This window comes from Carettochelys insculpta, chromosome 2 (genome assembly GCF_033958435.1).
Source record: "Carettochelys insculpta isolate YL-2023 chromosome 2, ASM3395843v1, whole genome shotgun sequence".
NCBI classification, from domain to species: domain Eukaryota; kingdom Metazoa; phylum Chordata; order Testudines; family Carettochelyidae; genus Carettochelys; species Carettochelys insculpta.
The window spans coordinates 214147775-214291953 of NC_134138.1; the positions used below are offsets into that span (position 1 = coordinate 214147775).

General features: G+C 43.8%; 2 protein-coding genes across 3 annotated transcripts; both read left to right on the forward strand.

Moving 5' to 3' along the window:
• Positions 1 to 939: 939 nt before the first annotated feature.
• On the forward strand, positions 940 to 109142 carry CPVL (carboxypeptidase vitellogenic like). Of its 2 annotated transcripts, none has more exons than XM_074986147.1 (13): positions 940 to 986; positions 21281 to 21487; positions 24089 to 24207; positions 29299 to 29413; positions 32720 to 32778; positions 33347 to 33423; positions 35651 to 35717; positions 45527 to 45649; positions 45950 to 46081; positions 55862 to 55957; positions 57588 to 57761; positions 86967 to 87149; positions 106587 to 109142. In XM_074986147.1, the coding sequence occupies exons 2-13, from the start codon at positions 21298 to 21300 to the stop codon at positions 106695 to 106697; spliced, it is 1446 nt and encodes a 481-aa protein (XP_074842248.1). In that variant the 5' UTR covers positions 940 to 986; positions 21281 to 21297; the 3' UTR covers positions 106698 to 109142. The 2 variants fall into 2 exon arrangements, with proteins under 2 accessions (XP_074842248.1, XP_074842249.1); XM_074986148.1 differs by having other exon boundaries at positions 976 to 994.
• A 24783-nt stretch (positions 109143 to 133925) lies between these two features.
• TRIL (TLR4 interactor with leucine rich repeats) lies at positions 133926 to 139410 on the forward strand. Its single transcript, XM_074986149.1, has one exon. The coding sequence runs from the start codon at positions 134290 to 134292 to the stop codon at positions 136603 to 136605; it is 2316 nt and encodes a 771-aa protein (XP_074842250.1). The 5' UTR covers positions 133926 to 134289; the 3' UTR covers positions 136606 to 139410.
• Positions 139411 to 144179: the final 4769 nt, after the last annotated feature.

Below are 144179 nucleotides of genomic sequence, written 5' to 3' on the forward strand. Positions count from 1 at the left end.
TTATGTTTGTGGGGGGAGTTCTGCTTGTGAAGAGCACCCAGGAAGGGAGCCTTTAGTTTTCTCAGATTGCTGGGTAATAGGTGGCTGGGGCTGAGGCAATTCTTTGCCAAGACATACCCCAGAGATTCTGAATGTGGCTGTATTTACTTCCATCAGCCTTATGGCAGTCAGGTTCCTTTTCATCAAGTGAAATACTACAACAGGTTTATTATTTCAGAAGTGCTGGCACTCAACTGCTGTGAGCTCCTGTTCACTTGTTTGTCACTGTAAACAAAAGTGACTATACATCAGAGTGAAACTGATGAAACGTTTTATTTCAAATGGAGGGAAACAGAGAGGTAAACAGAGCAAGTGTTAAGTAAGCTAGATTGTAATTATTTTTCCATTTGCAATAATACTAGTCACAAGGTGAGCACGGAGTTTGCGTTAATAAAACCATGCTTTTGAACTGGTCTTTTAAAAATTCGTCTATTTGAGGACATATCAGCTCCCCAGTTCCTTCTAGCGTGGTTCCTTAAGCAGTAAAATGGGGAAGTGACTGCGCCATACCAAAACAGTGCGTGCAGAGATTGGGGTAAAAACTCTTCCAAGCCAAGACTGAAAACAAACCGGCCTCCATTTTCCCACGTAGCACCAACAAGCCGTGGGGTTCAGAACGACTCCCGCTCCCCTGCATAATTCCCCCATCCCACCCTCCAAGCACAATTACAGGCCCAGGCCAAAAGGCGGTGCACACACACTCTCATTTCCAAAGCCGGTGACTCCGATCGCTTCCAACGGAGGGTTGAGCGAAAGCCACGTCCCTGCCACATTCGACTTACAAGAACGCGGGGTAGGTTGGGGTCAGCTGTTTAGAGGGGGTGCTGCCGGGCGCGGGGAGCGGCTGCCCTGGCCCCGCCCTGAGGGCGTTGCTCCGGCTGTGATTGGTGGAGACTGGCCGCGGGGTGCGTGTGCTGTGCAGGGTTCTCCCCCCGGCCCCGAGAGTGGTGAGTTGGTGAGCGCTGCTAGGGGCAGGCGCCTGGTCTCGGCGGGGTGGGGCTCTGCACCCTGGGCAGGCAGTAGCGGCGGTTGCCTGGTGGCTCCCGCTGGCGGGCGGCACGTCAAGACCAGGGGGCGAGGAGGGGCGGTGCCTGTGCTGCCAGAGGGGTTTCCCGGGAGCCGGGGAGGAGACTGCGCCTGCGCCTGAGCCGCGGCCTGCTTGGGGTGGCACGTGGAGGCGGTGCTGGGCTGGGCAGCGTGGAAGTTGGGCCTGTGGAGACACGTCTGCCCGTGCAGCCGGGCTGGCCATCCCGCCTTTCCCCTGCTTGGCCACGCTGGGGTGTGCGCGGCGAAGCGTTGCACGGCCGCCCGGTTGCGGGAGCCTTGGTGGCAGGCAAAGGCTCCAGACGTGGGGAAGGGGTCCCGGGCGGCGAAGCAGCCGGCAAAGACCCTGCCACCACCCTGTTACTGGAGTCTTTCCCGGCCGCAGGAAAGGCTCCGGCTCTGGGGATGGGGTCTGGCCGGGGAAGGGCGGCGGCTGAAGCTTTTCCCACTGTCTGCCCCTTCCAGACCCTTTCGTGAACAGGTTTAGGGACCTGTGGGTGCAGCCTGCTTTTCATAGACCCATCGAACACTAGAACCTGAAGGGACTTCGAGAGGTCATGGAGTCCAGTTCCCTGCCCTCATGGCGGGACTAAGCTCTGTCTAGACCATCCCAGATAGGTATCTGTCTAACCTGCTCTTAAATATCTCCTGGGATGGAGATTCCACAACCTCCCTGGGTAACTTACTCCAGTGTTTAACTACCCTGACAGGTAGGAAGTTTTTCCTAATGTCTAATGTAAACCTCCCTTGCTGCAGTTTAAGCCCGTTGTTCCTTGTCCTATCCTCAGAGGCCAAGGAGAACAATTTTTCTCCCTCCTCCCTGTACCCTCTTTGAGGTACTTGAAAAACCACTCTCATGTCCCCTCCAAGTCTTTTCTTTTCTAAACTAAAGAAGCCCAGTTCTTTCGGTCTCCCTTCAGAGCTCACTTCACTCATAGGCTACATGCTGCTGACAGAGCAGTGAAGTGTAGACTTGGCCTTATGGTGCCATGGGTGGGAAGATGTCCCAATCTCACATAGCCAGGCTAAGGGGATCTATTTCTGACTGTCACAGCTGCCTGCCTGCTCTTGGGCAATGCACTTTTACAGAGTGAGATAGAACCAGTAGTCACCTAAACACACAGATTTACTTACTAAACATGCAGATTTCTGTTTTTTGGTCACCCAGGCAGTGTTCTAGTCATGCACAACCACACATGCCTTGGTGTACGTTACAGAATTTATTCTTCCCATAGATGGGGGAACAAATAGAGGGAATATTGCCTCCGGTAAGTGGACCCATTATTATTTGAGTAGAAGATTGTTTGCAACATATGGTTGGACTGATGCTGAATGGCCGGTAAGGTGAACAGGCACTTGGTGGTTTCCTGTTTCAGCAGCTCAGTTGGGGACAAAATGCAGCTTCTTACAGAGCTGTCTGGGGCAGGAGGCCAGACCCTGAAGTTGACATCCTTTGTGTTCAGGGACATACAGGCCAACAGAAACTCACCATAATAGACAGGGAGTTCCTAGAAGGCTGTGTAGGATTCTCTATTCAGCTGCTCCAAGACAAAGTCTAAGCCTTGCATGAAAATGCAGAATAAGTTAATATTCATGCAGATAGGTGATTCTTGTTCACTCTGACCAGGCTAAAAAAAGGACCAGTGTGTTTTTTATGGGACCTAGAGGATAGCTGTTCAGAAAGTACTCCAAACAGTTAAAGTGAGGTTTATATTGTGCTGCTTGTTACCTACAATGTCCTTCCTGTAGTTTGGTTGAAGCATGGACTACATACGGTCTCTGTATCTGCTGTTCAGAGGTGGGAAGGAGGGGGACTCTATTTCTCACATCTGAAAGATGTCATACAAATCAGCATGCAGCAATTCCTCGAAGATGTAGAGATACTGATGTGCTTTTTAATAAAGAGTCATCTTTATAGCTTTTCATAGATCTTGTTAAGGATTCCCATACCTGTTAGTCCAGTGTGACTTGCCCAGCACTGGGGGTTCAGTAGCAAAATTGCCAGACTTCTCTGAGCCCTGAAAATATTTTTGTTTCAACTATTACAGAGGAGGACTGCAGTAGGAGAGGTGTGGATAAGGGGAAAGAGTCATTGTATCAGAAGCTCAGTGATTAGAAGAGAGCACTGGGAGTACACCCTCAAAAGTCTTTCAAACAATCTGACTTTTTCTAGCTGGGATACTTTGTGGAGTTTCCTCGTGAGTCTGGAATGAATCACTACCACGTGCTTGCAGCATGAGAGTGTCTCCTCCGTGCTCACCATAGGAAACCTTTCCCAGCTACTGGGCTGCTGGCAATTTGAAGGCTCCACAAGTCCCACTGACTTTTACCTAAATCCATTTAGAAATCAATTGAATTGTCAATGCAGTTTGTGTGTAGTCTGAGCTAAAATTTAATACACTCACCCCAAAACTTCAGCTTAAATGAAACAACTAATTAGGGGGGTGGGAAAAAAAGTAAAGTGATGTTTGAGGGCTAGGAGAAAGATGTTTCAGGAAAAATAAAACCAAAACCAAACCAAAAACTTAAAACTCAAACAGTTATTTTACAGCTGTGAAGGAGTAATTTTAAACAGTGAATAAGGAATACTGACCCACCACCAGAGGGCTAATTGCTCCTATATATAGTACACTCAATATTAGCATTAAATTCATTAGAGTGCTACTGACTTTAGACATATAATTAGAGTTATGCAAATAACTGACTGGTAGTTAACCTTTCCAAAGAGATTTTGTTCCGGGTGGACCTGAACTGAATGTTTTGGGGCTGTGTTTTTATTTGTTTTTGTTTTTTGATTTTTGGAACTTTTGGAAGAAAATTTGTTTTGGATTTAAGATAAGCAGTTTGCTAGACAAATGAAAATTTTGTGTTTTTGTTTTTTTTATTTTTGGCTATAGTAAACCCTTGAGCGTTGCGTAACCAAGTCCTGCATGTCTTGAGTTAACATGACTGCCACCCCTGACAGGAGCGATTTCCCACTCCCTGGAGTCACAGGGAGCTGGGAACCAGGTGGCAGTCTGGCTCCCCTTTGCTTGCAGAGCTGAGAAACTGACCAGGGCATCAGCATGCATCAGCCCTGGTTAGTTTCCTGGCTCTAAGGAGTGGAGGAGAGTAGAGACAGACTGCCCCTGGTTCCCGGCTTACCTCCATGGGCTGCTGCGTGCTTTTCAGCTCCCCACTGCTTGTGGGACCTAGGAAACTGACCAGCCCTTTGGTCTTGACTCCCCTTGACATAAGCAAAAATTTGAGTTATGCGAGGGTTGCAGGAATGCAACCCCTGTGTAACTTGAGGGTTTACTGTATTTAAAACTGTATTTTAAATCACAAAAGCAAAATGTTGCATTCACAAGAGGCTTAGGCACTTCTGGCATTCACAAAGACAAGGCAGGGATGTGGAAAAATCCTGTATGTGTGTCTTCCCAGAAGCAGAAACTTGGACCCAGGTTTCTCCTTTTCAGGTGAGTGCCATAACCATTAATCCGTAGGCCTTTTGAATCTGTTGCACTTGTGTAAATGTTGATCAGACTAGGGACTGGAATCTGGGTGTCTTCCTAGTGGATCCCCTAGCCACCAGGCTATAAAGGTATTCTCTTGCTCTCTCTCTCTCATTCTTTCCTAGTCCCCAGTGAATTTCAAAAGGAGAGACTGATAGAGAGCTGCCTCCTAGAACCCAGTGATAAGGCCACTGTCTGAGGCTGGGAATGGGGAAAATATGGATTCCAGGCCTCACTCCCAAGGGGGATTCAACTCTGGATCTTCCACATCCCAGGTGACTGATTATCCTGAGTGTGTGGGTTGGTGCGGCACAGCACCAGTAACATCATCTTCTCCTTGGTGGTGTAAACTCAGCCCGAAAAAAAAAAAAATGGTTCAGTGAATATGAAGCTTCAGTTATACATTTTTCCCTATTATTTCAAATAATTCATGAAGGTTGATATGAATCTGTGAAATGTTTCACTCGACCCGACTCTGTTTTTTAGCTGGAGAAAAAGTTTTGGCTGAAAAATTTTGCTCAGCAGTAGCTATAAGCTCTTTTTTTCATAGAAGAAATGTACTGCGTGGAACGTTTGAGTGAGTAATAACAAGTGATTTTTGGTTCCACCTGTAGCCCATGCACCCCGGTTTGCTCTCCTACCCCAGGCACTTCTTGTGCATTGGGGAACTTCCTATTCCTCTCCCTCCCTCCCTCCCTCCCAGCACTTTTGGAGTGACACAAATCCACTGATTTGTGCTGCCTCCTGCTTCTCCCCTTTCCGGAGCTAGAATGCCGTACATCAGCTTTTTGCAAGTGTTCAAGCTCTGGGAGGAAGGAGCAGATGGGGAGGGAGCATGAGCTAGTGGATTTATGGTGATCCAAAAGTGTTGGGAAAGATGGGGAGGAGAAGGAAGTCCGGGTTCTCAGTGTCCCAATGCATGAGAGGTGGGAGAAAAGGGACATAAAGGGTGTGCTTGAGCTGCAGGGAGAATCACTGCCAATTGTGTGGTCTGCTGAGACTAAGGAGAGCTACTCATGTGGCCTACTCACTAGTCTGGGTTGCCCATCGCTGTGCTAAGGGGACAGAAAGAGATTGTGATAATGTATTTATTAATGACCTTAAAGAAATGAATTAATTTCTTACATTTTCCATTTAAAATAACAAACTTCCTGCATAGTTAGCCTTCAAAGTAAATATAACACTGAGGCCAAACTAATTTTCATAGTTATGGGAAGGTATATATAAAAATAAAATCTGTAGTGGTACCTTCATGTAAATCTATTATGTATAGATTGGCTCAGTATTTCCAAGAGTAATTGTCAGGGCCCATATCCAATTCTCCTTCTTTATTTCTTCATGTAGCCATTTGTGCTCAAAGCATTGTTATGAAGTCCTGTACCAGCTGAGACAAGTGATTAGTAACCTAATTTTCCACAAAGGTAAAGTGATATGAAACATTGTGCCAACATTTCTGGTTCATTTGGTAGTGCTATTCCTCTCTCTCATGAAATTTTGCTACCAGTGTTGTGCCCAAATGTTTTAAAAGAGAAAAATCCAGGTAGTTTTATGTGACATTTTTACATCAAAGTTGGGAGAAGAATCTGGCCATTTTTCAATATGGATTGTTTATAAACTTTTTCCTGTTCAGAAGATGACTCTCATCTGCTCTAGAAAAACTCCCTCCGTGAGAAAGAGAGCATCTGAGAAGCTTATGTACCTCCTACTTTATGCTGGTCCATTCCATTAGGGTAATTGCAGTTCTGTGGGTGTAAGCAGCTAGCATGCTCTGTGGAGCTGTGCAAGCACTTTATCTAGTTATTGCTTAACCAGTTTCTTTGACACTACTGCTGTCCTATGAAGAAAAGTTTTGAAGTGTTTAACAAGTAGCTGCACCTGGCTGTGGGTACTTTGAAGAAATTCCTACTTGTTGAGGCTTGTATAGGAAGAATCGGGATAATCGAATTAACAGGTCAGAACATATTTTTAATATTGCTCAGTATCATTTTGGATGGTCTGTTTATATGCTGTGCACTTAACCACAAAATGCTGAAATATATAAGTGATTCTCTTAAGCGATTTTTATGAATTATGCAGCTGAAGATAAGAATCTTTGAGGTTCTATTAATGAATTTTTGGCTGATGTGACTGAGTAACTTATTCAACAACTTTTGTGGCTCCGTGTGTGTTTTGCTAATAAGAGCGATTGATTTCACTATTTACTGAAGGGGTCATGAGTCTCTGCCAGACAAAATAGAATGCTAAGCCATTCTAAAGTATTGTACAGAAACAGATTCCTGTCTTATCTTAAACTAGTTTAAGATAAGACAGGAATCTGTTTGTGTACAATACTTTACAGTTTGAGCAAAATACCATTTGCTCAAACTAGTTTAAGATAGTTACCTTTTGCAAATTTAGATTCCCTGCAGTATAGATGCAAGTGCACTGTGATGTTAAAGCTGTTTGACAAAGCAAAGGGACTATGTGCTAGGAATGTTTTGCAAGGGAGGACTTTATAATACGTTCACCCTCTTGCATTGCACTTAATGTAGAATAACATTTGTGTCAACCAAATTAACTTAATTTGTAACCAAATCCATATTTTTTTTTAAATGTTGGGCTGCAAAGGTCAGTTGTGTACAAGAGAGAAACTCTTTGAGACTTGTGCAAGGATTAGATTGAGTATCAAGCATGATCAGGTTATCAGGCATACACTGAACATGGCATTTTGGCTGTCTGCTTGTGTTAGGGTGGTGTAGTAATGCTTTCATTGTCTACCTATAAGTAAAAAGTAACTGTGTATATTTATTATGCTAAATCTCAAAGTGAAAGGCTTTCAAATTAAGTGAAAACTCCAGTTTTTTAAGCTTTTGTTTTGCTTTTAGTGTTTATTGAAAATATGCACAGTGCATATCTGGCTTCTTACTATAACTTCTTTAGTATATTAAATAATCCTGGAGTAAATAGCATGGAATAGTAGTGTCCACCAGAGAGCCACAATGCACTCCACACATTTAGCTTTTCTTTACTTACATAGGAATTCTAACCAGTTTACATAGCCTGGCCATGTAAATATCAGAAAAAAAAAAAAATCATTGCACAGAACTATAGTAATCAGCTCTTTCTATTTAATAGGGTGTTAGAATATTACAACATGAACACCCTTACAACACCTTTGTCATTTACCCAGTGATTTTTAAAGCTGAGCGAAATCTCTGTGCCCACGTACAGTAGACTCCTGAATTATGGGTAGGTTGTGTTCCTGCGGAATCACACGAAAGTCAAATTCCGTGCAAGTCAGGACTGGGTGTGGGGAGGATCCCTGCCACCTTTGGGTCCCCCAGTTGTGGCTGTGCCTGGCTTCCTGCTCCTGTGAGCAGTGGGGAGCCCAGAGCCAGGCATAGCAGCACTCATCAGTTTCCCGGCTCCCACCACTCATGATTTCCACTTGTGTTATTATAAGAAACACGTAAGTTGAAATAGTGTAAGTCAGGGGGTCTACTGTACTTAGATGGTGGGGTAGTTTTGTCAGATGTTAACATGAAAAAAAAAACTGGACAGGTATGCTGAGTATTTGTTTGGCTTTGGCAGATGAATATATGCATGCTGAATAAAAGGTAACTGAATGGCTAAGTATCTATCTGTCCTCTGTTGTGTTGGTAGGTAATTGGTGTGTTACTTTTTCTATAACTGCAACTTCTCATGTTTTTTGGACCAATTGCCTAGCAGATGAGTGATTAATTCTTCATTTCTTCATGTGTGATTGTTTCCCCTAGGAAGCCCCAGGAGGAATACTAAAGGAGTATTTGGTAATAAGTATCCAACAATGTGTGCTTTTGCTTATGGATTACACCCCAGTATTCTGTTATGGCAGGACATACTCATCATATAGGCATAAAATCTCCTTTTTCACCATAATTTCTTCAACATTTCTCTTCATTCAGTCTCTCTCTATTTTATTAACCTGTCTGGTGTGAGGTATCATTGAAACAGTATCTTAAAGAATTTTTCTTTTACTGTGCTAAGGTGTGAGGTTGTTGGACCCCTGAACAGATCAGTCCACTTTCTTCTAGTTTAATTTTTCTGGCTGTATCCTTTCTGAGTGTGTCATAGGTAGGCACTTTTTGTGGGCAGAGCTGTCTGCAAATTTGTATAATTTTTTTCTTCCTAATTGAACAGAAGTGAACACTTTTACTGAGGCTGGGTTTCTGTATGAAACAGGTTTCTAGAAAGTTGAGAAACTCAGTGACTGATAATGTAAGCACAGCTACCAGAGGAGTGTAGGTCAATTAAAGTTAATTTTGTTCTTGATATAAATTAGAAAAGTTTCTCTACTGCATAGCTCAGAAACTGTATTTATCCCATGAATACTCACAGTCTTCGAAGATCTTTGGTTTGTGGTTTGGGCTAAGCTCTGGATTTTTTGTAGTTCGTGTCATTTGTGAGCTACACATTCAGTTTGAACACAGGGTAGATACTGCTCCCCCCCCCGACTGGGGAAAGAGAACAACAGAGTAAATGAATTACTTGTCATTATCCAGAAAGTATGTGATTCAGTTGTGAATGGAGCCCATATTGCTGCTTCCTTCTAGTCCTGTGCCACAAAGCCATCCTTCCCTTCAATGGTTAATAGTACGTTTGCCGCAGTGCAATACACACAATGGGACTTGGAATCCATATTCACCTCTGAGAAGTATCTTTGAGATTGTTTTATAGCACTTTAAAGCATCAGAGTTGTGGGCTGAATTATGTTCCAATTTAGTTTTATAAACTGAACTGTATAATTTAGAGCTCTACTTGTAAATGAATAGAACAAAATGAAAGTGGTGGTTATAAATTGATGCCAGTGGAACATGTTTCTCCATTTTTCATCGTGCAGTATCCATTCTGAGCAGATTTTTTCGCTAGAAGGTTAAATAATGAATATCCATTCGTAAGGTAAATCAAAGGCCATTGTATCAAGGTTTTGTGGCTGGGAAGGTAGTATAGTCTGAAGGTCTGTAAATCAATTTCTTGCAAGAATTCTGTAGTTGCTTTCAGTTGTTCACTGAGGAGTAATTTTAGCATTAATCAGAAGTGCCAGTCAGACATAAAGGCAGCTCTAATTTAAGACACTGTCCAGCTTGGAAAAATGAGAACTGAATCAAAGTAAAATATATTTACAGTCATCCCAGTTCTACACCATATGCCTTGAAGACACTCCTTTAATTCCAACTGCTAAATATCTACATTCCTTTCCTGCATCCTAGTCAAACCACTACACCAGACCCAAACTTCTCTGCTGACCTTTCCCTTATTTTTTTTCCTTTGCCCACTCCTAATTTCAGGAGACTCCTTTCACGTGTACACCGTACAACCGGAACATCTTTATGTGCCGCTCCTTCTGCACAGAGTTGTAAAGATCCATCTATTGCACTTTGTAGATACAGACCGTCATCTCTCTCCATGTTAGAGGCCATTTGCTCAAGAACTCCTCCTAAACCATAAGAGCTAGGGCTACCAAATTTGGTGTCCAGCTTCTCCTTACCGTAACTTAAACCAAGGTTAGGGTTTGATTGTGCTCTGAGAATGGGAAGTGCTACAAATGGGACTGCTTTCCATAACATGGAAGGGGAAGGTGACAGAGAGGAGGGACTGGGAACAGCTGCGGTACTGAGAGAGTGACCAGCAGGAGGGGGGCTCCACCACCTTGCCCCTGCATCAAACCTGTGAAGTGTGGGGGAGTTGGTGGAAGTGGGAGAGCTCCCCCCTCCCCCAAGCCTGCCCCCAACAGGCTGCAGGGCACAGATGGGGGCTGCTGGGGGCAGCCCCCGGAATGCTTCCCCCAACAGGCTGCAGATTGGAGGGAGCCGCTGGAGGCCAGGCGTCGCCCCCAGACCAGCTACAGGAAGGGATGGCAACTGGAGGCCTGGGCCAGCCCACAGAGTGCTGCTCGTAAAACAGCTGCAGAACAGGTTCTGGACACTGACACAAGCAAGGCCCCATGCCTCAGAGTAGCTGGGGCAGCAGCAGACCGGGGGCTGCCCCCAGAGCGCTGCCCTCCTTGATATGCTGCATGGGAGGGTAGCTGGAGGCCAGGGCTGGCCTGCAGAGCCCCAGCACCCACTTGCCAAGTGCGCAGCCCAGGTTCCCCCCTCCCAGGAGGAGGAGTGCTGCCACAGCCCCCTGAGAGGAGCTGCAGCTGGAGCAGGACCACCCTCACTGCCGTGAGTGGCCCCGGTAAGCCCTCGCTCCTCCTGAGTTCTGCACTTCCCACGTACCTTGACTTCTGCACCCTCCACCCCTGCCCTGAGCTCCCCATCTCCCACCTCCTGCCTTGAGCCTCCCCATTCCTCCCAACTCTTTGCCCTGTCCCATCCACCCCCTACCTCCCCTCACCCCCAAACCCACACTCCAACCTTGGTTTTCAAAAACTACAATAATTGAAATAAAGCATGTCCATTTTTTGTTTGTTTTAAAGAAAATCACTTCAGTTAAAGACCCAAACACCACCAGGTATGTTTGCTAGTTATATGTAATATGATTAAAACTACCTTTTGCTTTTAAGAACTGGAATATGGACTCTCTTACTTGTTTGGTAGAGCTCTCCCAGACATAGTAGAGCATTATCCACCCTTTTGGCATTTAGCGTGCGTCACTTAGACTTAACAGTGTAGAACTTCATCAAGAAGAAAGACCTATGTAGGGCAACTGCATTAGATGCCTGTGTTGTGGTTTATTTTCTAGCAAGGGCTCCAAAGCAGCAATAGCATTTCAAGGAAGGGATCTGCACTTCATTGAGTAGCCACAGCAAAGGTACTTCTCACAGTCAATTAATTGATCCTCCTAAAATGTTGACCTAGTGCCTGAGATTTGGAAACTGAAGTTCTTTTTATTCTGACAAGGTGCAGAATCGCAGTGCAATCATCTCATTCCTCTTTTGCAAGGACAACGTCTATAGCTGAGAAGGATCACATAGGTGGAAAATTATGGATCAATGTGGATGATTGTTCAAAAAACCTTTATTGAGCTGAGTGTGATGGCAAATCACAATGGAGGGAAGAATAATGGATTAGTTCTTCATAGGCACGCTTAGGCTGGCATTTCAGCACATTCATAGGGAAATAAGGGTGGAGGGAAAGAGGCAGAAAATAACTACAGAACTGATTCTTCTGCACTATTTAAAGTCTTTTATGCAGTTTATGGGATTGGAAGGCAGTTGGTTCCCTAGAGCCACTGCTGGGGAGAAAATGTTACAAATCCTAGAGTCAGATTCTGCCATCCTGTTGTAGTGATTAGTACTTTGCTCAGCAAATATCTCCTTGCAGTCAGTGAGACTGCACATGTAGTAATGCAGCAGCAGTACTGTGGATAGTAAGAGGGGCACAGTCTTGGACCTTAGTTGAGAAGTAAATTTAGAGCCTGAAGGAAAATCTTTGAGTTCAGTAAAATTAAAAAATACAAAATTGTATTGTATTGTTGCTTTTTTATCACAAGCTGAGAAAGCTGACCTTGATCATGGGGAAAACTGATTTCTTGGTATCTTTGGAAGAGGCTTGTGCATCCTGCCTGATGGAACATGCTAACTCCTTTTCACCAGTTTTTCCTAAACATGATAATTTTCTCCATTTTCATTCACTTCATTTCCCATTGTGATGATATAACTTCATTCTTCTAAACGTGTGGCTTCTTGTTGCAAACCAGCAGGAGACACTATTGCACGCAGTTATTTAAGTACTTATGGAGCTTAATACACATTCAGATTTTTTTGTCTTTTATTTATAAGGTGCAGGGTTTTTTTTTTGTTTTTTTTTTTTTTAAAAACTGCTAATTTGTGTGTCTGTTATTTGGATGCAAATTACAAGTACATCAAAAATGCACAAATAAAATTCAATTTTTTTACCTTAAATATGCTGCATATGTCTTTATCAAAACATGCATAGTTTTTAAAACTGATTTTTCTAACTTAAGGAAAGTATCATCTATAGTTAGTGAATTGAACCAGATGACCTGAAACAATGTCCATCTTACTTTCTCACACCTAGTTTTTCTTAAGGACAAACATTCTTTCCTTCCTGCTCTTTCAACTTTGTTTCTTTAAATGAGCTAGTGACTGAACTGAATTATTTAAATAAATTCAAATGAAGAAAACGTTTTCTCTGGCTGCAGAAGAGGCTACTGCTGTCAGAAGCTGGTTTGGCACATAAACAGACTCTTGGTTCAGGTGCTCAGCCAATGATTTCCACCAGTTCAGTGATTTAGCCTTTCTTAATAACTTGGGAACAAACAAGTACTGATTAATATTTAGTACCTAACTTAAATGTTGTTCATTGTGTAAAAGACACTTAGGCCTTAATATAAGTTGTCAATTTCAAATAGGTTTATTTTTAAAAGTATACTTAAATTAAAAATAATCCAGTTTTAATAACTAGTTTTTTTTTTTAAATTACTGCATTGTCCACCCTCCCCCCCATCCTTTTCTTCTCTAGACTATATGTCTCAGTTCTTTGTGTTTTCTCATCTGTCATGTTTTCTAAATCTCTTATCATTTTTTGTTGCCTTCCTTTAAAGTATGGCTCCCAGAACTGTACACAGTTCTCCCACTGAGCATCACTAGTGCTGAAGAGAGTGGGAAAAGTGCTGCTTGTGTCCTATATATGACGCTCCTGTTAATACCTCTGAGTGACATTTGACTTTTGTAGCAGCATCACACTGTTGCCTCATTCAATTAGTGGTTTTTATAGTGCCCCCCCCCACCCTCCTGGTACCTTTTTGCCTCCTTCAGTACAGCTGGCTGGCTTGCAAATTCACATTTTGTATCTATGCATTTGATTTTTTTTTTCTTTCTGAGCATAGTAGTTTAGTATGTTGCCTGTGTATTTATTACATTTCATCTTTTTGATTTCAGAGCAGCTCTCTAAGTTACAAAGATAATTTTGAATTCTAATCCTGTCCTCTCTGTGCAGCAAATGTGTTGGGTAATGTATTGTTACTGAATGTGTTTAAAATACTACTTAACCTCCAGTCAGACAGTAGTGTAGAAACTTATTAGGTGCCATGTTTGTTAGACAAAACTCGTATTCTCAGTATGGCAAAAATCCCAAACAGCAGCTATACTGTTGGGCTACAGTTACACTAGTGTATTTTGCTGGCAGAACCCTGGTTTTGTTGACAAAACTCGCAGAGCATGCAACACAAAATGGGATTTGTCGACGGTATCTAGACAAAAAATGCAGCACTTTTGCCTGCGCCGTTCTGCCTCAAAGCTTTGAGGCATAATGCTGATGTCGACAGATTCTGTCAACCAAAAAGCTGTGTGGCTGCTCTGGTGGCCTTCTCTTGACGGACAGGGTATCCACAACAATGGGCAGTCCTGTCTGCTACGCTTCCAAGTGCCTGTTTTGTTGAGAGAGCAGGTGGGCAGTCTAGCTGCTCTGTTGACAGAGCTGAGCGCTCTCCTGATTGGCTTTTGTGTGTGGCTGCATGCTGTTGACAGAAATTTTATCAGAAAATCTTTTCCAACAGAGAGTTTTGTTGACGGAGTGCTGTAGCGTAACCATAGCCTTGATGTATAGTCTTAGTTCCTCTGAAGAGGCCGACTTTAATTACTTCTCTTCTGCTCCCATCAGTGGAAACACGTAGCAAGCTCTTTGGGTTCTACTGCACCTTTCTAGGGTAGACTAGAGTATTGGTGCCAGTTTCATTTAAATTTCAAAAAAAAAAAAAAACCCAAGAAGTTTCTTTAAATGAATGAAATAGGAGGAGAAATCCGTACAGTACTGATGTGGATGCTAAATGCATTTTATCCCATCTACACGTTGTTTCAGTATATTCATTTTCATTTGCTAACATGTAACTGCATCATAGAAGTTGTCACTGAGAACATTGAATTTGTAATCGATTATATCAGGTTTCCTATTGACTTGGTGCAGCAGTCATGGGATTTGTGTTAGGCACTGTGCAAAAACAGAACAAAAAGACAGCCCTGCCCCAAAGAGCTTTCTAGATTGTTCCTGCAGATGCCCTTGAAAAGCCAAGTTATCTCTTTCCCCAGCTTCCCAGACCTTCAAAGGAGTAAGAGAGGCTACCTTTTTCTTTTTTTGTGTGTAAAAAAGAAATTAAATGAAGCTATCACAGTTTCCAGTGTGCTGATGCAAGTGTACTGCAGATTTTAAGTTTAGCTGTCAGTGGTACCCTGGCTTGCCTGTATTGCACTGTACAGAGTTGAATCAGTAGCATATGAAGAGTGGAATGGTATGCTACATGGTCAGATTGGACTTGGCAGAGAAGCGTCTCCTTGGTTAAATCCATAAATGGAAATAACTTGTAATGCTAGGTGGTGTGTCGGCTAAGTGATTGACTAACTTTAGGTAGGTGTCAGTAGTGTGTTTCTCAGATGGCTGTGAAAGTGTGAAGTTTAAAATGGAACTGAAAGTAACATCTTTTTATTTACCTCACATTCTAAGCCTTTCAATAATCTTGCTGCTATTGAACTACATAACTGTGCTATTCTTGCACATTGCTAAGTAGTGACAAAGTCAGAAGAATCATCTACCTACCTGCTGTTTGTACAACTTGCATCATGTGCTATGTTGCTGAATTGTGAGAGGCTTAATATGCCCTTAGTTTTGTTTTTAAACACTGTGATCACAGTCCATAATAAGCCACCGAATTATTGTCAGGAAGAATGGGTGTATTGTAGCTGATAGATGGGAACAAGGACTACATATATAAAGTGAAGCAGGAACTGGGCGTTACTTCTAAAATACATTGGAAGCATTAATGCCACGTGTTACCATTGTGTCCTTTCTTAAAGAGAGAATTTCTAAATCAGTTGGGAGATCCTAGGGGATAACTCAGCTGAATGAGGCATTGGTAATGGGAGAGCATGTGCACGTGCAAATATGGTTTAAAACTCAGTTTTGCACTCTCCTGATCCTTCTGCTCTTCTGTATGGAGCTGCTCTCACTTTGGATGCAAGGGCCTCCAGGAGCTGAAGATGCAGCAGATGGTCGTGGTGAAAGGATATCCTGGTTCTCTCCTGACATCCCTTCTCCCAGCTATACCTGCAGTACGGGTTTGCATGTGCAGGGATAGGAGGATCCAGGAACCCCTCCATCTTTTACATGCAACAAAAGGATCACAATTATATGGGGGTGAACTTCCTTTATTGGGGGAAGATAGTTTTGAACAGGGGGCAAGTGACCCACAGAAGAATCAGTTGGGGGTGGGAGGGGGCACGCACAAGTAAGAAGCAAATAAAAAAGGACTTGCATTCAACTGGGCTACTAAAGCTTGGGGCTTCCTCTGGCAGCAGAGCAAGCCGTTGCTCATGCACCAACCACATGTGGCGGGGAGAGCTCCAAGGCTCAGAGATTTGCCCTGACACTGGAGCATGTTTGCTGGCCTGCTCCACTGCTGGGGGAGAGGAAGGAGGGAAGCCCCCAGCATTGCGGCCAGCTGGATCAAAGTAAGCTGGAGCCTGATCTAGCCTATGGGCTACAGGTTCCCCACCCCTGGCTTTGAGAGTGGGTTGTACTTGCAGCCACTTGGCAATTCACTGCTCTGCTTTGAATAATTTGACCTAAAATGTGTTCCGTCAAAGCAGCTCAACATAACTTCTGGATGGCTTTGCCACTGAAAAGTGAAACTTTTTCATTTTTTCACACCTTTTGAAAAGAACAGCCTTTTCCTAAAAGGGTGGAATTAGGCTAGCTACTCAGACATCAGCATGAGCTGTTACCTCATCTTTGTTTTCTGACACTACTAACTACCTATTAGTGATGTTGAAGTATCTGGTTTGGATCCTAGAAGCTGCTTGTCTCATGTACATTCTTGTCTGGAGATAGTGCTCATTGAGACTCGTCAGTCTAAAAGAGCTTGCCTGTTGTTGATAGAAATCCATGCCACATTCATGCAAACAGGTAAAAGATGAAGGGCAAGTTCAGGTAAGGAGATGGCAAAGTGCTGGTATATTGATTTTTATAGTATCCCAATAGACTAGGGGTTGCCACCTTTCCAATTACTGGTAGCTTGGTCCCTGAAGCCCCACACTCTTCTCTGCCTCTTCCCACGCCCTGCCTGTTCTCCCAAAGCCTGTTGTCATTGCTCACTCCATCCCGTCGCTTGCTATGGCTCAGGGAGCCTGCCTGCAGATAGGAGGTGGAGGCTGGCATGGGTTAATGATCTGGCACCTTCCTACATCTTGCTGTAACTAGGATTTTGGTTGGGTGCCATTTAGGGTTGCCAAGTCCTAAAAGGCACCTGGACGCAAGCCAGATGCTGTGGACTGTCTAGGTAAAAAACAGATGGGTGGCAACCCTACAATAAACTATCAGTGGCCTGTGAAATGGGACTGATGAGGTTCCATGCTAGCGAGGTGGATACCTAAGCGTCCCTTGGAGCAGGGCTAGCGCTGCTCCTCCAAACCTGTCAGTCATATATTGGAGGGTGGAGAACTTTAAAAGGAAGGAAACTACAGTTAACTTGGGGGAAAGGATCACGAGTGCTTTCCTGGAGGTGCTCCTGCAGCAACAGAGGTGGGGGAACCCTTCACCTCAACCCTGCGGAGAGTGCAGTGAACACCTAGGTCGACTAGACAGATGTATGAAAGCCTGCAAAAGGCAAAGGCCCATTACAAGTTTTAAGAAGCTGGAGCCTGGGCTGAAGACACCCAGTGTAATTTAGTGAACCATGCATGGCAAGAAATCTTTTACTGTGACTGTTTGCATGAGTAAGTACAATTGTACAGCTGTTCCCTTATCAAGAGGAGCCTGGAAGGGCTCAACAAAGGCATGGTCCAGTTTGCATTAGCTTGACGACTAAATCCCCTATCATGTAAATCATCCGCCTGGCACTCTCTTTCAGAAACGGAGCTACTTTATAACAGGGTCAGCAAGGGGTGGAAGTAACTGGTGTAGGAGGACATGTTGCCTTTGGCACTTTACAGTTAGATTTGGTGTTCTGAGTTCTGATGAAGGCTGGAAGCTCTCTCAGTAGGAGGTGTTTTTGATGCCCCTTGCCCATAGAGTGGAGTACAGTTAATGTTAAAACCAATTTTTAGGGATACTGCTGACCTTTCTCCTTGCATAATGGATTTTCAGTAGGCTCTGAGCATTTTTTATATTGGGGAAAATTTGAAGTGTGCTTAAAATGTTCTTAAATTCCAAGGACTTCCTGTGTGATGGTTAGTAGTACTTTTTCCACTGGAGTCTGCCTTGCAGGAAGGTCAAAGAGTGTTGAAGTACATGTACTTAAAAACAGATATTGTCTTTGAATGAGTGACTTAGGATAGCAAAGAAAAACTTGAATTGAAGCCATTGCAAAATTCCAAGCAAAAGCATCAGTTTTCCTCCTGCCGGGCTTTTTCAAGGGTTGAACTGGAAAGAAAAGAAAGAAGAAACCTTGAGGTCATTCTGTTCTCGGCAGAGAGGTGTGTGACAGTAAAGGTTCATTTGTCATAGATCTGCAATGGAAGAAAATCAATGTAGAGTTAGGGCAAATAATTGCTCCAACTTCTTTTGCGTTAGAGAGCAGTTCTGTTGCTACATAATCTCTGAACACAACTGGAATTATCATTGATTGACTTTGCTCTCTTATGCCTTCTCTATATTTACCAGGGGGGCATGGAGGGAAGCAGTGTCTCTTGTTAGAAGCTGCAGTTTAAAATACTTTGAGGTTGGAGCCGTGCTAACGGCTTGTGTAAATATTTATATCTTTGCATGTACATTAACTTCCAATGAAACTGAGACAGATGGCGGAAGTATTTGCTCTTCCCATGTTTTGTTTCTTCTGTGATGTCTCTGTAGGGTGACCATATTTCGCTATGCCAAATAGAGGACACCTTGGGGGAGTGGTGCAGCTCCCTGGTTGTGGCTTCCAAGTGAGAGTAGGTCACTGGCTGCCCCATCTCCAGTTACAGGGGTGGTTGCCCTGCAAAAGAAGGGTGGATTCTCTGGGCGCGCCATGCTGCCCAGCTCTGGGAATGCTGTGGGGATGCTCCCTGGCTTTACCAGTGGCTGACCTATGCCACCCTGTGTGTGTGTGGGGGGGGGGGGGATGCTGCCCAGCTGTGGGGGGTGACTGTGGGTCCCTGCTGCCCCACACTCTTTGAGCTCTGGGAATGGGGCTGACATCATGCAGGGGATCTCCCTGGTTGCCCCATGCCTCTGGATGCTGGGAATGGGGCTGCCGCCTTGCAGGGGAACTCCCCGGTGGCCCCACATGTTGGGGCCACTGGCAATGAGGCTTCTGCCCCATGGGGGACTTCCTTGGCTATGCCACATCTCGGGGGGTGGGCAGTGGGGCCGCTGCCCCACAGAAGAGATCCCTGGCTGTGGGGGACTCCCTGACTGGGTGGTGGGGTGGGTAAAGGGGATGCTGTTCTGCAGTGGGGAGTGGGCTAACTCCCCACAGTGGTCTCCCTGGCTGTGGGGGCAGCTGCCCTATGGAGGGGCTGCCCAGCACTGTTGGGGCACGAGGTCCCCTGTAAAATCTTGGCGGGGGGAGGTTCCGGGGATGGACAAAACACACTACCCTACCCCCCAACATACCCTGCCTTGCCGCTATGGCAGGGCCCTGGCTCCTTCTCCTGCTGCTGCCTGTACTGGCTGGTCAGTACGTGCTGCATGTGCTGTCTGGCCAGCACCTGATTGATTTTTGCCTGCAGCTGCGCTGACTTGGGGAAAGGCCAGCTCAGCAGGGGGAGTGAATATAGGGGGACGATTAGCATTTTTTTTTTTTTTTTTTTTTTTTCAAAAAACAGACAGGATGCCTGCCTAAAATATGGGAGTGGCCCAGTGAAAACGGGATGGAGGGTCACCCTATGTCTCTGTGAAGTAACACTGCTTTAAATTCCAAGGGATACAGCATGTGCATGAGAGGGTAACCAGTTGTACCTCAAGAACTCCATTAGACTGCATGCTTGCAAGACGGTTGCTGCCTTTGCTTTCTCTTTTTAGACATAAAACTGCCCCCATTTTCCCCCTTTGTATGACAGCATGCCACAAACCTTAGTTACATATAATATCTTCCTTCTAGGTCTCCACTTACCATTCAGAATGATCCCCACCCTTCATATAGCAAAACTGTTCACGTCTTTTTCCTGTGTCTCACGGCCCATCACCTAATGCAAGAGATCCAGGCAACAGGTTCACTGCTCAGCTAAAAGAGGTCATGCTGTCTCCAGCCTGTCCCTTGCTAGCTTACCAGCTTTTTGCCCCCTGCCCTTTTTGGGCTCACTTTGTTTTATTGACCCCTCAGGGAGCTCTCTCAGTTTTTTTTTCCATTTAGTCACAAGGGTTTAGTCATTCTTTCCTCGGTGTCTCTTCAGTTCTTTGCTTGGGAGGGAGATAGCAGGTGTTCTCCAGACTTCCCTACAGAGAGGCTTTCCAGCAGCTGCTGCCTCTCACATAGGCTCTTTCCCAGGCTGTGCAGCTGGGCTTGAGTTTGTTTACCTTGCTTATGTGATCCTAGGACACTCTAGTTGGTCCTGATGGACTACATCCTCGGAATTCCTAGCTGTGCTGGGCCACACCTGTACTTTTGGGGTTTAGTGGTGCTCTGGTGCAGTGCTGGGTAGATATCCCCCATGTGTAGGCTTGACAACTACACATACACTTTAAAAATGACAGTTGAAACCTCTTTGCTATAAATTAATCCCACCCTCCGATGTCGGAAACACCACAAGGAGGTATTTGAATGATTTATTCAAATTACAGTAGCAGCTGGAGGCCCCGATCAGGGGGTTGGTGCCCCATTGTGCTTGGCAGGATGCGCACATAAGAGAGACAGTTTTTCTACACCAGCGTTTAAATATTTTGCTTTCTGGGCTGGTGTTCTGCTTCTTGTTTGTGGAATATGTTTGTGGGGTGGGTGTAGTGTGGTTTTTTTGTACTTATGATCATTTAAGTGGAAACAACATATGTTGAACCTCTCTAATGGCATTCTTTCATTCAGCAACATCTGTAATCCAGCATGATTTTAATTAGTCAGATGACCACTTACTGTGGGTGTCGCCATGTTTCCCATGGTCCCATAAAGCTCATGTATAGACGCCATTCGTAGCTCTGTGTTTTGTACTGTTATTTAGCTGTAATTTACCCCTAAATGTCTTCTAAGAGCCCAGTAAGCAGTGGGAGTGTTGGTTATGCTGGTAGACAGTATTGACTTCCTGTCCTGATTCTTTCATCTGGCACTGATCAGACCCTGAGGGTGCCAGAGTAGAGAGGTTTCACTTGTACTGAACTCTGCAAAAAAAAGTTCTAGGTTGGTTTATTTTGCATTTATAAAAGGCCTTTTAAGCCTGAGCCTGTGTGCCAGAGGCAAACAACTCCGAAGTTCAAGATGCTGAAGAGCCAGAGTTGAACTCTGTAGCCTGGCTGCTCTCTGGTTTAAGAACACGATTACTGGTGTGGGATCGTGTCTTTTAAGTATATTTGTGAAAGCTTTCCAGATCCTCCCACTGAGTAATGCCAATAGTAAAAGTTGTCTGCTTTGTAGTTATAAGAAAGACAGCAAGCTACTCTCCACAATTTTGGTTTATTGCTGTGGAAGTGAGAACAACTTAGACGTGCAGGTGATTTGTTCCGCGTTAGATATGAGACAATGAGTGCCTAGATGATTCCTAATACTCATGTTAGGGTGGGAATAAAACTATATGACGTGATAAATAATTAAATAAAACAAAATGATTGCAACAGCAAATTCCTTTTCGTCTGTGACTTGTGGCATACTTCCTTTTCTAGGGGGATTAAATGACAAAATGTGTAAGACGACAGTCTTGCTGACTTTGCTGAGCCTGAGTGTGACCTTTGAGCTAGGCTGTACTCATAAACAAGGGAGTGCTTTTCGCAGCATGTTTAAAAGAATCAAGTGTTCCACGCCATCAAGTGGAGACCCAGGGCAGCCGCTGTTTCTTACCCCTTATATTGAAAGTGGAAGAACCGAGGAAGGTAAGAACAACTTTACAAACTACCTGCCTAGAAAACCTCCTTCTTTGCAAGCTTTCGATAGAACGTTACTAACTTGTACTCATGCCTGGGAAACAATTGTCAATTACAGAAGACTGGAAGCTATAGGGCAGTCATGTCCAAAAGAAATTTGATCACCATGACCCTGTCCATCCCCCACTGAGCCAGAAGCTGCCCCCTCCTAGCCAGGCTCCTCCCACCTGCTGTGCAAACTGCTGGTGACTCACAGGAGCGGTGGTGTGAGGCGCGCAGAATGAGATGCCCTGCTGTGGCTCGAGGCATGCGACATGAGGTGCCCCACCGTGGCTGGAGGCACCGCCACTGGAGGTGCACAGCGTGAGATGTCCCGTGGCTGAAGCTGCCTGGGGCTGTGCCTGGAACCATGTTGTGAGTTGCTTCTGCAGCTGCTGCCACGTGCTCGTCCCTCCAGGTGGCGGGGCACACGTGCAGAGTGGGCAGAGGGCGTTCAACGTGTGTGGCTGTAACAAGCCATTTCACCAGACGGTGGTGTCCAGTTCACCACGTGTAGTGAATGGGAAGTGTATTGGACACCGTGGCTATAGGGCGTATCTACACAGATATTAAAAAAACAAATGATCTGTGGCTGACCCCAAAGGTAGCTGAGGTGGGCTCTGGGACAGCTTCACCTGATGCTGTGCTGTGGGGCTTTCATCTCCGTGTGGCCACACCCATATCCTGTGCCTCATCAAACTTACAACCATGCAAAATGTGTCACGGTCCATGAAATCTGGCCTTTTGTGTGCTTTTACTCTGTGCTGAAATAGTAGTCCCATTGCTCAATGAAGAGGGAGAAGCAATAAAAAAAGAAAATACTGGAAATGGCAGACATGCTTAATGACGTCTTTATTTCGGTTTTCACCAAGAAGGTTAGTGGCGACTGGCTGCCTAACAAAGTGACTGCTAGTGGAAATAGGGTAGGTTCAGAAATAAATATAGGAAAAGAAAAAGTTAAAAATTACTTAGAGAAGTTAGAAATCTTTAAGTCACTGGGACCTGATGAGATGCATCCTAGAATACTGAAGGAGCTGAGAGACGAGGAATCTGAACCATTATCTATTATCTTTGAAAAGTCACAGAAGTTGGGAGAGGTTCCAGAGGACTGGAAAGGGGCAAATATAGTGCTGGATCTATGAAGAGGGAAATAAAAATAACCCAGGAAATTGCAGACCAGTCAGCTTAACTTTTGTGCTAGGAAAAATAATGGAGCAAATAATTAAGGAATTCATCTGCCAACATCTGGTAGATAAGATGTTGGTTAACAGCCAGCATGGAAGTCTAAAGAGCAAGTTATGTCAAACCCATCTGATAGCTTTCTTTGATAGGCTAAAAAGTCTTGTGGATAAAAGGGAAATGGTAGACCTGGCATGCCAAGTGTTTAGTAAAGCATTTGATAGGGTCTTACATGACCTTATGAATAAACTAGGGAAATGCAATCTAGATGGACAATCTACTATAAAGTACAGTAAACCCCCAAAATGCACGAGTTCGAGTTCTATTTAACTCGCATTAATGTGAGTTAGGTGCAACTTGAAGCCACTGTGCGGCTGTTTGCCTGCCCAGCTTTCCCAGCTGGGAAAAACTGGCCTGGCAGCTGCGGTGGCATGGCTTCTCCCCGGCTTCCCTCCGGCTGGGAGATGCCACGCCACTGTACCTGTCTGCCTGGCATGGCCTCTCACAGCGGCGGGAAGCCAGGTGGATAGCTGTGCCTAGCTCCCGAAGTGGTGGGGAGCCTGCCTGGTTCCCAGCTGCCTGCCACTAGCAGGAACCAGGAAACTGACCAGTGATGTGCTGGTCAGTTGTCTGGCTCCTGCCAATGGAGGGGAGCTGGGAGTCAGGCTGCCTCATGGTCCCTGGCTCTCCTCCACTCACTGGAGCCAGGAAACTGACGAGGGCTTGTGCCCTCATCAGTTTGCTGGCTCTCCTGTGTTGCGCAGGAAATTTGATTTATGTGGGGGTTGGGAGAGCACAACCTTCATGTAAGTCGGGGGGTCTACTGTAGTGAGTGTGTGTTAAAGGTCTGCAGTCAGGCTGGAAGAGCATAAAAAAGTGGGGTTCTGCAAGTGTCAGTTTTGGGACTGGTTCTGTTCAATAGCTTCATTTAAATTTAGATAATGGCATAGAGAGTACACTTAGAAATTTTGCGGGTGATACAAGCTGTGAGGGTTTGTGGTGCTTTGGAGGATAGGGTCATAATGCAGAAACATCTGGGCAAACTGGAGGAATGGTCTGAGGTAAATAGGATGACATTTAATAAGGACAATGCCACCTTCTCCTTGGACAATTATGGTCTTCAGGTTGAGGAAGATGTGGCCTTTCTGCAATTCCACAGAGAGAGGGTAGGCTCCAGCAAGTATGGCTGCTTGAGGGGTCGATATGCTATGGAAGGGGAGTAGGTAGGCGGTTCCCTCCTTGTTCTCTTCTTCTGTGGTAAGTTAGGGATCTGCGTGTCCCTGGGTTTATTTCTTGTAATGACAGATGTGTTAGCTTGAATACCCTTCTCTTTGTTAATGCTGGTGTGATATTTTTTTTTGTTTTGTTTTTGTTTATTTTGTCTTTCTCTAGGAAGGCAGTTAAGTTTGGTAGGGCCTCTCCAAGGAGTAAATGTGAAGAGTTACTCAGGCTATCTCACAGTGAACAAGACTCACAACAGCAATCTCTTCTTCTGGTTCTTCCCTGCTGAGGTAAATATAACACTGAGATGAAATAGTCCTGCACATTTAAAAAACAAACCAGTCCTCCCTCCTCCAATACTTTATGGCATTGCTTTGTGTGTTTACAATAGAAAGCTGACTTTATAGAATAGCAATACTTTACCTTGAAGGCTAGGCCTGGCACAAGCCAAGCAAAATAGGAAAGGACGAACATCTATTTAATGGTGGTCAGATGACATAATAAATTGCACTTGAACTTTACCCCCTTCTTTTGCCTGACCACAAAATTGTAATTTGCTGCAGGTTGGCTTGAAACTGCTGTAGACTGACTTGAAAAGTCCAAAACTGATTCCAGATCAGTGTGTTTATCAAACTGGATGTAGTGTAGGGAAGCTGCATTTAGAGTAGTTGTCCTAATTAAAGTAGCTTTGTAGAAACAGGCAATAGTGAGAATAAAAGGGTTACCATAACCTCATTTTTGTTATTGCTAATTAATCTTTTGTATCTGTACCCACTCTTGTGCTGTTCTCTTCCTTGTCCTTGATCTCACTCACTTTGTTTATAACCTTCTGCTTGTTATGTCTTCTGTATAGATTGGATTATTGTCAGTGTGTTACTTTGCTGAGAATTATCCCAAGGTCTAATTATGCCCATTTCATCATGTATATGATAGAAAGCTTGGTATTGTAACTCTGTTCTTTTAGAAATAAATCACTGATGATTTTTTAAAGGGTAAAAATCAGTGTAACTTTCAATATTGTTTGGTTTGTTGGTTACAGGGGGATTCATTTATTGTTTGGAAGTTATATGAGACTGTAAGGTGAAGCTGTATTGAAATACAATATTAAATCTTAGAGCTGCTGTTTTTCAAACTGTTAGCATAATAAATCTATTTTGGGCAATCTTCAGTTAGCCCAGCTTTATCATACTATATTATGTACTGTATTTTTTTGCATCAAAGGATGCCGATGAGCTGTACCAGCTTGTAAATTATGCCTTTTTCTGAACGGGGAAGTGGATTTGAGACATATGGCAAGGTGATGTCACCAAATTAGGATTGCTCGGTGTCTCCAAATGTGGCCCTGTGATAGGTAGTGGTGGCTGCAGGGATTTGACTAAAATCATTGTTTTCTTATCCAGACTTTTTGTTTCTGTTGAAAAGAGGTTAGTGATTACAACTGTTTAGTCTTCAGTGATAGATAACTGTCTTGTGACTAGGCTCTATGTGTTGCTGTAACTGACTGTTCCTGCTCTTGCAAATGAGAAGCTTGTTGAGGCTAGCACTGTGGTTAGCCTTGTGCACTTCTGCTGTTTTGTTTTCGCTACCTTTGTTGTGCTGTATCGGTGGGTCATCCCAAAATAATACCTAGCTGTTTCTGATTATTTTCAGTAGCTGATCAGGCATGTGTTCTTTGTCTGAAGAACTTACATAAATAAAACTTATTTCAAGAGCTTATACTCCTCAAGTGTATTGGTCTGCCAAGTCACGTGTGAAGATCTGTCCCCAGGAAAGCATTGTTAAGAGGGTGAGGTATGAGAGGTTTCTGCATTGTTAAGAGGGTGAGAGGTATGAGAGGTTTCTCCTTGGGAAATAAGGAAAATGTTCTGAAACAGTGAATATGGAGGAATTGAGGGAAGAAGTCACAAAAGAGTTGACTTCACTAAAGTTAGGAAAAATATCTAAACGTTAATCTTAACATGTTTATGAAATTTTGTTTTCAGGGTAACCTATTTTCTTCCCCTCCCTAAATTCAAAACCCAGAAAGCAATGAAAGTGCTGATAATGCTGCTAAGCTACTTATCTACTGATTTCCTTGTACCAATACAGTAAAATTGTGTAAGAACACAAAAAACATTGTTATGTAGAGAGCTGATAAGCCTTGGCAAGGCGTAGATTTGTGTAGGGGACACTTCTACATGAGAAGAAGGCTCTGTCGACAGACGTTACTGTTGGAAGGGTTTTCCTGGCAAAACTTTTGTTGACAGATTGTGTCTACACATAAAAGAAGATAGAAAGAGTGATCTGCTCTGTCGACAGAGAGCAGCCAGACTGCCTGGCCCTCTCTTGACAGACTGGCTGACCAGAAGCTATGCAAACAGGGCTTCCCGGTGAACTGGAAGCCCTGTCTGCCGACAAAAGGGCCCTGGAGCATCTACACAGCTGTTTTGTTGACAGAACGCTAGAACGGGGAGCAGTATAAGACTGCTGGCGAATGTCCCAGGTTTTGTCGACAAACTGTCGACAAGGTGCATTTGCCGTGTAGACACCCTGAGGTTTTTTTTCTGTCAAAGCCTGGTTTTGCTGGGAAAAGCCGCTTGTGTAGACATGACCAGGGTGTATCAGTGTAGTCATACATTATTAAAGAACGTTGCAAATGTTACTCTGTTTATTCACTTTGGTGAAATAAAAATAGAGACCTACTCACTACAATACTGAGTTCCTGTAGTACATCAAATTCTATGGCTCATTACTGTGAGGTCTCGAGGGTGCTGGACTAAAGAGGCTCAACTTGTACAAATAACGAAATCTTAGAACAGTGAACTTAAATGGAGATAAAGTTGAGGCCATCAGGCTGACAAGTCTCATTGCATCATGGTTTTTGTGCATTTGTTGGTTAATGAATATCTTAGGGAAAAGGAACTTGTCCCTGTGTATAAAAATAGACTTCTAAGAATTAGAATTAGTAGATGTAAAGCCATTTTTCAGTTAATATTATAAGAGTGCTGCTGTGACAGTCCCACTGTTTCTGTACTCTTGTCAAATAAACTGTCATATTCCTGGGCTTTCTACTTGGACAGGATACAGAACTGACTCCGGAAGGAGCCTCTAAGGGAAGGTTGCTATTTATTACCGAAGAAACCATTTAACAATTCTTTGTTCCTTTGATGCAAAAGAAGCAAATTAGTGCTGCCAGGTGAAAGAAAAATGTAGTGTTTTTAAAACCACCCAGAGTTTAATTTCTTTTTGCTGTTGGCAAATTTTAAAAATATCCTGTAGGGGGTGCCAGAAGAATTCCATGAACAGCTGCCACAGAAGTTCAGTTGAATACTTAACTAACATCACCAGTTGTTGTCCTTAAATAATATCGTTTCTGTTATCAGAAGGCACATTAATATCGTATTTGGCAGTCTGTAGTGTGTTCCTGGGTTCTTGTGGCCTTCCTGTTAAAGAAATGGTAGATCAAGGGCAAAAATACTCAATGCCTGTTTTCCAAAGAGGCACTTCTGTGGTCAGTTGGACTTAGTTTTCCAAGGTATGAGATACGTTTGAAAATGGGACATAGGCATTTTTGAATTTGATTGTTCTAAATGCTGGAGTTTCTGGCGAAATCAGATAACTTTTTCAGAAATGCTATCTCTATTAAATTTCGATGGTATGATCTACACCTGTCAAAAATAGAGAAGGGAAGGCTCTTATGATACGTTCCGTTTTCCAAGATTTTGGACAAAGGGGGGAAAAATTAAACCCCCAATGAAAATAGCTTAAACGTTTCTCTGCAGTATTCTGAGCTAAATATTGTATTAGTGTGAATAAACTGAAACTGGCTACAAATAGTTAAGTGATACCTAACAATGAGCATTTTTCAGTTCCCATCACCTGCTCCTCTGTGCCACTGATGACTCTTTCTTGTTATCTGTTACTTCCTTTGTCTTTGTCTCTTGTCTTGGATTTTAGCTTTTGGGACAGGGACTGACTTTTTGTTGCGTTTGTATAATGAGACCCTGATCTGTGAATGGAGCCACTAAGTAGCATTGCAGTACAAATATTTAATAATTGTAACTACAGGATGCACCTGAGAGAACCAGCATTCTCTGGGTCTGGCAATCAGACCAGAGAGGCTCCTGGACTCAAGGGCTGAGGCAGGAGGGCAACCTAAGCTGGTCTCTCAGCAGTCCCACAGGGGATAGTGGGTCCAGGGCTGGAGGCAGTGTCCCCTGCAGGTCTGTGGGGGGCCAGGATTGGGAAGCCGGCAGCCCCGCAGTGCTGGGGCTGGAGCTGTGGTCTGGGAGCTGGCAGCCCCACATGAAGTCAGGGTACTGCAGCTGGAGCAGGGGAACAGGAATCCCCCAGCTGTCCTGAATGGAGCTCTGCACCAGGGAGGAGAGACTGCTGCAGCAGTGAGCTGTGGCAGGCCAGTGGGGGGGGGCCAGGGACCGGAGGGGCATTAAGGACTCCTGGTCTGGCAAAATCCCTTGTTTGGGATCACTGAGGCGCTGAGGGTGCCGGATGAGAGAGGTGGAACCTGTAGGCTCAGTTCTCTCCCCTGTGCCCCAGGTTCTTCTGTTACCCAGGATACCCTAGCTACTTATCAGACGTGGTTTTTTTTTTTTTCCATCTGCTCCCAACATAAGTCCTACTTGGTCTTTACTTCTGGAATGGGAGACTTTGAAACCTGCCTCTTTCTCTTTGCCATTGTGAAGCTTGCCCATTTACGGCGTGGTAGAGGCTGGCTGACTGGCTCTTGCTAGCCGTGTTAGTTTTGGGCAAGCATCCTCCCTAAAGACAAATCATACAAGAATGAAATGTTAGAGATCTGTGAGACGCGCAGCGTGTGTCAGTATGGCAGCTGAGAGGTGTGATTCCCAGCCTGGGTAGACAGATGCGTGCAAGCTTAGCTCCAGCTAGCCTACTAAAAATAGCATGGACATTTGTGGCATTGACGGTGACTTGTGCCAGCTCTTGCCTGACACTGAATTTGAGCTCGGTTGGCTAGCCCAAGATGCCACCTGTGCTAGTACACCCCCACTAATCTGTTGTCAGTGTGCTAACATGAGCTGAACTAGTGCAAGTCCGTCTACATGCATTGTGACTCATACTCATCCAGCTGCAGTATAGACACGCCCTTAATGATTCGAAGATGCTAAAACCTATTCTTGTCAAGGAGGGTAACGAGGTGTTTTTCTTTTCATATAGAGCATGTCTCCTGTGATGCATCAGGGCAGCTGCATCGATATAGTGCCTGGTGAAAAAGTGTTCTGCTGATGGAGGAGCACTTGCCCCTCAGCATAATCATCCCACCTCCACGAGAGGCTCCATTGACAGGAGAGTCCTGAGCAAAGTGGTGGTAGTGTAGACTGTCCCATATAATGTTTTTTTTTTTTTGTCTCTTCTCTGAACAGGTGAAGCCAGAGGATGCTCCAGTCCTGCTTTGGCTCCAAGGTGGACCAGGCGGAACATCGATGTTTGGGCTTTTTGTTGAACATGGCCCGTATGTTGTCGATAAGGATCTCCGATGTAAGCATTGATTGTGTTCAAGAGAGTCTCTTTCTGCTATTGCTTAAAAACTAAATCGGTATAGCTCTCTGGTCATGACTGTGGGAAAAAACTACAACCTGACTAAAGCAGGTATGCTAACGAAATCACCAGCGTAGATGTAGCTGTGCTACCAGAAGAATGGTTCTATCAGCATGACTAATATCGTTTGGGGAAGTGGTGTGCCAGCACTGACATTAAAAACTAATGCTGTTGTATATACTGTGTCTGCGCTAGGGGGATTTGCCAGTTTAAACTCTATAGTATAGATATAGCCTTAGCTTTCCACCTTGTCGTGAAGAGCCTTGCTATACTTCTAGGTATGGAATTATTTTCTCTTTTCTCTATTCTGACTCTGTGTGTGTGTGTGTGTGTGTGTGTGTGTGTGTGTGTGTGAGAGAGAGAGCGCAATTTGAAAACTATTTGATATGTCTTCTGATAATATTTGTTTTATGTATATTTTGGAATGTGTTTTATTTCAACACGGGAAGCTAATAAAAGCTTTAAGTAGTATTAAGAATACTGTTTAAAACGTGTGACTTTTTAGTCACCTAGTTACCAAAATGAACCTTCTCTTTTCATTCAGCATGAAAATCACCATTATTTTGAGAAAGGAGTGGGGAGCAGAACTGAACTTTTTAAAAAAGGAAAGGGTTTAGATTTCAGCATGATATGTGAGGAGCTGCGTTGAGCTTAACTCTGGAATGGTTGGGCAGAAGCATCTGAAAATTAAAAAAGAAAAAAAATTGTGTTACTTTAACTTTCTAAAAATTGGAATGTCCCATTATTGTAGGCTTTGGCATACAGGAGATGTGCAGCGTGGCAGACTGAGATGCTTTTATCCCATAACCTCCATGTTTGATATTTTCTGCCTAACTGTCTTTCACGCCATCGTGAATGTTCCATTAACACTACTTTTCATTTCCCAGCCCATGTTAATGTTATATCATGTATGGAGTGCACAAGAATTTTGTGCTAGAAATATGAAATTAGAAAAGTAACTTGCATTTTGAGCAAAAAAAGACTTATTTCCAGATTTATATAAATGTAATGAATATACTATGAACTTTGGTACAAGTCGTATCTCCCTTGTCCAACACTCTTGGGACCTGAGTGGTCCTGGATGAGGGGAGGTCAGGCATCCTGGCTGCAGGGCCGCCGGCCTCCTGTCTGGGCTTCCCTACCGGCCACCACAGGCTCCCTGCATCCAGGATGCCCAGAGGTGTGGGGGGTGTCACTCCTGCCGTGTTCTCCTGCAGGGCTGCCAGGCTGTTCCACATTGTCCAGGTTCCCCGCTGCTGCAGGGATGCTGGCGGGGGTCCATGCCCCAGCCAACTCCCTGACATGGGGCTGCCGGGGTCCCTTACCCTGGCTGAGGTCCCTGTGGCTGCGATGTTGCTGGTGGGGCTCCATGCCCCATCCAGGCTCATGTATTAGGGCTCCCCAACGTGGCTCCCTGCTTCAGGGCTGCCCCAGGGGTCTCCAGAGCAGGCTGCCAACAGGGTTTCCTGCCACCAGCAGGGCACCTCGGTAGCCCAGCAGCTGGGGCTCTCTGGTCTAGCAATGTCTGTGGGCTTGCTGGATGAGGGGTGTTGCTGGACAAGAGTTTCAACTTGTATTCAAAACCTGTGAAAGGATTCATGATATTTGTTGCTTTAATCCAAGTTAAACCCACTTAGTAGGTAGACTTCCGTATAGCTGGGCACCGATGGAGAGTACTGGTCATATTAGGATGCTGCTGTGCTATGAATCATAGAATGCTAGGAATGGTCCCATGGCAAGACCAAGTACTATCTCTGGAGATATTTAAGAACAGGTTAAACGTTTGTCTAACCTGTTCTTAAATATCTCCAGAGATGGAGATTCCACCGCCTCCCTAGGCAATTTATTCCAGTGTTTGACCACCCTGACAGTTAGGAACTTTTAAAGTTGGATATCCAATTGGTAGTAAACTATAGTTGATATTATAGGTAGTCTAAATTTGGCTTGATTAAATTGGGGTATAAAGCAGGGTGGGGAACTTATTTTGGGTCAGGTGCCAGTGACCCCACAGAAAAGTCAGATGAGAGCCACAAAAGTGAGAAGCAAAAAAAAAAAAAAAAAAAAAACTTGCCTTACAGACGTGGCTCCTGACTGAGAAAAATTTAAGAAAACATTAGTCTAGAGGGGCTCAGGCTAGTAGATTTTGAGGGCCACCCAGGCTCTGGGGTGGAGCCTAAAATGAGGGGTTCAGTGTGTGGGAGGGTGCTGCCAGGGAGCAGACTTGAGGTGGGGGGACTGGGTGGGAGAGAGGGTACAGGAGTGGGCTGGGGTCTGGGAAGGTGGGAGGGTTCAGAAACAGGCTTGGGTGGGAGAGCTGGGCGGGAGGTGTAGGGTGGAGCATGGGTCCAAGGTCTGGTCGGGAGGGTGGCAGGGTTCAGGAGTTCGGCTCAGGGCTGGGGAGTCTGGGTACAAGGAGGGGGAGGGTACAAGGTACAGGAGGGAGGGTACAAGAGCAGTGTGGGAATTGGGTGGGGCTCAGGAGTGGGCTGTGGGCGCAGGGTCTGTGTGATAGTGGGGGGGGTGTGCTTTATCTGTGCAGCTCCTGGGGAGTCACATGGTTCTGTCTCTATCGAATGTAAAAACTTTATTAATTGGTATATACATGTGACTTCCAATACATAAAAACAGTAACACATTGGATGGATGGATGAGCCTGAGACCTTGCAGACAATTGTGCTGCACCCCACCCCCCTTATGAAATTTCACACCCCGTCCCCGAGGGGGGCTTGCCTCCCACTTTGTGCACCTCTGCTGTAAGGTAGATGGTGTTAGAGCTGGTCAGATATTAGGTTGCCAGGATTTTTTAACATGGACAAAACAACATATTTTTCCCTAGCCTTTTTCTTGAATCAGTTTTGTCTGAAACAGAAGACCAGTTTTTTAGATCTCTGTTTTCTATCAGCCTGAAAATATTGGCAATACGCAACTGAAAACAGGGTGTGATAATGAGGAACTGTCAGGCAACCTCAATAGCTGGTGCTATTAGCCCCATCTATAACATGGAATATTTTGGCAAAATACGCTACCTTGTTTTGTTTTTTTCATGGGCATATTAATATCAAGTATTATGGTTGTTTCCAAGCGAGGCCATTGAAATGAGGAGTTATAAGAACGTGTTTGTCTTGATTTGCAATGAAAGTGTGTGATGAGAATTTTTGTATTGATGTTTGCTAGTCCGTTCTGTAGCATAACTCCTTGATTAAATAACTTAAGTGGTAATGACTAGAATGCCTTTTATTTTAATAGTGCATAAACGGAAATTTCCTTGGACGTCTAATTTTTCCATGCTTTACATTGACAATCCAGTAAGTACGTAATATAAAATTAATATATGGTAAGTGTATTGTTTATTTGATATTGTAATATTAACCATGTATACTTTTAAAACATTGTCTTGGTAATCTTATTCAAACATGCAGAAGAATTTAACAAATGCTGGGTGCATCCCTTTGTCTGCTACCGGAAGGCTCATTTCATTCTAGAGAATGATGGAGTGAAATATTGACTGTGACTTACAAATTACTAACAAGGTGTACTTTAAAAGTAATTTTGTTTTTAGGAAAAGGATCAAGAATATATTGCCACTTTCTCTTTCTTGCCAAGATGAAAGCTTGGATTTTGTTTTGCACCATTTGGTGAGCTCATCATGTCAGAAAACAGCATAGAGGATATAGTCTATCTAGAGTGCAGAAATAAAGTTTCTGACATTTTAGATGCCATAATTAGTTATAACTTAATTTACAAATTTTTGTAAAATATATGGCTTCTCTCTCAATTCAATCTTACTTTGTCACATGGCCAAAGAAAAAAAGCTGTTAAGGAGCTAGAAGCAAATTTGTTCTCAGATCCCATGAGTGTTTGTTTCATTATCAGGTTGGCACTGGCTTCAGTTTTACTGATGATTCAGGATATGCAGTGAACCAAGATGATGTGGGAAGAGATTTATACAGGTAAATCGTGTCACCTTCCTTCATATTTTTTTTCCTTTTTGTTCATTCCTGTCTGCCTTTATTTCCCAAAAGCTGGCACTGCTGACATCTTCTGGCCAACTTCAAAACCATTTTAATTAACGTTTACAGAAAATAAATGTCTTTGTTTTTATTGCAGATAATTTTTTCATGACATTAGGATCATGCAGAGTGGATACACTTCTAGTTCATTCTACTTCTAGAGAGATTCACAGTGCGTCTGAGGAATACTGCTGAATTCAGTTATATGTCTAGTACTGGAGTGAACTTTAAGTGTCACCAGTTATTTAGTTCAGTAACCAGTATGTTGAACAAGAGGAAATAAAAGCACAAACACTTTAGGAGAGACTAATGGAGGGGGAGGGATGGGGACTTGGTTTCTGTTGATGCTTTTTTAAATGGCCATTTTCCCCTCTCCTGCCTGAAACTTCCTCTTGCTAGACAGCCTCTTGTCCTCATGGTCCCCAGACCTTCCTCAGCAAACTTTCACCAGAGGTTCCTGAGGCAGTGCACCTGTCCAAAAAGGTTAAAGTAAATCAAGATTCAGGATGGGACCTTGCACTGAGATCTGCAGAGGGGAACCCCAGAGAGGTTTGACCTACATAGGACTCTGTTTGCGTGGATTTAATTGCTGGAACAGGGCTTCAGAATCTTAATCATTTATTCAAAATGTGTGGTTTGTCTATTGAGGCGGAACTATAGTTGATTGGATTTTGTTCTTGTTTTTTTTTTCCTCACATGGAATAAAAAATTTATTCTCGCCTTCCATTGGTCCTTTTGCAGAACAGAATCTTGAGAAGAGCAGAACGCTCCATTGAATATCTTTGTGTCAAAAATATTTGCTTTAACACAAAAATCTGTTGAGGGATGCATGTCCGTATTCCTAAACGTTAGACTTCGATCCTACAGGGAGCTGAGCACTTAAGCACGTGCTTTGCTGTTCTTGACAGAAATGCTCTGCTGAGCTGGTCCAGGGTGCTCAGCCCCTGGCAGGATGGAACTGCAGCTCTCTTTCTTCTCTGGAAGACCACGTGTTCAAACAGACTTACTTTTTTGTTTGTGTTACTCCCATAGTTTAACTGGCAGACATCTTGGCTTTAATATGGAATTCAAGAAGTAATTTTCATAAGTTTTGGAACTGCTTTTTGTTGTTAGATTTTTCTCTAGGACTTTGTTACAAATTCCAGCTGACCTTGTATGTGGCTATTTACTGTAGGCATGTGACACATCTCCTTTTGCATGACATGTATAAAGAGCAGCTAATTCAAAGCATCCATTGTTTATAGCTGCTTTTTAGTTCTTTTAGCTTCAGGCTTTCCAAGCTGAAGAATAGCTAATCAAAGGGTAATGCAGAAAACTGATTTCAGCTGTCCCTTCCTGCGTTTCTCATTTTTCGTTCATCCCACCCTCTTTCCTGCAATTCAGAGGTGAGAGAAAGAAGGCAAGTCTAAAAGCTTCATAAGAAATTTGGGTCTAGTTACAGGAAATTGAGCATTAATGGTCAGGGGTTTTTTAAGCCTTCTGTGAAATCTCAACCTCCTCATTTATTTATTTATTTGTTACAAATTGTTTCACTCTTATAATCTTAGTAATGGACCCTTGTGCCTTCAAAGTGTAGTTATGATCACGATGGTATCTGTAGGTTATTCCGTGGCACCGATTTAGAGAGATGACAGCACTCTTCTTGGCATAGTCATAAGTCAAGGACAGTTGCAATTTCCTCTCTCTGCCTTCTTTGAAGGACATATTTGTTTCTTTCAAGAGTAGCATTTATAGCTTCCTTAGCTGAAATTGGTAAATGGAGTTTCACTCACATCAAAGGAGACAAAAGTTAGTTAAACTTTAGTGTAGGAGTGGACATGATGGAAACTTCTCTTAAATGATTCAGGAACTTCTAAATCTCATGGTGTTTCAGAAACTTTTGCTCTCTACCAATCAATTGAAAAATGCTATGACATGAAAAATGTGATCTCTAAATCTGCTGCTCTTACCATAGTAGGTTTTGTGTGTTATTTATAAATGCCATAGATGCTAGTGCTTATGAGTTTTCTAATGGAGAGAATACTAATCCTAAGAAATGTGTTGTATAAAACTCCACATGGGTTCTGCTGTGCATTTTGGAATAAATCTACCTTAACATGTGTTGCTTAATTTGGGGTGAGAGTAATTTCTGTGAAATCATGATTTATACTTTTTATCTATGTTTCAGTGCACTCATCCAGTTTTTTCAGCTATTTCCAGACTATCAGAAAAATGACTTCTATGCTACAGGAGAAGTGAGTTCCGTTAACGTTTACTTTCAAGAAGACTGTCTTTATAATTCTTTGTGAGCATGAAGAATAAATCTTCATTGCCCTGACTATGCTCAGTGACAGCAGAGTAGAGTCCAGTGAGCAGAATGATGGGAGCGGGGAGTGGAGAGAAAACTTTGACACCTCTCAGGAGAGGAGTGAAATCAGAGCAGTTACTCTTTTTCTCATGTAAAGCTTGTATTCTTAGCAGACATAAGCTGTTTTGAAATATACTGTAATTCTTTAGGTCTACCAATACCTTTGTCTAATTTTTATACTGGCATATTTCACTCTTAAGTGTACCTTCTTCACTTTCTCTCCATACTGCTTCATTGAAAGAATGATCAACTAGTAACTATAAAACCGTCTCTCTCTACTTTATGTGCATCCAGGGAACTGGAGTCCTGTATATCTGTTGTATTTTTGTACATCCCTTTCCTGGCACTGTTAGGAAAAGCAGCCTGTTAGTGTGATCTTTGTTTTGGAATTCTGTGGAAACAGCTCATCAGCCAGTTTCCCAAAATGGACTGTAACTAACGTTTGGCTGGAAAAGCTTTGGTTTATTGTTTTGACAAACATTGGGTTTATACTGGTAAGATTAGAGTGCTGTAAAGGATCTGATCTTTCTGAATGCTGCTTTTGCATTCATTCCCTGAAAATTTAATGGCAGTGGCTTCAGTTTTGCAATTGTAGTTTTCCACTTTTGCTTCAGGATCTTTTAATTGCTCCATTGAGACAAGTTTTGTCTTGAACTGAAACATCTAGTGAATTTTCAGATGGTGCTTTTTGACAATCTAATATAAAATTTTAAAATGCAGAAAAAACAACTTTGAGAATGACCTAGTTTAAGAATGACCATGTTTAATTTCCCTAGGGATTCCGTAATAGACTTACTCAGTCCACAAATAAAAATATGGGTTTTCTAACTTTCAGCCTTACATATTCTGCAAGGCAGCTAAAAGCCTTGTTAGCTTTCTTTGGTTGGTGCATAACCAACGGAGACAGTAATTTGGTATGTAGCTAACAATTCATATGCATGAACCAGAAGGCTAGAGCATGAGGTCGCTCTTCCCTAGATATCTGGGCTCTGCAGTGCCCTGTAGAAGTAAAAAGTAAAAAATTTACTTTATCAGAGAAACGTGTAGGATGAAGTATTCTCCTGTGTCTTTATGTAATCTGGCACCATTATGTACCAGCTGAGTTGTCCAACGTGTATCTAGAAGACCAAATGTGACCTCTGGCTTTGTTTTCAAAATCGGGCAAAAACCAACCAATGGCAGGTTTTCATTTTTGTGGAACTCAAACAGGTGTTTCTGTCAACAAAAATGCACGTGTAAACCAATGTTGTGAGTTTGATGTCAAGAACTCTGTAGAGCAGGCATGGCACCTGATGAATTGCCAGTGCAGCACGCAGTCTGTCAGTTTATTTGCCTTTGGGCTATGTTAAACAAGACTTACTTGTTGTTAATAATTTTTATAACAATATCCGTGTCTAACTTTTTTATACTGGCTAAGTCAAGAGAATGAAACTTAAGGGCTAGGTCAAGAGAATAAACATAGCTCTATGGCTAGTTAAGCTTCTAATATTATGGCTGTGGCCACACTAGGAAATAATTTCAAAATCACTTTTGGAAGGAGGGCTGATTTCGAAATGAGCAGCAGGGCGACTATACACAAATTGCTCATTTTGAAATCAACGTCGAAATAAAGAGGGTGGTTATTTCAAAAGCGTTGTTCCACTCCTGTCTTGGGAACATCGTCTTATTTTGATGTCGATTTTGAAAGGAAGATTGTGTAGCCACTCCCCCAGCCACCCTTTAGAAATTACAGGTCCTCCACAGTGCTGGGCCCCCCCACCCTGCAGCACAGAGATGCCCTGGCCAGCACCCAGGCTCTATGGCTGCCAGGTCTGGCTGCCTTAAAAGCTGTAGGGATGCAGAAACCCCATGCAGGAAGCCGAGAGTGTGCTGACAGCCGTAGAAGCATGTGTCTGTGCTGCACACTCCCCAGCATAGCCCAGAATGGCTGAAAACCAGCCAGCTGGAGCCATGGCCAGCAGGCAGGACCCCCAGGAGCACCAGGGTCCCAGGACTCTGGGCAGCCAGCAAAGTGGAGGGGCGCTCTGTGGCTGGAGCTCAAAGTCCGAGATCTCTGGGCCATCTGGGAGGATGAGGACATCCTGCTCCATATGGGAGGGGTGGAAGCACCATGTGGCCACTTTTGCCCAGTTGGCCAACAACCTGGCCAGAAGGGGGCACCGTCACCTGGGCCCCTGACCAGGTGTGCTCCAAAGTTAAGGAGCTGTGCCAGGGCTATGCAGGGGCCAAGTATTCAGCCAGGTGATTGGGGCAGTGCCTATTGCCTGCCACCGGCCCCTAGTTTGCCAAGCTGGATCAGCTCCTTGGCTCCAGGGAGGCAGGACCACCAGAACGGGCCCTAGACACCACCAAGCAGGAGGGGAGTGAGAGCAGCCACAACTGGGGCCCTCCAAACCCCCCCCCGACCCCGTACCTGGAGCCCCAGCATGACGACAGAGACAGCGATGGCGAGCGTGACAGCAAGGGCATGCTCTGCATCATCGTGCCCTCAGAGGACACAAGCTGAGCCACCTCTGCCCAGGACTTCCCCCAAGCCTCCCTAGGCACGCTCAAGTAAGGCTGGGTGTGTTGGGCACCCCAGGCCTTGGGGAGGATGCTGGCTGCTGCCAACATGGGGCTGGGCACATGGCCAGCGGCCTTGGGGCAGATGGTCAGCGGCCACAGGCCAGGGACCCCAGGATGGTTGCTGTCAAGGAGAGGCCTGCATGTGGGGATCCGTGCATGGGACCATGGACAGCCATGCAGGGCATGTGTTATGGGAGGGTGGGGGTGTATGACTGAGCCCCTCAGATGACCCACCTGTGGATGGACTGCACTGTGGCTGGGAAACCCCAGGACACCCTCTTGGGCAGGTGAGGATGGCTGATGGGGGTGTGGTGACCAGCCTACGTACCCGGTGGGTCACATGATTGATGGGACACCACACTCTCCCCTTATGTGGACGTGTCGACATCTGTGAGCCCCCCTTGATGTCCTGAGGAGCCCTATAGCAGCTGGTGAGGGGGAAGGTGCGAGGGCTCCAAGGACCAGGTGCTGCGCAGCTGTGCGGATGGCCTCACAGCTGCCCACACAACCACGTGGCAGGAGCAAAACCACCTGCTGCGAGACTGGCTGTTGATGGAGCAGGTGGCTTAGAACCGGATGGCTGGGTACCTGGACACCCTCACCCAGGCCGTCACCATCTGCCCGGTCCAGCCGCCCGTTTTGTCGATGGCTTCTCCTGCTGTCCCCCGCCCACCCCATCTGTTGCTGCCCTGCGCCCATCCCACCTGCCTGCGGCCAAAAGGGAGGAGCTGGTGCAGTGGCTGCAGGCTGGCCCAGCCGTGGCTGCCTCTCCCCACCACCCCGGTGAGCCTGATGTCGCTGCACTCCCATCATGCCCGTACCTACCAGTGCTCCCGGCACTGTCCCAGCCCTGCGGGGGGGCCCCAGATCCAAGGCGGTCGTGGCTGCTGTCCCCCCACCCCTATGGATGAGTGAGGCTCCCCACTTGCAAATAGTTCTCCCCTGCCGCCCCCGCCCCCCGTTAAAGAGTTCTCCCCCTCCCCTCCTTGTAAATAGCTGTATTGTGGCTTGGTTGGTTTGGAATATGTACCAGTTAACTTTATTGAAAGGTGTCAGTGTCGTGAATTGGGTGGGGATGGTGAGGGATGGCAATGCGAGTTGGGGTGCTGGTGAGGCAGAGGCGACAGGTGTAGATGGGGGTTGCACAGGGCAGGCTGGGGGGCAGGTCACGGGGGTCCCCCTGGTGAAAGCCACCCTGCCCTGGTGCACCTGCTGGCACAGCGCTGCACCTGGTTGCTCATACCGCAGGACAGCCTTGACTGCCCAGTGCATGACAAAGAGCTCGTGCTTGATCTCCATGAGATTGTGGAGAGCACAGCACGCACCCACGACCGTGTTCACTCTGGAGAGGTCCATGTCCAGGCGCATGAGCAAGCACCTGAAGCATGCCTTCACATGCCCGAATGGCCTCTGAACCATGTTCCAGTCCTGGCTGAGCCAGGCATTCCATCGGTCCTGGCTCTCGGTGGTGTGGCCCGTGTAGGGGTGCATTAGCCAGGCGTAGATGGGGTAGGTTGCATTGGTGACTATGCATGGGGGCATAGTCATGTCCCCCACCAGGAACTCCCATGGGGGGGATGTAGGTGCCATTGGCCATCCTGTGCCTGAACCGCAAGTTGCGCAGGATGTGGGCATCGTGGCCCTGCCCGCCCACCCCATGCAAATGTCCATGAACCATCCACTGGCATCCACAAGGGCCTGGAGGATGACGGAATGACAGCCCTTCCAATTTATATAACGTCTGCGGCTGTGTGGTGGGGCCTGGATGATGACATGAGTTCTGTCCAAGGCAGTGAAATATTTGGGGAACCCCAGCTCCTGGAACCTGGCCATGGCAGTGTCCACGTCCACCATGCGGATGAGCCGGCGCAGGAGGGTGCGGTTGATGGCATGAACGACCTGCATGGAGTGGAGGGCAAAAGTGTCAGTGAGTGTGTGGAGGAATGGATTGGGGCCCCTTCTTCAGCCCCTGCATGCAGCCCCCTCTCCTGGCCCATGCACACAGCCCCCTCCTAGGACCCATAATAGATGCATGACCCTGGCTGGTTGACTTCAAGAAGGACGACCCCAACGGTGGCCTTCCCCACTCCAAATTGGTGGCTGACTGAGTGGTTGCTGTCCAGGGTGGCCAGCTTCCACATGGTGATGACCATCCTTTTCTCCAGGGGAGTGCAGGCCACATGAGTGTGTCCTAGTGGTGTTGTACTGGTGCCAGCCACTGGCACAGCTCCATGAAGGAAGCCTTGGTCCTCCTAAAATTTCGGATCCGCTGCTTGTCATCCCAGTCCTTCAGGACGATGTTGACCTACCATTCTCTGCTGGTAGGGTACCACCAGAGGTGGTGGCGGGCCCAGGGAAGGGGTGCTCTGGGTGCACTATGGAGGGAGGGCTCCTTAAGGGGGTGGCTGGCCAGTGCTCCAGGAAGGGATGTGTGGGGACCCCCTCCCCAGCCCCCATCATTTGACCCTTCCCACGCCTTTCCTGCCCTGTTCTTTCAAAAGGAGGCTGTGCTGTTTAGCTGCTCCCTTTCAAAAGGGTGTGGGGGAAGTTCCTTTCTGTCGCTCCATATTGAAATGACTCTCTTCAAAACTACAGATCGGGATTTCCCCTTTTGAAATCCCTTGCTACTGTGGCCACAGCCTGTGTGTATAACAGTTTTTCTTTGGGGTTAACTATTTTTATCTAGTCAACTAAAAAGTTGGTAGGCTTCCCCCGCCCCCCAATCTTTCTCCATTTGACATATGACCCATGAAGATATATGTACCAGAACTTTAATTAGTTCATGCTTGTAAATTGTGTGACTGGGAATGAATAAATGTGTCTGTCTTGCTAGTGGTTTTCCTCCATTCTGACTTCTCAAGAGCACCAGCTGTCTTCATTGTCATGAAAGAGAGAAGTGTCCAATAACACAGAGCTCAGAAACAAAACCTAGTTAAAAAGAGTTCAGTCTGCATTTAATTAGTCTACCGGATTTCTTTTAAAATGTGTTTGTGAATCACTGCCTCTCCATGGGTACGATTCCCAGAAGCACTGTACAGTTCCTGGTTGCTATAATATTTTTTGGCATTTAAGGGAAACCTGCAATTTTATTTTTCAAAGGTAATTTAATCTACTAGTAAAAATTGCCAGTAACTTCTAAAATTCCCATATTCTTATAGACTCATAGACGTTAAGGTCAGAAGGGACTGCCATGACCATCTAGTAGTCTGACCTCCTGTGCATGGCAGGCTGCAGCACCTTTACATTTTATTTTCACTGTAAGTGCTAGCATTGCCCTTTTCACAGTAACGTGATAAGAGAAAATAAACATGTCCTGTGCTGATCAGTCGTGCGTAAGAAAAGTTCAAGAAAGGGCTGGGTTTAAGAGGTGTAGAAAATAATGGGATAACGGTTGAAAAGCAATCTTCATAAAAGGAGGAAAAAGGAAAGCAGAACACCAAATTGAGTCTTGTGTTATAACAAGTCACACTTCAAATAAGCTACAGTCAAATGGATGAGGAGTGTTCTCTGGGCACATCTGTATTTCCAAGAAAATCAACTTGCTCAGGGTTGATCTTTTGGAACTCGATTTTCTGCGTCTGGTAAAGACCTACAGAATCGATCTCTCTGGAGCTGGCAGTTGACCACTGTACTCCACACTACTTCATGGAGTAAGGGAGGTCAACTGGAGAAACACTCCCGTCAACCTTCCTTAGTTAGGATAGTTAGGTAGGTCGATTTCCGATACGTGGGTTCTAGCTACGCAATTGCCATAGCTAGAATTGAGTATCTGAAATTGACTTATTTCCCTATTATAGACTAGCCCTCTACTTGTTCCTTGTCTTGTCTGTTTGAGCAGCAACAGAGCAGTGCATGGTTTTAGGACTTTTAAAAGCCATGTACTCGTGAATATGCAGTCATTTGCAGATTCACCTAGTTGAAGAGGGGATATTTAAAACAAATGAGCTAACAAAAGTTTAGAGTGATTGTGTGGGGAAAATAAATAATAATTTTTTGTTTGTTATGGTTGCATGCTCTGTACATGGGGTAGCGGTATTGTTCTCACTTGGACCCTGTAGATGCTGCTGAAATACAGTAGTAAGTAATATGTTGGGACCTAAACCAGATGTGAGCTTGCTTGTTCATTTTTTGACCCTTCTCTGAACTATGGGTTTCTTTTGGTGGCACAACTCTTTTTGCATGTGAAAGTGTATTTGGTGGGCTATATGGTATTCAGATTATAGCTCTAGGAACCCATCACTAACTAGCCAGTGGGAGGAGCACAGTCCTTCTGGCTTTTCAATAAATAAGAACAATGTTGTACTTTCAGGGTCCTTCTAGATTAGAAGCAGCACTATGCTAGCTATTACATTTGCACTATTTAACTTTTCATTGACGAATCTGAGTGATATTTCATGCTGAGTAGTTTGCGCACAAACTTTGTTGCCAGTGTGGCTTTTTCAGATTATAAAGTTGTAGATTTCTCTCTCAAGAGTTTATTTTTAATTGCATCTCTCTCTGTGCTCCCCCACACTCTTACTGTTCACTGTCTGTCTGGTCTTAAAGGTCTGAGACAAAATCCTAACCTTTTCTGAAGTCAGTGGCAAATTCTAATTTAGTTGAGTTAGAGCCAAGACTTCACCTTTCACCTATGCGTAAACTTGAACGAATTGTACTAAGTTGGCTTAAATATAATGCTTGTATTTTAGCTTGCCCTTATTTTGAGGCAAGCTAAAGGGTTTAAGCAGATGCGTGTCCATGCAAGGATTTGCATTGGTGTAATTCAAGTAGTGCATGTTTGGTTGTCTCTTATGCCATCATGTTGGTAGGTAATATTTAGGAACAATTCTTTTACCTAGTAAAATGCAAATAGAATAGTAACTTACGATAGATAAGATCTGTGGCAAAGTAAATCCCTTAGCAATAGTAATTGCTAATGCATGTGTAATTCTGCTGAAAGGACAGTTTTTCTTATAATTTTGTTCTCTGTACCTGGTTTGTCTCTGAAGGTGCAGATTCCTGTTTGACTTTTTAGCTGGGGAAACCATTTCTTTGTTCAAAAGGTTGGCAGTGGTATAACAAATCTGCAGAAGCTGGTTTAAAAAAAAAAAAAAGATGGTATGGGTGAGACAGTTCTTGATGCTATCCTCAGGAAGGCTAGTTTTATTATTCTTCACACTTCAGGATGGCCTGTTTTCTCCTTTTCATAGGAATAGGTTAATAAATACAAACACAAGGTTTTTCAGAAAGTGAAGCATGCTGTCTCCTCTTTGGCTGGTGTCATGGGGGCCAGTGCTTGTGAGTGGAGTGGGGCTGGTGGCTAGGAGAGGAGCTTGGCCTGGCTGGGCTGGTGTCAGGCAGGCCAGACTTTACCACCCCTGGTCTGGCAAATGTCCTGGTTTGAGATCAGTAAGGTCCCAAAGGTGTTGGACCAGGGAGGTACAATCTGTATTGTGCTGTATCGAAATGTGCGATGTTGAGTTGCACTTGACTTGCATTAACGTGAATTAAGGGCAACTCAAAATCCCGCAGCCCCAGTTCAACTCCCCCACAAGCCCTGCATGGCCCCAGTTCAACCCCCTCCACCCCCTGCTGCACACATGGATCTGGCTCATCCCCCACACACCAGGCTTAACTCTCTCCAACTGCCCCGCAAATCCCAGGACTTACCTTTCAAAAGGAGCTCTGGGTGCTCCTGCTGCTTCCCTGGCTGCAGAACATGTGTTCCGCCAGGGAAAAAAGCCGTGAAATTTGAGTTGTGTGCATGCGTGGGAACGCAACCCTCACATAACTCAAGGGACTACTGTACTGCAGAAAGGCAACCTTAGCTACGCAACTCAAGCTGTGAGAAACTTTCCCTCACTCTTCTTGTTTGGAGTAAAGTAGAATGGTTGACAGCAGAGCAAACTGTGGTCAATTTGGTGGATCCTAACTATATCCACTAAATTGTCTGCGTGGTGGAACAATCTCAGAGCTTTGATCCAAGCTATAGTGTAGACACAGGCTTAGTTTGAGTCAACTGCTTTTAATTCAGGTGGTGTTACTGAATTTCTAATTGTAATCAAAGTAGAGAGAGAGAGAGATCAGTCGAGAGAGATCTCACAGTTGCCCTATGATTGGTGTCTCATTTAATCTAATTATGACTGAGCCTTTTGGCAATGCTTCCCTGTCAGATGAATGAATCCAGGGGTCAAATTGGATGGCAAAGGTTGTAGAGTTCTTCCAAGCTCCACCTATAAAATAACCCATTTGTGACTGTCCAGAATGAGATTTTGCTCACAGTAGAGTGTGCAGAGTTTCAAAATACGATTGTGTTTGTTTTGAACTCCACTGGGCTGGGAGCTTTGCTCTCTCTGGATGAGCCTTGAGTATGACAAATGGCTCTCCTGGAATCTTTGACCTTGGTTTCTTCTTGAAAGGGAAAGTAGGCCTCCCAAACACCACCTGCTTGTGGTGTTAAATGAGACATCACTCAGATCATTCCAACCTGTGACTTTGTTGACACTAGTAAGGTTTTGTTGTGAAAATGTTTATATCTGTGTATCTTACGCCAGTTCAATAAACTGGCATGTGTATTGTTTACACCAGTGTAGCTACCTCAAGCTTTTTATTGGCATAGCTATCTTTGTTCAAACTAAAAATCACGCTACTGCCAGACATAGCTGTGCCTGTATGTCAGGCCTTATGTGAAAAATGAAATAACTTAGACATCAGTATTAACTATCTTAAATGTCTTTCTGAGTTAGTATCTCTGCTAGCATATTACCTAACACACTGTACCAGCCCAGTCCAGTCAAAGAATAAAGCTGACTAGGGATAGATAGGAGATCATTAGCCAAACTGTTTTAGGGTGGGGTTTCTGTAGGATTTGGATGTGCATTTTCTATTATGTTCCAACCCCCTACGTGACTATTTTGAACTTAATGTCTTAAATCACTTTTGACAATGCATTTATTTGAACTTTATGTTCATCAACATTAAACTAGTTGCATATCAGTGAGGTGTAGAAGATAAAAATGGAACTCTTCAGTAACTACATTAAAGCAAAATTAAAATATTTCTAGTCCACCTAATGTAGAAATACTTCAGTTGTAATATGCAAAAAGTCAATATTATTTCAAATTGAATCACTTACCATTCTGTTGTTTCCAGTCTTATGCAGGGAAGTATGTGCCTGCTATTGGCTACTACATCCATACCCATAATCCCAAGGCCAAGGTTAAGATCAACTTCAAAGGCGTTGCAATTGGTGACGGTCTGTGTGACCCTGAAGTGGTAGGTTTTACATAATATATAATTCTTTTTGTTCTTAGTTAAAGGGAGTACTTTTCTCATATTACAAGTCTATCTTGATGAAAGGTAATAGTTTCCCAAGTGACTTGCTAATGGTTTTCAACTTTTCAATATTTGCCAAATGTTTCCAAACATCAAATTATTAGATCAGTTTTTTTAAAAATTAAAGTTTACTCAGTTGAGTTCAGTGACTGATTTAGAATTTAAAAAGGCAAACTTGGACAAGTAAAATATGCCTCTTTCTAACTGGTATGCTTCCATTCTTGTGTCCCTGTCTGGTAGATGCTGGGTGGCTATGCACAGTTCATGTACCAAGTTGGCTTGGTGGATGAGAAGCAGAGGGATTATGTCCAGCAGCAGACTGAGCAGGCAGTAATTTACATACAGCAGAAGAAGTGGCTGGAAGCCTTTGAAGTATGTATCGGGGCCCCTGCATTGGCTTTTCACAATTAAAACCATCTGAGCTGAGTAAGGGGTCATAAAGAAGCATAATGAAGATCAGAAGTTTGATGCTGGAGAAGGTGCCTGTTATTATATGGCAGTGTCGGGGGGAGAGGTATGAAAGGAAAGAACTATCCATAGAATTTGTTTGGACTTCATTTAAAACAGAGGTTTGGGAATATGTTTATATAGTAGTCCTGTCTTTTCCTTAACTATTTTGGTATCTTTAATGAAATGCTCGTGTGTCTGAAGTTTTAACTTACCCAATGAACTTAGAAAAAGTGTTGTGTGTACTTCAATATGCTGGTAAACCTTTAAATTCAAAAATAGTGGCTGCATTTCATAGATGTAGTTAATCAGTGTCTGCAAGGAGTATTGCTTGTGACTGCCCATGTTGCAAAATGTGGTGGCATCCAAAATGGTTGCTGCACACAGACATTTTCTGTACATGAAGTAACTCAGTGGAAGCACATTATAGTTACTGCTCTGGGTTTTTTTAAATAGGTAACTTTTATATAACTTATGCATTCTAATGAGAGAATGAGTATCACATTTATGATGTGTGGGTGTACTGTCTGTATAGATCAGAGGTGGGCAAGAATTTAAGTGGTTCAGGACTGTACTTTTCTATGATATTTATGGAGATTGAGGCAGGGTCTGGGCTGGAGGCAGGGGTATAGAAAAGAACTTGGGAAGGGGATTGGAGTACAGGATGGGTTGTAAGGTCTGGGCAGGGCTGGTTTTAAGTAGTGGATTCTGACCTTATGAAGGGGTGTAGGATGGGATGCATGGCTTGGGAGAGCGTTGTGACCAGGGGCAGGTGTGCAGGAGAGGTCTAGAGGTTTGGCTTGTGGCCAGGGAGCAAGAGAAGGTGCAGAGGGTTTGGGCTGTAATGTGGGGCAGATAATTGGGGTGTGTGAAGGAATCTATTTCCAGGTGCAGGCTCTTACCATAGGCAGCTCCCAGCCAGCAGCCAACTGCAACCCTTGGGCAGGCATACCACATGCTCAAAGCAGCCAGTTGCTGGGAAACTGGAATCTGGCCAATGGGAGTTACCTCAGCTGTGCTTATGGGGGCAGCCAGCTTGCAGATCCGCCTCTTCCCCTCACCATGGCATGTGCTGCACAGAGGTGCACGTGCTGGTCCCAGCAGCCAGCCACTTTGACCATGTGGGCCCATGGGACATTGGCAGGGGATCATGGTGAGCCGGAGCCAAGTGTCTGATGGGATGTGTTTGGCCCACCCCAGGTTTAGGTACTTAATGTACATATAACACTTCTCACAATATTGCAAAATAAAATTAAAGTAAGAGAGTGACTCCATTTTTTGGGAAAAGGAAGGCTTTATCGGTTATTGCTGCTGTGATTGGGTAAGTAGGTTGGCAGTGGATTACTCACGGGGTGCTCTGCAAGTACAATGCTGAGGGCCATATGAGTAACTAAGATATGTAAGCACTATAATCAATAGAAGTGGCCTGACACTTAAAGATGAACCCCTGTGGCTCCCTTGATGTCAGTGAGAGGGATTGCTAAACACATCTGAAAATAAACACCCTTGAATGGATAAATATGGATTTAGGAGCCTAGGTTAGGTTAAGTACCCAACAGCGAAAGTGTTGCTCTGTATAACTTGCTCTCCCTGGATGGGCCTTGAGTATGGACAGAGTCTTGCACTGTATAATTAGTAGAATGCTGAATCCTCTATGATAACAAGGTGCTATCAAATTTCAAACTAGTAACTTATGGAAATTCACTTTATTTTCATTCAGAATCTGCTAGCTTTGTATGAATGAAGAACAGTGTGGGAAACTGGCATAATGTCTACTAGCACTGTCACCCATGCCAGAAGATGTCAGATATAAAAGTTTGAACCTGTTTGTTAAACCCACAAAAATAAAATGCTTGAATCAAAATGTTAAGATCCTTTATCTTCACCTTATGAAGGATTATATTTCTTTAATAACTCAGAGGCTAGTATTTACTCTTAACTCAACAAGTAAGGTCCCCAAGTGAGGATTAGTTTTAGTCCCATGGCCCAATGACTTCAAGATTTCTAGGGCTGATGTTAATAGGACTAGAATTTCACCTCTAGACATTAAATACCTGGTCCTGTCAGGTTCTGCATATCATCCATTTCCTTTTGTAGGGTAAGGGGTCATATATTTTGTATTCATACCATGATACAGATGAACTACAGGTCGAACCTCTTTTGTCTGGCGCACTCGGATCCTGAGTGGTGTGAGATGAAAAAATTTGCCAGACCACAGGAGGTCAATATTGTCCAGTAAATTACCATCACTTCCACTGCTTACTGGTCTCTTAGAAAACATTTAGGGGTAAATTACAGCTAAACAGCAGCACAGAACACTGAGAGCCCGAACTGGTAGCTGTAAACAAATTTTATGGGACTGTAGGAAACTTGGTCTGACCCATGATAAACGGTCACCTGGCTAACTAAAATCATGCCAAATTATGGACGTTGCTGGATGAGAGTGTTCCATATTAGAGGGGTTCAACCTGTAATATGTTTAATAACAAGGTGTCTGCTAAGCTTGTGTATGCTAGGAAAAATAAAGAATTATTAGGCCAGGAAGTCGATTTGCACCAGCAGAGCATCCAACCCATTAATTTTAGTGTTAGTAAAAATGAAGAAATATATCAACTTCCGAAGTGAAAGAAGATCTTTAGTCTGTTCACCTTAATATGTCTGAAAAATTTCTGCCTATGCTTTTTGCATAATATATCTGGACAAGGAATATAGGCTACTACAGTTGCTTTAACAGTACCTGTTTCTTCAGGACACATGTATCATAAACACATCTCATTCATCTATATTTGAACCTTTTGCTACTGGCTGTCATTTTAAGTGATTTTTAGTTGTGACTATGGTAATTTGGGAGAAATTCAAGATGCTGTGAACTGGTTTTTGAGCCTTGGCTGTTGAAAAAAGTTTGAACTTTAAAAATGAGTTTGCCTGAATGACTGGCAATGGGAGCAAAAGTGAATGACTGAACAATTCCATAGTAGATAGAAAACCTAAATGTGTTTTCAGTACATGGAGAGAATAAATTACACTTCCAACAAACTTAAATTTCTGAGAAGGAAAAATACAAAAGTTAAATGACAAAGCAGCACAGATTTCAAAAGTCATTTTTGTTTTCAATCGGAAGTCAAGAATAATTTTGCTTCGATGGTGCATCTTTCACGTAAACAGTAATTCATCACATGGTTAAATTCTGTTTATATGATATTAATTCAAATAAATTTGAATTCGAAGCTTATGACAGAGGGTCAGTATAATATGACAGTTACTTTGTAACACAACAGAGGGATGCTAACTTGACTTATACAGATAATAGTTCAGATTCCTTTCTGTTGAAGTGGAGCTGGAGTTCTTGTTCTACGCATGTAAATCTTGCCTTACATTTGTGTACATTAATGTTTCCAAATCAGGTAGTCAGTGGATGTAACTGAAGGCTGGGAAAAGTGACCTCTGAACTATCATGGCATTAGTTTCAGTAAACTTCTTCTTCGAGTGTCCCCGTGGGTGCTCCACATTAGGTGTCGGGCTCGCCCGGCGCCGCAGATCGGATCTTCCAAGCAGTTTCTGCCGGACCGCGCATGCGCCGGTGCGCGCCGCTCCCCCGCGCGCTCCCGGCCATGTGCGCGATCCGGTCCCCGCCAGTTCCTCTTAACCGCCGTCGGCTGCAGACGGAATCCAACTAGGCTAAGGCCAAGTAGTGTATTCAATGGCTTTATCTGTTTTTTCTTAAAGTTTTTTCAGGCACTTAGGCTACTATAAGCTAGCCGTTTGTTATTTTGTAAAAAAAAAAAAAAAAAAAAAACAACAACGAACAAGCTAGGAGAGGGACAGCTCAGCCAGTCCCAGTAACAAGCGCCGGAGGCCAGGAGCTAGGGCTATCAGCCCTCCGGCTAAGGCAGACCATCGGACGGGGAAAACGGCACAAAGAAGGTGCTAAGTACCCACTTAAAAACACAAAGACTCACCAACAATGTCCTCTTCAGGCTTTAAAAAAAAAAAAAAAAAAAAAAAAAAAATGCTGCTTCTTGACAAGGCCCTCCAGCCAGAAGTGCCGGAGCGGCCGCAGCAGGAGGGACCCTCCGGGGCCCTTAAAAGGAAAGCTGCCTCCCTCACTCCATCAGCGCAGAAACGGAGGAAAGTATCTCCAGCCCGATCCCTGCCGGCAGCAACAGCGAGCGGGACGGGAGGAGCAAGCAGCCCCCAGCCGCAGCAACAGCTGATCGGCGGCGGCACGGAGAGCCACGTGGAAGCGGCTCAGCCTCCAATACTCAGCCAGCCGCCCCGCACCGCAGGCAGGGCGGCGGCTAAGCAAACGCCGGTACTGGCGGCACCGCAGGCAGCGGCACCGACCCCCGGGGAACCGGCGGTGCAGAGCGCGCAGGCACGCAGCCTGCCGGCACCGGAGGACACCGCACATGCGGCATCGCCCTCGAGCGTGCCGAGCTCGGTGCAGACGGGGCCGGAATCCCCTGTATGCTCCCCAGCCCGATCCCTGCCGGCAGCAACAGCGAGCGGGACGGGAGGAGCGAGCAGCCCCCAGCCGCAGCAACAGCTGATCAGCGGCGGCACGGAGAGCCACGTGGAAGCAGCTCAGCCTCCGATAATCAGCCAGCCGCCCCGCACCGCAGGCAGGGCGGCGGCTAAACAAGCGCTGGTACCAGCGGCACCGCAGGCAGCGGCACCGACCCCTGGGGAACCGGCGGTGCAGAGCGCGCAGGCACGTAGCCTGCCGGCACTGGAGGACACCGCACGTGCGGCACCGCCCTTGAGCGTGCCGAGCTCGGTGCGGACGCCGGAATGCCCTGTATGCCCCCCAGCCCGATCCCTGCCGGCAGCAACAACGAGCGGGACGGGAGGAGCGAGCAGCCCCCAGCCGCAGCAACAGCTGATCGGCGGGGGCACGGAGAGCCACGTGCAAGCGGCTCACCCTTCGATAATCAGCCAGCCGCCCCGCACCGCAGGCAGGGCGGCGGCTAAACAAGCGCCGGTACCACCGACCCCTGGAAAACCGGCGGTGCAGAGCGCGCAGGCACGCAGCCTGCCGGCACCGAAGGACACCGCACATGCGGCACCGACTTCGAGTGTGCCAAGCTCGGTGCGGACGTGGCCGGGATCCCCTGTATGTCAGGGGCGGAGTTACCTCCTCAAGGGAGGGGGAAGACTGCACACAAGAGGAGGCATTGCAGCCCCTCTCCGCACAGGGCTGTGTAGTTGCTTTCTCACAGCCCTCCGCTATGTTGCAGACTCCAACTAGAAGGCAGGGGTCCCCCCCCTCCTTGGCCTACCCAGAGCCCCCTTCTCCATTTCTGCAACCAGCCTCACCCTGGCTGGGACCACCTCCACCCTTCCTGGGATTTGAACCGCTGGACTATTAGGCAAAGTCGCTCTCTCCAGGGTCTCGACGGTCTCCCTCCCCCAGACGCAAAGGGTATGCACCAAGGGAGTGGTCTAGGTCACCTTCCCAAGACCAGTGCTTATACTGCCGTGGTCGCCCCTACCACGCAGGGCATAGACACCATCGGCAATCTACTAGGGAAAGATCCCTACGAATGATCTCGTACCCCCAAGGGCAATTGTGGCCGGGGACAGAGACTTAAGCATCTCAGGGGGGACTGGTTATGGAACCCCGAGATTTTTCCTCGCACACCTCTAGTGAGAGGGTGTACCATCATCAGCAGGAACCGGAAGGGTCCAGAAAGACGTACCCCAGCGGTTCCTCGCTTTCCTCCCCGGATGAGGCTACGGCCCCGGGGGGCGTCCATCCTCCGGACGATCTCAAACAGTTCCAAGAGCTGTTTTACGAGGGTGGCCTTCACGCAAGGCTTCCAGACAGCAAAGGTGCAAGAGCAACACCATAAGCTCCTCAAAAATCTGAGACCTCCGGCCTCCTCCAAAATAGCAATACCGCTGATGACGCAATCTTGGAGCCTGCCACTATGATATGGCAGACTCCTGCGACTATTCCGCCTGTCCACAAAAGAGCGAAAAAAAAAAAAAAAAAAAAATACTTCGTGCCCACGAAGGGCATGGAGTTCCTGTTCAGCCACCCACAACCAAATTCTTTGGTGGCGGAGTCGTCGCAACGTGGGGGAATAAACAAACATGCCAAAAAGCTAGAGCTGTTGGGCAGAAAGGTCTACTCCTCCTCCACGCTACTGTTGCCAATGGCAAATTACGCAGCGCATCTAGCGAACCATAATTTCAACAACCACATTAGGTTGACCTCCCTCATGGACTCGCTTCCAGAGGGCACGAAACCAGTGCTCAAGGCCATCATCCGACCATTTTATAACCAGTGGCAAAGGATCACCACAGACACATGGGTGCTGGAGATCATAGCCACGGGGTACGCCATCCCCTCCCAGTTGCTCCCACCGCCATGACCTCCACCCGGGGCCCCACCTCCAGGAGACCTCCCATGTAGCGAGGCTCAAGCAGGAGGTAGACCATCTCATGCTCGTAGGGGCAGTGGAAAGAGTGCCGGAGCAACTGCAAGGGAGAGGGTTCTACTCGAGGTACTTCCTCACGGGGAGGTCCATCTTAGATTTTCGAGGCCTCACCGGTACCTGCGCAAGCAACGTTTTCGGATGATCACAAACGCCTCCATCCTTACGGCACTAGACGATGGAGATTGGTTCGCAGCCCTCGACTTACAAGGTCCTACCGTTTGGGCTCTCCTCAGCCCCCAGAGTCTTCACCAAGACCTTGGCAGTGGTGTCAGCCTACCTGCACAGACAGGGGGTATTTATATTCCAGTATCTGAATGACTGCCTACTCAAAGGGGCCTCAAAGGAGGAGGTACTACGCATAATATGTGTCACAGCAGGCACGTTCTCTTCGCTCGGCCTGCTTATCAATCTGACAAAATCAAAGACAGACCCCACACAGGACATAGAGTTCGTAGGGGCACGCATAAATTCTATTACAGCGAGGGCGTATCTACCAGAGACTCGCTTTCGGGCCATCGGCTCCCTCGCGCAAGGCTTCACCTTCAGCCCTATGGTGCCGGTTCTGACGTGCTTACAGCCGCTGGGCCACATGGCAGCAGCAACGTTTCGTACAACAGAACGCCAGGTTACACATGCGCAGCATGCAGCATTGGCTGGCGAGCGTATACAAACCGGCAGCACACACTGTTCACAGGATGGCGTCGCCCACAACGGAGGTGCGCAAATCCCTGCAACGGTGGGTAAACCCAGAGAACCTGCTAACAAGGGTACCCTTCCACCAACCACACGTATTGGTTTTTCTTACTACAGATGCCCCCCTCATAGGGTGGGGAGCACACATGGGCGAAGAGGTGACGCAAGGGCTGTGGTCCTCTATGGAGCAGTCACTGCACACAAATATACTGGAGCTCAAAGCAGTGTTCAACGCCTGCAGACACTTTCGAGACCAACTGAAAGGCAAGGTAGTCGGGATCAGTACAGACGATACCTCCACCATGTTTTATATAAATCGGCAAGGAGGAGCTCGGTCCCGTGCCTTATGTGTAGAAGCAGTCCGGTTGTGGAACTGCTGCATCGCCAACAATGTAACCTTGAAAGCCTCGTACTTACCAGGCGCTCGCAATGTGAAGGCAGACCAGCTGAGCAGGCGTTTCGCACTCACGCACGAGTGGCAGATCCGTCCCGATCTGCTGCAACCGATTTTTCCACGCATGGGGTTTTTCCCCAGATAGACCCTGTTTGCTACTCAGCACAACAAGAAGTGCCCACAATTCTGCTCCAGGGCAGGACTGGGACGGGGGTCCCTGAGGGATGCCTTCGCGATCTCATGGAGGGGCCCCCTGCTTTACGCTTTCCCTCCCACAGTGCTCATCCACAAAGTGTTGCAGAAAGCCAGGAGGGAAGGAACCTGAATGATCCCGATAGTCCCAACGTGGGATCGACAGCAATGGTTCCCCCTATTCCTGCGCATGTCGGACCGGCCACTGAGGTCCCCTCCGGTGGCGCGGGATCTGCTCACGCAAGCCCAGGGGTCCATAGTGCATCCGCACCCCCAAAGCCTGCGACTACAAACGTGGTTAATCCATGGCTCAGCTCCCTAGAGAGCACATGTACGGAGGAAGTGCAGCAAGTCCTAGAAAGTAGCAGGAGGACTTCCACCAGGAAGACCTTCAAGCAGAAATGGACTCGCTTTACGGCATGGTGTTCTACCAAACAGCTAGCCCCCTTTCGGTGCCTATGGCTGTGATATTAGAGTATTTACTGGACCTCAAGAGAGGAGGACTCTCGCTATCCTCGTTTCAGGTCCACCTGGCCGCCATTTTGGTGTTCAGACACGAAGAGGAAGGGCACACGGTGTTCGCCCATCCCATGGTTACCAGGTTCTTCAAAGGGCTGGTAAGCCTATACCCCCCTCAGAAACCGCTTCCACCTCTGTGGAACTCGGACCTGGTGCTTAATGCGAAAAGGGGACCACCGTTTGAGCCTTTGGCCACGGTTTCCCTCCGCCTCCTTATGATGAAGACGACCTTTCTTCTCGCAATCACGTCAGCTCGCAGGGTGAGCGAGCTTGAGGCAGTTATGGCAACGCCGCCCTGCGCTGTTTTTCCAAGGAGGCGGTAACCATACGGCTGCATCCAGCCTTTGTTCCTAAAGTTTCTTTCTGAGTTTCATACTAACGAACCTATTGTTTACCCTTGTTTATCCAAAGCCTCATAACTCTAACAAAGAGGTGCGCCTACACCTCCTGGACGTGAGCAGGCACTAGCTTTCTATATGGACAGGACCAAGTCCTTCCGGAGAACGGATAGGCTCCTAGTCTCTATCGCTCCCAAATCAAAAGGAGAATGTCTCTCTTCGCAGAGAATCTCTAAGCACATCGTATCTTGCATAAAAATGTGCTACAAACTCAAAAAGACTCCTTTACTGGCCACGCCCAGGGCTCATTCCACTAGGGCGGTGGCAGCATCAACAGTCTTTTTTCAAGGGCGTTGCGCTAAAAGACATTTGCAGAGTGGCGACCTGGTCATCCTGTGACACCTTCGCCAAACATTACGCCCTTCACAGGGTATTCCAAGAGGATACCCGTCTCTTGGCAGCGGTCCTCTCGGGGACAAGCTGCACATAATCCGATTACCCACCTCCTATCTTGGGTTACTGCTGGGTAGTCACCTAATGTGGAGCACCCACGGGGACACTCGAAGAAGAAAGAAAGGTTACTCACCGTAGTAACGGTGGTTCTTCGAGATGTGTCCCCGTGGGTGCTCCACTACCCGCCCATCCTCCCCGCTCCGGATCTCTGTTTAGTGTTTTGCAGGAGCATCCGAGGCGGTTGGTCAAGGAACTGGCGGGGACCGGATCGCGCACATGGCCGGGAGCGCGCGGGGGAGCGGCGCGCACCGGCGCATGCGCGGTCCGGCAGAAACTGCTTGGAAGATCCGATCTGCGGCGCCGGGCGAGCCCGACACCTAATGTGGAGCACCCACGGGGACACATCTCGAAGAACCACCGTTACTACGGTGAGTAACCTTTCTTTTCTCTCTTAGAAGGACGTGTAATTGCCTTTATTGTATGTTGAACTATTTAACTCTTCTTATAATTGTGGGTTGGCATTGGAAACTTAAATAGATTTCTAATATTAATATAAAGAATTAAATTAATATTTAAACTTCATTAATAACATAGCATAAGGAGCAAATTTAGTTGGGAAGTAGTTATGATTTTGTGTTATTCTTTAAATAGATGTCTTCATCTCTCCCTCCAGATATTTGATACTCTATTGAATGGTGATGAAACAGGTCCTTCCTACATTCAGAATGTTACGGGATGTAGCAACTACTTTAACTTTTTGCGGTGCCAGGTAAACTTGATATTGTAGTAATTAAAAGCCCCAAAACAAATGAAATATATTGCCTAGCACAAGTAAATGTCTTACTGAGTATGGCAAGGTTAGGAAATTGTGTGAATGTAATAATGTTGTGTTTCAAATGTAAATTAGTGCCAGTCTACCCACACACTTAAGCACATGCTCAGCTCTAAGTACCAGTTGTCCCCCTGACTTCAAAGAAATATTCTCATGCTTAAAATTAAGCACTTGAATACTTTTGTTGATCCAAGGCCTTACTCAGTTTAAGCATGTGGCCTGCAAGCCATTTTTTGTGGAATGTGATTTGCAGTGTTAAAGAGCTGCTATTTATTTTACCAATTCAAGTCTGATCATGTTTGGTAACAGAACATGATCTCTGATGGGCGTTGAATTCCTTTCCATATACAGGAGAAATAGAACAGTATGACATCTAACATGTCTGGTAATAAGTCAGTTTAGACCTCTACCCTCACCCATTCTCTCCTTAGGCAGAAGAGATGGGACTGGAACCATTCCCCCTTCCTGTAGCTTATTTAAACTTTCCCTGGACTCACTGGCTAATTAATATCTTGAATAAACAAGAGCTGGCAGAGATTGGGGGTTTTGATCTTAATGTCTGAGGTCAGACTGCTGAATATTGCTGGTCAGTTCTCTACATTTCAGACATTCTAACTTGTTGCTGTGTTTGAACTGATAGAACTGAATGAATCAAGGAAATCCCTTCTGAAGCCACAGTCTTTCTGAATTCTCACTATTACTGGTTTATAACCCAAGTTTCTGGTAAATAGCAGCTGTGCTGGAATGCTTTATCCCCATGTGCAAACTCACTTCGGAAACTCCCTTGCCGAAATTGTGAAGATGGTTAGTTTCAAAAACATGGGGAAAAAAGCAGTGCTCCAAATGGAACTGTCTGTTCTTCGTATGATGTGAGATGCTTGTGTGCAAAAATATTTTATGGAAATGACAAATTTAGGGCATAACGCATCTTGGACTCTGCATTTTTATCACATACTCATATTGGATTCAGTAATTTAAATTAAAGACTTTGAGAAGGCAGAATTTCAATCAGTATATTAAATTGAGGCATGTAACTTCTATGTCTTAACAGGTTTTAAGTATTCTAGCACCTTACATTACAAAGGTAATGTGTACCTTGGTGTAAGCTGTAGAACTGAGCCTCTTAAAGCAGAGTCCAAAGTTAACCTTAGGACTACAGTTCCCCAAATTTCTGGTAAAATTTTTTAAGGGCATGTAATCTCTGAACGGTCCATGCTGTTTACTTTAGTAAAGTAGTGAGATATGAGCATGGGTCTGTTATTTCAGCCATACCAATTTCATAGCCTCAAAAAATCTCTCCGGCGTTCTGAGAGTGAAATTTTCCTAGTGTTCAGGAGGCAGGGCAGTGGGGGATGAAAGGTGTTTTCCATCTGAAACTAATACAATCAACCAGTCAAATTACTTCACTACCTGAAACTTAAAATTGAAATAATGGAGTCAGTAAACACATTCTTCCTTTGTGTGGTACTTTGCAGGCTAGGCTACAGAGCCACTGGGTTGTAAAGTGATAAATGCATGTGTATGTTTTGTTTAATGCAGCTTTCTCCACCCAATTTTTCCTTAACAGGAACCTGCTGACCAGGAATATTTTGGAGATTTTTTATCACTCTCAGAAGTGAGGAAAGCTATCCACGTGGGAAACCTTACCTTTCATGATGGGTCTACAGTTGAGAAGCATTTGCTTGCAGATATAATGAAGACAATAAAGCCATGGTTGGCTTTAATTATGGATAATTACAGGGTAAGAAAGCAATAACTTCTAACTTCCTACTCTGGGCAGGAGAGGGAGGGGTATGTCTTCACTACAGAATTAACTCAGGCTCTTACCCCAGCCTGTTCCCACGTGTGCACACAAATCTCAGACATGAGTTTTGGTGTGTTGAGCCAAGGCTCATTGGTCCATCTTGAGGCCTAGCTACAGCTCAGGTGCTACTACCACTTCAACCTGTAACCCATCCACTTTGCAGGCAGGCTGCAGTTTGTCTAGTGCTGTTCGTCCTTTGGAACCTTCCCTTGAAGAAATCACAAGTAGCTCGCTACGCAGGAATGAACGGATGAAAGCTGTAGCTCAGGGGAGGGATAGCTCAGTGGTTTGAACACTGACCTGCTAAACCCCCCTTTGTGAGTTCAGTCCTTGAGGGGGTCATTTAGGGATCTGGGGCAAACATTAAAAAAGAAAAATCAGTTAGAGATGGTGAAAGGTCCTACTGTGAGTGTAGGGGACTGGACTTGATGACCACTGACTGTCCCTTCCAGGTCTGTGAGGTAGGTATATCTCCATAAATGTTTGGTAAACAAGTGTCTTGGTGGTGTTCACCAACTGTGTGTGACATGGCTGAACTGTGACAGTGAGCACTAATGTGCTCAGAAATAAGGTTGAGGGCTGGCGCATAATTCTATCAGAAATGTGAAGAAAGAAGAGTGCTGTGTGGTACTGGTAGTGAGGGGAATAGGGCTGACTGATCCTTAGCAGAGCTTAGCAATGTATAGATAAAGAGCTGGATATGTGGTGTTTTCCTGCTGAACACATGGCATTGTGTGAGGAAAGCACACAACAGTTATTTATAGCATTCACTCTATTCTTAATTTAGTCATTATCGTTTTTTTGACAAGGTGACATCAATAACTAATACTCTGATTAAGGAGGTTAAATAGTTAATCCTTGTCAGGGAGCTCCAGCCCAGCCATGGCCATGAAGGGGACCATGGCAGGACCTGAGTCAAAATGGTTCACTCTAATTTAAGGGGTTTATCATTTTAACATCCATAAATCTGCTTTGAAAAAATATTAAAAATCAAGCTTTTAAGGCTCTGTTTCAACTATTGAAAAGCTGGTGGCCCAGGTAATCCATTGTGGCTGATCGGGGTGGTTGAGTGCAGTTTGGGAGAGGTCAGAGTGAATTGTTGGCCTTACGTTCCTCAGTCTTCAGTGAGTGCTGTACTGGGTTCCATTCTTTGGCCTAAAATATCACATTTGAAGGCTGCTCTAAAGTTGCACCGGCTGCCAGCAGCCCCAAGGGAGAAGATGGCAGCCAGGGATCAGCATTGCATAGGCAAACTCTGGCCATGCTTGCCATGTTGGAGGAAAATGTCTTCATGACCTCCCAGGATCTTGGCCAAGATTCTTAAATGCAGCTGTGATGCCAAGGGAGGGGAGCTATGAAAAAAGTAAAGTAGCCATTTTACTCAACTCGGTAGTCCAAGATAAGAACCACTTGTTACAAAACTTGAGTTTATTTCAGTTTTTAAATCTGTCCTCCACTGCAAGGTTGTTGTGTCTCATTTATTTTGCTCATCTATAGTTGTTATTTTCACTGTACATCCCGAGAACTTAACGCAGTACAACGGGTATGCAATTGATTATATAAAGATTTCAGTAATTTCTGTCTGATTGTTTGCTTACCTGCTTGGCAGTTGCTGTCCATTTAGCAGATGTTTTCACTGAGTTGTCCACAGTGACACCAGCAGGTTATGGGGAACTCTCTGCCCACGAAAGCTTATGCTCCAAAATATCTGTTAGTCTATAAGGCAACACAGGACTTGTCCTTGTTTCAACAGGTGTTTGGGGTTACAACTAATTTAGACCCTAACACAACATGCTTATTTTCCCTTTGTCAAAACTGAATGTCACCTGTTGCTGTGCTGCCTGGTTGCATAGTTGAGGGTGTTCTCTCACAAGCGCTTCAATTTTCTTCAGTCTCAACTGGGTAATAATTTTCTGTCCTTGAGGTTATTTTGCCACCTCACTCTTCATCCCTTTTCTGGAACGCAAAGTGTTTCTTAACTAACCTCCAGATAATTTGCCATGAAATGAAACCTAGAGGTTTTTCTTCTGTTGTGGTGTTGTGTGCGTATGTCCTGTAACACTCTTACAGAAGTAGTGTAACTGCCTATAGGCGGCTTGAAGCTGGGACCTCTTGGAGCTTAGTGCAGGTGCCTCTACAGCTTGAGCTAAAGGTCAGCTGTCTCTCAGCTTAGGCTGTAGAGGGCACTTATTCTTTCTCTGTGATGTGGTCCAGGTAGTACTACCTGGTACAGTTAACCACACACAGGTGTGGGGGTTGCAGTAGCACTTGTGGTCACATAGTTGATATTTGTTGTCTTAATCAAAGCAAACTGAGCTGTTCCATAAGTACTATACAACAGGAAGAGCAGGACAGGCAAAACTTGGGGAGGAAATCAAAACAAAAAAGCAGTCCAGTAGTGCTTTAAAGACTAACAAAATAATTTATTAGGTGAGCTTTCGTGGGACTGACCCATTTCTTCAGACCATAGCCAGACCAGAACAGATGCAGTTTTAGTGGGTGGAGAATGTGGAGGTCAGAAGCTACAAACACTAGCCAGTATGTTCTGGCTGCTTTGGTCTGGCAGGCTGAGGTACATCTTAAGAACATAAGAATGGTCATACTGAGTCAGACAAATGGTCCTTCTAGCTCAGAGTCCTGTCTTCTGACAGTGGCCAGTACTTGATGCCCTGGAGGGAATGAACAGAACAGGTAATCATTGAGTGATCCCTCCCATTTTCAGTCTCTGACAAAGAGAGGCTGGGGACACCATTCCTACCCATCCTAGTTAATAAGTATTGATGGACTTAACCTCCATAAATTTATCTACTTCTTTTCTGAGCTTGGCTCAAGTCTTGGTCTGGCAAGGAATTCCACAGGTTGACTGTGCACTGTATGGAATTAAAAAAAAAAGAAAAAACAACAGCCCTTCCTTTTCGTTTATTTTAAACCTTCTTTCTATTAATCCAGAGTTTACTGGTAAATAAGACTGTGAAAGTTAAAATTCAAGGAAAAAAGGGTATTTAATCATCATGCTTCATACCGTTAAATAATTTAATATCACATTTTGGCATTTTATTTAGAATTTTCCATGTACAAAGTATTTATCTAAAACCAAAAATTCCCACAAGAATTAAATTAAGTTAGAGTTAAAGCTGTGACTAGATCAGTAATTTAACAAAAAATCTTATTGTGATATAATTATACTAGAAACAAGTTTCACCAGAGCTTTTCCCCTAAAAGTTAGGTACCAGTACTCACCCCTGGCCAGGGGACACTGCAGCCCTGCGTCTGGGAGCAGGCTGGGGTGGGATCTCCGACTGGCAGCTGCAGGAACTCTGGCTGGGAGGATGTGGGCTGTGGGCTAGGAGCCAGCTGGGGCATGGCAATCCACCAGCAGCTCCAACCGCAGGATCCCCGGCTGGGGAGAGCGTTCATGTAGAGGTGCCTTGAGTACTACAACCTGTAAAATTCAACTTAAAAGAAATTTGCATTAAGATGGGAAAATTAAATAAAGTACTCAGGCAACCTTAACTGCCCTATAATGATGATGTGGGGAAAATAGACAATAAAAGTGTGGGGGGGGAACCCTAATGTCATCTTAAAAAATGGATTTACAGTAAAGCCTCAATTTTATGGACCCTTATATAGTGGACTTTGGGAACACCGGACGTCCCCCCATTGTTCCCGAAGTCTGCTAGAGTCTGTAAAATTACCCCCCCTCCCCCCCAAAAAAAGTTAAAGGACTTACTGCTGGTGCAGCTTGGAGGGATCAAGGGTCTGTTGGTGGCTCCTCCGGGCTGTGTGATGGCCCCTCCCGCTGTGCAAAGTGAGGTGGCTTTGCCCCATGGCACAATGAGGTGGCTCCTCCAGTGAGTGGCAGGGTTTTTTTTGGAGAGGAGGAAGGCTGGGGCTGGGAGAGCCTGGTGTGGGAGTGGGGGCAGGTAAACCCTCCCATATAACGGACTTTCAGAAGTAGCAGACAGCCTTTCCCCCATTAGTCTGTTATATCGAGGGTTTGCTGTAATCTAATCTGTGAATAACACCACTAAAAGATGACACACTAATTGTATGCTTATTGCATGGCATCAAAGGAGGGCAGAATTCAGGTTGTTAAAATGCGACTTTTTCTTCACTATGAAACTAGAGTGCAGTAACGTGCTAAAAGTTTCCTCTGTGTGTGTGGGGAAAATCCCTTCTTAGATATAATTCTTGCATTAGAAGGTCTACTGGAATTACTGGTAAAAAGTGGAGAAAAAGCTGAGTGATATTCTAAATCAGGAATGGGCAATAATTTTTGATGGGGGAGCCACTCCAAGAATTCGGTAAGTGGCCAAGGGCTGCACTCTTCATGATATTAATGGAGGAGATGCGGGGTGTGGGAGGGCGGTTGTGTACAGAAGGGAGCACTAGGTGGGAGATTGGGGTGTAGGAGGGGGTGTGGGCTCTGGGAGGGAATTTGGGTGAAGGGGGGGGTTGTGACCTTGGGCAGGGGATTGGGATTCAATGTCCCTGGAAGTGGGTACAGAGTGTATGTGTGTGGGAGTTTATATCTGGGGAAGGGATGGCGATGCAAGGTCTGGGAGGGAATATGAGTGCAGCACCAGAGATGCAACATATTTGGGTTACGTTGGGCAGGGTTGCAGGGGCACAAAAAGTCGGAAGGAGGGGATGTGGTGCGTGTCAGACGCAGGTTCTGGCTGAGAGGCACTTATGCATGTGGCTCCCAGTCAGCTGCCTTGCAGGTCCCTCAGGCAGGCTCCCTGCCCCATGCACACCTGCTCAGAGCATCCCAGCTACGGGAGCCATGTGCTTCTCTGAGTGCTGTTTCAAGGAGTGGAGAAAACTTCATGCAGTGCCTTCACCCCCAGCACAATTTCACAGCATCCATTGGCCAGAAACCAGCCAATGGGAGCTGTCTTGCCTGCAGACAGGCAGCTGTGAGATTGTGCTGGGGGCGGGACAGTGTGCGTGGTGGTGCTCAGAGAAACACATGACCCCTGCAGCCAGGCAGCTCTGAGTGGAGTGGGTGAGTGGCTGGCTGGGGGCTCCCGCTGAGCCCTGGCCTGGATCTTACCCACTCCTGCTCTAAATGGACATTCTGTTCTTGCTGGAACACTAGATGAGTAATTTCTGTCGACATATTTATTTTATTGCATTGCTATTACAGGAGTGGCAGGTCAGATCCATTGGAAAGACTCCTGGCTAGAACCTCTTACACTTCAGACTCATAAAGCAGAATGGATTCTCTTGAGGAGCAGAAACTCATGAGTTTCTTGCTGTATCCTCTTTTCAGATTCTCCTCAGATGTTTAGTTTGTTCCAGAAGACTAAAAAGGGTTTTGCCTGCTGTTCTCTATTTTTCACTGAAAACAAAGGCTTGCAAGCAAAATCTTATCTAAAATATCTTCACTACTTGCAAATTATACAACCCTTTGATTTGTGTGTGCACACATGCTTGTCTATGCATTTGGGGTTTAAGCTGTAATTCCCCTAGTTGTTTGCAAATAGGAGCATTTTATCGAGCTGACTTACTTTAATTTGGGTAACATTTTCCCCACTTGCAGCTGTTTAAGAACTGTACTGAAATGTTTACAGACTTCTACCAAGCTTTTGCCAGAAGATGTTTTATCTTGTCACTTTTAAGGAAATATTATACGAAAAGGTTCAGACACCGAGTAAGAATATGGCACATGTGCAACTTGGCCACCTTTCAGTACTTTTCTATAACATTGGCTCTATTGTTCTTAGTGAAACCAGGAAAGACCTCAGTGTGTGTTAAGATGTTGGCGGCTGTTTTCTTTATTGAAATAAGAGATGCACTGTACACTCTTTTATCCAAACCTGATCACTGGATGAAACAGAAGCTTGTTAGAGTAACACTCATTTAGTGAACTGTTAGCAAGATGTTGACGATTTCACAGTTAAAATTTGTTGATGTAAATACAGGGATGGCATAATCAGAACACAGTGTAACTCAGTTGCTATGTTGCATGCGAAGCAAATTATGCTTTATTGTCTCATGCTGCTGCAGTGGCTGTGAATCTTGTAAACCTGGTGTTTGTGCATTAAAGAATTACGGCTGGCTACTTTTGATTCTGAGGTTTCTTGGCAAACTATCTTTTTGCCCGTTGTAGCCATTATTTGGGAAGGATTAGATATTATGGTTACCAGCACTTCATTGTTTGGACTTGACTTTCCATCTTGCGTATCCAACTGGGACATTGAGTGCCTGTTGAAATTATATGTCATACTTGGATGTTATCCTCCATGATCCTAATGGTGCCATTTTGGAGAGAGTGCAGTGCTTATAAGTGCACTTGAGTGCAAATAAATAGGAGTAAAGTAAATCATTAACTTTCATTTTTGTGAATATATAGCCATGGGAAGCTGTTGTACTACAAGGAGGGACTTCTGAGTGGAAAGGTCAAAGGTTAGCAGTAGAAACCTTAAATATCAGAACCTGTATATGCTCATTTCCGCTCTCATAACGAATTGCACAGCAGAAAGCTACTTCTGTAAAAGATCTGTGACCCCTTTCCAGGCAAGGTCTACATAACAGTTTCATCCACTGATGTAAAAGCACTTGCAAAGGCAAGTATGCATTATTGTGCTCATTTTGCAGATGAGAAAACCTAAAGCAGAGCTGTTGTGACATGCCCGAGGTAGTTACTTAGTGGTGGAGTCACAAACAAAACGTAGCTTTACTCAGTTCATTTGTTGCCTTATCCACTGAGCAAATGCATTCCATTACTGTATGTGTTCATATGAGAAGTTGTAATGCAAGAATGTTACTGTTCATTGTTAGTGTTTAAGGAACACTTAGACTGGGAAATGTCAAAACTAAGGCTGCCTACACAGCCTCATTCTACCTCATGTGCATAACTGTTCTTTTTTTGCACGTTCTCATGGACTACGTCTGCCTTCTGCTCTGCTTAGGGCTCAGATGTGGTCATCTGAACAGCATAAATTCTGTAGATAAAATGTAGCCAAAACGAAGCACAAGCTGTGTGAGTACTACTCTGCTGTGTATTGTCCAGTCTGTGCATTGAATGAGGCAGTGGTTCTGCAGAAAGTAACTTTACGTGATATCACAGGTATAGACTTTATCCTTATTCATATACCAAGGAGGGAGAATTAATGTTCTGTGATCAGCACTAACTTCACTTATTTTCAAGAGCAGTAGTAATCTAGTAGTGCCTCCCATCCAAGAATCTCATAGCCCCTCATGTGCATTAAGTATACCGTCTCTCAGTGGCGGTGTTTTTCCCTCTTATTGGATTGAGTATGGAGTGAGGTAGAGAGATTAAGACTTGGATTTACAGTTTGGAGATTGTGACATGGAAGGCTGCATCAAGACAGATTAAAGATTCCCTCCCCCACATCTCTTGATTACCAGGTGCGTGCTTTAACTAGAATACTTTTTTTCTTGATGTTTGTGAATGCTGCTAATATCCTTTTTCCCAGCATTGAGACTTGCTTTCTTTCAAGGTTCATATTTACAGTTCTGCATGAAACGTGTTAGGTGTTCTTTGTAGATGCTCCCTCCTTGTCATCCTGACTTTATTTGTTCTGTTTAGAGAGAGCCTTAGATCTAGAATTCCACTTGTGGTGACTACTTAGAAGGTTCTCTTATCAGCAGATGAACCCAGCCACCTGACAAATCAGGTTACAATGCACTAAAAAATGTTCAGGCTTGTGGAAAATGGTGCTTGCTCTAATTAGAGCAGAGATTGTTGTGAAACTGTTGGAACATCTTGTTGCCAAGGTGTTGTGTAAAGCCCCTGCAAACTTTGTAGACTGGTGTTCGAATATGGTTGTTAACCTCTTTAATATAATGACAGAGGTCAACTTGCCTTGGGGACCAGGGCTTCCTAGTGCCAGTGTTACAGCCACAATTTCCTGACTAGATGAACTCTTAAAGTTACACTGTTCTGTCACTTATCTTTTCACAGCTCATTAAATCACAGCTAATGGCTTCAGTCTTCCCCAGTATTTCTCAAAATATTTTGCTGCCTAATTAGCACACAGGTATGGATTTTAAACGTTCATTGTGCTTTTTTTACGTGCTGATTCTACACCAAATAATAAAATGTGGATGTTTAAACTTGTTCTGATTAAAGGAAAACTGCACTCATTTTATTCAGTTCAGTAGCCTGAAAGTTCAGTGCAAGTGCTTATCACTTAATTGTTAATCTGAAATGTAATTGAAATTGGATTTTTGAGCTCTCTGTGCACTACTTAGTTTACTAAACATCTGCTTCTTTATCCTTTTTCAATAGTAACAGAGAGATATTCACAGAATCATGGGCACATTCCCATGTTCCTCAACTAACATCATATATGCCATCGTGCCAGCAATGCCCAGATGCTTTTTATGTTGGACAGACTTCAAACACTCTTAGCCAGAGAATTAATGGACATAAAATAGACATAAAAACACTCCTGATTCACAAACCTGTCAGCCAGCACTTTAATGGAGTGGGCCATTTTGTTAATGACCTGAAAGTCTGTGTTTTACTGAAGAGGAATTTTCACAACAGCTTGGAAAGACAGGCTGCTGAACTCTCTCTTATATTCAAATTTGACACATTAACACGTGGTTTGAACCGTGATGGGAATTTTGTAGCTCATTATAGGGGCTCTTTTGCATACTTGGCTTATCTAATTCTTGGCTCCCTTCTCCCCCACCCCTCTGCTCTCTGATTTGCTCACCTTGATAATATTTTTCTGACTTGTCAACGTTGATTACTATTTCTGGTTCTCTGTGCCTTAAATATTGAGTCTGTTCTGGTATGGCTATGGTCTGAAGAAGTGGGTCTGTCCCATGAAAGCTCATCACCTAATAAATTATTGTGTTTGTCTTTAAAGTGCTACTGGACTGCTTTTTTGTTTTGATAGAGATAGCTGTGTTAGTTTATATACTATCAAAACAAAAAAGCAGTCCAGTAGCACTTTTGTTAGTCTTTAAAGTGTTACTGGACTGCATTTTTGTTTTTCTCCTTTTTGCTATTTGTTGCCTTTCTTACTCTTTCATCTGTCGGTTGTCTGTTTAGACCGTAAGTTCTTTGTTGCAGGAAAACATTTATTTGTAAATCACTAAATCACTGATCATATTTTTGGAATCATATAAACATACTGGAAACAGTTGAGATATGTCTCTTGAGACAATGGAAGAGATGTTTCAGATGTATACGTTAAAACCATATGAAAAATTGATTGAAGTGGGGATTTACTTTGAGGGATCACGTCCATATAGCTAATTTTATCTTCTAGAAGAAATGTTACAAGTTCAGAAAGCTGTTTTGCCAACTGCTAAACTCAAAACTGTACTTTGATACATAAAGTTTTCAATTGAAAAGAATAGCATCTAACTTGGACTTTCAATATGAGTGTGTTATGTACAAAGATCACAGAATAAAGCAAAGAATCATTTAACTGATTATAATTGCAGGAGGTATTTTCTACAGCAAGAGTATATGAACCAGAATGTTTCAACATTTTATTTATTTGTTGTACTGATGACTTTTTAAGAGATGAATTTTGCAGCACATACTTTTGTCTTGGCTTGAAATCTTAGCATCTGCTTTCCCTTTGAGGAAGTTATTTTCTTTTAGTCATGTCTGAATGAGAATGAAGCATATAAGTATTCTTCTTACTTTACCTCATGTCTCCTTTTGAATTGAAAGTATCTTTTTAAATATAAAACCAGTTAGATTTGAAAAACAGTGGATGTGCTGTAATTTTTTCTTAAGAATTAATTTAGTTTGGGCACTTGGATTTGCAATTTGAACTTAAATTGCAAAACTGCCGTCTTTGGGCACTAGGGGTTACTAAATGTTCTGCATTTTCAATATTCTCATAACCATTATTTACATTTAATCTACAAGACCCAAAACTTCTTTTAAATGAGTTTCCATTTGGTACATTTCTTAGCTGAATTTCATCTGCTAATTTCAATGTTAGCTTGCAATTTTCTTTAGAAGAATAAGTGCGCATTTGTAGTATATGTTTTATTTCATGGTGTTTATTACATGTTGCTAATTTATCCTGGCTAGACTGGATAAATTATGTTGAGAATATTCTGACTACTATGTAACTATCTTTTAAACAACTATTTGTGCTCACCTAAAGTACACCTTAACCTAAAATTAGGGCTCAGATCGGATAAGTTATACACCTGTCCTTTGATTTTTCAAACTGTTGATTTATGAATTTTTGCTACAAAAATGATATGCATTTATATCTGTTTTTGAATTTATGAACATATTTTCGCTACAAGGAACCACCAGCCTTTGTCTGAGCATCCTTTTCACAAGTAACAAATGCGGAGGAATACAGCAGTACGCAGTGCGAGGTTGACTCATTTCCCTCAGCAGCCCAGCTCTTCCCAGTTGATTTGCACGCTTCATTGTGTTTAGGTCATCTTGACTGTGAGTGATATTAATCTTCAGATATCTTTATTTGCGATCATCATGGGTCCTAGAGATGAAAAATGTTTCTTCAGGAGGTGTCACTAAAGCCAAGGAAAGCAATATCTGTGGCTGCCAAACTTGAAGTTATTAAAAGAATCTCGGAGGGACAGCAATCAGAAGACATATGATTGGCAATGAACTTGGTGGCATTGGCAGTGTGTACAATCTTCGTGCAGAAAGATAAAAGAAATGTCAGAAACGTATGTTGGTGGTGCTAAAAGTTGTATCAGATAACAAAAGCCCAGGGATGCAGTAATGGGTAGACTTGAAAGACTTTTAATACATTGGATTGACAGCCATAATGAACGCAACATGCCTTTTGAGCTTTCTCATCATAAGGGACAAAGCCCTCTCTGTGTTTGAGGACCTGAAGAAGAAAGCCAAGGAAGAGAGGCAAGTTGGGGCCACTGAAGTAACGTTCAAAGCATGTCGTTGGTTTCAGTGCTTTCAAGTGTGTACACATTATTACAGTCTCTGTGTTACAGGTGAAGCAGCATCTGCTGATATTCAGGCAGCTGTCATTTTTCCAGACACATTGCAACAAATAATTGATGAAGGTGGATAGTCTCCAAAACAAATCTTTAATGTTGACAAAACGGGGCTTTTCTGGAAAAGAATGCCGTTCTCAAACGGGTATTTCAAGGAATAAAACAGAAGCAACAGATTTCCCTTGAACGATTGACTGACATTACTTCTTGGTGGAAATTTGCAAGGAGACATGAACTTGAAGCCTCTCCTTGTTTATCATTTGAACAATTTGAGGGCACTTAAAGGCTTAAAAAAGGCATCATCTGGTGTTCTAATTGAAAGGTGTGGGTGACAAAGCAGGGTTTTGCTGATTACCTAACAAGCTACCTTTCATCATTCATCTCTAAATATTGTGCTAAATGTAATCTGGATAATAAATGTCTGCTGATTTTCAATAATACTCCTGCTCACTTTATCAATGTCGAAGACTATGGTGATAACATTTGAGTGGGTTTTGTGCCCCCAGATGCCACTTCCATCCTTCAGCCAATGGATTGATGCATCATTGCTACATTTAAAGCTTGTTATCTGTAACTGGTGAGGTTGTATCTCACAGCTGCATCAGGTGGAGCAGCCAAACCAACAATTGAGAAGTTGTGGAAGAGCTACATCGTTAAGATGGCTATAGAAAATATCATAATTGCCTGGAATAAAATTACTCAGAGCATCCTGAAATGGTGTTTGGAAAAAGTTATTGCTGAAATATGTTCATGAAGTCCATTGTTTTGAGAGTGAAGTGAAGAACATTCAAATTCTATCATGCAGCTTGGCAACTCAAGCAGGATTCAATGAGGTAGACACAGATGATGATCAAGACCTGTTATTGTCACAAAGTGAAGAATTGACTAGTAGAGAATTAATTCAGCTGGATGCAGATAGGTTATTAAAAAAGGAGGTGGAAGAATTGGATGAACCTCAAAAAATGCTGGATGCTAAAAAAACTCAAAATTCTTCAGTGTGTTGGAAGCAGCTACATAAATTCTTGATGGCAACCCAAACTTAGAACGGAGTTCAGCATTGCAAGCCACAAATTCATGAAGTCGTTTGATGCTATCAGGAGTTGTAGGACAGGAAAAAGAGGGCTGAATGCAAACTTCAGTTCTGTCAATTTTTTCAACCCTCCCTCTCATCACCATCTGCTAAATCGTCAACTCCTTTAGCTGATCCTCAACCTCAGAAGCTGAACGTTAAAACCCCAATTAAGGAGGCTGAAGTCACTACAGAGCTGTTTCTGATGACGACGTAGGTAATCCCATGGAATTCACCTCAGTACCACCTTCTTCACCACTAAGAACTGACTAGTGGTAATAAATGTCATAAAAAAGCAATAAAGTAGCACGGTTCTTATTTTTATGATTGTGTAGTATTGTAACGTGGGAAAAATATTGGGTGGTTTTTTTTGGGAATCTGGAACTAGTCAGTTTTTTTACATTAAAATTAATGGGAATTTCATTTTCGATTTATGAATTTTCACCTTATGGACGGTTTTCATGGAATGAATTATATCTGTAAATCAAAGGATAGGTGTACACAGATTTCAAAATTTGCAGTTAGAGAGCGTACATAAAACAATTCAGACTTGCTGCATTAAGTTTCTGGCAAGGACCTTATCTGACATGGGTTTGGAATAATTCCAGCATGGTCAAATAACTTAGCACAATTTGAGCTCTGGGTGAACCATATAATTTGGGTTGATCATAAAGTGCTCTTGGATTCAGATAAAGTCAACAAAAATTGAGAATCAACCTCCCAGCAAGATGAGGTGTTCACTAGAGAGAGTGAGAGCTCTGACTTGTGTTACTATCGAAGTTTGTGTCTCTTCCCTAAAGATTTAAATTTGTGGCATAGTTTTGGAACTCATTATTCCATGGCCGTATTCAGGATTACAGAAAAGTTGGAGGCTATGGGAGCAAGAACTCGGCTAATTTGGAAGACAAAACTCAATAGAGTTTTAGATGCAACCTATTAGATGCAGGACGCTGACCATTAGGCTAGAAAAGAAATGATAGTGTGGTTTTATTTTTAGCTTGTCCTTGACCTTGGTACAGTTTTTCCTTCTGAGGCCTTGAATGCCAATAATACTCTTCCCATAGGATCTGTTGTAGTGCATCTCTGGCCTTTTTGTAAGGCTGAAACAAAGGCATGCTAAAATTATTTCTGTTTCGTTACCTAATTTATATTGTAGTTGTGTTGGGAGGCGGTTTTATTATTTTCCATGTGGGATTTATTTCAGTAGATTGTTTTATGTGGCAAACTTCTGTAAATTTTATAAAATTGTTCCCTATGGTAGACTCTCAATTTGGAGAGGTTTCTGGGTCTTTGCTAAGCGTGAATTGAGCCAAACTGGCATCTTTTTAAGGAAGGTCATATTTTTCCCTTGTAAAATCTTGTTCACATGACTATCTTATTAGTCAGAAGACTAAATTCAGCTTCTATTGACTGGTCATCAAATTTCGTTGTTGTATTGTATTAGATTGTTAATAATTCTGTCTTAAATGCTAACGAATTAAGACTCATCGTACCCTATTATCACCATTTGGATGGGGAAAAAAGGGTCAAAGAAGTTAAATCATCTTGGGCAACGTCACATAGAAAGTTTCAGGAGAGCGATGAATATTTTCTTGGTCTGCATAGGACTTGCCTGGTCACAATCAGGCTATCACTGCTACAACATTCTTAGTCCTTACTGATGTAGAACAAGAGACTATTTTGAGAAGTCTGATCATAGGTCACTGGCTTAGTACTATGACTAGTGCTTGCAGGGCAGTTCTCTTTTGAACTTCTTTAGTATTTGAGACACACATGAATTATCATTATTTAGCCATCTGCAAAACAAATGAGACTTGTAGATTATCTCCGGAATAAATCAGATGTGTTTCAAAATCCTAGGGAAAAGCTAAGATAGCTTCATTTGGCTGTTTTGTACTGTAAACTTTTGAAGTCCTTTTCCTTCCTCTGTTGATTGATGGTGAAGAATTTTGTATTCCTGTGTAGCTCCACGCAGAAATAGAAATATGCTGCTCTATTTTTTTGCATTGAATCACAGATTAGTTGTAAATTTGCATTAGAGATCAAAAATCTTTCAAACCTATTTATTTAGTTGATTGTTACAATCCACTAAAAAAGGAGCTATGGAATGAAGAAAGGACCATTTAATATAATGAAGGTAGTCTTTCTGAGACCCATTTTCTTTATGAGACTAAAGTATGCTCTTTTGACCGATTTTTTTTGTTTGTTGTATTTTGTAGTGCTGGTATTGGTGGAGGTCCTACTTGGTGATTCCCTGTTTGTTTATTGAGTATTCTGTAGCCAATTTCAGTTAGGCTTTGTTTTTTGAACGGAAAATCTGAAGATGCTGTCTTTCATGTATCGTTTTATTGTAAAATGAGTTACCTCCTGTGACTGTGTGGGAATATATATGGGTCAGTCTGTGAACTACATGTTGCTTGGAAGTACCTAGTTTTATCAAGAGTTCTGCTTTGTATGGTAACATCCATTATGGATTAGAGCATCCATTGTGTGATAGGCTTAATGCCTAGTGGGAAGACTGTATGAGAACCTCTGGCAGAGCCATTGTGGGCCATAGATATTGATAACTCTGCTACACTGCAACCATGGGTTTTCGACTGGCAGATCCATTGACTTTGAATGATTCTGCACAGAAACTGAAGGTGAGGAGAATATGGCTGGAATGCACAGCCCTCCCATCCATCTGAAGCATGTCCACTAAATAAAGACAGAGGCTGTTTTAATTGGGAGGAGCTTTGGGCACAGTTGCCAATCCAAAGATTAAAATAATCATGAGTCGGACCCAGAATATCATGATTAGTTCTTTAAAAAGATAAAATTGTGGCTTTGCTCTGTTTTTTGATTTTGAACTCCCTGTGTGTAAGAGATACAGAGAGAGTGTTGCAAACACTCTCCCATTTATTAATGCAGTTAGTTCTGCCCAGTCCTCCATCAGTTCAGACCTCCCAGCTTCACCTATATCTGAAACCGCATGGCATCATCACCCTTCTCCTTGCCCCTTCACTGACCAGGTGTTGCAGAAATAGAGGGGAGAGAAGAGAAAAGAAGAGAGTAGAACTGGCTGGGATGACTTTAAAGTTCCCACTCCTTCTTTCCTTACCCCCATGCATCAGTAATTTCTGCTCCAGAGGGGAAGGTTGACAGCTCTGTCTGCTTTCTTAAGCAGTCTTGATTAGCTGCTCTTCTGCAGGAGACAAGGAAGTAGGGAAGGCAGCAAGTCAGAGATTTCCCCCATGTAAATCTGACATTTATGAAAAAGCTAGGAAATGGGTGGAAGGTCTGTGTATGTTTTGTTTGGACTTTGTTCCCACCCAAAATGGGTGCATGTTTGTGTTGGCTCACAACATCAAAGTACCACAGCAGCTTATCAGCTGAGTTTTCCTATGGGCTTGTGTGATCAATTAAACTACGTTTATAGTTGCTGTTGGAATCTCCCCCTTTTGTTGCCATTCTGTATGTGTAAGTTTAAAATGTTGAAAGTATTACACGGCAACCTTGCTCTTCACTTTTCGAGAGACAGTAACTCCCTGATGTGCAATGGACCGTGACTGCACATTTCCTGAAACTGTACATTTCCCTTAAACTTGTCACTCTCATCTGGAATTCTACTCTGTTGTCCTGTCATTGGGCTACAATTAAAGGAGACAGGTTCTTCCAGTTAAGCTGTTATGATGTCCAACTCCACACATTTGGTACATCTGTGCATCCTATTTTCACTGTAACAATACAGTAGCAAAAACCTTTAAAACGTTATTTAGAAAAGGATGGGCACAATTTTAACTGCTCCAAAGTGTATTTGGATGTTGTGGCCAAAGGGTTTTTTCAAATGCGGTGAGAACATAGCCTATCTATTTGATTTAAAAAAAATCCTGTTTTTTGAATTTCTGATTTATTTTGGGGAAATTTCCATCATTAAAGAGAGTCTTTGTATGAAATTCTCTTCCTCTTTGAAAATTATGTTCCAGGTCAAACAAGAACATTGTGGAAGATAGACTCTTGTGTTTAACGTAAACTTATTTTTGATGTGTGCATCGGAGAGGAAGAAAACTTGCTGAAGCATTGTTAGATATCAGTCTCATGAAAATTATTACTCAACATTGCTTTTCGTAGTTGGGGCACTACCTCTGTATCAGTTTGTGCATCAGACTGTCAGAGGAAGATTAGCTTTTGATTTGTATTATTTTATTTGCTTGATCATATTTATTATGACCCACCAAAAACAGGGTACGTTGTTATACGTCCTTCTGAAACATGTTGCGTAGTTCCTGCCTCATACAGCTGGTGCCAGGGTTGACGGTGCTATCGTTACTTGTGCTGAGGTTGTTTGCATTGAGGTCACTGGTGCCAAGGTCAGTGTGATTAGCAGTGGCACAGCTGTTACCACCGGAGAGTCTCAGTGCCAACGCTACCGACGCTGACCTTCACGTTGACTCCTGGCTCTGATCCTGGGCCTGACGATATGCACTGAGAGTCCAAAAGGGCTGTTGAGCTGGTGGATGTCATTGAAGTGTTCCTGGCCCTGGAAGAGGCTGACAGTGATGCCACGATCTAGACCTTCTCCTATCTGAACAATAGGACTCCACTTCAGACTCAGAAGTCTAGGAGATGGAAGGCCACAAAGGCAGTACTGAGTGTTGCTGATGGGTGACTCCAAGCCTCTGAAGACTGGCGTGTTTCCCCCACGTGGGCAGCCAGTGCAGAAGACAGGGACCAGTGTGACAGGTTGTCATCAGAGCCTCGCCACCTCACCCCCTTTGGAGAAGGCAGTGCCATCATTCAGATTAGATTATGTGCCCCCTCAAAAGTCTCAAGTGGAGGGGAGTTGAATATAGTCACCATGATAGTCAGGTGAATGGTAATAGGCCAGACTTGACAGGACCCCTTGCAGGGCAAGAGTTGATGAGCCCCCAGGAACCACTGGGTTAAAAGCAGGCTGGACAGGCCCTGGCCCCATCTCTTTAGGCTTAAGAGAGGAAGAATAACTTTTCTCCTGCCTCTCTTTCCTGGAGCACCTGATGTAACAAATGGTGCCTACCGTAAGTCTAAAGACTGGTGCACTGCCCATGCCAAGAGTCCTTAGCTTTCTTACATGCTGCCAGCTTGTATGCTGTTGGCACGAGTGTACTGCACAGTGAAGAGGTGGTGTTCAGCACAGGCTCTGCCAACCCTGGAGATGGATTGCATGCAGAGTTTTGACTCTCTGCTTGTTATCCTTAAGGTGTCCTTGGCTGAAAACTCCTTACAAGTGTGGCATTTGTCCTTTTGGTGACTCTAGCCAAGGCACTTCTGGAAACAAGTGTGTGGGTCACTTACTGGTATAAGTTTGCCACAGTCTTCACAGGACTTGAACCCTGGAGACTGAGGCATGCCCTGCTGTTGGCAGGGGGAGGGAAGCCCCATAAAGGAAACTTAAAAAAATCCTACCCTACTACTATTACTACTAACTACAAAATCTAGCCATATACAATACACATTGAGGATGCTGTTAAGGGCATTTAAGAACAGGGAAGTTCCAGCTGCCATCCCCAGTAGTGAGAAGGAACTTAGGATGAGGCAGATTGGCAGGACACTATGAAGGCATGACTCTGAGGTGCTCCCAGGCCTATCCTCTGGATACAGCTGGGGAAAATCTTCCAGCTGCTGTGTGGGTGGCTCTCTCACACACCTGGTTGGAATGGATATAAGAAGCATTCTAAGAAAAACATACAGTACCCTTCACAACTTTTTAAAAGAAGAGTTGCGGAGGACAAATAGCATAGCACAACTTCTCTTGCTGGGAGCAGTGGAAAAGGTTCCTTTAAAGCAGAGAGTCAAGGGCTTCTATTCCCAATACTTCCTAATACTGAACAACAAAAGTAGGCTAAGACCCATTCTAGACCTATGTGAACTCAGGTTTATGAAGAAGCTCAAGTTACATGTGGTCTCCTGGGCCTCCTTCCTTAGATCCAGGTGACTGCTATGCTACTCTTGATTTGAAGGATGTGTATTTTCATATCTCAAAAACTACCTCACTGGAAAATGCCTCAGATTTGTTCTCCCATTTGGTCTGTCAGCAGCACCTTGGGTGTTTGTTTACCAAGTATAAGAAAGTCATGGCTGCGTTCCTGCAAAGGCAACAGGTACAGGTGTTTCTCTGCTTTGGTGGCTGGCTTGTCAAGGGCTGCTCTAGGGTAGAAATGTTCATTAGTTAACTATTTTGACTCAGCTCTTGCTGCCTGACCTTGCCACAGCCATAACATTGGGGTCCTCTCATGGATGCATGGTCCCTCCGCAAGGCCTGCTGGCCCCTCTACCTACAGCTTGTCTAGCCTGGTGCGTCTGGCTGCCACCACAGTTCACTGCCAAGGGTCAGTTAATCTGAAGGCATACCTGTAAACTGCATGCTTACTGGTAAGTCCTCTAGCATCCCTACTTCAGGTCTTTAGTGAATGCATAAGTCAACCTCATAACAACAACTTTTGACCAACGGGGCCTTCTTCTGAATGAAGGGAAATCAAAACTGTCCCCAGTTCAAAGGATAGAGTTGAGAAGGGCGGTACTGGACTTGACAAAGGCCAGGACTGCTCACTCCAATCACAGTGTACTCCACCAAGGCTCAGGCATCTTTGATGGCATTGTGGCCTTTGGAAGAGCAGTGCACCAATCAGTAGATAGCATGGTCAGAGTTATCTGAACTCAGACTTGCAAGTCACCTGTTTGGAATTGACATGAACATGCGCTTGACGATAAAATGCATACTCAGCTTCTTGTAACTGTTTTTTGGGAGGTGGTGCTCATGTCCATTCCAATACCCATCCTTCTACTCCTCTGGAGTAGCTGGCAAGAAGGAGCTGAGGGGGTAGCAGCTTGGCAGAACCCCATATCTAGCACCATGAAGGTGTGACTCCAGGGGGCATCCAGGCCAACCCTATGGCTACTGATGGGGAGAATCCTCCATCTGCTGCATGTGGCGTGCACATGCCTAATTGGAAGGGACATGAAAACCACATCTGAAAGAACAACAGTTATGGGAAGGTGAGTAACCATTTTTCTTTAATTTTTAACATGGGTTTTCTTTGGGATTGTATAGAACTTGTCTTACAACACACCAATTCCAGAACCTGAATAAGAAGCATTTCTTGGGATTCGGAGAAGCAAATGCAAGGCTTCATTGCCACACAGAAATTTTTGCTTTACAGGAACTGTCTTTAAAGTAACTGAGAGGTAGCAGTATTAGTCTGCATTGTAACAAAACAAATCGGCAATCACGTAGCACTTTAAAGACTAACAAAATGATTTATTAGGTAATGGTCTGTCCCACGAAAGCACCACTTCTTCAGATCAAATTGTCTTTGTTCACCACTACCGCCACCTGGAGGCTTGATGGAAGACGGAAGCCTTTTTCAAAGCTAACGTTTATCCATCTTACGCATCTCACAAGAGCAGTGGTTGCCAAACTTTTTGGCATCATGCCCCCACCATTTGATTTGAGAAACCCTCATGCCCCCCATATCTTCTTTACCATCATCCAACCTCCTTTTTAATAAAAAATTCAATTCGTAATTTAAAATAACATTTTTATGTCAAGTTTTTGTGTTTGTTTATTTAAAACTAAAAATAAGCACAAATAGTTTTTCTTGGCCCCTTGCGGGTGCCTGGTGCAGCCCCAGCTGCCCGAGCCCTGTGCCAGCTACCAGAGCTGTCTGCACCAGCTGCCCGCCTGCCTGAGACTGAGGCCAACAGGGCCAGCCTCCCATCCGTCCACCCACCTGCGGGTCACCTGAGCCCCTTGCTGCCAGGACCAGGCGCTCACCCACCAGCCACCCGCCCAAGCCCCACACTGCCAGGGCCAGCCACCTGCCCACATCCCAAGCCACCTGAGCCCCATGTTGCTGGGGCGAGCTGCACTGCCTGCCAGCCCAAACTCCATGCTCTTGGGACCAGCCGCCCAAGCCCCGCCAGTCTCGCAAGCCAGACGGCTGCCTGAGCCTCTCCACTCCCACAAAGCCACGCACCACCAGCCTCCTACTCTTACCCCATCCCAACCCCCCTCCTTCTCCGGGCTCAACCTACACTCACCTTTGCAGGAGACAGCTATCGCCACATGGGTCTTCACCGACTGCCTGCTCTTTATAGCAGCTGCACCTGGTCACCTGCGTAAAATGGTAGGGTCTGAGACCTGGAAGCAAAGGCTGGCTCTTTGGTTGGGTGAATGATGTGGGGGGATGGGGTTTGGGTCACCTTATTCCCCCCCTAGGAATTTCTTCATGCCCCCATAGGGGGGCATACCCCCCAGTTTGGGAAACCATGCACTAGGGGAAGGTTGTAAATGGTTTTCCCATCCCCCAGAATAGTCTAGACCTTGGAGAAAAACAAATTCCATCCTGAATTAGGATGAAAAGTTGAAATCTCAGCTTTTCAGTAAACAAAAATTTTATGAAAAATTTGGTTTGGTTGAATCAAAATGTTTCATTTAATTACAGAATGTTTTATTTAGATTTTTGATGTTTAATTTTTTCAAAAAATTGAAATAACATTAAGTAAAATTTTGAAATGAAGTTATTTTGAATAAGAAAAATGAATGTTTTCATTAAAATGTGAAAATTCGCTGTTTCAAAATTTCTAAGCATTGTCAACATTTTTTTGAGTTGAGAAATTCATCAAAATCAACCCTTTCCCATGAAAAGTTTGTTTCAACAAGAAAGTGTTAAAAATAACTCCCATGAGCTACTTGTTCTGCAATAGGGAGCAGTAGTCTTTGAAAGTACCCAAAAAGCATTATAAGTGATTTTAGCGTATTCCCCAGTGCCTTTTATTTATTTATTTACCGTTTTTAAAAAAAAAAAAGAAAAAGAAAAAAACGGTGCTGGTACTCAGCCTGCTTTCCCCAAGCTCCCTCCAGCCAATCCTATGGCTGGGGATGCCAAGGTGCCAGTACTCCGTACCGGCACAGAAAAGCACTGGTATTCCCTATTTGAAGTATTTTCCATCACAACTTGTTCGTAGTGAGGTTTGACTCAGGTTCCTGGATTTTACAACTGATCAGTGTGTTGAGGGCCTGCTTCTTCTGCAGCACAACTGCAGAAAGCGTGAGGTGAATGAAGCGTACAACAAATGACACTTGCTTTGTCTTAGTATTTGTTCAGTCGAAGTCTGAGCTATATAACTAATTTATCTAAATGCAATTTGCTGATACTTCTTGAAAGCTAATTCTAAAGTAACTTGTGTCCTTGGTATTTAGTTTGGCTTTAATTGTATAAGGAAAGCTTGGAACATTTTTTTTTTCATACAGTTCAACAAAATTCAACGTTGTATGAAGACAAACAACCATAATGCTCCAAATTGCGCAAGGGAGAAAAAACAACATGTTACGACAGCTAAGAGTTAGGATTCTCCAGCAGTTGAATTAATAAGTATGTGGCACTTCCTTGCTGATATTTCACTGGCATGTATTAGGGTATTTTGGTTGGTGAATATGAACATGCTTAAAATGGAGATAGCAGCCAACTGGGCTCATTCCATGGTCTGAAACAGCTTAGGCTGCTGTTGAATCATTTCCCCAAACAGGAAACCGCAAAATGTTAGAGAGTAAGGTCACTAGATCATTGGGAAATGAACACAAGTTCGTCTGTAAAGTATTATGGTGTCCTGTAAATGGGACAATGTATGGCAATTGATCTAGTATTTTTTAAAGTAAATAAGACTCATTTGCAAAGCATGTCTTTCTCTACATTCAACAGTGAGAGCCTGAAACCACTTCCAGCTGTTTCTATAACTTTTTAAATAGGAGTATTTAAGAAGATGTGACTTGTGTTCATGGTCAATTACCTGCCTCCTCCCTAAGGCTAAAAATTAGAATGGAATCTCATGTTTTTCTGTTGCCAACTATTTTAGAATTGAGACAAGAATTGTGCTTTGCAGTTTTGATGTCTAAACTGCTATTTATGCCAGTGGTTATGAAGTTTTTAAATTGCAGTGCATACCTTTAAAGGAAATAAAGCTATATATTTTGGAAGGTAGATGTTAACATTTTCTGCAGTGTTACAGTCTAAAAGTTATTCTGATATTTTATTCAAAGTAAAATCACTCAATGAAGTATTTAAATGAGTACTGTTAGTTCAACATTTGATAGCTCTCCAACAAATTACTTAGTAGATTAAACTACAGCAGCAGGCAGGAGCCCCATGTCCCATTGAATTACTGAGCCCTGAGGCAATTATCCCCTTTACCTCTGCCTCCCGCACCTCCGCTCTGGTCAGTGGGCCTGGATCTGATGCAGCTACTACAGCCGTTTTCTGATTTTCTCATTTGGGAAACCAACTGACCAGCTCAGCACCTAAATACATATCCTAGTACCTGTTTCTGTAATAGGGTCCAAAATACTGGGACTAATAATCACTGGTAACCAGTTCCCAGAAATATAAGGAAAGAACAGAAGGAGAAATTATAACTTTTTAAATGAACAAAATTGTATTAAACTGATACTGCATTTACAAAGCAGGCTGTGATCACCTACAAATTTAGTGCCATTTGTGACAGAGAAAAGATTTTCTCCTCTGTGGTTTTGCCTCAGCATCACTTATTGTTTTGCTCTTTAATCTGGTTTCCACCATGACATTAGAGAGAGAGAGGGAGAGAGTTTCTTTCCTTGAAAAAAATCATAAGCAATCTTACTATATTTAGGGACTATACACAAAAGTTGCCATTAGTCTTCCCTTTTTTGCAAGTTATTTCTTTATCCAGAATAAATTGAAAATAAGAATAATAGAGAAGTGCCATTTTAAGTAATGATTTCTAGTACATCTAAAGACATGGTATTTGTACCATGGAAGTTCATTTTGCTGGGGGTTTTCTGTTGACAAATCTATATAAACTTTTTCTCTTGTATAAGTAGATTTGTCAGTATCAAGCAATGGGACAAATTAGTGCTAGTTCAGACTGTATGTAACTTGTGTTAAAAATTCCATTCAGAATATTTTATAGAAGATTTAACAAAGTTGTTTAAGGCATACTCTCATCTTCACAATTCTGTTCTGTGTTCTAGCCTGAATTCTGGAACACAACATAGATATAATTGTTCCCACACTGTTGAATGTAACAGCTGCAGAAAATTTGCAGTGGCCGTGAGGAATCAAGGTCTTTGAAGCAAAACTCCTTTATATAAACAATACAATTATTTGATTGAACTAGTTTGGATGAGCCTTATAGAAAAGGCTTTTAACTTCACCAGGGTTTTTGGTAACAGGGAATAAATAGCACACAGGAAATGTGTTCATATTCTTGACATACAAAGGTCTTTGTTAATTTGAGTGCTGCCAGACTGCAGTTAGATCCTGATTGATACAAAATGTAAATATGACTTTAATAAGGGATTTATAAAGAAACTTTACTCTGGACTGAGGAAACTTTTTTGTTTTTAATGCTACTAATATACTCCCCTCACCTCCCACTGTTGTTCCTAAAATAATTTGAGGATTCAGTCAATTTTCTTTACTTCAGCAAATGGGAAATTAAAAAAGCCTGAACCCCCTTTTCACAGTTCACTGCACCTTAGTTCCCCCTGTATGATATAGCAACTGTACCTACAGCCAGCTGCCTTGGCCATTGCCCTCCCCCCTTTTTTTTGTGAGGGAGAAACACATCCCTTTCTATTGTCACCTTGGTATTTCCAGGCTGAACCATTCCCTGCCTTTCCTGTATTATTTCCAACAAAAGACAGGCTCTTTAAGCAGGTTTCTCTTGCCTTCTCTTCACAGAATAACAACTTATAACTGTTGGAGTTATTCTGTTATTACACAGTTCTTTCTGTGAGCGCTTATTTATTCTTAGAGTAAAAGTGTTGTAGAGAAGACATTCCCAAAACAACAAAAGAGAGACTACATGTGCACTTAGAATCTTGCCAGAGATCACCCCAGCTCCCTCAGAGGCCTGGAGAGTGGTTAGTCCTTCAGTTCCCCTAAAGGGTTCTCTTCTGTGATCACAAGTTCATAACAACCTCAGGTTAGAACTAGCACAGACAGTCCTGTGGGGCATTGGTAAGCCAGGTCCTTCTAACTTTCCTTAAGAACTGGGGCTCTCTGGAGACCAAAAGTCCTGTGCATTTGACGAACCAGGAAGAAGGCCCTGAGTCAGCCTAAACTCAGATGTTTATTCAGAAGTGCTTTCTTGTTGGTTGGTCCCTGGAGAATCCAGACTGAGTCACTGAACTGTCATCCAGTAACTGATGACCAGCAGGTAAATGGGCCACACCTCAAAGCAAAGGTTAAAATATGACTCCATATTTGCGTGTTTGCAGTCCAGTTCTCCCCAGTACTTCCTAGGTCCAGAAGTCCACTTTATAGACTGTCCCAAAAGATCAACCATTGTTCAACATAGTCTTTTAAGGTCCCCATTCACTCCCAGTGATCACATCTATTTTTCTTCCTCCTCTGTAAGTTCCATACACTCCCACAATGGTGCAAAAATACTTGATTTTTCAATACAATGGACCACAGAGGTAATGGTTAGGATTTACTTTATCCCCATAAGGTTTGTCTGGAATATTATCACGTGTCACCCTCCCTTACAACCCCGTCCCCTGCCCAAAAAAGGAAAAAAAACCAAAAACCCTTTTGCCCCATCAGTGGGTCAGAAGAGTGATGTCACAGAGATCTCCTTGAGGCTGTCCTTAATATGCTGACATACTACTAAGCCTCTCTACCAGTCCTCGAGAGTGCCCCACCACCTTGTCCTGCTGAGCCAGGCCATCCGGTCTTCTCAAGCAATGTCACAGAGTTGGTATCGCAGTCCACAACAGACCAACACAGACACTGAAATCAGATCAACTCTGGAAAGACTCGGGGAAAAGAGATTTGATACAGCACCCAGGTGCACAGTCCCAATGGGATTGGATCCCCAGATAAGTCCATCCTTACTCTGCACAAGTTTTTATACATGCAAGTTTATAAGTTGTTCTCCCTTTATCAAGAACAGAGAGTGATGCACAGCAGTTGTCCACCCACCTCTAGGTCGCAATTATTTACACTAGGTTTATTAATAAAGTGATTTTTTTATTAATTATAAATAAGCAGGATGTAAATGTTTGCAAGTGATAGCAGAGGGATCAAAGTAAATTCCAAAGCAAAACTTCAGCAAGCTCAGGGAGTTGGTACATAAGATCCCATGGGAAATATGCTGAAGAGGAAAAACAGTTAAAGACACCAGTTTTTCAAAGAGACATTATTAAGGGTGGAGGAGCAAACTGTTCCCTTGTGTAGGAAAGATAGGAAGTATGGCAAGAAACCACACTGGCTTAACCAGGAGATCTCGAATGGTCTAAAAGTTGGAAGATAGTTCTACAAAAAAGTTGAAAGTAGGTCAGATTACAATGGATGCATATAAACAAATAATGCAAGTATGTAGGAGCAAAATTATCTGGAGACACAGAGGATAACAAGAAAACATTGTGTCAATACTTTAGACAATAAAAGAAAATGGGGAAATGGCAGAGGTGCTTACTAATGTCTTTGTTTCAGTTTTCACCAAGAAGTTTGATGACAATTGGATGCCAAATGTAGCAAATGCCAGTGAAAATGGGGTACGATTAGAAGTTAAAATAGCAGAAAACCAAGCTAAAATTACTTAGATAAGTTAGATGTCTGCAAGACACCAGAGCCTGATGAAATGCTGTCTAGAATGCTCAAGGAGCTAACTGAGGAGATATCTGAACAATTAGCTATATTATCTTTGAAAAGTCATGAGTACGAAAGAGATTCCAGAAGACTGGAAAAAGACAAATAAGGACAATGCAGGAAACTGCAGGCCATTCAGCTTAACTTCTGTGCCAGGAAACATCATGGAGCAAATAATTAAGGAGTCTACTTGCAAGCACCTAGAATATAATGAGGTGATAAGTAACAGTCATCGTGGATTTGTGAAAAAAACAATCTCATTCCAAAATGATAGCTTTATCTGACAGGATAACTAGTCTTGTGGGTAAATGGGAAGCAGTAGATGTGGTATAGCTAGATTTTTGGTAAGGCATTCACATGCCCTTCTCATTAAGAAACTAGGGAAATGTAACCAATATGAAACTACTATAAAGTAGTTGAATAGTTGACTGGATAGTCATCTCAGAGAGTAGTTATCAGTTGTTCACGGTCGTGCTGGAAGGGCATAATGAATAGAGTTCCACAGGGATCAGTATTGGGTCTGGTTTAGTTCTTCATTCATGATTTAGATAATGGCATAGAGAGTACACTTAGAAAGTTTACAGATGATACCAAGCTGAGAGGGGTTGCAACTGCTTTAGGGGATAGGATTATAATTCAAAATGATCTGGACAAACTAGAAAAAGGGTCTGAAGTATATAGGATGAAATTCAATAAGGGCAAATGCAAAGTACTCCACTTAGGAAGGAACAATTAGTTGCATACGTACAAAATGGGAAATGAATGGCTGCCGAGGAAGGAGAACTGCAGAAAGAGGTTTGAGGGATCATAGTGGCCCATAAGCTAATATGAATCCACAGTGTAACACTACTGTGCCAAAAAAAACAAAATTGGGGGCGGGGGCAAGTAGTCATTCCAGGATGCATTAGCAGGAGCATTGTAAGATGTGAGAGGTAATTCTTCTGCTGTATTCTGTGCTGATTCCAGGCTTCAGCTTCCAGTATCCAGTTCTGGTGGCCACATTTTAGGAAAGACGTGGAAAAATTGAAGATCCAGAGAAGAGCAACAAAAATCTTTAAATTCAAGAAAATATGACCTATGCTCTTTGCAGCTGGGGTTGCCCCATCCTGCTTCTGGGCTGCATCCCACAGCTGCAGTGCTGCCAGTGGGGCTCTGTGCTCCAGCCGGCTTCCAGCTGTGGGGTTGCCCCCACCTGGGGTGCCATGGGGCTGCCACCAGGGCTCTGCACCTCAGCTGGCTTCCAGCTGCGTGGATGTGGGTGTTCTCCATGGCAGGGTTGCAGTGCTGCTAGCTGAGCTGGGTGCCATAGTCCAGCTTTCCACACCCCTCCCTGCCAGCAGGGCTCCTGATGGGGTTCTGACTGGGGCTGGGCTCCCCACAGTGGAGCTCCCCAACTCCAGACGGCTCCCTGTAGTGCGGCTCCCTAACCTGGCTCCCTGCCCTGGGGCTGCCCTTGGGCTCCCCAGAGCAGATTACCAGTGGGACTCCCTGCCACCAGCAGGACTCCACTGTTCTGGGCACAGCTGGAGCTCTATGTCCAGGGGCTCTCTGGTGCAGCAACACCCATTGTTCTGCTGGTGGAGGGGTGTTGCCAGATGAGAGCATGCCAAATGGGGGAGTTTCAGCGTTTTTAGGAAATGGGGGCAAACACATTCTTCTTGGTCAACAGTGCGATTAATTGCAATTAATTTTTTTAATTGTTTTTTTTTTAATTTTTGTTTTTATTTTTTTGTTTTAATCGCTTGGCAACCCTGCTCTGCAGTACTTTAAGTACATTAAGCACTGGGTGGCCACATGATCCTCTGGAGTACAGTAATATAAAGTCTCCAACTTAGAGCCATCTTTGCCTCCCACACCTGGCTACTGCCTGGACTTGCTGTGCTGTGTGGAATCTGAGCCTGTTTGCTTTCTTTTTCCAAAATGAGATCCATCACCAACTCAACACTGCAGTTCCCATACTGTGCCCAAAACGGTGTGTCAAAGTCTGGAAAAATCCAAATCCAAATATTCAAAACTGTATCAACAGCCTTCCAAGAGTCAGTCAAAATGGAAGGCTCAGCTTCTTAAAAAGGCTTATTGATAGCATAACAAAACAGCAGAAATGTAGCACTTTCAAGACTTTCAAAATGATTTATTTGGTGACGAGCGTTTGTGGGACAGACCCACTTCATCAGATCAATCTCGTTTCCAATACAGAATGACATTTATAGGTACAGAGGTCCAAAAAAAATTGCAATAAAACCTGACAAATCAAGTATATAGGACTGACGTAGGTGGCAGAGGGATGGGGGATGTTAAGTGTCTTGCCTGAGATAATTATGAGCATCAAAGGAAGGGCAGCAGTCCGTGAAATATGTGAGATAATTGATGTCTCTGTTCGTACCCTGTGTTAATGTGTTGAATTGCAATATGAATTCCAGTTCACAAATTTCTTAATGTAATTGGTTTTTAAATTCTCTTTGTTCTAGGACACAGATTCTCAGGTCTTTAACAGAATGGCCTACTCCACTGAAGTGTTCACTGACTGGCTTATGTGTATTGAGATTCCTGATGTTTGCTTTATGTCCATTTATTCTTTGGCAAAGGTTTTGCCCACTCTGTCCAATGTACATAGTGACAGAGCATTGTTGGCACATAATGGCATATATAATATTACTCAAAGTGCACAAGAATGTGCCCTTGATCTTGTAACTAATATGGTTAGGTCCAGTGATGGTATCCCCAGAATAAATATGTGGACAAAGTTGGCAGTGGGGTTTGTTGCAAGGAAAAGTTCCAGGATTAGTGTTACTGTGCTGTAACCTGTGATTGCTAGTGAGATTCTTTCTTAGGTTAGGAGATTGTCTATAGCATGTTATTTTTTTGCAATGAATCTTTATACCTGCTGTATGTGTAGTTTGTATTTTAGTTACTAAAAGTCAATGCAAAGGCTCAATCTATGACTGAAGTTTAGAGAACTAGATAGTCATGGAATCATAGAACAGGAAGTAATCTCCAGAGGCCATCAAGTCCACTCATGCTCTCATGGAAGGACCAAGCACAATCTAGACCATCCCTGACAGGTGATTGTCTAACCTGCCCTTAAAAATCTCCAGTGATGGAGATTCCACAACCTCCCTTGGCAATTTGTTCCAGTTGTTAACCATCCTGACACTTAGGACATTAAGGAGAATAATTTTTCTCCCTCTTCCTTGTAAGAACCTTTTAGATACTTGAAAGCTGTTATGTCCCCTCTCAGTCTTCTCTTTTTTCCAAACTTAAACACAATTCTTTCAATCTTCTGCGAGTGGGACCCGGCCCCACCATTAGCCCCAGCTGCCAATGTGTGTTAAGGCCTGCAATTAATGCAGGGCAGAATTAACACATTAAAAATAATGCATTAATTGCAGGCATTAATGTGCATTAATTGACAGCCCTACTGCAGAGCTAAATTTTGTTTATATGTTTTGTTTCTTTAATATTGACTGTTTTGTCATCTTCTAGGTTCTGTTATACAATGGGCAGCTTGATATCATAGTAGCAGGTCCACTGACAGAACGCTTTATGCCTACTGTGCCCTGGAGCAAAGTGGAAGAGTACAAAAATGCTGAAAGATTCATCTGGAAAATCCATCCCCATGACAAGGAGGTGGCTGGCTATGTGCGCCAAGCTGGTGAATTCTATCAGGTAAGGAAAGGAGGCTCTTGAAACTTGAACTCTATATGAACAGTTACCATCTATGCTCAGGATATTACTCTGTCACTTTAAGTTCTTTTAGGTCAAATCAGATTGTATTGCAGCTTGTTGCTGAAATTACAGTAGATTTTATATCCTCCTTGATTGACTGTAGCTTCAGCTTTGGACCAACTGCCTTAGCTGAATGAGCACCCCAGGTGGAGGAAATGCCATTGAAAGGTGGAAGAATTAAACCACAGTTTAACCCATGGCAGCTACAGACTGGTGGGAAAGCAGTGGGAAGCACCCGCTATTTTTCTCCATGAAAACTATCTTGGAAGAGCAAAGGTAACATGATCCACATGTGGCACTGGATTGAGAGACCGCCCCTCTGTCATCCCCTACCCTAGGAGTGTAACGAATTGTACTGGCAAGCAGGGTCCAGCGATTGAAAGATGTGGTTGCAGTTATGATGGTGCTGGACCAAATCCTTTAGGAATACAGTCCCTGTTAATTTCACCAAAGAGAAGAATGAGCTGAACCTTCATAAGTGCATCATTAAATGATTTATGGATGTAGATCATAGGAAACCTAATGCTAGTGAAAAGAAGCAAATCAAAGCCTTTGAGATGTGATGCTAGCATAGAATGTCTTGTGCATTTTCTCCTCCAGCCAGGAGATAAAGCTTATGTTAGAAAGATTATGGGAAAGAAGTGGCCTCTATTCAGAAACCAACAGGCACAAACTTATGTACTTCAGTCACATCCATGCATTGCAATGGAAATAACCTTGAGCAAATTATCATGGAATGATTTAAAAACCGGAGGTTAAATCCTCGTGAGGAAAATAGAAAGGCGCATAAACTCTGTCGAATGAAGTGTGAAAATATAATTAAGAAAGCTAAAAGGGAACTTGAAGAGCAAGCCAGAAATTCAAAAAGTAATAGCAATTATTCTAAGTATTTCAGAAGTAGGAAGCCTGCTAAACAACCAGTGGGGCCTCTGGACAATCAAGATGCTGAAGGAGCACTCAAAGATAAGGTCATTGTGAAGAACCTAAAAGAATTCTTTGCATTAGTCTTCATGGCTGAAGATGTGAGGGAGGTTCCTAAACTGGATCCCTTCTTTTTAGGTGACAAGTCTGAGGGATTATCCCATACTGAGGTGTTGTTAGAGGTGGTTTTGCAACAGATCAATAAACTGAACAGTAATAAGTCACCAAGACCACATGGTATTCATCCAAGACTTCTGACGTGAAAATGTGGAGCTACTAGCTGTGGTTTGTAACCTCTCCTTTAAATCAGCTTATGTGTCAAATGAATGGAAGATAGCTAATGAGATGCAGGTTTTTTTAAAGGGCTCTAGATGTGATCGTGACAATTACAGACAGGTATAAGTCTAACTTCAGTACCAGGCAAATTAGTTACTATAGTAAAGAACAGAATTATCAGACATACAGATGAATATAATTTGTTAAGGAAGAGTCAACATGGTTTCTGTAAAAGGAAATCATGTCTTATCTACTAGAGTTCTTTGAGACAAGTATTAAGCATGTGGACAACAGGGGATCCAGTGGCTATCATAGAATCTTAGGGCTGGAAGGGACTTCAGGAGTTCATCGAATCCAGCCGCCACCCAAAGCAGGATCAACCTCAATTAAATCATCCCAGACAGAGCTTTGTCAGTCCAGGACTGAAAAACGTCTAGGGATGGGGATTCCACCACCTCTCTAGGTAATGCATTCTAGTGGTTCACTACCCTCCCAGTGTGAAATAGCTTTTCCTAATATCCAACGTACACCTCTAACTCTGTAACTTGAGACCACTGCTCTTTGTTCTGCCAGCTGTCACTACTGAAAACAGCCTCTCACCATCCTCTTTAGAGCCCCCCTTCCTATCAAATTGCCTCTCACTCTTCTCTTTTCTGAAATAAATAAGCCCAAGTCCTTCAGCCTCTTCTCATAGGTCATGTGCTCCAGCCCCTAATCATTTTAGTTGCCCTCCACTGGACCTTCTCCCATGCATCTACATTCTCTCAAAATGGAACTTGTCACATGAACAGGTCACCTGTCCATGTTCTTTTTGGGCAATAAGCCATCACCTATGTGCTGGTCTGCATGCTTACAGCAAAGTTCCTCAGATATGGACTGGCATCTATTAACAGAGTAACCACATTTTTGTAGGACAAATATGGGACATCTTGGGTGGGGGCGGGGCTTCAGAACAGGGCAGCTGCCCCATGGGGGAGCTCCCTGGTTGCAGGGGTGGTTGCCCTGTGGAAGTGGAGAGGGTTCACCAGCTGCCCCATGCATCTGGGCACTGGGAATATTAGGGTTGCAGCCCTGCTGGTGAAGCTCCTGGGTTCTCCCCACAGCATGGGGAGCTGGGAACAGGGCTCCAGCCCTGCCTGGGCTAGGAGGGAGTGTCTCCCTGGCTGGAGGGACAGCTTCCCGAGGCACCAGGTCCCTTTAAAATCCTAAAAATGACTGGGGGACATACACTACTTCCCCTCCCCAACCCACCCTGCCTTAGTTATGTTGTGGCTCCTACTGGGTCCCTCTCCTCCTGCTGCCTTCACACCTGGCTGTTGAATATGTGCTCCATACGCTATCCAGCCACTAGCTGTGGCTGCACTGACCTGGGGTAAGGGCAGCTCAGCAGGGGGTGTGAACACAGGACAATCAGCCCTTTTGTTAAAATACGTCAGGATGTCTTCCTTATGCCTGAACTATGGGCCTGTCCCTGCCTTAGCTATTAAAGCCTTTGTCAGTCAAATACTCCGATTTTACGTGATTAGTAACCCTTTCGCAAAAGGTTGGCCAATTCTGCTGTTGAGGTCTTCCAAAAGCAAACCTTTAAAATAGATGTACATAGCCAATGCTCGCGATACATGCTGTATAAACAATCAGCGAATCATAAACCTTCAATAATCAACTCACTTGGCCCACTTTGTACAAGATTTGATGCGAACAACAGTGTTTGCAACAATGTTTTTCATTTTCATCAGAATCCAATAATAGCGCACTACACTTTGAAAAACTAATCTTGGGTTTCATTGGTCTGGGTCCCTTTATAGTATCTTCTGCATTCAGGACTGTTATCGCAGCGCTAAAATTGGAACCAGATAGCAAAATCACCAATGTTTAAACCAATCTATGGTGACTTTTGCTTTTCATTAAAAAGTGAATCAGCCAAGCACCACAATATGACTAACTCTTGCAGGTAATTGGACATTGCAGGTTTCAGGGCTTGGACATGGGATGTTGGTGACAAATGCAGACACTTCTTTTTAGTGGATTTTGTTGTACTTCGCTTTTCAAAATAGAAATTTGCCCATATATGAGCACATGCCATTTCTGAAATACAGTTATGAAATATGAGCTTCTAATATCACTTTGGGGTAATCTTAAGTTGGCAAAATGCTCAAATGCCCTGATATATGAAAAATATTTATAAGCAAAGTCAAGCCTGTGAAACTAGTTGGCAGCCTCCGCTCTTCCTGCTGCCATTACCGTCAGTAGCTTGTTAGTATTATCGCCTGAGGGACCATAAACTGAAGGGTGTCTTGGAGAAGGCATGCACGAGGGTTTGAGGTTGCTGACATGTAAGAAAATAAATGCATTCTCCTAAATAATACTTGAAGTAGTGTTTTGTAGAGGCTCTTCCACATTTATTTTATGTTTCAGTTGTTTTCTGAATTATTTTTAGCAACTGCCTGGTCTTACTAGGAAAATGAAAAAATGTACCAAGAATGCATTTAACTTGAATTACTTCTGCTTGAACAAGAAGCAATTAAAACAAAAAGAACCAGAACATGCATTGTGCTATTAGGGCTAAGAATAATTTCACCTGGAACTCCAAGGATCTAATTCAGAGTGTCTTCTGTAAAAATGATTACCCTGGAGAACACAGATGTGCCATGTGTTTGTTAATTATTCAGTTTGATTTTTTTTTCTGAAAACTGTCTTTTACCAGGATAGCAGCATTGCAGGCTTCCCAGTTAGGTGACCATATAGAAAGTGGGGAAAAATTGGGATGGATTGGGGTGGGATGAGGGGGGAAAAAAGGTGCCTATATAAGACAACCAGAACATCTGGTCAATCTGTTCTCAATGCTCTCCAATTACATCTTTTTGTGGACCCTGTCCAATAGGAAGTACTGAAATCTACATCTCATTTCACAAAGAGCAGTGACCAGCTAATCAGTGTAGCCATACTGTGTTGCTGTTGATGTAGGTCACATTTCCACCTCTTGCTCCAAGTAGGAGTTTCATCTATACCAGGGAACTGAACAGTCTGTAACCGAAGCATTTTTACTGGCCTGACTTAAGCATCCTTCCATCACATCCACATGGACCGTGCTGTTGCAGGGTGGCTGACCCTTTAAAGAGGAGGTGGGGCTCGGTCTACCTGTAACAAATTTAATTTACCTCCTCAGGTGGGTAGAATGAAGGTAGTGTGATCAGTGGGTCAGGAGATCCATTCAGGCCTGCATTAGATAAGGAAGAGTATGTCTACGTATGTGGGCAGCCTGCATCATCTGACTTTTTGGCTTTCATGGCTCAGGCTGTGGGGCTATAAAATTGCAGTGTTGCTATCTGGGGGATGCTAATGCCGGGGCTTCAGTCTGAACTTGGATGTTTATCCTTCAATTTTATGGCTCTTGGAGGTCACATCTGGGAATATGGGCCAACTGTGAGCATTTTATTGAAGTGTAGACATGTCTGGAGAAAGAAGGGGCAGGCAGACTTTGCAGGGTGTGAGAATGTTCCTCCGTGGCCCTGAGTTGGAGTGGGAAGACATGAGAAGAAAGGAGGTTTGTATAGAATGCATAGCATATCGATCTCCAGGCAGGAAACACTAGGAGAGCTGGAACACTGGGTCCAGTTTGAAATTGTGGGGAACACTGGAGCATTGAACTCTATTTTGAAAGACCTTTTTGTGTAGGATTTAATAAATTGATTGTCAAAAATGGATATCTGGACCATGTAGACTTTTTAAAGGCCCCGAAACAAGCACTGTTCCATGAACAACACTAGTGGCATTCTGGCAGATTTTCAAAGGCAACATGCATTTTGAGACAGCGGTATGAGGACTAGATGGATTGTTAATCCCACTATATATATATACACACTGTTATTGAAATACTTCAGAGTGGAACAGTATTTAGTCCGTTGAAGTTTAGTCTATCCCAAGTGGCATCTAACATATTTTTAAATTTTTTGAATTGCTTTTGTGTGTGTATGTGTTTTTAGGTAGAACAAATGGTACTTTGCCAAGTATGCAAAGATTATGCCTTAGTACGTATAGATTATGTCTTAAAATGCTTTCTGTTCTCCTTTCTGGACTCTTTCTGTGTATGTTTCTGACCCGCCCTGTATGTTTCTGCCAGGGCCCATGATGTGAAGTATTTTCAGAAAAGTCAGTGTATTGAAAGCCTCATCTAATTTAGATCGTAATTTGCCAATTGCAGTTGTGAGTAAAGGGTACTAAAGGTAGATTACTGCCAAAATCATGGGCCTTTGGAAAACTTAAGCAAAATTTGCCCAGAAGAAGATGAAGACAACAAAGAAAAGACAAGTTACCTGGGTAACTGGTGTTCTTTGGTGCTCATGTCCATTCTGCATTCTGTTCTCCTGTTGAAGCATCTGGCAAGAAGGAATTGAGGGGGAGGGGGGCATACAGCATGCTCTATACCATGGGTGTCCAACCTTTTGGCTTGCCTGGGCTGCATTGAGTGAAGAGGAATTGTCTTGGGCCTCACGTAAAATATATAATATAGTTAATGTATATAAATCACATAATAATGTTAAAAGTCTGCGATCTTGTGGGGCCGTATTACTAGCTGTCCAGGGCCGCCTGCGGGCTGCGGGTTGGACACGCCTGCTCTATACTGATCATGGAGGCACCGCTCCATGAGTCAGTCCCCTATGGATATTACTAAGAGAACGTGGATGCCTACTGTGGAATGGTTGTGATTAACACCTTTCAAAGAACATCAGACATGGAAACAGGCTTTTTTTTTTTTTTTTCAAACTAGCAAAGTGCTAATGTAAACATAGCCTTAAACTCCATATTCTCATGATTACAGGCTCAATAACCTAGAAATCTCCTGCTTCTTGAACCTCAGTTGCACCGGAATGCAAGCAATGCAGCCGATGACCAAAATATAAAATACAAGAGTAACCACTGTAAATAGCTAAAGTTATAAGGATATAGTGTGCTCTGTGGTTCGTATTTGTATAAAGCAGTGAACTCCACTGGGAGAAAGGGTCAAAATGGTCAGCGACAGATTCCCTTGTTCTAAAATTAGCTAAAAGGACTGTATTTGGGAATGCGAGAGAGAGATGCTAAACTTTTTTTTTTCCACAGTTGAAAAGAGCAGCAAAGTTCCAGTATAACTGGTATTTATATCAATAGCTGGGGTCCGTTAGTGCTGCCATAGAATAGATGCTGCTTTTGACACCACTGACCTTGAAGTTTGGTGACTTCTCTGGGCTATGTTATGAATAGAGCTGGTGAGATTGAATGAGACTCAGTTGAGCATTCTTCATGTGTGTATGTATGTCTGTGTGTGTACAACAGTGTCTTCCTTTTTATTGTGTTAACCTTTGGCTTTCTGTTGCCCTTGTTCCCTTGCCTTTATTTATGTAAATGTACACTTTTTAGAGAGAGAGAGAGAGAGACACCTTTTTATCTGGTCAAATTCCTGATACCTAATCATTGCAGATCACTTCAGTTCTTCACAGATTTTGATCCTGAGAGGGTATGATGAATTACATCTACACTGGAAGAAAAAAGTTCTGCAGTAACAAGTCTGAAAGTCCATGCCAACTGACTTGGGCTTGCAGCATGGGAACAAAAATAGCAGTGTAGCTGTTCAAGCTCAGGCTGGATTCCAGGCTCTGAAACTTGGCAACATGGGTTCTCTCTCTAGCTCAAACCTGAACAGCTACATTGCTGTTTTTAGCCTTTAGTATGAGCCTGGTGAACCTGAGTCAGTTGACCCAGACTCAGAGGCTTCATGCAATGGGTCTTTTTTTTTTTTTTTTTTTCCCCAGAGTCCTGTTGTTGCTTATATTACTCCATTTGTTCCTGGTAGGTACAGGCATAGATGGGGTGGTTTGAATTAGAACTTGTTCCTTTTTTCTATATCTGTGAAAACCTTGTTTTAACAGATTGAGTGTGTGAAAGGTACCTGGAGTTTTGAGTAGTGACTGAACATAGTGTTAATAGATGACACTGTAGACTTTGAATTTTGAATCAAAGCAAACTACAATATGCTATGTTGAATGCTTTATAGAGTCTTAACTAAAATATTAATCCTTCATTGTTGTAATGACCAGCTGACAATAAAGAAGGTACTATAGCCAGTCAGAAATGCCTTTTCAGGTTGCTACTGGAATTTATTATGAGGAGCAAATAAGTGACGCAGCCTGTATTGGGATCTTGGAATATAGAATTTACACGACATTATTTATGTAATAATATTTGATATTTGGGGATTTTTTGGTGGCAGCTAGATGCCAGGCATGAGAACCTGAGCTGAGATATGCTTGTCACACTATCACCTTTCACTGTTGGTCCAGAATCAAAACTTGTGGATTCATTTCCTTTGTAGTACAGTTCTTAGTGACCGATCATTTTACTCTTGGCTTCCTTGTTTCCCCCTGACTTTTAATTCCTTAATTTTCCATGTAATTTACGAGCCAGTTAAGTCTCTTTTCAAAGAATAGCTTTAGCAGTCCATCATAAGCTCTACAGCAGGGGTGGCTAAATTTAATGAATCTCCAAGATGCATATAATAATTTTGAGATGTTTGAGATCTGCAATAAACAAACAACTTTTACATGTGCACTTTTTTAAAAACTATCATCCCACTTAATGGGTGATGACTACTTCTAGGCCTAGAAGCCTTGTGGTTCTTCATCCTCATTGTAACTCGTTTTGAAATCCAGTAGATGTGCTGTGAAGGCAATATAGAGGAGCTAGGTCAGATATCTCATTGTAAGGCCTGCACAATGTTTGGATTTTTATGAACTTCATCACGGAATATAGCAATGCACGTCAGTATGTTGTGCTGGAAGTGGCACACTAGTCTTCTTGAGTTGAAGATACATTTTTCTTTACTTACAATTACTTTCAGAACTCAGTTTTAGACATTGATTTGTGCATCATCTTTAGAGCGTGGTCCTCCTGGAGTCCTAGTAGTTCCATGTCTACAGTAGATTTTTCTGTAATCGTGGACTTGGGGAGTCTGATAGCTGTGGTTGATTACAACAACCAGGAATGGGTTTATGTGAAAGTTAAAACAGGATCTCAACTTTATCAAGTTTTCAAACCTGATCTGAAAGTAATCAAGCAATCCTTTTAACTTACTTCTGTATTCCTTGAGTTTCTGATCATCTACTTTGATTTCAGGGAATATGTTTACCCTGTTCTGGAGATATGGAAAGGGGTTGAAGTCTTTTTGTACTAGATCTCCCAGGGCGCTCCTGGCATGGGTTAGGTGCACGTCGAACTGGTCCTGGGGATGGGTTGGTGCATCCAGTGTAGGGCCTCATGAGCCACAGGTGCAAGGGGTACATGGCATTGGCCATGATGTGGAGGCATGGTGATAACTTCCACTGGGAGCTCCCGCTGGAGAGAGGTAGATCTCCTTCTGCATTCTGTGGCCAAGGCACAAGTTCCTGAATACCCAGGCATCATGGGCCTTGCTGGACCATTCCATGTAGGTGTCCATGAATCAAACGTTAGTGTACATGAGGGCCTGGAGGACCACAGTGGTAGCCCTTTCTGTTTAAGAAGGCTCCCGTGCTATGGATTGTGGACTGTAATGTGGACAGATCACAATGTGCGTGCCATCCAGTGGGCTGAAACAGTTGGGGAACCGTAGGTCCATGAAGCCAGCCAGGGTGACGTCCAGGTCCCCAACAGTGACCACCTGTTGGAGGAGAAGGGCGTTGACTGCCCAGACAACCTGCAGGGGGTGCCATATGCTACTGTTATAGTCTCAATAAATGTGGTGTACTGCCTTTTTCCTTATAAAAGATCTCATGTGGTTCATTTAAAGCATAACACGCCAGCCCCATGCTGGGCCTCCCTCATTTCTGTGCAGGGCTCCCTCCATCCCTATGCAGGGCCACTCCTTGCCAGTTGTCCCATCCCATAGTGGATGCATGTCCCCATCCTGGCTTACTTCCATCAGGACTGCCCCCACAGTAGCCTTGGCCACCCCAAACTGATGTCTGACAGAGCAATTGCTGTCTGGGATGGCCAATTTCCATAGAGCAATGGCTTCCCTGTAGCACAGGAGGAGTGTGGGCCGCATCCTGGTGTCCAGGTGCTGGAGGGCTGGGGTGAGCCAGTGGCACAGCACCTCAAATGTCTGCTGGGTCGTCTGGAAGTTTTGCAGGCATTGGTTGTCATTCTAGTCCCCTAGCACGAGGCGGTCCCACCAGTTTGTGCTGGTTGGAAAGCCCCAGCATTGCCAGATCATCGGGATGGGGTGCAGCCGCTCCCCCTGGCAGAGGGCCTGCAGGATGGTGGCAATGTAGCTGGCCCTGTGCTGCTGCTGCATGACGACCACCAGTAGCGCTGCCAGCAGGCTAGCCATGATATGGAGGAGATCCCCCTTGGGAAGCTGCTGAGAATCCATGACGGACTCCACAGTGGCTCTGCTGTGTGCAAAGGGTGTCCTGTGCTGTGTAGAGCCTGGCAGCCCTGAGCATGTGCAGGGTGAGGTGTGTGGAGAGGGGCCCTTTAAGGTAGCATTTGGCCGTGAGCCCAGAAGAGCTTGTTGGCCATGCCACCCCGTCCGCATCATTTCCTGGCTTCTTACTTTGAAGTAGGGGTTATTGGTGTCTAAAAATACCAGGACCCATACTGACATAGTGAATGCTGGTGGAAAAGGGGTAGAGTTAGTTTTTGAAATAAAAAAAGAACAAGTTAAAAAAAAGAACAAGTCTAAAAGTACCAGTACCAGTACTGACATAGTGAATGCTGGTGGAAAAGGGGTAGAGTTAGTTTTTGAAATAAACAAAGAACAAGTTAAAAACCATTTGGAAAAATTAGATGTCTGCAAGTCACCAGGACCTGATGAAATGCATCCGAGAATCCTCAAGGAGCTGATAGAAGAGGTAGCTGAGCCATTAGCTCTCATTTTTGGAAAGTCATGGGAGACACGAGAGATTCCAGAAGACTGGAAGAGGGCAAATATAGTGCCCATCTACAAAAAGGGGAATAAGAACAACCCAGGAAATTACAGGCCAGGAAGCTTAACTTCCGTGCCAGGAAAGATAATGGAGCAGGTAGTTAAGGAAGTCATCTGCAAGCACTTGGAAGGTAGTAAAGTGATAGGGAACAGCCAGCATGGTTTTGTAAAAAAAACAAATCATGTCAAACCAACCTGATAGCTTTTTTTGACACGATAACGAGACTCATAGATAAGGGAGAAGCAGTGGATGTGGTATACCTAGACTTTAGTAAAGCATTTGATACTGTCTCGCATAATATTCTTATCGACAAACTAGGCAAGTCCAACTTAAATCGCGCTGCAATAAGGTGGGTGCATAACTGGCTGGCTAATCGCACCCAGAGAGTAGTTGTTAATGGTGCTCAATCCAGGTGGAAAAGCATAACAAGTGGGGTTCCACAGGGGTCTGTTTTGGGACCAGTTCTGTTCAATATCTTCATTAATGATTTGGATATTGGCATAGAAAGTACACTTATTAAGTTTGCAGATGATACCAAGCTGGGAGGGGTTGCAACTATCTTGGAGGATAGGGTCATAATTCAGAATGATCTAGATAAATTAGAGAAATGGTCTGAAGTAAACAGGATGAAGTTTAATAAAGATAAATGTAAGGTGCTGCACTTAGGAAGGAATCTGTTTCACGCATACAGAATGGGAAAAGACTGTCTAGGAAGGAGTACAGCAGAAAGGGACCGACCTAGGGATTCTGGTAGATCACAAGTTAAATATGAGTCAACAGTGTGATGCTGTTGCAAAAAAAGCAAACATGATTCTGGGATGCATTAGCAGGTGTGTTGTGAACAAGACACGAGAAATCATTCTACCGCTCTACTCTGCGCTGGTTAGACCTCAGCTGGAATATTGTGTCCAGTTCTGGGCACCCCAATTCAAGAAAGATGTGGAGAAATTAGAGAAGGTCCAGAGAAGAGCAACTAGAATGATAAAAGGTCTGGAGAACATGACTTATGAAGAAAGGCTGAAAGAATTGGGCTTGTTTAGCTTGGAAAAAAGAAGATTGAGGGGGGACATGATAGCGGTTTTCAGATATCTTAAAGGGTGTCATAAGGAGGAGGGAGAAAACTTGTTCTTCTTGGCCTCTGAGGAGAGAACAAGAGGCAATGGACTTAAACTGCAGCAAGGGAAGTTTAGGTTGGACATTAGGAAAATGTTCCTAACTGTCAGGGTGGTCAAGTACTGGAATAAGTTGCCAAGGGAGGTTGTGGAATCTCCCTCGCTGGAGATATTTAAGAACAGATTAGATGGATGTCTATCAGGGATGGTGTAGATAGTGGTCGGTCCTGCCGTTGGGGCAGGGGACTGGACTCAATGGCCTCTCGAGGCCCCTTCCGGTCCTAGTGTTCTATGATTCTATGACCCTACTTTGAAATAAGGCCAGGCATCCTTTTGGCCGTATCTACACGGGCACAAATCTTCGAAATAGCCATATTTTGAAGATTGCTTATGAGGTGCTGAATTGAACATGCAGCGCCTCATTAGCATTAGGACGCTTCCGGCCATGGCACTTTGAAAGCCCCATTTTCAAAAGCGTGTGGCTTAGTGTGGCTACACGGGTCCTTTTCGAAAGGACCCATGCCTTTCAAAATCCCCTTATTGCGATCAGTGATCGGGAAAAGGAGATTTCGAAAGGTGTGGGGTCCTTTCAAAAAGGACCCCTGTGTTGCCGCACGCTTTTGAAAGTGGGGCTTTCAAAGCGCCGCAGCCGGAATCATCCTGATGCTAATGAGGTGCTGAATATTCAATTCAGCGCCTCATTAGTAATCTTCAAAATGGCCATTAGCATGGCTGTTTCGAAGATTTGTGCCCGTGTAGACACACCCTTTGTGTGCAGATGCGCATCTTTGAAGTCTGTTACTTCAAAGTAAGCAACTTTGAAGTTAATTTGTAGTGTAGACATGGCTTTAGAATGTCAAGTTGAGAATTTGGAGATGCTGCATAGTATCAGGGGAAAATATCAGATGCTGCATCCATTGCTCATCTTCCAGTTGTGAATTTTTCCTTTTGTTCAAGGCTCCAGCAGTTCCATAAACCTATTTAAGACATTGCTGATTGATGTCACAGTGCAATAGAAAGAGACATTATTAAGTTCGTCTTCAAGATCCACCTCTTTGACATTTTTGAACTGTTGATGAGTCTTCCCATTCAAGCAGATGAAATTGATGGTTTCTAGGATTGTTTTCATAACATTGTTGTACTTGAAGTATCTACCTGCAAAACGTTCATATCTGTAATGCAGTGAACAAGGAGAAACTCTGTAAATTTGGGGGAACTTTCAAGAATTTGATAAAGCCTACTTTTTCATACTTATGAATATTGCAACAGATGGAATACTACAAAAGTTTATTCAGTGGAACCTTGACATTTGTTTATACCTTGTTAAGTACGTTTGTTAAGTCAACACTATGTGCCACTAAGTCCAACATTACTTCTTTCAAAATCACAAAAATATCACTAGTTGTGACTTATCCTGTATATCTGTGGCTTCATTGCCAGATAGGCTGAATGCTAGAGAAGTGATTAGATTATTGATGTGGGAGGTACACCTCTGCATAATGTGGTGTGAAATAGTAATTTTCTTTATTAGCCACTGAACTTTTGTGTTACTTGAATCTAAAATTGCAACCTCTTCTGCAATATTCTTAACGAATTCTCCATCACGATATGAATATTTAGCACAAGAGATATTTTATGACACAACATAACTAGCTTTGGTGGTTGAGTCAGCTTCCTCACTGAATGCTGCAAGTAGTGTCTGTAGACTGTTTACATGTAATTTTAATGCAAGTAACTTGTTTTTCCTTAATTGTGATTCAAGAGAGTATTTAGACAAAAAGGTATTGTGATTTGTTTTATGATGATATTTCAAATGGCTAGTTTTGCAGTGAGTAATGCATTGGGGATAAGGCACAGCGGTTGCTACTTTTAGCACTGAATCAAAATCTTCTTCCCATTCCTGCTTAAAACTTTCGTTTTCGTCTTCATGCTTGTATTTCTTACAATTTGAAGATGTCATTATTATTCACAAAATTACTTAAAACTATTCAAATGTGACTTGTGAACAGTGAGCACAGCCTGCATTCTATGGAATGCAAGGAGACTGGGAGCACAAAGTCTGCACTTCACAACGGCTGACTACAAAATGATGCTGTTTCCTGATGCAGTGCCCGTGTACAAGCTCTTTTTATCATATCAGTCTCATTCACACACTATCAGGTTCACTAGTGCTTAAAGTATTTTTTAATATTTCCCATAGCCTCCCAAGTCCTCCCCCCACCTCCTCATTCTCCACCTAACAGACTTTTGGGAGTGAGGGAGAGCTCACTGCTTCTCCCTGTCAGTAGGGGGTGGGTCTTAGGGCTTCCGCCCTGTTGGGAAGGAACACTGTCTAAAGTCCCAAAACCCCTTTCCCTGCAGGGGAGAAGACCCTAGCCTCAGCCCCATTGCAGGACAGACCCCCTATCTGGTAGTCAGAGCGTGGGGAGATGTGGCACTTCGTGACTTTTTAACGTGAAATCTGCTGCTTGCAGTATAGGTGGTGCCTGACATACTGATCATACAGAGGATGCAGTGTCTGCTACACAACGCAGTCAGGGAAAAATAAATCCACGTAAGGAATCCAGCTGGCCTTCTGCGTGACACTGCAGAGCATTACCAAAAAGCCACAAGGCTTCTTGAGAAACCAAACATTAGCCAACTGTGCTGGCTTGCCAGAGATTTAAAGCAATAAGAAATGCCTTTCTGTGCTTGGTGCTTCCTGTAGATTACCCACCCAATTATGTCTGGGGCTCGCCACATCTGTTTTGCAGTACTTCCTTCACTGGCTTAATTGTATATGCTTATTGATATCCTAGGCTAAGCCACAAAGAACCTCTTGTCTAAAGTTAACTAGCTACCAGCCAAAAAAAGAGAAAGGAGCAAATAATAAAATGAAGCAAAAACAACTGGGCATTTTGACACAGAAGTCTCTGGAGGACAGAGTTTTTATTTCTGTATTACAGTGATAACCAGATACTAATGTTGTCACTGTAGACATTTGTAAAAACTGGGAAATAAATCAAGAGACATTGCATTTCCTTTAGCTGCTTTCCAAACAGTTCTGCCATCTTCACTTTCCCTGAGTTCCGGAAGTGCTTCCAGTGGTAATTGGAAGGACTTTGGAAATTGCTCTGTCTTCTGCCCCTCCCCTTCCCAAAAAAGTCACCAGGCTCAGCTAGTGATTCCTTGACTTCTGGAAGTCCAGACCATGCTTACAACCCGATTGAAAACCAGTGGAGTTAAATTCTTTAAACATCTTTCTGGGAAACACAAGAAGTACATCAAATAAGCATACTAAAACCTGCCCCAAATGTGTAAGTGCATTGAACACCTACTGGGCTTCTCCATTTTAAAAAATAGGCTACTGAGAATAACAGAATGCTGTGGAGACCCTTATTTTAGAAGTGTTCAGTCTTATGTTCTCAGTTGTGGTTCCCTCTTGACCATATAGGATACATCAGTAAAATGTCATGACTCAGAGTGGCTGTTACTTGAATAAAACTACAGTGAGAGTTTCTTTTTAAAAAAAAAAAAAAAAAAAGACTACTACTAACAAACAGGTTGCGTTGCACGTGCATTAGTAATATGGTTAAACTCAAGTCCATCCTGTTGTGAAGAGTAACTTTCTTGCTTGAGAGGTTAGCCTCACTGGAATTCCTGAATGTCCACATCCAGACAGTGTAGGGGCAACCTAGAGCCACTGTCGTCCTTACTAATAACACCAAGGCCAGAAAGGAAGTTTGGGTCATAGTGTAATGCAAGTAGCGACCCTGCAGCCTACCGTTACTTTTGTTTCTTGGAAGAGTGAGAGTTAGAGCTGAAGCCTGGGAACCTGGCTGGCTTACTTTCCCCAAGAGTGTTTGTCTCTTTGAAGCAGAGTAGGGAGAAGGGAAGAAGCAGCTGTGTACTGATTTTACTGAGCCAGCTCCTGTTTTGTGACTGAAGATTTTGCGGTTTTTCAATTGATGGAAATCTGGAACAATCTGCACGACACTACGAGCAGCTTCTGGGCATGGTAGTGATTGGAATAAGGAACTGAGGGCTATCTGAGGTAGAACAATGGCAGGGTGCTGAGATTTAAAGTGATCCCAAAGCCAAAGTTTAATGAATGTGATGACTGTGGTTTAGTTCAGCTAACATTGTCTTGTATGTCTAATGTGCCATAGCTGGCAGTCTGTATTTGAATAAGACCGGGGGGAGGGGGTTAGCATAGAGACTGCTGTGTTGCCCTGGGGAAGGCTGGTCTTTCCTGTTCAAGCCTGAGTAGCAGTGACAGAATAATACCCTTACATTTGTGTTCCTGCCTTTTCTTTTTGTCCAGTGTAAATGTCAGAATTCTTCGAAACTACTAATTGTCCTGTACCTATACCTCTTCTGCTCATAAATATAAATACATATACAACTAAAATCGGTCCCTTTCTGTAAAGTAGAATCCTTACCTTAAAAATCAGCTACAAGGAACTAATTATAATTGTTTAACTGAATAGACTAGACAGATTAATGCCCACTTAAAAAACAAAACAAAACACAACCCTGAACTATTAAAAGTTAAAGCTGAAACTCTACATTGATAGAGGCTTTAACTTGCTCTGGTGCGCAGAATTGAAGCACCTGTGATAAAATACAAAATGTCACAGAGTTCTGGGACTGCAGCACAATAGTGTAGGTTAAAGATGAGGGTTCTTAGGTTTATTTCCCAGTCTTTACAAATGTCTGTAGTGACAAAATTAGTATCTGGTTATCACTATGATACAGAAATAAAAACTCTGTCCTCCAGAGACTCCTGTGTGTGACCTTATGGTCTCCTTCCAGACTTCAAGTGAGCCTTTTTGTAGTTTTTAACCTAGTGAAATTTGCTTTCCTTGTAGAGTGCAACAGTGCAATGAAGGTGACTGGTCGTAAAGACAGCTGTCCTCAGTGCTTTATAGAAAGCTGTGGAACCTTTCAGTTCATATTTGGGATGGGTTGGACCTCTATGAACTGGTCTTCCCTCATCTGGCAACAACTGTAGTCTGGCATCCCTTGGGTGCTCCTTGGGAAAAGCCAAGGGCCCTGCACTCAGCAACTTCTGAGCTTCCAGAGCATCACAAATAGCTCATTTGTGGCATTCAAGCTCAAGGCAGATGATGGAGGAGTGGAGACAGGTGGGGAGAAGCTCAGGGGAAGAAGCAGGGCAGTTGCAGACTCCCATAGCCAGGGGTCAGGAGCACAGCCCTGCAGTCAACAGCAGGGGGGCCAGGAGGACAGCTCAGTGGCCACAGTGCTCAGTGCACTTCCACAAAGCTGCTGTCCTGGCTGTACTCTCCACAGCCACCTTGCTCATGCATGCCCCCCAGACACCCTCCCTCCAAACCCTGCTCAGGTAATGCTGGGCCTTTTGCTGTGGCGAGAACAGAGCCCTGCAGCCAGCTGTAGCAGAGGGGCCAGCGTGGACCTCCCCTGATCTGGCAAGTTCCCTGATTTGGGGCCACTCATGTCCCGATGGTGCCAGACCAGTACTTAGTGATCCATTTAATTGTGCTGCAACTAGATGCTCTCTTGTACTGAGCTAACCTTAATCCTTCATAATCGTTGCTGTGTCTTTGCTAGCTACTGTTTAATGTATATTGTGAAATTGTATAGAGGATGTTGTGGTTTAATTTGCAAAAACTGGAAAAGAATGGGTAGTATATATCTCAGGTAGATGTAAAACTTCCAAAAGCCCCCATTCCTGTTTTCAAAATTAACTGATATACCCAGAAGCCTAAGTCACTAGCCAGTTTTTGAAAATGCTACTCATAGTGGCTGCTTCAGAAACCATTATGGGCAAATTGCTGCAATTTGGAAGCTTCAGTTCATGCAACCTTGTGCCTTACTCCAGTCATCTCTTTCAAATTCTCAAGGTTTTGGGCCAGATGGTTCTTTAATACATCTCAGGCATATCTTGGTGCTGCCAGAATTACCACCTATTGATTCAGCAGTGTTCTGTTCGCTCGTGAGACTGAACAGTGCTTTTGTGGGATATCAGGAAATACTGGACTACTGGAGATAAATTTGTCTTATAAAATGTGAAACGGATCTTAAAAATAATTGTGGTCTGTAAAGAGCATGTGATTACTAGGAGGGATCTGTATGAGCAAAAACAGTATTTGGATCATTATCTTCTGCTCTGTCTGACACTACAAAGGGATTTTGTCCACTGGTGGAGTTGGTATTCTTCATTTCTTGTTCAGCTGATCTATAGAGTAGCAAAGTGCTATTAAGCTATTGCTGTATTTCAGTCTTGGATTCCTGTGTAATTTGATACACTGGCTTCTAAAGTACACAGGGGTTGTTGTGGGATAAAAGTAATAGGACCTTAATTGTTACATATTTAATATGCATATTTATTCAAGCTATATGTGCTGGTTCTGTGAAGTCATGTTGCAAATTTCTGTGACTAAATGATGATCCTGAAAGGGAAGGAATTAATAGATAGATATATCACAGATCTTTTAACTCTAGTCATGCTAGTGGTTCAATTGGGGTGTGGAGGGATGTATATGAGACTGTGACCTTTAGTTGTTTTATACGCAGTTGCAATATAGTCCAGACAACAGCTGCCAAACACGTGTTAAACTCGACGGCTGTATTTTCTCATACAAATAACTCATTTAGGTGTCCTCAGTCCAGCTATACAGCTGCATAGAAGTGATTTTGTCAGATAATGGCCAAGACTATTCAGCTATTCCAGGATGGGATTGTGGGTGCCGTAAAGATCTTCTTTGGAATAACTTGAAGATGCTGTCAAACAGTTGTTTACTTCTAGCATTTTTTGAGAAAAGGGCTAAAGGAGAGAAGAAATACTCAATGAACTGGAACACGCTACATACAGTAGAACCCTGAGATACACACATTCAAGTCGTGCAAATCTCAGGTTAATGTGACTGAGTGGTGGGGGGCTGGTGTCTGGCTCCAGGCCGCCCACCCCTCAGGGGAGCCAGGAAACTGACTAGGTGCCGGCTCCCTGCCACTGACCAGAGCGGGAAAACTGACCAGTGCTCCTGTGCTGGTCAGTTTTCCCTGCTCCTGTCAGTGGTAGCAGCTGAGAGCCTGACTGACAGGAGTGGGCACCCTGATTCTCTCTGTTCCTGACAGCAGCAGTTTCACAGCTCCTGTCAGGAATGGCAGTTTGACTTTTGGCTACGCCCCTGACAGGAACTGGGAAACTGATGTGGGCAGCACTACTGGTTAGTTTCCCTGCTCCTGTGAGTGGCAGGGAGCTGGTGTCTGGCTCCCAGCTCAGTGCCACTAACGTGAGACAGGAAACTGTGCAGTGTTGCTGCACTGGTCAGCTTCCTGGCTTCCCTGAGTAAGGCGAAGTTTGACTTAGACCGGGTTTCACAGGAACGCAACCTCTGCATAAGTCAGGGGGCTACTGTACACTGAAAAAGGAATGTCCTAAAATTTGAATATAGGAAAATTGGGCATGCATTATCGTCTAGGATACTTTTGAAAAACAGAATCAAATAAACAGTTTCACACTTCAATTATATGAGAATAATACAATTCAGGATAAAATAACACCTGTGCTCCTTTCTGAACTAAAGCAAAAACTGGAATACGCAAGAGGGAAAGAGGTCTAATGAGAAGTCAAAAAAGTAGAGGATTATAAAATAACATGAAAATAATCTAACAATATCTGTTTGGTTAAACAGTTTAATATTACACAAATTACTTTGACCCAAATTTTCCTAATAAATTCAGATTCTAAAATTAGATCATACAATATAGATTTCTGCTGTTCTTTTGAACATTTACAGATCGGATGAATGCTTGACTAGTCAATTTAAATCACAGACAATTTGATGGTGCTGCTGTTGCTAGTTTCCCTGTGGAGACTGAAATCATCCAAATGAAAGCATGATGCAACTATATCCATGCATGATGGTCCTGATAGTTATTTGATCCTATTTTTAACTGGTCTAACATCATATGACTTTTGATATATTTGTTTATATTTTACTAACTAGAATGAAAGGTGACTGCTCAGTCTTCTGACTCAGCATGCACACTAAAATCCCTGTGCATGAGGAAACTGAGTTTTTTAATTAATTCCTAGTGGCAAAATTGAATTTCTTTGCTCAGATTTTACTATTAATCTATTCTTTTTTTGCACCATGAAGGTAATTGTTCGAGGTGGAGGACACATTTTACCTTACGACCAACCTGAAAGATCAATGGACATGATTGACAGATTTATCTCTGGAGAAGGATGGAAGGCAAACAGATTCTAAAATAGAACTTAAAATGCAGAATAAATGTTACCTTACCAGATACTTCAGAAATGTTGTGACTTGTGACTATGCTTTAGTGAAAAATTATGCCATGTGGGAAAAGTAATGAAACTGAGGAAGAGAGTAATAAAATGGACAGAAATGTTCCTTGTTCTTGATGTGTCTTGCTGAAAATTTTTGATCACTAAATGCTGCAGGAAACAACATGGATTCGACTTTCTGAAGTCACTTAATCTCTCCCCCCACCCAGGAAAATCCTTAGAATTCAGAAAAATGTTAGCACTTTAATCCCTCAACTAGTGAAATAACCAGATTTTAAATGTATTCTGTTTTGAGGCTGGGGAGGAGTCTCAGGGTATGGTGAAGAGGCACAAGTGGGGCCTTGGAGTGGGGGCAGAGAGGCATGAGTGGCAGGCAGGTAGAGGCCTCAGGGGAAGAAGGGAAAAGACATGGGTGGGGGAGGCCTTTGGGCAAGTGGAAGAGAGGCACAAGTGGGGAAGGGGGCTAAATGAGGGTGGAGCGTGGGCAAGGCTTTGGGTGGAGGGGGCTGAGAGAGGTTGGCCTCCGGACAGAACAAGGGGTGGTACCACAGTCCAGGCACTAGAAACCTCCCACACACTTGTAGGGAGCTTCCATCTAGCCTATCCTCTCCAAATGCAGGAGCTCCATAGTGGCCATGAGCATACAAAAATCTGGGCACCTTGTAGCCAGACAACGCCTGGCCAAGTTTCTAATCGCATTCAGACATTTGAAATTAGTACAGTAAAGGTTTCCATACAATCACTCTGGTGAGTACTGCTGAACAGCTGAAGTCCTTCAAACCAGCAAGAAGCAAGGTCTGTACCTTGCCTCTTGTGAAAACAAAAGGAATGGATTTCCAAATGAGTCTTGAGGATGCAGCATGTGTAGCCTAGATAGAAATGTAGACCATCAGCGAAACTTCTTGGGATGGTGTTTTTTAACAAAGTGTCATTTGCAGATGTTCTTTCTCCACTTTGAATTCCCTGGCTCTTGGTTATCTCTGCTAATATGAGCCAGAGGCCTCAGGGCCAAAATAAATAAGTTTTCCTTTTTTAACTAAAATTCATTTGATTTGAAGAGCGTTAACAGGGCAAGCTCCCAGAGCAATGGTCTCTTTTGTTTTTTTGAAAAAAAAAAAAAATATTATGGCCCATCTAAGACCTTTCCTTATGGACCAATACCTTTCCTGCAGCAAATTGTGTGCAAGTTACATGAAGAGATGCCAACAAGGTGAAAATATTACAGCTTTTATATAAAGGATATGGTTGGTTGTGCTTGTTTTTTCAAATTCATTTACTAATGCTTTATATCAATTTACTCTCCTGTCATTCTGCAGTTTGTTTCTTGACTCCTGTGTGGTTCCTCTAACTTTACAGTACAAAAGAGTTTTGTTCAGATGGTGAAGGTCTCTGAAAACAGAGTCCTGTTCTGATTAACAGGAAGTTTCACTGTGCTGAAAAGTGAGGTGCTCAAATACTTAAATGAGAACACACAGGCTGGGCAAGTTTGTGTGGATGTGTCCCAGCACTGTACCGCACAATAGCTATCCATTGGATCAGACTTTTCTCCAGCCATCTTAAGTTCTGTTGCCTTTTTGAATCTGAAATGAAAGCTAACTGAAGCTGACTTCAGGGTCAAGCCTTGCATTTCACAGCAGGTTATTTTAAAACAGGGCTACTAGCTTTGTACTGGAGGAAAAGGAAACTCCCACTATTCAGCTATGAAAAGGCTGACTCTGCTTACTTTATTCACTAATGCATTTTTTTCAAAAGTATAAGTGACCTTTTTAAGCAGTGATTTGACCTTGAACTGTGTTGCTCCAAAACTTTGTGCATGTGATGAAAGTGCAAAGCCATCTTAAAAGATCACTATGAAATGATAAAGTTCAATAGAGTTGCATTGGTTTAATACACACGGATCCTATGAAATCCAGCATATGTTCACTTCGAAATTGTCAGTGAGCTACAGAGAGTGTGAGATGGAATTTCCATGTTTCTTCCTCTTAACAGTTTTAAATCAATTTTCTGTAAATGGTGGTGTGTGTTCCATTATGAAACTAACCTTTGAATGTGTCTGGCAGTTATATTAAATCTATTTAATATATTGTTTATCTTGGATGCTGAATGTTTCATAGAATCTACAGTAGATACAATTTTGTTAAATACACAAAAAAAGGCATAATTTTACATATGACCTGGAATAAAAAAGTCAAAAGTCCACATTTTTAATTTCCGGGACTTTTTCATGAATTTTTCATTTGAGTATTTGGAAAATTGATCTCTAGATATCCTGTATGACTCAGCATGAAATGTAAATGAAATCTGACTTTCAGAGAGACTGGGTAAATATGATACTTATGGATTTCTTGTTAGTTCTGCATAAGTCACTTGATATTGTTTAGTAGTGTTGCTTAAATGAGGGAAATAAAACAGCAGCTAACCACTAAGTTGTGGAGTTTTCCCCCATGTGGTCCCCTTCTAATCTATGTAATTTCAGTGGCATGGGAATGAATGCCAGGGAGTCAGGCAAGAATGACAAAAATCACTCCTGGAAAAGAAATGGGTATTTGGAAACTCAAGTGTCAAATCCATACTGGTTTAGCTGTTTGCCCACACTAATGTATTCTGTACACGCACCTTGGTGAATGAAGCACATGTTTGAAAGAAGGCATCCACTCAAGTTGAGATTGTAGGCTTGGGAGTTGGCATGACAACGTAAGCTGCAGGCAGCAACTGAAAGCAAGAGTTGGAAGCGCGCGCTAGAATCATGTGAAAACCACAAATGCAGAGGAAACAGAAGTGCTGGCAAGACAAATGAAATGATAGTGTGAATATCATAGAATATAGAGCCTCAGAGGTGTGGCAGTAGCAAAAATAGAGACCAGTATGTTCGTGTGTAGTAGAAGGGCAGAGTTTCTGATTGCTGAGGTAGCAGTTTATGCTGTCTCCAGTGGATAAGAAGATTGTGCTACTATGGGCAAAACTCCAGCACTATTATCTGCCAATAGAAATACCTAAGGAGGCTGAACAAGAGCCATTTTATAGTAAACTGCAAGTGGTGATACAGAGAGAGATTTCTGTTTTTTGTTTGACTTGGGAAAAGTTGCTACTTCCTAGAAAATTTAATTTCTACCATAAGGCAATATTTGGGGTAAAGCACAACAGCTGTGAACATCTAATGGAAAATGTTCAGTAACCAGAAAGACTGAATACTATCTATCCCTGCATGTAGGTATCTTACCTTCCCCAGATCTTCACTGAAGGAGAGAGGACATGATGCAGTGTGTATATACAAATGAAATAATTCGCAAGACTCAGAGGGATTGGACATCTATTTAAACAAGAATATCCAGAATATCTAATGTAATTGATAGGACTATAAAATGTTGTGCTTCACATTTAAAACATAAAGTTTAGAGAGTATGGTGAGGTTTTCAATAGAATGTGGAGGGTACATTATCCTGTTACCTCCTGCAGTGTTTCTTGCACCTTCCTTTTAGGCATCAGCCATTTCTTTTTTGAATAGTGTCCCCATTGGTGCTCCATGTTGGGCGTTGGTGTGTTCTTGCACCTGGGCTTAGAGATTCTTCCATAGCTGTGGTTTCCCATGCTGTGCATACACAGTAGTGCCTCCTTGTGCTATCTGGCATGCATGTGGTGCAGGCCCCTCAGTTGCTTCTCTACCATCCTTGGTTGCAGGCTCTCTCTCGGTGAAAGACTAAGAAGAGTTAGTTACTGTTGTACCCTTAGCCGTTCTTATCCAAGTTATCTTTCCCATAGAAGTTTAACAAAAAAAAATGTTTTAGTTAGGTTTAGTATTAGGGCGTCAAGCAATGTGCAACTTGCACGGAAGCCATGCCAGCTTCCGATGGCCATGTGTCCTGCATTAAATGTCTGGGTGAGGGTTACCAAACCCAGTCCTGCACCTATTGCTCCAGCCTCACAGTGAGGGGCAGGAGGGGCAGAGTCAGTAGGCTCAAGACTTACCATTATGAAAAGTCCCTCCAACCACTGGCCCTGCAGCAGCCCTCCACCGAAAAACTGGCATGCACATCCCTCTACCTTGGCTGGCACCTAAATCGCCAAGGTGGGTCCTACCCTGGTGCGTTCCTGGCCTCCAGTGCTGTCCTCACAGGCCGCACCAATTGAAAAGGCTGCTGTGACACCCCTGGCACTGTGTAAGCTAGCACTGCTCAAGCAGGCACTTTCGGAGCTGAGTTTCCAGCATTCGTTGCTTCTGGTACCATCGGCACCATCAGCATTACTGTCTTCAGTCGCTTCTACTCCCATGCAAGGTCATCAAATTCTAAGACCCCACTCTCAATGTTGGAGATGGAGTACAAGTGGCACTGCTCCAAGTCTCCATGCTGCTTGCATGAGGCACTGGACTCAACGCCATACAAGTCCAGGGCTGAGACACCACCTCACTTTCACATGGCACCAGAGAAGGCACCAAAGTGGCACTGGAACACTGCTTTGCCTGAGCCCGCGGCATGGGAGCACGGTACAGCAGCCAAACAGTGCCGCAAAAACTCACCGCCAAAGACATACATGGCACTGGCCTCAGCACCACCCCGCTTGCCTCACCGCATGCCCCAGGGCTGCCTCCATCCCTGTGCTCGTCAAGGTGTTTGGGGTTCTCGCATGGGTCAGAGGCCAGACTGCCCACCGCAGGAGAGGGCAGTTCTGACTGATGGTATTTTTTCATCGCAGCACTCCAGTCCCATGCACTCCAACTGGGAAAAGGTGCCACCAACAATGGCTTACCCACAGCTGCCTCCACCATGGTTCGCACATCACTACTGTACCTGCAAGAGCCTGCTCTTCACTGGTCACCTTGGCAGCACAATCACCTTGCTCCCATGCTCCGCTGGAACTGCCCACCATGTCCAGAGTCTGCCCTGTGTTGCTGCAACCCACCATGTCAGCAACACATTCCCCACTGCAGTGTTCTGAGGCAGAGGACTCCCTGTTGGAGGATGAAGTCAGGTCCCCACTGCACCATTCCTCTTCACCAGATGATGTGGTGATATCAGGTTGCCTCCCCCTATGGATGACTTTCAGACCTTTCAGGAGCTGTTTTGGCATGTGGCCCAGGCTTAGGAGAAGGACCTGAAGGAGATGTAGGTCAAGCAGTATAGGCTTCTCTGCACCCTACAGGCCCCCCCCACTTCCTCAATAATTGTACTGTCTGTGGATGAGGTGATAACGGACCCCACAAATGTCATCTGGCAGAGGTTGGCATCCATTGCTCCCACCCACAAGATGACAGATAAGTATTTTGTGGCCTCCGAAGACATCAAGATTTTATTCACCCATCCATAACAAAATTTGCTGGTGGTCGATGCAGTCTGGAGGAAGTCCAAGTTCTTCCATTCCACTTCTCAGAACAAAGTGGCTACGTCTACACGAGCCCCAAACTTTGAAATGGCCACGCAAATGGCCATTTCGAAGTTTACTAATGAAGCGCTGAAATGCATATTCAGTGCTTCATTAGCGTGCGGGCAGCCGCGGCGCTTCGAAATTGACGCAGCTCACTGCTGTGCGGCTCGTCCCGACGGGGCTCCTTTTCGAAAGGACCCCGCCTACTTTGAAATCCCCTTATTCTCATGAGCTGATGGGAATAAGGAGACTTCGAAGTAGGCGAGGTCCTTTCGAAAAGGAGCCCCGTCGAGACGAGACGCGCGGTGGTGAGGCGCGTCAATTTTGAAGTGCCACGGCCGCCCGCACGCTAATGAATCGCTGAATATGCATTTCAGCGCTTCATTAGTAAACTTCGAAATGGCCATTTGCGTGGCCATTTCGAACTTTGGGGCTCGTGTAGACACAGCCAGTAAGCAAGAAGTGGGACATCATGGGGCACAATGTCTTTTCTTTGGACACATTGCTCCAGAGGGTGGCCAACTACATGGCCATGCTGGCCAACTATGACCATCTCAGTTATTTTAGTTGCAAGAGCTGGTCCCCTCCTTGCCAGAGCAGCAATGCCCGGTTCTCATAAATGTAATATAGGGAGGGCACACCATTGCCTGTAGGGCTCTCCAGTCTGCAATGGACATAGTGGACATGGTGGCTAGAGTCATGGCCTCCACTGTGGGTATGAGGTGCACTTCGTGGCTCCAATCCTCAGGGATCTCCAAAGACTTTCAGCAGAAGGCAGAGGACCACCCCTTCAATAAGCAACACCTGTTTGCGGAAAAGATTGATGAGATTGCATTCAACAGATCTCGTACCACTGTGCGTAAGCTGGGGATGTAAACCTCCACCTGCCCCCACAATTTAAGTGAGTGCTATACTCTCTCTACCAAAGACCACAGGAGCAGTTCCAACGGCAGCCACAGTGCTATGAACCCCACCAATGACACAGATCTCAGTGGCACAAACCCCACCATCATCATCAGCACCAATCTGCAGTGTCCCACTCTCAACAGCCTAAGCAGCAGATTTTGTGGTTTGGTTGGGAGCCTGAGAGATCTTCCTGTTCCAGCTGTCCCCCACCCTGGTTGCTATCTGTGACCCTTTTTCCATTGTTGGGCTGCCATCACTTTGGACACGTGGGTCCTAGAACTAGGGACACGGGGGTATTCCATCTCCCTACCCCATCCCTCTTCAGGGACCCTTCTCACGAGAATTTGATTGAGCAAGAGGTTCAGGACCTCCTCTGTCTTGGCGCCAGTCCCAGCAGAGTTTCAGGGCAGGGGGTTCTACTTCACGTACTTCCAAACCTAGAAAAAGAATGAGAGGTGGAGGCCCATCCTTGACCTCAACAAATACGTCTTCTATCAATGTTTCAAGATGATGACTGTCATGACCATTATCCTGGCACTGGACAAAGAAGACTGGCTGTTGGCTCCTGACCTCCCAGACACCTATTTCCACATCACGATCATCCTGATACCCAGTTTGTCTCAGCCATGCTGGGGCTATCCTTACCTTTTGTAGGCTGTCAGTGGCGACTCCATATCCCTTTTCCCCCCGCCGCAATCTTCTGTCCCATGACTTCGGTTGCATCCTTCACCCAAATCCACTCAGGCTACACCGCCACACATTGTTCCTTCATTGTTCCAGGATGCTGAAATTGCATGAGCTGAGGGGGTAAAAAGGATTCTTGTTAAGAGCAGATGGGAGTCTACTCGTAAGCCCTACTTCTACAAGTGGACATGCTTCTCTCAGTGGTTGGGTGCTAATCACTCTATGCCTCCTCACACCATGCCCCTTCTTATCCTCAACTACCTGCTGCACCTGTGTGAGTCAAGCCTAGCCCTCAGTACTGTCAGGGTGCATGCTGCGACATTCCACCGAGCAGAGGATGGGATCTCCTTCCTTGCACATCCTATCACTAAATACTCTTTGATGGGTCTGCAAAACACCTTTCCATCAGAGTGCCCCCCAGTCTCTATCTTGGACCTTAACCATGTACTCAACTGCCTAATGAAGCCACCCTTTAAACCCCTGGCAACCTGTTCCTGATTCCGTCAACGAAGGTCTCATTTTTAGTCACCATCATGTTGGCCAGAAGAGTCAGGGAGTTTGCTGCGCTCATGGCTGAACCTCCTTATATGGCGTTTACCAAGGATAGAGTCTCTCTCCACGCTCATCCTAAGTTCCTTGCTAAGGTTTCCTCTGCTTTTCACATCAACAAACCTATCCACTTACCTGCATTTTTGCCAGAAGCTGCACTCTGATCCTCTCCATGAGGTGTGTCAAACTCTGAACATGCGTCTGGGGTTGGCCTTCTACATCGATCACATGAAGCCTTGGTGCAAGTCTCCTAGGCACTGCCTTTCCTCTACTGAGTGATCCAAGGGACATTCCATTTTGTCTTAATGGCTGTCCCTGTGGCTCTTCACTTGCTTATACACTTGTTATGCTACTCACTGGAAAGACCTTCCGAGTGCTGTAATCACCCATTCTACCAGGGCTGCATCTTCCACCATGACCCTTCTCAAGAATGTACTCCCTATGGATGTTTGCAAGGTGATGATGTGGTCTTCCAGCAACACATTTGCATGGCACTATGCTCCTTCATCTTCAATTCCTTCCTCTATTCAAATAGGTCAAGCAGTTCTGTCAACTGTAATCGTTACCGGGCTCCAAACCCACCTCCAAAGTGTGACTACTGCTTTAAAGTCACCCAAGCTGCATCTACACAGCACTCCCCTTCCAGAAGGGGAATGCAAATGAGCGAGATTGAAAATGCAAATGAAGCATAGATTTATATATCGCATACCTCATTTGCATATTCTTGCATGATTGTGCTTCCAGAAGAGCTTTTCTGGAAGCAAAAACAGCCATGTAGAGGGGGTACCTTTGGGGAAAACCCCATTTTGAAAGACCCCGTCTTCTGAAAACGAATGTGGAAGAAGGTTTCTTTCGGAAACAGTTTTTTTCCCCAAAGGAACCCAGTCTACATGGCTGTTTTTGCTTCTGGGAAAGCGATTGCATGTGAATATGCAAATGAGTTACAAGATATGTAAAGCTGCACTTCATTTGCATTTTTGATCTCACTCATTTGCATTCCCCTTCCAGAAGGGGAGTGCTGCGTAGACGTGGCCCCGGAGTGGAGTACCCATGGGGACACTACTCGAAGTAAAGGTAGTTACTCACCTTGTGCAGTAACGATGGTTCTTCAAGATGTGTGTCTCCCTGGATGCTCCACTTCCCTCCCTCCTTTCCCTGCTTTCGAGTGTCCTGCTCTATTTGCTAGGGTAGAGAGGGAACGGAGGGGCCCGCACCGCGTGTGTGACAGATATTACAAAGCACTGCTACTGTGCATGCGTGGTGCAAGAAACCACAGCTATAGAAGAATTTCCGAGCACTGGTGTGAAGATGCACTGACACCCAGAGTGGAGCACCTACGGGGACACACCTCAAAGAACCATCGTTACTGCACAAGGTAATGTCCTTTTCTTACCTTGATGTGAGACATAATGGGTTACTTTCTATGTTCAGGCATCATGAAAGCTGTTGACATTATTTTATAAAACTTTATCTTGGTTGGGAACTGGCTTTTTAAGTAACCAGCTCTCTCTCTTTATATACCACCGTTTGAAGTCAAATTGAGTGGTTTGACCAGCAGGCCTCAGACTTGAAAGGCTCCAGATTGGAGAGTTTTTATGATATCTAATTCAAGTAAAATCCTTAAATATTTAGTCTTTTTTGTTTTGCCATTTAAAATGCAGCTGTGACAAAAAGTATAGCTGGATAGACCAGACAGCGTGACAATATTTTACTCCTCCCTATTTTTTACCCTTTCAAACTATCTCACCATTCTCAGCAGTAGTTTGATGAAAAGTGTGATTTTTAAAAAATAAACGAATTCTGTAATTAAAATTGCAAGAACTGAAGGCCTCTATCATTTTCAGACTGCAAAAGATTGAAGCCCAAGTCTAATAGACTGCAATCTTCCCCAGTCCAGCTTCCAAGAAAATGGAGTAGAGTGGGAATTTTTCTTTCTAAACTTCTGGCAGAACTCTGCTATTAACCTCTTTACAAACTTGATACTCTCATCCAGGCTGGAGGTGTCTTCCCCTGAAACAGACAAGTTCCAATCTTTATTTATTACCACAAGTTACAATTATGGTGCATGGCAATAGGAAAACAAATACTTCTGTAACTTCAGTTTCAGATATTTATCTCCTTTGCTATTATTCTGAATTGTCCTTCAGGGACGAAATGTTGTTGTTAGCTACTACATCGTCGTTAGTTACTTGCATTTCGTCTATGCATATTGTGTCCACATTTTAATTATGGCATTCTTAAAGACCATAAAAATGTTTAGCTCTTTACAAGCAGGTGAAGACAAGGACTCTCTTCTGATGATATCACAGTTTCTAAGGTGGGCTGGACAGCTTTTGCTGTACAGATTAAAGCTTTACAAACGCAGTAAGTTTTAATGAGGAAGAGAGCACTTGGCATATAGGAAGAGCAAAGCTGTTTTAAATGTAAAGGGCAGTTTTGGAGAAAAGTGCCAAGCTGGGGGGTACTAAGTGAATATGTGGAGGAGCAGATTCAAAAGATAACTGTGTTTATTTAATAAAACTACTGAGTATAGTTTAGCAAATTATTGGATAAAACTACTCATATTTAATTCAGTCTAACAATGTATTAGAAGAGTTTACATTCTGCTAGATAGACTGTGGGCTTAGATTCATGCAAAGCTAGGCTGACACTCGATGAAGTCAGCACAGCAATGCTGCTTTAACAGTATATACTTTAGTAACAGAGAGGTAGCCTTGTTAGTCTGTACTCCAACAAAACAAAACAGCAGAAATATAGCACTTCATGGACTAACAAAATGATTTATTCAGTGATGAGCTTTCGTGGGACAGATCCACTTCATCGGATCAGTCTCATTTTCAATACAAACTGATTATAAATGTTTCTGTCCCACGAAAGCTCATCACTGAATAAATCACTTTGTTAGTCTTTCAAGTGCTACATTTCTGCTATTTAGTATATACTTTATTTGGAGCAAATATTCGGGAAGACTTTCTTCAAGATTTTTAGGTTACTGAAAAATATCCTGAGGTCATTTGCAATGTGATACTGTTAAACACACAGGGATATCATTAATGTTAAGATGAGCCTTTCAAACAAATCTCTCCTACAGTATGGCCAACAGCTTTGATCCAATACCACATTTCATCAAGTGGTATTAAGTAGTACACTATAATCAAAGTACAAATATTTATATCTAAAAAAGAAAATGCAAGGGAGCATAATGACACTACTTCATTTAATTTTCCAGGCCCTTTGGCTTCAATTACAAAATGTTTGAAGAAGTCTGCAAACACTTTTTATCAGAGAACTTCTATAAATGAACTGGCTGAGCAGAAGTGTTCCCTACCTTGAAAAGGTTACTGTCCACAGTTATAGGAGACAAGTGATGCTTAAGTCCCCCATCACAAATGTGCACAGGTTTATAACTCAGTTTACTTAAAACATCATGAACTATCCATGATTAAGATAGATGGATAATTTGATAAAGTGTCGTGGTCCTTTAAAACAATATTTTTTTCATTTTACATATACCGTGTTATAGAGTGCACCCAGGAAGAAATGATGACAATTTTCAGAAACAAATTGTGTTTCAGTTAGAAGAGTCCACCTGGATCCAGCATGGGGCAAGAGTGCCTTTTCTTGCAGAGTTTCCTTTCCAGTATGCTATCATTAAAGTATATTTTAAGTACTATCACTTTGTTTGAAATAAGCAGTTCATCTTGTATTCATGACCAGCAAAGTCCACATCCCAGCAATGGGCAGTGCTTAGAAGCCCTGATTCAGCAAAATACTTCAACACAAACCTAACTTAAAGCACACAAGGGACTCCTGACACAGTGTTTTATTAGGACTATAAGGCCAGCTCCCCAGCTGATGCAAGTCTGCACAGTTTTCCTTAATTCATTGGCGCAATGATGATTTACACTAAATAAGGATCTAGCCAATTGTGTCTGGCACCTTAAGTCTCATACAAACTAGTTACAGGGAAAATTTTATGATTCCATAGGTCTTCCAGAGACACGCATTCAAAATTAAAAGATTTTATTCAACAGCATTATTCAATACCTGCCTTTCAAATAAAAGCTGCTAAAAATAATCATGATAAAGAGGGAAGGTTATCTTTAATACTAGTCTTAACCTTCACTACTTTGCATTTTAATTAAGGGTTCTAACATGGAGCTAAAGGATAAAGCAGATACCTTAAATATAGTATGTTTCCAATGGGTTCTAAACCCTTTTTATCTTTATAGCATACGTTTAACAGATTGGATTTAATAATTTAGTTGCAATTTGACATGAAAGCAAAAGTCCTGACATAAGCCATATTTTGTTTCAAGGTCTTTCTTCTATGGATTCTCTAACCATTACAGCCACCATACCTTATAAAGGTGACTGGGACTAATGCCCCATAACACCAAAAAGGGATGTCACTGTAAAAGGACAATACATCAGTTGTTATGATCTCAAGTAACTGTACAGAGAGAGCTTCCAACTCAACTACCTAGCTATGTAAGAACTGCTGCAATGCTACTGCTAAGATTGAATGGATAAACAGGTGCATACAACAGGATTGCAGCAACTACAATTAATTTGTCCTTCCTGAATAAGTATTTGTTTTACGTAACATATGCCTCTCTCTGTTCTGATGGAAGTAGTGTTCTCCATTTACTTCCAGGCACAGATGTTGGACTAGAGAGAAACTGTGTACTTTTCTGAAATTAGCTATTTATCTTCCATGAAATTGAAGTATCTGATAGTACACAAACATTAGCTACAATGGCTTTTACTAACATGTAACCCTCCAATCTAATTGACAAAAGCCACTTAATAACTGATCTATAATGGGTGGGATCAGTGTGTAAATGAATGCTGAAAGGTGAAATTAGATACACAATCCTTGCCCTGAGTTTTATTGCTATTTATGCTAGTAACCATATCCATAGTCTGATTTTTGTAGTTAATTATATTTGTTGTAGTTAAATTTCATATAGAAATAGTTATTTACATGTGAGCGTACACCCAAATCACATTACTGACATAATTACAGTGGTATTGATTATATAGTTGAAGTATGTGGCTTAAGAAAAAAGACAGCAGATCCTGAACATTATGCATTTGTCCATCTATTTTACACTAGAGCACAACTTGCTCATTCAATCGTCAATATGACACCTAACTCCAAGCACAAAGGTGTTTGAAACAAATGAACTGGCTGCATCAACCAACTGTGGTCAGTACTTGGCAGAAATTCAAACAATTGTAAGTGTGTGCTTTAGCAAATGCCACAAGTTAAATAATCCTTGTCCATCCTTTACTCAAATACTCAATTCTTGAAAAATTTAAAAGATATTTGCAACAAGCAGGCCTTGTTTTACAGTCTGAGATCTCCTTAGGAAAACATCCAGATATCTATTAAACATCTGGTAGCCTCCACTTCATGGAGCAGACAAGGTTTAAAACATTAACTGTAGATCTGGGAATCGTGCTTTCTTTCTGAAGAGGAGTTGGAGGTCTCAAGTGACATTCCATTCTTAAATGAAAACAAGCCATCACACCAGAAGGAGGTTTACCGTTATTTAAAAAGTCTTGCAGTAGGATAATTTCAACAAGCATATACTACATATGGTAGATGGATTGATTCACAAGTAAACCATAAAGTTTAAAAAAAAAAGTTATTTATCACATCTGGCATCAGCATGCTCACATTATCGTGCTTTATAGTATGTGCAGTAGGGGCAACAATACAGTAAACCCCCGATAAGCGCGATTTCGATTTGTGCTTAACTTGCTTTAATGCGAGGTAAGTTCAAATCGAAGGGAGCACAGCTCCCTGCTCCAGCCCCTGGCTCCTTCACCTGGGGGAAGCCAGGGAGAAGCTGCTCTGCTGTGGCTGTCTGCCTGCCTGGCTCCCCCCAGTTGGGGGAGACAGGCAGGCAGACACCTGCTACCATGCAGCTTCTCCCCGGCTTCCCCCCACAAGGCCATGGGAGCCAGGAGCCAAGCTGCTGCCCGGTTCCCAGCTCCCCTGCCCCAACTTGGGTGAAATTCAAGTGATGTGAGGGTGCACAGGGTACAGGTTGAAATACAGGTTGAACCTCTCTAGTCTCACACTGTCTGGTCTGGAAACATCCGTAGTCCATCATGATTTCAGTTAGAAAACCACTCATCATGGGTCTGCCCAAGCTTCCCACAGTCTCATAAAGTTTGTTTACAACTGCAAGTGCTGGCTCTTAGGCCGTTTCTACACAGGGAGCCGTGCTAATACAGGGAGTGAAAGATGCTAATGAGATGCAGATGCAAATTCCCTGTGCCTCATTAGCATAACGTCATGTGATTTGGAGTCTGTAAGACTGTTCTTCTAGATTCCAAAACGCCGTGTAGAAGTGTGGCTGCCGGGGGGGCTTCCAGAAGGAAGTCCTTCTTCCGGAGGCCGCTTCTTCCCAAAAATTTTCAGGAAGAAGGGGCCTCCGGAAGAAGGACTTCCTTCCGGAAGCCTCCCATGCGGCTGCACTTCTACACAGTGTTTTGGAATCCAGAAGGACCGTCTTCCGGACTCCAAATCACGTGATGTTATGCTAATGAGGTGTGGGGAATTTGCATCCGCGCCTCATTCACATCTTTCGCTCCTTGTATTAGCAAGCCACTTACAAAGGAAGTGGCCTGTGTAGAAACGGCTTTACTGTTCTGTGCTGTTACTTGGCTCTAATTTACCTGTAAATATACTTTAAAACCCCAGTAAGCAGTGGAAATATATGCAATGGTGCTAGACGATATTTACCTTCTGTGGCTCAGCAGATTATCAGGTTAGGCACGGGTCAGGTCCAAGGATACCAGTCTAGAGAGGTACAATCTGTATTGAAAAGCTCACTAGTGAAGAAAACAATTAACCATGAAAGAGATGCTTTAATTGGTGAGCTTTGAGACTACTTAATCAGGAAACTCACACTGTACAGATTAGGCTGTCAGATATGTTTGTTTTTCAGCAGTCCACATATTTTAAACTTCAGATTCAAGGATCTCTTTAAAACCCATAGAAGTTGTGTAAAATTCGGATTGGAAGAACTAGATCTATTAGTAAATGTCAATAAAAGTTGGAATCACTAGATACACAGGCTGAAGGAAAAGTTTCATTCATAACTGAAATTTACAGATAGATAAAATAAGACAAATGCTCTTAGACAACTCAGAGTTTATGGACACTTCATATATTTTGACAGGTGATGTTGATAATGTGTGTTTTAGCAGTTAAAGCGTTCCTTTTTTTAATCTCAATGTCTTCCGTCATTAAACAGTAGGTGCCTGTTCCCACCTTGTTTTCTACAACTGTGAACATTTAAATAAAAAGTTTTTTAAAAAATCAAAACTATAAAAAATAAAAATTGAATTCTGTAATGTGTATATATATACATATTTAAAAGTGAATAAAAGGTTCTGTAAAAGTATATATATAATTTCTGCCTATGTGATGGTGACACCATCAGGCAGAAATTCAGTCCCAGTGTGTGAATGAGACGATGGTGTAGGGAAGAGGGGTTTAGGTTTATTAGGAACTGGAAACCTATTGCAGTAGGGGGAGTCTATACAGGAAGGATGGACTCCATATAAACCAAAGTGGAGCCAGACTGCTGGCACTTACCATTAAAAAGGTCATAGGGCAGTTTTTAAAGTAGGAGATGGGGGATAGCTGATTGGTGCAGAGAAGCATGTGGATCAGACAGAGGCTTCTCTTAGAGGTGAGTCTATTGATAGAGATTTTCTAGGTTTTAGACAGGAGCAGAGTATGGAAGAAGATAAAGTATGTGCTGGATCAGAAAAGAAACAATCCCATGAAAAAGAATCTAACACGTCAGGGAAGGGCAGCTGAATAAATAGTGACAAGTTTTCAAAGTGCTTAGACACAAATGCTAGAAGTTTAAATAATAAGATGGGTGAACTAGAGCGCCTTGTGTTAGAGGAGGATATTGACATAATAAGCATCACAGAAACCTGGCGGAATGAGGACAATCAATCATATCAGGGTACAAAATATAGTGAAAGGACATAAGAGGTTGTGCAGGTGAGGGAGTGGCACTATATGACCACGTCTACACAGTCCCAGTCTTCAGCCCCACCGCTGGCAGAGCTATGCTAAGCAGGTTTCTGGAAATAGCAAATGGCTTCCCATTTGCATACTCATTTGGCTAATTAGCATAGCCTCATGAGATTTTGCTCTTGGCAGAGGTGGTGCCGGCCATAAACATGCCATGTGGATGTGCCTCTGCCTGCTAAACCCCTCTCTGTCACTAGTCCCTTATCCCTGAAAAATTTGGTGAGGGGGTGGGAGGGAGCATAGCCAGCAGAGGCACAGCCACGCAGCATGTTTACTGCGTGCACCACCCTCTGCCGAGAGCAAAATCTCACACGGCTATGCTAATTAGCTACATAAGTATGCAAGTAAGAAGCCATTTACAATTTCCAGAAAACTGGTTAGCATAGCTCTGCTGGCAGCGGGGCTGAAGACTGGGACCATGTAGATGTAGTATGTGCAAGAAAATGCAGAATCAAATGAAGTAAAAATCTCGAACGATTCAAAATGTTCCATAGAATCTCTATGGATAGAAATTCCATGCTAAAATAAGACTATAGCAGTAGGGATATATTATCGACCACCTGACCAGGACAGTGATAGTGACTATGGAATGCTAAGGGAGCTTAGAGAGGCAATCAAAACAAAAACAACTCAATAATAGTAGAGGATTTCGACTATCCCCATATTGACTGGGTACATGTCACCTCAGGACAAGATGAGTAGATAAAATTTATCAATACCTTAAATGACTTCTTCTTGGAGCATTTGGTATAGGAACTCACAAGGGGAGAGGCAATTCTTGATTTAATTCTGAGTGGAGTGCAGGATTTGGTCCAAGAGATAACTGTAACAGGACCGCTTGGAAATAGTGACCCTAATATAATAACACGTAACACTGCAGCAGTGGGAAGAACATCGCAGCAGTCCAACACTGTGGCATTTAATTTCAGAAAGGGGAACTATGCAAAAATGAGGAGATTAGTTAAACAGAAATTAAGAGGTACAGTGACTAAAGTAAAATCCCTGCAAGCTTCATGGAAACTTTTCAAAGGCACCATAATAGAGGCCCAACTTAAATGCACACTCATTCCTTGCTATATGAGCACAATTAGTTCCCAAATTTCTGCTCAGAGGTGAAAACCCATAAGAGTGACACTAAATTGCCATTAAAATACACGTAAAAGTCTCCAATTCGTTCCAAGTGCTTGAAACTTGACATAAGCCAGTTGAGTTCAGGTACTTTTCTGATGTAGTTGAATAGTTTGGCACCATAAATAGGATCTAGTGTATGAATGTAGAGCAGGGATTCCCAACCTATGGGTCGGGACCCAAACGTGGGTCCCTTCAGATTTGTTAAAGATTGCCAGCTGGGAAGTTCCCAGCTGCATCTGGCTGTTAAAGAAGCCATCTGCAGTTTCTGAACACTGCTGCCTCAGGCAAATATCTGTCAATAGAGATGGCTGCTGGAGATGGCAGCTATCTCTATCGCTAGGGATAGCAATGACCTTATGCCTAGGTGCTGAAACCTTAACACATGAGTTAATAGCTGGGAACAGGAGGGCTGGGGGAGCCACCCAGCCTAGCAGCCCTGGTGAAGAGGCTGCAGGAGGAAGAGGAGTGTCTAAGGCTGGGGCTGTTGAGGGATGCATGGGTGGGTCTAAGACTGGGGGAAGTTTGGGACTGCTGGGGGGTGTAAAGCTGGATACAGTGTGGGAATGCTGGGGGCTGTAAGCCTGGAGGCATGTTGAGGCTGCTGGGGGTGGGGTTAAAGCTGGAGGCAGTTTGGGACTGGGGTGGGGGTTAAAACCTGGCTGAGGGTGAGGTCTGCGGGGCGGGCGGATTAGGGGGAGTCTAATACAGTAAACCCTCGAGTTACCCAGGGGTTGTTCCTGCAACCACTGCATAACTCAAATTTTTCTGCAAGGGGAGGGGAACCAGGAACCACCAGGGCTGATCAGTTTCCTGGCTTCCAGAGCAGCAGGAGCTGGGAACCAGGGGCATGCCGGCTGGTTCCAGTCTCCCCTGGCTTGTGGGGCCAGGAAACTGATCAGCTCATGGCTGGTCAGTTTCACGTTCCAGCCATTGAAGGAGATGGAACCAGGCAAAGAGCCTTCTCTCTCTCTTCCCCCAGCCTCAGGGTTGTCAGACAGCTTCATGTCTGAGGGCAGGGAGGGAGAAGGCTCCAGCAGCAGGGCTGCAGGTCTCCCCGTCCCCAGCCAGGGACCCCATGGCTGAAGTGGAGCCAGCTGCAGGGCTGTGGGTCTCCCAGCCTCCTGGCCAGGGACTCCATGGCTGGCTCTGCTCCAGCTGCAGGGCTGGGGGTCTCTCTGCCCCTGGCCAGGGACCCTGCTCATATAAGCAGGGGAAGTTCATGCATATAGTGAATAAAGGTAGGTATCTATGTTCCTCATTTTAGCGAGTATTCATTAGTAAAGTATTTGTTACACAAGGGATGAGTGTATACCCCAAATTAAAAAAAAACACAGTAAGAGACCCCAAAAAGAGCCACCATGGCTTAACAACCATGTAAAAGAAGCAGTGAGAGATAAAAAGGCATCTTTTAAAAAGTAGAAGTCAAATTCTAGTAAGGAAAATACTAAGGAGCATAAACACTGCCAAATTAAATGTAAAAATGTAATAAGAAAAGCCAAAAAGGAGTTTGAGGAACAACTAGTCAAAAACTCAAAAAGTAATAACAAAATGTTTTTAAATTACATCAGATGCAAGAAACCTGATAAATAACCAGTGGGTCCCCTAGATATTTGATGTAAAAAAGGAGCACTCAAAAATGGTAGTCATTGCAGAAGAACTAAATGAATTCTTTGCTTCAGTCTTTATGACTGAGGATGTTAGGGAGATTCCCTAACCTGAGCTGTACTTTGCAGGTGACAAATCTGAGGAATTGTTCAAGATTGAGGTTTTGGAACTAACTGACAAACTTAACAGTAACAAATCACCGGGATCAGATGTTATTCACTCAAGAGTTCTGACAGAACTCCAATGTGAAATTGCGGGAACTATTAACTGTGGTTTGTAACCTATCTTTTAAATTGGTTTCTGTACCCAGTGAATGGAAGATAGCTAACATAATGCCAACATTTAAAAAGGGCTCTAGAGGCAATCCCGGCAATTACAGACCAGTAAATCTAACATCAGTACCGGGTAAATTAGTTGAAACCATAGTAAAGAATAAAATTGTCAGACACATAGAAGAACATAATTTGTTGGACTAAAGTCAACATGGTTTTTGTAAAGAGAAATCATGTCTTACTAATCTATTAGAATTCTTTGAAGGGGTCAACAAACATGTTGACAAGGGAGATCCAACAGATATAGCGTACTTAGATTTCCAGAAAGCCTTTAACAAGGTCCCTCATCAAAGGCTCTTATGTAAATTAAATTGTCATGGGATAAGAGGGAAGATCCTTTCGTGGACTGCGAATTTGTCAAAAGGTAGGAAACAAAGGGTAGGAATAAATGGTAAATTTTTAGAATGGAGAGGGGTAACTAGTGGCATTCCCCAATGGTCAGTCCTAGGACCAATCCTATTCAACTTGTTCATAAATGTTCTGGAGAAAGGGGTAAACTGTGAGGTGGCAAAGTTTGCAGATGATACGAAACTGCTCAGGATTATTAAGACCAAGCAAATTGTGAAGAACTTCAAAAGGATCTCACAAAACTAAGTGACTGGGCAGCAAAATGGCAAATGAAATTTAATGTGGATAAATGTAAAGTAATGCATGTTGGATAAAATAACTCCAACTATACATACAATATGATAGGGGCTAATTTAGCTATAACTAATCAGGAAAGAGATCTTGGAGTCTTCATGGATAATTCTCAGAAAACATCCATGCAGTGTGCAGCAGAAGTCAAAAAAGCAAACAGGATCATTAAAAAAGGGATAGAGAATAAGATGGAGAATATCTTATTGCCCTTATATAAAACTATGGTACACCCACATCTTGAATACTGCACACAGATGCGGTCACCTCATCTTAAAAAAGATTTTTTGGCATTAGAAAAGATTCAGACAAGGGCAACTAAAATGATTAGGGATTTGGAATGAGTGCTGTGTGAAGAGAGATTAAAGAGAGTAGGACTTTTCAGCTTAGAAAAGAGGAGACTGAGGGGGGATATGATAGAGGTATATAAAATTATGAGGGGTGTGGAGAAAGTGAACAAGGAAAAATTATTTACGTGTTCCCATAATATAAGAACTAGGGGACAAAAAATGACATTAATGGACATCAGGTTTAAAACAAATAAAGGAAATTCTTCTTCACACAGTGCACAGTCAAAATGTGGAACTCCTTACCAGAGAAGGCTGTGAAGGCTAGGACTATAACAGGGTTTAAAAAAGAGCTGGATAAATTCATGCAGCTGAGGTCCCTTAATGGTTATTGGCCAGGATGGGTAAGGAATGGTGTCCCTTGCCTCTGTTTGTCAGAAGCTAGAGATGGATGGCAGGAGAGAGGTCATTACCTGTTCGGTTCACTGCTTCTGGAGCACCTGGTATTGGCCACTGTTGGCAGACAGGATACTGGGCTAGATGGACCTTTGGTCTGACCCAGTATGGCTGTTCTTATGTTCTTACCTATATGAAAGAAAATTTTAAGTCAACCTGAATTTAAGATAACACCACCATTCATGAGACGTTAAGCATATTATGACTTGTGAACTATGCAGGAAGTTTTGCAAGTGCATATACTTTTATACTATACCATCATTTGTGTCATTTTACAGAAGCTTTTATTCCCCTTTAAATGGCTCTCTCTTGTACAATAACTAAATAAGACCAATAATTAAATAAGACCAATTAGACTAATAACTAAGACCAATAAGTTACCATAAGACCAATCATGCAAGGCTGCAGAAGAGAAGAAAGAAGATGACAGACTTCTATAATTTACTTTAAAAAGCTTCTCTAGATATAAAAAATATAACATTATAGTCCTGTGATGACTGTCCAAGGTCAAACGAACTGTACCTCTCACCACAAAACATCTCCTTCCCATGGAATAAAACTCCTGCTTATGAAAGCAGTTAGGAGATATTAGACCTTAAACATCCTGGTTCACAATCAAGTGCCATCTAACCTGGAGCTTTGGCTAAGATAAATTTGGGGTGAAATTTCCTCAATTGATAGCATTTTATCATTTGGCTCTCATCATTGCTACCACTACTTATGAGTGAAGAACTGCATTTATCATGCTCCTTTGATTACCTCACTAGCCCGTTATACTACTTTCAATACATCTCATATGTGTACCAAAAGCCTAACACTTCTCAATAACTTAATGGTTTAAAAAATATCCCAGAAAAGTGTTTCAACAAATTACAATGGCCTGTGGTACAAAATAGACACAGTTTAGACTTCAAGTAAGGACCATTTTGAGGCCAATACTCTCAAAAACTATCCTGACTAAATATATACCACTGAGAGAGGTGAGACCCTTATATATTAGGTCTTAAAAGTGCAATACTACCAGCAATTTACAACTATCTAAAGTGCACTAGTTTGTAACATTTTCCTCAACTGTACAGCCTCTGGAGTTGGGCTCTTCAACTGAAGGGATAAGAAAAATACTAATACCATTTTTAAGACAAGATTAAATGTGTGGCTTCTGAGGTACATATGGAGACAAGAAATGAACAAATTAGAAGAGTTCAGTATAATTAGGCTGTCCAAAAAGAAGAATTTAAGGATCAGCTAGCCAAAGACTCATTTTTTTCCCTTCTTTTTAAATGCATCAGAAGTGGGAAGATTACTAAACAATCAGTGCAGGCACAGGATGATGGAGGTGCCAAAGAATCACTCAAGGGAGATAAAGTACTCATTGCTGAGACATTAAATAACTTCTTTGCATCACTTTTCACTGCAGACAATGTGAGGGTGATCCCCATGTCTGACCCATTTTTAGATGTCAAATTTCAAACACTGCCGCAGACTGAAATGTCATTAGAGAAGGTTTTGGAACAAAATTATCAGTAATAATGCATCAGGACTAGATAGTATTCACCCAGAAGCTCTACAGGAGCTCAAATATGAAATTGAAGAACTACTAACTGGGGTATGTAATCTATTATTTAAATCAACTCCTGTACCAAATGATAGTAGACAGCTTATGTGATACAATTTTTAAAGAGGCACCAGAAATGATCCCAGCAATTACAGCCCAGTAAGCCAAACTTCAGACAAATTGATTGAAGCGCTAACAAAGAAAAGAATTATCAGAAACATAGGTGAACAGGATTTGTAGAGGAAGAGTCATTATGATTTGTAGTGGGACATCATGTTTCACCAATCTTAGAATTCTTTGAGGTGGTCAACGAACATGTTTACAGGGGTGATCCACTGAATATAGTTTATATAGACTTTCAGAAGGCCTGTGACAATGTTCCTCATCAAAAGGCTCTTAAGCAAAGAAAGCAGTCACAGGATAGGAGTGATAGTCCTCTCATGGATCAGTAACTACCTAAAAGATAGGAAACAGGTAGAAATAAATAGTAATTTTTATCGAACTGGAAAAAGGTAAATATTGGTGTTCCCCCAGGTAGTGTTCAACCTATTCACGAAAGGGTAATCAGTGAGAAAGCAAAAATTGCAGATATTTCTAAAGCTGATTGCAGAGTTACAGAGGGATCTCAGAGAACTGAGTCATGGGATAACACAATGGCAGATGAAATTCAGTGTTCGTAAATGCAAAGTAATGCACATTGGAAAACATAATCCAACTATATATACAAAATGATGGGGTCAGTTAGCTGTTACCACTTAAGATCTTGGAATCATCGTGGATAGTTCTCTGAAAACATCTGCTCACAGTGTAGTAGCAGTCAAAAAAGCAAATGGATTGTTATAAACCATTAGGAAAGGAAGAGGTAAAAAGACAGAAAAATATCATAATGCTACTATATAAATCCACAGTACTACTACATTTTGAATACTGCATGCAGATCTGGTTACTCCATCTCAAAAATATATTGGAATTGGAAAAGTTCCAGAGAAAGACAACAAAATTATTAAGGATATGAAACAGGTTCTGTACAAAGAGAGATTAAAAAGACTGACTTTTCAGCTTGGAAAAGCGATGACTAGGAGTAGATACAGAGGTTTATAAAATCTTAATTGTTGCAGAGAAAGTGAACAAACAAAAAAATTATTTATTTATTTACATCACGGGATGTAAATTAAGAAGCACCAGCTTCAAACAAACAAAATGAAGTACTTCCTCACACAACACACAACCTGTGGAACTTGCTATCAGGAGATATTGTGCAGGCCAACATTAGGACAGAGTTCCAAAAGAACTAGATACAATCTTGCAGGCTAGATCCATCAACGGCCATAAGACAGGATGGACAAGGATATGGTACTGTGCTCTGAATGTTCCAGACTCTGATTGCCATAAGTTGGGAGTGAATGAAATGGGATGGATAACTCAATGATTGTTCTTTTCATGGCCCTGAAGCACTTGGCATTGGCCACTGTCAGAAGACAGGATACTGGGCTAGATGGACTGTTGATCTGACTCAGAATGGCCATTCTTACGTTCTAGCTCCAAAAAGGAACAGTAAAACTAAGTGGCATCTTTTACCAAACCAGAGATACTCCTAAAATGCATGTCATCATAATTGCTTATGTTAGTAGAAAGAAAATAAGTTTCCCTACCCTTCTTTTTATTCCTCTTGGCTGAGTAGAGCCCACATACCTACAGAGGACTATGCTGGATACTTTTCTATCTTGAGGATCATCAATAAAATTGTTTACTGAATTCCAGCCAGTTGCTTCACTGCAAACCTACTGGAAACTTTATGGGTGTGTCTACACCAGCAAGTTCTCTTGAAAGAGTTTTTGAAAGAAGGTGGCTCTTTCAAAAGATCCCACAGAGCGTCTATAAACAAAAAGTGTTCTTTCGAAAGTAAATCAGAAAAATGCAGCGCTCCTTTTGAAAGCGCACTTTCACTCCTGTTTCAGAAAGAGAACCTTCTTTCAAAAACTTCTTTCAAAAGAAAATGTGGTAGACACTCCTCAAGGCCCTTCATTTGAAAGAGCAATCCTCATGATACCTGATTTTCGATCCCTGGCCTGTTCTTTTGAAAGAGCGGGGGCTGTGTGGACACTCTCTTTTGAAAGAGCAGATCACTCTTTTGATCTGCTTTTTTGAAAGATCTCTGTACTTGTTTATTTGTCAGAAGGCATACAATGAAAGCAAAGGTGCTGCACTAAGCATAATCTCACCTACAGAACTTTTATTATTTGAGATGATGTAGGAAGAGAAAAGGAACTATGGTGACTCTGTAAGATAATTAGTTAAGTGATGCTTCCCCCCTCTTGTAAACTGGGCACATTTGGGATGAAAATCTTTAAAGGAAAGATAAACATGTCATTTAATAGAGTCACTTTTCTGAATAATTTTTCTAAATAAACTCACTTATGAGTTAGTAGTAACAGAGAGGTAGCTGCGTTAGTCTGTACTCCAATAAAGCAAAGCAGAAGAAATGTAGCACTTTAAAGACTAACAAAATGTTAGTCTTTTTGTTTGTCTTTAAAGTGCTACATTTCTACTGCTTCGCTTATGAGTTAATCTGAGTTGGAAGAAATCCACCCTCCTGCTGCTTTGGTTCTATCTCAAAATCAAACAATCCTTTCAAGTAATAGCAAAGTAAAAGAACTGATAATCAGGAAATAAATCATCAAATGCTGCAGTCTTCATGGGCCAATATAAGTCAGGACTAAGTTGGAAAACAGGAACAGAATTCTTTAGTGGGGATGTTAGTAATCAAGACTGTAAAATGGATTATTCTCCGCAACCTGGGAAAACTAAAGAAAAAAATGCAGCTTTATGAAATGAAACAGATCACATTCATGTTTTAAGCATATTTATTCCTCAACACAGCTCGCAATTCTGCAAGCAAAATACAAGAACACTAGTCTCCCACATCTTGTAGGCAGACAACCCTCTCATTTTCATTCTTAGATACTGATAATCCAACAAATGTAGAACTTTTTAGCATCTATTATGAAGTTGTTTCAACCAAATTCAAATGTGCTAAAACCATACTTAACTGGTGACTTGCATTGCTAGACATAAGGGCAAAGTACGTGCCTTACAAGCTGACTAAGTTCTGAATTTAACTATTCCGACTTCTCTTTATGGTCACAATGCTGCATTTTGATGCCACGTGACGTGACAACCTCCTTTGCATACAGATTTTTGAGCAAAAATCTGGATCTTCAGTTTTAAAATGCTTAACAGGGGTGGCCAACCTACGGCTCTTGTGCTGCATGCAGCCCTTTGCGCAATGAAATGCTGCTCCTGCTTGGAGCTGCATGTCTGGATTGCTCACCCCTGCTCTGTGCACATACCTTGTAGAGTGGAATTTGAGGGTGGAGGAATAGCTCAGTGGTTGGCTCATTAGCCTGCTTAAACTTGGGATTGTGAGCTCAATCTTTGAGGGGGCAATTTAGGGATTTGGGGCAAATGATTTAAAAAAAATCTCCCAGGGATGGTGACAGGTCCTGCTGTGAGTGCAGGGGACTGGATTCAATGACCATTGATGGTCCTTTCCAGCTCTATGAGAGAGGCTTATCTCCATATACTTATTTAAGCATGTAGCAGCTCTGGTGAATTGCAAGCATTGGGTTAGAGTGTGGGGATCTGGGAGTGCCTGGCTCTTGGGGAGGGCATTCAGCCACATATTGTATATTTGTTTTTATATATCTTCTCCATGCCCACCTTTATTGCATCTATCTTCTTTAATCTTTCCACCAGCCACATGTTGGCATTCATTTCTCTGAGTCCCCTCCCAACACACATTTAAAACATAGGGGTAATCAGCCAGACACTGATGATCAGTGTGGGGCTGTCTGGTGCTTCTCTCCTGCTCCCTGTGGGGGTGTTACCTGCCTACTGCAAAATCTTTGGGGCCTGGATCTTGTGCCTTGGCCCCTGCTGCAGCAGGCACCACATGGAGCAGAGACAGGTCCAGTGCTCCCCTTCTGCCGCCCTGTGTGAGAATTTGCCCCTTCATAGGCTATGTCTACACTAGCACACTACGTTGAAGTAGCCTATTTCGAAGTTAGGACATCGAAATAGGCTACTTCGACGCGTATTGTCTGCACGTCCTCCAGGGCTGGTGCCATCGACATTCAATGTCGAAGTAGCGACAGGGAACATTGAAAGGAGCCGTCCTGGAAGGAAATGCAGAGCGTCCACACGCACAAGCGCTCCCCGTCGAAATAAGGGACCAGCAAAGCCCCAAGCTGCTCCCCTAAAGGGCCCCTCCCAGACACACTTGCCCTGCACAGCACAAGATCCACATAGCCGACAACTGGTTGCAGACCCTGTGCATGCAGCATGGACTCCCAGCTGCAGCAGCAGCAGCCAGAAGCCCTGGCCTATGGGCTGCTGCACACGGTGACCATAGAGCCCCACAGGGGCTGGACAGAGTGTCTCTCAACCCCTCAGCTGATGGCCGCCATGGAGGACCCCACTATTTCGAAGTAACAAGACGCAGATCGTCTGCACACACCCTACTTCGTTGAACGTCAAAGTAGGGCGCTATTCCCATCTTCGGATGGGAATAGCAATTTCAACATCTCACCGCCTAATGTCGATTTCAACGTCGAAATAGCACACGGCGCATGTAGACGCAACGCGTGCTATTTCGACGTTGTGCCGGCTACTTCAAAGTAGCCGGCTAGTGTAGACGCACCCATAGTGTAGCTGCTCAAAGACAGACTCAAACCTGGGTCATCTAGAGTTTAGTAGGGGCACCTCTACACCTTGAGCCAAAGGCCAGCTCCTACCTTAGGCTTTCTCTGGGATGTGGTCTTGGTACCACTACATGGCCCAGTTAACCACACCAAGGTGTGTGAGTTACAACAGCCCTTTAGTTCAAAGGCACCTCATCTGGGGGAGCCCCAGCTGGTGCTGCAGGCGGGTTTCTAACTACAGTAGTGCCTCCAGTTATGTGAGGGTTCGTTCCCACCCACGCTCGTGTAACTGGAATTATAGGTCACCTTTTTCCCTGGCCCAATGCATGTTCTGCAGCCGGGAAGCAGCAGGAACACCCGGGGCTCCTTTCGAAAGGAATCCTGGGGTGGGGGGAGGCAACTGGGGAGGGTTGAGCCTGGCGGTGGGTTGGGGCTGGCGGGGAGGGGGAGTTGCGCCAGGGCCACGCGCGGGGTGGGGAGTCGAGCCCGAGCCGTGCCTGAGGGGTTCGAAGGGGAGCGGGGAGGTGAGGCGAGCCAGAGCCACGCGCGGGCGTGGTGAGCTGGGCCCGGGGGGCTGGGGGGAGGGGGGCAGGGGGTGGTTTGAACCGGGCCGCGGGGAGCGGGATTTTGAGTTGAGCAGAACTCACGTTCACGCGAGTTAAGCGCAACTGGAAGTGGCGCGTTTCCAGGGGTTACCGGGGTGGGGGCAGAGAGCCGAGCGCGGTCGGGAGCCGGGGAGGAGGGGCCGGAGACCAGATGGGGCAGGGGGAGGGGGCGGGCGGCACAATGGGGGCGGGGGGGATTTGAGTGAGCGCGGGTGGGGCTAACACAGCTCCGGCCGGCGGCGCGTCTTGTTCCAGCCCCTTATCCCCCCGCCCCCGCAGGCTCCGCCCTCCCCCCCCAGTGCCCGGGCGCGGGCTGGGCAGCCGCTATCGCCGCCGCGTCCCCAGCGCCGCAGCACCGTCCCGGGCCGTGCCGGGCAGGACGAGCGGCCGGCAGCGCTGCAGGGGCAGGCCGGAGCCGGCGGCCGCTTCAGCGGAGCCTCGGGCCAGCCAGGCGGGCTCCCGCCCCAGGGGTTCCCGCGGCCGAGCCGCTACGGACCCCCGCTTCGGCCGGCGCAACAAGTCGCCCGCGGTCGGAGCGGGGCAGCTGCGGCCGGCGGAGCCCAGCCCTTGTCCCGCCGCGCGGAGGAGGGGCCGAGCAGCAGCCGCTGGAAGGGGGGATGCGGGCGGGACACAAAGCCGGCGGGGGAAGCAGCCCGCCGCAGCTCGTCCCGGGATGGAGGCGCCTCGCGGGCTCTGCTTGATGCTGCTGCTGCCCTGGGTGGTTTGTGGCTCCTTCTCTGTCCCCTCGCTGCTGCCCCCCGTGGAGCCCCTGTGCCCGGAGCCCTGCGACTGCCAGCAGCAGCAGCACCTCCTGTGCACCAACCGGGGCCTGCGGGCTGTGCCCAAGACCTTCGACCCCCAGGGCATCCTGACCTACAGCTTAGGGGGCAACTTCATCGCCAACATCTCTGCCTTCGACTTCCACCGCCTGGCCAGCCTGCAGCGCCTGGACCTGCAGTACAACCGCATCCGCTGGTTGCACCCCAAAGCCTTCGAGCGCCTGGCGCTGCTGGAGGAGCTCTACCTGGGCAACAACCGGCTGGTGGCACTGGCGCCGGGCACCCTCCGTCCGCTGGCCAAGCTGCGCATCCTCTACGTGAATGCTAATGAGATCAGCCGCCTGAGCTCTACCACCTTCATTGGCCTAAGCAGCCTGGTAAAGCTGCGGCTGGATGGCAACTTGCTGGGCTCACTGAGTGAAGCCACCTTCTCAGGGCTGCCTAACCTACTCTACCTGCACTTGGAATCCAACCACATCCGCTGGCTGAGTCGCGGTGCCTTTGCTGGCCTTGCCAAGCTGCGCTTCCTTGACCTGTCCAGCAACCAGCAGAGCTCAGTGCGTTACCCGGACACATTTGGGCCACTGTGCTCACTCAGCACCCTGCTCCTCGCCGGCAACAGCCTTCAGCACCTGGGCGGGGGCCTCTTTCAGCATCTGCCTAGCCTCACCAAGCTCTCGCTCAGCAGCAACCGGCTAGCTCAGCTGGCGCCGGATGCCTTCATTGGACTGGGGGCGCTGAAGGAGCTACAGCTGGATGGGAACTTGCTGAGCCACTTGCCTGCCACCTTGCTGGAGCCGCTGCACAGCCTGGAGTTGCTGGACCTGAGCCGCAATATGCTGGCTGCTCTGCACCCAGCTGCCTTTGACCACCTGCCCAAGCTGCGGGAGCTCAGCCTGCGTAACAATGCGCTGGCTGCACTGCCCGGGCAGCTCTTTGCTTCTAGCCTGGCCCTCCAGCGCCTTGAGCTGGATGGCAATGTCTGGAGGTGTGACTGCCACCTGCGGGGCCTGAAGCACTGGTTGGGCACCCGGCACTCACAGGGCCGGCTGCTCACCGTCTTTGTGCAGTGCCACTTGCCACCTGCCTTGGCAGGCAAATACCTTGACTATCTTCAGGATGCACAGCTGCTTCCACCTGATGGAACCACCTGCCATGAACGGGGCTCCCTGTCTCCTTCCCTGCAACCTGCAGCAGGGCAGTGGCCCAGGGAGCAGCAGTGGCAGCCGATTACAGCACCTGAGAGGTTTGGGGGCAACAGCAGCCACAACCTGGTTCAAATGGGACCTAGCTCCTTGCCTTTCACCTCCACCATGCGCTTGCTGGATGCTCGAGAGGGACCTGCTCCAGCCAGAGGCAGTGGGAGAGCCAAGCCCACCCCTACGGCCTCCTTAACCAATCTGCTGGCCAGCTCCAAACCACCCCCTCCCCTGGCTGGCCCTGCATGGCCTCGGCGGGCAGGGAAGCACCACCTAGCCTCTTCCATGGCTGGGGTTCCCCTGGTGTCTGACCCCTGTGACTTCAATAAACTCTTTCTCTGCAACCTGTCAGTAGAGGCGGTGGGCACCAGCTCAGTGACAGTGCACTGGGGAGTTCGGCCACACCGCAGTCCCCGCCTGCTGGGACCCGTGCGCTTCAGGCTCCTCTTTGACCGCTTTGGGGCCACGGTGAAGTTTCAGCGCTTTGTGTACCTGGCAGAACATAGCAAGCCAGCTGCTACCCTCCGGGAGCTGCGCCCTGACACCCCTTACCTGGTCTGCCTGGAGGGAGTGTTAGGTGGCCGTGTCTGCCCAGTGGCACCCCGGGACCACTGTGTGGGGCTGGTCACCCTGCCTGAGGGAGGCACAGCTAGTGGTGGCCCGGACCAGCAACTGCTCACGTTGGTGTTGCTGGCGGTGAATGCAATGCTGCTCTTCGTGGCCCTGGCGGCCTGGGCCTCCTGCCTGGTGCGGAGGAAGGTACAAGGGCGGCGGCAAGCAGCGCCAGTGCACGTGCGGCAGATGTATTCCACCCGCCGGCCACTCCGCTCCATGGGCACTGGTGTCTCTGCTGACTTCTCTGGCTTCCAGTCCCACCGCCCTCCCCGCAGTGCTGTTGCTTGTGCTCTCAGTGAGGCCGACCTCATTGAGTTCCCTTGTGAGCGCTTCGCTGACAGTAGCAGTGCTCGGCATGGAGAGGACCACCTGTTGCAGCAGCGATTTGCGGACTAGTGGGGCAGCCGAGGAAACTCCCACAGGGGCCTGTGCTGACATCATCATGCCGTAGGCCTGGCTGGGAGTTGTAGTCCACCCCTTGTCCCAGCTCCAGCAACCTCAGCATGGGTGGACTGTATGGAAATTAAGGCTGTTCCCAAGCACAGCGGGAGTGGTCTGAGATGGGGCACTAGGATAAAGGGCTCCTAGGAGCTTTTCAGTGCACTGCAGGTTCATGTGGGTAGATCTGACAGAGGGGACCCAACTTTGTTATCTAATTCCATTGATGCAGTCTTAATGTACCAGTGCTCTTTCTTTGCAGGTAGGAGGCTGCTGAGTTCCTGATGGGCACATCTTAGTTACCAGCAGGGATTGTGTGGGGTTGGGTTTGATCTGGCACATTTACAGTAAATACTCTAAAATACTAGTAGTTCCTTGATCTTTTTAAAAAAGTAGTAACATAAAGAAGTAGCTCTGTGTTTTAAAACAAGTGCAGAAGGGTATGAGAGCTAATACGTGTAGCTGCAGGTGGGGACTCTTGTCTTCAGAGCCAGCAATTTATATACTGTATCTTTCAAGTTCATCTTGTTGCACTGTTTAACAAGGTCCAGGTTTACTTTTCACTGGTCAAACAAATAACCCAGATTGCTGATATGATTCAAGTATGTCTGAAGTTCATTGAACATGGACTTTTTGAACCCATCACCACTTCATAGGCCTGTTGGTGGAATAAGAAAAACATCATTATTGAATTCTGCAACATCAGAACAGTATGGAGTGTTTGAATGATGTGGTTGTTTTAACTCAAATGGAATGCTAGACAATTCTATGTGTGCGTGTATGTGTTTTATATCTTTTTATATAAAAACAGTAAGGCAACTGGTTTTTAGTCTTGCAGGAATATGTTGCTGACACCACTAAGGAAAACTAACACATTTTGTAACGTTTACAGGGAGTTATTTCAAAATTGTGTTTTAAATACGTACTGCTTGGTACTTCTACATTTTAATGTGTGTTTTAGTTCTCTGGGCACATGGGTGGTCAGTGAATCACTGACATACAAATAATCCATCTTTGTATCTAGCTGAGTGGATACTAAGGTGAATTATTGATTAATAGGTAGCATAGATGCATTCCTTTAACTGAAAAATCCTCCACCTAATATTGAAATGTGAAACAAACTTATTCCAATAAATCTTTTAATGTACTAAAATTAGTTTTGTATGTACTTGTACCTCACTGTGAAATCATTATTTTTTTTATGTTAATCTAAGTTGTCTTTGTTTCGCTCAGCTACTTGAGTAATGGTAAAGTTAAATCTTTATCTTGAGTTAATCTCTTGCAGTAGTATATTTTATTTGAATGCATTTTTGTTTTCTTAATAATGCTAGTCATGTTATGATCTGCTGCTGTCAACTCTCTGGAAATTTCACTTCCCTAAATATTTACAAAAACGTGATTCTGCCACTATTAAACATGGTGGTTTAGTTGACATTAATTCTTTTTGTGTGGTCTAGAAATGAGCCAATTAAAAAGGTCCAAACTGTGGTTACAGTCATACTGAACTTCTAAAATATTTGCATATGTTCCCAAGAGCAGTAATGTTACTTTTGTTCCTATTCATTTTACCTAGAGCATCAAGTGAACTCTTGGGGAACTGAATGGCTTAAGAGATTGGAGATGGAATACAGCAATCCCTCAGTTTATGTGGAGGTTGCGTCCTGGGCTACCTCTGTGTAAATCAAATATTGTGTAAATTGGGAGGGGCTTGGGGAGATCCCCAGAATTTCCCTTCCTGGTGGAGCGGGCAGCTGGGGGTAGTTAAGGAGGGCAGCAGCCTTGTGGCCCCTGGCTTCTCCCAGCTGGGGGGCACCCAGCTGCTTGTGCCTCAGTTCCTTCCAACTGGGAGAAACTGCACTGCAAGCAGCTGCCTGCCCACCAGGCTCCCTGGCTGGAGGAGCCCAGTGTGCAGACAAGGCTTGCAGCATGATTTCTCACAGTTGGGAGAAACTGGGCCACAAGGAGCTGTGTGCCCTGCAGCTCCTCCAGCTGGGGGAATTTAGGGGGGATGAGGGAGGAAGGGAGGGAGTGAGTTTTGATTTGCACTTAACTCACGTCAATGCGAGTTAAGCGCAAATCGAAATTGTGTTTCCTGAGGGTTTACTGTATGGAGACATTGGTTTCCATCACTGGTTCACATTTGACTTGGGTGTGCTGACCAGAAAGGTTTTTGTTTACGGTCTGATAGGTCAGTAGCCTAAATTAGATGACATGGTATTGTCTGCTTACTTTTTAATGGCCAAGTATTTGCAAAAGTCACCAAAGTAATTAATACCCTTATTGAGATTCCATTGACTGAATGGGAATGAAACTATTATGTAACGGAGATGGTTAGTGAAGAGGAAATGTTGAGGGAATTTGCCTTAATCCTTACTTATTATGTGCCAAAGGGATTTCGAAGTGAAATATTGGTCTTAGGACTTCACTCGCAGTCTAAAGTTTTGTGAAGCTAAATCCTATAGTCCATATACAGGCAACTTTTCACTTAAAATCACGACAATGAAATTTAGAGTGAAGAAATTCAGGATCACTCCTTAAATTGAGACGTTTTAGGTGTATTTAACTCTTGGATCTTTTACTTTCGAATGAGTCCCATGTGATTATCTGTAGACAATGCCACCATTATTTCTAGAAATTAATGATTCAATAGCATTAAACTGTGTATCGCACTTATTTTAGCTCTGTCACTGGATATTCTTCTAACAGGAGATGCAAACATGCTGTACACAGTTATGATCAGTTATGTCAATAAACCTATTTGCTCAAAGGAAAACAGTGTCTCCAGATTGATTGAAAATTATACAGTGTGAAATACACAGTTTGGTTTGGTTTCATTAGTGTATAAATGTTTTTCACATTATCAAAGGCTGGACTCCCTTATAGAAGTCTATTACCTCATTCTTATCATGTTTGCTGAACATATTTTTCCAATATACCATGCTTTTGTTTTGGATATAGTATGTTAGGTTAGTCTAGGGTGACTTTGTCTTAAAGCAAAATATTTTCATATCTGAAAAGAAACACTTTATGCTAAGGATGAAAGTACTTAAAATTATACAAGTGAGAGGTTTTCCTGGGTTGTTATATATAGAGCATCTTGAACCTCTGCCAGTACTGTATTATCAGATCAATATACAATTAATGATCTCTAATGCTAGGGTTAGCAACAAATATTTTGTACTGTTGGGGAAATATGGGTTTCAGTTTCACACTGGTTGAAGGCATTTATTTATATGACTGGCTGAATGTATTGGACCTGAAATATGTGCCACTCGATTTTGTTTGTTCTTTTCTTCTTGAAGTCTGATAATGGCCCCTCCAAAGGAATCACTTGAGATAGTAATGAATGATTCATACAGTCTAAAATTCTGACCTTATAAATCTGTATTAATTAATCTTTTATTCTGCCAGTTTATGTCAAAGTCACAGGTACAAAAATAAGATGTCTAGCAGAATGAAATGGGTAATGTTAAAGTCTAGATTTTTAAAACTTTGTCCTGGAAACACTTTATCTGAGCTCTACAAATACTTTCAGGATCAGAGTTCTTATGCCATGGATCTGGACTAACAACTAACAAATGTCAGTTACTGAATTATGGGAATGTTGTTACGTAATTCTTGTTTCACTATTAAAATAATACCACTTACACCTGCTTTTTCCTCCGCTGCAGTTCTCTAAAGTCTGAGGATGTTAATTAAAACATTCTAACTGAATTGATCTGTTCTTGGTCTGCGCTCAGAGTTGCAACTACTTCTTTGAGGGATAAGAATAGGTTTTGATTGACCTTCGTTGCTCTTCATCTTGCAGGAACCCACACAATACGGAGAAAGAGAATGCTGTTCTTACCTTTCTATAGATTATCAGCATCATTTAAAAAGTTCCAACTACAGGTGAAATTAGTTACCACTATGTAAAGGCACTGACTGCAACAGTTCTTGCTAGTGCATCAGGGAGAGCATTTTCTGAAAGGAATAGATTTAAACTGAGAATCTGATTCGTCCAGTTAAACTGATATTACTGTGATGAAGTGGGGGATTTGTGGGGATTTCCAAGTGGTTGCATGCAGAGGGTGTGAAACTCAGTGTCTCTGGGTGTTACTGCTTTAACGAGGTGAGCAGATGGCATTTGCTACCAGGATCAGCATGGAACTGGGGATTCCAGCCAGAGATCTGGAGAATGGAGACCTCAGCAACTAATGACTAGGAGACCCAGCTTGGATAGCACAGCTGATTTTATCCAGTGGGAGAACAATATACTGTGTAGAGAGGACCCCAGTGACTTGACCAAATATTTTTCTATCAGGGAACAAAGGATGGATGAGAGCACAGGCAGAGAAGAGAGGAGCCCAGGTGACCCTGTTTATCTGGGCAGAAGACAAAGGACAGGGGAGGACTGCTGGGGAGGGTTATCAGATGCTTGGTAGGGTGGAGGTGTTTCTAGGCTGGGGAGGGAGAACAGGCAGATCCCACCAGCATGCATGCAGGGCAGATTTAAACGTGCTGAGGGAGGTCAGGCCTACAGGCCCTGAGAATTCCTATGCTGTGTTCACGTGCTCAATAGACCCTCCTGTTTTTCACTGGCTGAGAGTTGCCCTGGTCTAGAGAACAGGGTGTCATTATTCCCTCTGGGAGCAGAGGCTCTGGTGGTCCAGAGTGGACTCTCTGAGGGTGCCCCACAGTAAAAGACAGGAATGCTGAGAGGTGCAGTCCCAGGTTGTGGAGGGGCTTAACCCCCCAAGAGTGCCTGGGGGAACCCAGGCAGCATGACAGCCTGGAAGTTTGGTGATAATTACATGAATTGTCCAAGCCACCGAGTTTGGCTTCAGGAACCTGGGTTGAGTTTGCTGGACTGGCAGAAAATAACACTTATATTTTGAAATCAGTGTGATATGGACCTCGAGATAAAATAAACAGAATCCCACAATGCCATTTGTAGAATGACTTCAGAGTAGAAACATTGTTTAAACTATTAGATTTGTATAAATCTCATTCTTGTTCCACTAAAAAGGCCAATAAATAAACCCAAGATTTATCTCCCCAAATCATGTCACTTGCAGTTTCGTAAGCATACATGTTTTAATTGATTATCAAAACCAGACCAAAGTTAAATAAAATAATTACAATGGCTTAATACTTATATTCAGCTTTGCTCAGTGGTAAATGTAACATATATCCATTGTGAGTGCAATAAATCTAATGGGTGAAGGGGCAAATAGTGGAAAATTTACCCAGTTTCCCTGTTGAAACGTTTAACTTCACCCAAAAGTCAGAGTTTTTTTCTGCATAGAGAGTGTAGGCTTATTTAGTGGGGCCAGATTGAGCTAATTGAAAAAAACTGGGTCTGCAAAGTTGGAAAAAATAAACACCCAACTCTTGAACAAATATACATGAACACATGAACGTTTATTCTTTGGACATCTGTTTTAGTTGCTACAGATAAAATAGTGATTTAATTTTTCTGTTATATATTAATTGTACCTTTTTGAATACTGGAATTTTATTATTTTTGTTGTACCCTAAATATAAAATAATTCTGGCAGAATGTCCTTAGATATAATTTGGCATGGCTTTTTTTTTGTTTGTTTTTTACTGAGGGTTGTTTTCCTTAATGTTGATTTCTCAGGCATGCTTATTAATTCCTATAGAAGAAAGTCTGTTGTCTTTGGCTATCTACACACTAGAGTTATTTCGAAATAAGACATTTTGAAACAGCTATTTCAAAATATCTTATTTTGCAAAAACACAGCTACACACAAAATGTATTTTGAAATAACACCCAGCTATTTCAAAATAGCATTTCTGGGCACATAATACTATCTCAAAATTAAAAAGCAGGCAAGTCGCACTTTAAAGACTAGCAAAATAGTTTATTAGGTGAGCTTTCGTGGGACAGACCCACTTCCCACAAAAGCTCACCTAATAAACTATTTTGCTAGTCTTTGAAGTGCTACTTGACTGCTTTTTGTTTTGATAGTATATAGACTAGCACGGCTTCCTCTCTGTTACTATTTCAAAATTGTGTCACTGGACGCCATTATGGCTTATTTCCAAGTAGCACTATTCCGTGTTCTAACAGTGCCTATTTCAAAATATTTCTTCTTCAACGAGGTTTATCAATTTCAAAATAATACAGTGGGTAATTTGAAGTTATTTTGAAATATTTTGTGCATAGTGTAGATGCTAGCAAAATTATTTCAAAATAACATCTGTAGTATGAATGTAGCTTTTGAATTTTGTAGTTATAGCAATAAATTCATGGAAAATTACCTAACTACTCCATGAGATGTTTTATCGAACTAAAGCTACGTCTACATGTGAAGCCTACTTCGAAGTCGCCTATTTCGATGAATAACGTCTACACGTCCTCCAGGGCTGGCAACGTCGACGTTCAACATCGATGGTGCGCAGCACCATATCGAAATAGGCCCTGTGAGGGAACGTCTACACGCCAAAGTAGCACACATCGAAATAAGGGTGCCAGGCACAGCTGCAGACAGGGTCACAGGGTGGACTCAACAGCAAGCCACTCCCTTAAAGGGCCCCTCCCAGACACAGTTGCACTAAACAACACAAGATCCACAGAGCCGACAACTGGTTGCAGACCCTGTGCCTGCAGCATGGATCCCCAGCTGCAGCAGCAGCAGCCAGAAGCCCTGGGCTAAGGGCTGCTGCACATGGTGACCATAGAGCCCCGCAGGGGCTGGAGAGAGAGCGTCTCTCAACCCCTCAGCTGATGGCCACCATGGCGGACCCCGCTATTTCGATGTTGCACGACGCGGATCGTCTACATGTGCCCTACTTCGACGTTCAGCTTCGAAGTAGGGTGCTATTCCCATCCCTTCATGGGGTTAGCGGCTTTGACGTCTCGCCGCCTAACGTCGATATTAACGTCAAAATAGCGCCCAACACGTGTAGCTGTGACAGGCACTATTTCGAAGTTAGTGCCACTACTTCAAAGTAGTGTGCACGTGTAGACACAGCTTAAATGTGTCATGTGTCTTTATATAAAAAACTAAAAAAATTCAGAATGATTGGTCCGGTATGAATAAATGATCATTGGAAGAAAATTATCTTCTCAAGTACATAAAAATGTTAAAAAAATGTTTTGAGAAAATAGGATTTAGAGTGGACTCATGAAAATATCAATTATGATCTGCATTTCACAGGCCTTAGGCACTGATAAGACAATTTTTATTTCCAGTCATGGACAGGTGCCCTGAGTGTGTCACAGCTTAGAATTTGGGACAGATTGAATAAAAAATAGGGCAGACACACATCAAACCAGGGATTATTCTATCATTAGAGTTCACCCAGTCAGTATCAAAATAAGCCCCCTTGTCACAACACTGGTTAATAAGAAGCTAACACCAGTCTTGTTAAGTAAGCCCCTGTCCCTATTCAGACACTAGGTCTATGTCTACAGCAATCTGTCAACAGACGTTACTGTTGGAAGAGATCTTCCAGCTAAACTTCTGTTGACACACCCAAATGGATTGAAAAAGCAAACTGTTCTGTTGACAGAGAGCGGCCAG

What these genes read in the sequence shown, in the direction of transcription:
- CPVL (XM_074986147.1), top strand. Translation starts at nt 21,298, where the DNA reads ATGTGTAAGACGACAGTCTTGCTGACTTTGCTGAGCCTGAGTGTGACC. An exon ending in TGTCGATAAGGATCTCCGAT is followed by an intron (nt 29,414 to 32,719) that starts GTAAGCATTGAT and finishes TTATTTTAATAG; the next exon opens with TGCATAAACGGAAATTTCCT. An exon ending in GTGGGAAGAGATTTATACAG is followed by an intron (nt 33,424 to 35,650) that starts GTAAATCGTGTC and finishes TCTATGTTTCAG; the next exon opens with TGCACTCATCCAGTTTTTTC.
- TRIL (XM_074986149.1), top strand. Translation starts at nt 134,290, where the DNA reads ATGGAGGCGCCTCGCGGGCTCTGCTTGATGCTGCTGCTGCCCTGGGTG.